The 123,477-nt window shown below is 36.9% G+C and overlaps 8 protein-coding genes across 15 annotated transcripts; 5 read left to right on the top strand and 3 right to left on the bottom strand.

Annotated features, from left to right (window-relative positions):
- The first annotated feature begins 9,960 nt into the window (after window positions 1-9,960).
- Window positions 9,961-17,836, top strand: LOC119996654 (auxin response factor 19-like). The gene is made up of 14 exons (XM_038843368.1): window positions 9,961-10,453; window positions 10,809-10,930; window positions 11,430-11,528; window positions 11,609-11,665; window positions 11,868-12,023; window positions 12,098-12,182; window positions 12,312-12,402; window positions 12,880-13,044; window positions 13,182-13,304; window positions 13,764-13,839; window positions 13,916-14,054; window positions 14,644-16,475; window positions 16,560-16,750; window positions 17,367-17,836. Exons 1-14 carry the CDS (start codon window positions 10,390-10,392, stop codon window positions 17,500-17,502), a joined length of 3,336 nt encoding a protein of 1,111 aa, XP_038699296.1. The 5' UTR covers window positions 9,961-10,389; the 3' UTR covers window positions 17,503-17,836.
- A 1,567-nt stretch (window positions 17,837-19,403) lies between these two features.
- Window positions 19,404-23,433, top strand: LOC119997285 (probable tRNA N6-adenosine threonylcarbamoyltransferase). 2 transcript variants are annotated; one of them, XM_038844192.1, is made up of 4 exons: window positions 19,404-19,558; window positions 19,723-20,305; window positions 22,644-22,799; window positions 22,953-23,433. In XM_038844192.1, the coding sequence occupies exons 2-4, from the start codon at window positions 19,748-19,750 to the stop codon at window positions 23,262-23,264; spliced, it is 1,026 nt and encodes a 341-aa protein (XP_038700120.1). In that variant the 5' UTR covers window positions 19,404-19,558; window positions 19,723-19,747; the 3' UTR covers window positions 23,265-23,433. The 2 variants fall into 2 exon arrangements, with proteins under 2 accessions (XP_038700120.1, XP_038700121.1); XM_038844193.1 differs by having other exon boundaries at window positions 19,410-19,558; window positions 19,712-20,305.
- A 21-nt stretch (window positions 23,434-23,454) lies between these two features.
- Window positions 23,455-24,880, top strand: LOC119997287 (auxin response factor 16-like). The gene is made up of 3 exons (XM_038844194.1): window positions 23,455-23,596; window positions 23,674-23,791; window positions 24,189-24,880. Exons 1-3 carry the CDS (start codon window positions 23,525-23,527, stop codon window positions 24,305-24,307), a joined length of 309 nt encoding a protein of 102 aa, XP_038700122.1. The 5' UTR covers window positions 23,455-23,524; the 3' UTR covers window positions 24,308-24,880.
- A 1,096-nt stretch (window positions 24,881-25,976) lies between these two features.
- Window positions 25,977-44,347, top strand: LOC119997445 (DExH-box ATP-dependent RNA helicase DExH10-like). Of its 5 annotated transcripts, XM_038844470.1 has the most exons (17): window positions 25,977-26,099; window positions 26,245-27,049; window positions 29,479-29,793; window positions 29,909-30,013; window positions 30,100-30,168; window positions 31,054-31,221; window positions 31,300-31,371; window positions 31,469-31,585; window positions 32,383-32,589; window positions 32,697-32,855; window positions 38,618-38,707; window positions 38,871-38,963; window positions 40,317-40,470; window positions 41,234-41,382; window positions 41,459-41,554; window positions 42,365-42,457; window positions 43,889-44,347. In XM_038844470.1, exons 2-17 carry the CDS (start codon window positions 26,453-26,455, stop codon window positions 43,997-43,999), a joined length of 2,595 nt encoding a protein of 864 aa, XP_038700398.1. In that variant the 5' UTR covers window positions 25,977-26,099; window positions 26,245-26,452; the 3' UTR covers window positions 44,000-44,347. The 5 variants fall into 5 exon arrangements, 4 of the variants coding, with proteins under 4 accessions (XP_038700398.1, XP_038700399.1, XP_038700400.1 ...); XM_038844471.1 differs by lacking the exon at window positions 41,459-41,554; XM_038844473.1 differs by lacking the exon at window positions 25,977-26,099 and having other exon boundaries at window positions 26,912-27,049; window positions 29,520-29,793.
- Window positions 44,348-45,230: 883 nt separating this feature from the next.
- Window positions 45,231-47,179, bottom strand: LOC119997446 (cytochrome P450 CYP73A100-like). The gene is made up of 2 exons (XM_038844474.1): window positions 46,291-47,179; window positions 45,231-46,103 (listed from the first exon to the last, which is right to left on the bottom strand). Exons 1-2 carry the CDS (start codon window positions 47,142-47,144, stop codon window positions 45,362-45,364), a joined length of 1,596 nt encoding a protein of 531 aa, XP_038700402.1. The 5' UTR covers window positions 47,145-47,179; the 3' UTR covers window positions 45,231-45,361.
- Window positions 47,180-64,318: 17,139 nt separating this feature from the next.
- Window positions 64,319-65,566, bottom strand: LOC119997827. The gene is made up of 2 exons (XM_038845031.1): window positions 64,691-65,566; window positions 64,319-64,364 (listed from the first exon to the last, which is right to left on the bottom strand). Exons 1-2 carry the CDS (start codon window positions 65,535-65,537, stop codon window positions 64,336-64,338), a joined length of 876 nt encoding a protein of 291 aa, XP_038700959.1. The 5' UTR covers window positions 65,538-65,566; the 3' UTR covers window positions 64,319-64,335.
- Window positions 65,567-67,411: 1,845 nt separating this feature from the next.
- On the top strand, window positions 67,412-83,798 carry LOC119995853 ((13S,14R)-1,13-dihydroxy-N-methylcanadine 13-O-acetyltransferase AT1-like). Of its 3 annotated transcripts, none has more exons than XM_038842306.1 (2): window positions 67,412-68,842; window positions 83,754-83,798. In XM_038842306.1, exon 1 carries the CDS (start codon window positions 67,501-67,503, stop codon window positions 68,827-68,829), a length of 1,329 nt encoding a protein of 442 aa, XP_038698234.1. In that variant the 5' UTR covers window positions 67,412-67,500; the 3' UTR covers window positions 68,830-68,842; window positions 83,754-83,798. The 3 variants fall into 3 exon arrangements, with proteins under 3 accessions (XP_038698234.1, XP_038698233.1, XP_038698235.1); XM_038842305.1 differs by lacking the exon at window positions 83,754-83,798 and adding an exon at window positions 76,598-76,659; XM_038842307.1 differs by lacking the exon at window positions 83,754-83,798 and adding an exon at window positions 69,416-69,573 and having other exon boundaries at window positions 67,412-68,748.
- Window positions 83,799-89,380: 5,582 nt separating this feature from the next.
- Window positions 89,381-89,876, bottom strand: LOC119995854 (cytochrome P450 CYP73A100-like). Its single transcript, XM_038842308.1, has one exon. It carries the CDS (start codon window positions 89,848-89,850, stop codon window positions 89,437-89,439), a length of 414 nt encoding a protein of 137 aa, XP_038698236.1. The 5' UTR covers window positions 89,851-89,876; the 3' UTR covers window positions 89,381-89,436.
- Between the last annotated feature and the right edge of the window lie 33,601 nt (window positions 89,877-123,477).

Here is a 123,477-nt window from a genome sequence, read left to right as displayed (position 1 = left end):
ATTCAACGGCAAAATTAGGTAATAATAGTGCTCACTTTTTTTTTTAGTCTCTTAAATAAACACTACCAATTTAATTTATGGCATGTTTTTGCAATTAATGGGTCCACCACATATGCACAACAATCAATAATCAGATTCCAAATTAATATTCACATTGCTATCTTTTAACATATTCTCAAATTTACCAACTCAAATCTCATTTTTTGACAATTTACAAATTTTCTATTCAACAACAACTTAAGTGCATTAGTATCTCTATTCTAAATCTCTACAAAATTAAAACATTAAGTTTCTCTTATTTATTATTATTTGTGTATAGTGTTTAATTTTGCAAGATATATATTAGGTTTCATGTCTACTTGAATTGATGGAAAATAATTCTTTCACCAAATCAAGGGAATACATGCAAATACTTAATTGTCATTGAGATTTTTTTTATTATAAAAAATTCGGTCGGTTCGGTTAATCGATATAACAACTTTTTTTTCCAAAAAACCGATCGGTTTTTGATTGGTTTTTTAGGTATTAGTAAAACTGATCAATAATCAGTTTTGGTCGGTTTTTTGTTTTTGGGCAATTGAAATTGATAAGATAGATACTTTAGCAAACAAATATCACAAAGTAGAAAGAAAAAAAAAACACTTTTTTTAGATGGGATGATATGAATGATTGTTTCACTGCACATTTTTAAACACCGTTCATACATGAAGATATTTGTCTTACAGAACATGAAGTTCCAGTATTTTTATTGGGATATAGATATGGCATAGATGATGGCTTGACTTGAATTGCTTTGCCTTTTAACATTTCCCTTATGGCCTTATTCATAGGGCATGATTAATGTATTTGTGCTGAAGGAATAACTAGCAGTACATGGCCATGTTGACAATTTTAACAATGTTGTGAGTGTGATTAACTAGTGTGTGATTTTTTTGGGTTTCAGGTCTACTAGAATTGATGGAAAATAATTATTTCTCCAAATCAAGGGAATACATGCAAATACTTAATTATCATTGAGATTTTTTTATTATAGAAAAATCGGTCGGTTCGGTTAATCAATATAACAACTTTTTTAAAAAAAACGATCAATCGATTGGTTTATTGATTGATTCAATTTCTACGTTATTTTGAACTCCCCGATTTTTCAAGGGGTGTGGTCGGAAGCATCATACTAATTCCCATATAACACGTCAACTAATCTCATAGAACCTCACCAAACAACACTCAATAAGAATCAATTGAAATTAAATGAAGAATCGAACAGAAAATTGTGCAAACAGCAGGAAGCTTTTCATTGATACAAGGAAACAGGTTACCCAAAAATCTTACAAAGAATAAGGCAGCTGAAGAAAAGGCTTCTTCAGATACAACGTCTATAAAGCCTAACGGCACTAAGACAAGACAACATAAGATACGACATCGTGCCAGAGTCTTTGAAATAAAGACTATTAACAGAGGCAAAATGGCATCGTATCCCTACTGAAGATACAGACAAAATAGGCAATAATATCTCAGTCTCCTAACACCCCCTGTCAAGCTCAGCGTAATGTATCAATCACGTTGAGCTTGAGCATGAAAAATTGGAGTTTATCCAGAGACATGGGCTTAGTAAGCATATCTGCAGGCTGTTTATCAGTCCTTGTGTGCTTCAATTGTATAAGCTTCTTCTCAATTTTCTCTCTTATAAAATGACAGTCCACCTCTATGTGTTTCGTTCTTTCATGAAATACTGGATTATTGCTAATGTGAATCGCTGCTTGGCTGTCACAATAAAGGATGATAGGTCTCTGAACCGTGTGCTTGATCTCGTGCATAAGAGCATTAATCCAAGTAAGCTCACTAGTTGTAGAAGCAATAGCTCTGTACTCAGATTCTGCTGAAGACTTGGATACAGTCTGTTGTTTCTTTGATTTCCACGCAACCAAAGAATTACCAAGAAGAATAGAGTAACCACTAATTGATCTTCTAGTGTCTGAACAAGATGCCCAGCTAGCATCAGAATAGGCTTGAATAATATTTGATTGTTCTCTAGGAAAGAATAAGCCTCGACTTTTAGTTCCTTTGATATATCTCAATATTCTCTGTGCTGCTAGCATGTGCTGATTTGTTGGAGCTTTCATGAATTGACTTAATGTGTTGACAGGAAAACATATGTCTGGTCTGGTGATTGTTAAATAAATAGGTCTCCCTATCAGCCTTCTATAGCTCATAGAATCTGACAAAACATCTCCTGTTGAGCCAACCAACCTGCAGTGTGTATCCATTGGAGTATTGATCTCTTTACAGTCCCTGAAATTAGAATCAAGGAGAAGATCCAAAACATACTTGGTCTGACTTATAGTCATCCCTTTGTTAGTCCTGTGAACTTCTAAACCAAGAAAATACTTCAAAGGACCTAGATCTTTAACTTTAAAACAAGAGGCAATGTGTTTCTTAACTTGTTGTATAAGAGTAAGATCATTACCTCCTATGGCCATATCATCAACATACAGTAGTAACAAAATCTTAGACATGCCTTTAATATAAACAAATAAAGAATAGTCACATTTAGATTGAATAAAACCAAAATCAAGAAGAACTTGCTTGCACTTTAAATTCCATTGTCTAGATGCTTGTTTTAAGTCATATAGAGACCTATTTAGCTTACAAACATATCTAGAATCTTGACACTCATAACCTGGAGGCATTTTCACATAAACACAGAGCCGGCTCCAATGGGAGGCCGGACAGGCAATTGCCTAGGGCCTCTCATGGGAGGGGCCTCACTTGTTATTAAGTTGTATAGTTTTTTAGATGTGTACAGACAATACAGTGTATTTGTCAATTGAATGAATTGATATAAGAAAAAAATATACTAATCTTTAGCAAATTAAGAAAATAAGCCCATTAGCTCAAACACAAAATGACAAGTGAGGGTCATAATTGTAAAATAAGAATTAAAGAATTGAAAGAACACTAGTAAAGACCAAAGGCTAAGAGAACCTGTTCTGCACTTTTGTTGTTTGTTGTCTACGGTCTACTTGTCTTATTGACGCGCTTGAATTATTTTCAGAATTGCAGTTGTGGAGAAAATCATTGCCGGAGAGGTTAACAAAACCAATTGAAGTGTTGGAGTATATCAAAAATTTGCGTCTTGCTTTTCCTAATGCTTGGGTAGCATATAGGATAATATTGACTATACCAGTTACAGTAGCTACTGCAGAAAGAAGTTTCTCCAAGCTGAAGTTAATAAAAAACTATCTCCGATCAACTATGTCACAAGATAGATTGAACGGTTTGGTCATATTATCTATCGAGAAAAAAATGGCAACTAAACTTGATCACAACGATTTAATTGACAATTTTGCACACCAAAAGGCTAGAAGAGTATCAATCCTTTATTCTTAGATTTAGTTTAGCGTTATTTGATTTTATTTGATGTAATAAATTTATAAGTTTGAGTTGCGTAATTTATTGGATATTGGTGATAATTTATGTGTATTCAAGAACTAATTATATTGTATTTTGGATTTATTAGATATGTTGGATTTCAGATTTATAAAAAAACAATTATTTTGGGGATGAGGGCCTCATTTTCTTAAATTGTCTAGGGCCTCCAAAATGCAAGAGACGACCCTGTATAAACAACCTCATCTAGATCTCTATTTAAGAAAGCATTATGGACATCTAGATGATGAACAACCCAATCATTACCACTTGCTATAGCTAAAAATAATCTAACTGTCACCATTTTCACCATAGGAGCAAAAGTGTCCTGATAATCAAATCCTTGCATTTGACTATAGCCTTGGGCAACTAATCTGACCTTATACCTCTCTATGGTCCCATCTGGCTTGTATTTTATTTTATATATCCACTTTGATCCTATAGCTTTCCTATCTTTTGGCAACTTAACAAGAGTCCAAGTGTTGTTTTCATTTAGGGCAGTCATTTCTTTGTTCATGGCTTCACACCACTGCGGTGATTTAGATGCCTCAATGTAATTTCTAGGTTCTGACTCAGTTGTAATAGCACCTAAAAAACTATTTAATCCATTAATCTGAGTAAGACCAGCAGACTTGCTAACGACATTACATTCATAATCTCTAAGATAGGATGGAATTCTCCTTTCTCTTTTGTTTTGTTCAGCTTTCTGAATAACCTTATCAGCAAATTTGGGTATCATAGTGGGTGTACTCTCCCCTAGATTACCTGTTAATGCATCTCTATGAGTAGGCATTGTCTCTTCCTGATTATTAGTTAACATATTTTTGTAAGGAAAGTCATTCTCATGAAATATAACATCTCTAGAAATAATCACATCATTTGTTTCTATATCCATCAATTTGTATCCTTTCATATCTGAAGGATATCCAAGAAAAATGCAGATTTTGGCTTTGGGATCGAACTTTGATCCCTGATGCTTCAAAATCTTTGAAAAACATAAGCATCCAAACACCTTCAAATGATCATAATCAGGTTCTTTTCCATACAAAATTTGGTATGGACTTTTCTTGTCCAATACTCTTGATGGAAGTCTATTAATCAAATACACAGCTGTCAATACACAATAACTCCAGTACATTTCATCTAATCCAGATTGTAATTTTAAAGCTCTTGCAATATTAAGAATATGTTGGTGTTTTCTTTCTACAACACCATTTTGTTGTGGTGTGTAGGGACAACTTTTCTGATGGATTATTCCTTCTTTCTTGTAAAAATCAACCATATTAAACTCAACCCCATTGTCAGACCTAATGACCTTAATTTTCTTATCAAATTGATTATTAACATAAGAGTTAAAACTCTCAATGTGATTTCTAACTTTAGACTTGTTTTTCATCAGCACTATCCAGGTTGCTCTAGTGTAGTCATCCACAAAGGTTAAAAAATATTTGAAACCATCAATAGATTCCACACTATTGGGACCCCATATATCTAAATGCAAAAGATCAAATGGCTTGCAAGTCTTAGTTGTACTAATCTGAAAAGATTTTCTCTTAATCTTAGATAAACAACAAATGTCACATTCATTACATTTAGTAGATAAATCAAAAGACAACATTTCTGATATCATTCTAGAAGGATGTCCTAATCTAAAATGCCACAAATCTTCATTTCTCCCAAAAGTCGCTGCAGCCCTTGATATTTTGCTTGGCTTTAATTCCTCTAACATGTGATATAGACCTCTAAGCATGACTGTCAGTCTACTCCTCCTCAATGTGATTCTGTCTTGCATATCACATGAGTCATAGGAGTAAATCAGATCATATTTCTTATCCCCAGTAAACTCACTAGTAGATATGAGGTTAAGATTAAAATCCTTAATGTGCAAAACATTTCTAATAAGCAGATCATTTCCTAGTCTAATATCACCCATCCCACTGACTTTATATTTTTTACCATCAGGTAACACAACAAAGTTATCACATAGCTCTATATACTTAATAAAATGTTCTGTTTCACATACCACATGATCAGTAGCACCTGTGTCTAAAATCCAATCAGTTTTCAAAAAAGTTGTAGCACATACAGTAGACACAGAGATGTAATGTAAATTTGTACCTCCAACTGCAGATACTAAGGCATGATTGGAGTTCTCTATTCCTCCTAGATTTGCCTTTAAAAATGCCATCAATTGTTGCCTAAGTTGACCTTCTGATAGTTGCATGACTTTAGAATTTGCAGTTGAGTCAACATGATTAACAGAATGACCCTTTTTGTCACCATAAATAGTAGCCTGCTTTTGCCTTTTGTTCTGTGCATCATAGTCACTAGGAAAACCAACAAGTTTATAGCATTTATCAATCGTATGATTTGTCTTTTTACAATACTTACAAAAGAGTTTCTCCTTGTCTGGATGAGCCCTTTTGGAAGATTTAAAATCTCTTGTGGTGTTCCCAGTTGAATTCCCAACAACTTGCATAACTACTGACTCCTGAGAAGTAATTGTAGCTTGCTTCTTGTTGTTCATACCAGCTTTCATTTCCACTTGTCCTACTTGAGCAACAGCTTTGTCTATGTGAGGAAGTGGATCAGCAAGAAGGATCTGGTTTGTAACATGTTCATAGTTATCGTCCAGTCCCATCAAAAACTGGATCAACTTTTCTTCATTTCTATCTTCAGCATTTTCCTTTCCAACATTGCAAGTGCAATTCCCACACTTGCATGTCCTAATTGGCTTGTACTGATGTAGCTCGTCCCAAATAGTTTTTATTTTTCCAAAATATTCATTCAAACTTGCCCCACTCTGCTTGATGTTAGCTACAGAACGAGACAATTGAAAAATTCTGGCTGGGTTTGCAGTAGAATACCTATTCTTGAGGCCCTTCCATAGATCTGTAGCTGTAAGAGCATCAGCTATGCTTTCAAAAATTTCTTGTGACACTCAATTGGTAATCCACGTTCTCACAAGATTATCACAGAGTATCCAATCTTCATGAGTTGGATCATCTTCTGATGGAATCTGCAAGGATGCATCAACGAACCCCATCTTATTCCTCGCCCTAAGAGCTGTGCGGAAACGATTACTCCAGAGGTGATAATTATCACCCGTGAGAGTCATTGCAATCAGGTTAGACGAGAAATCAGAATGGGACATATAGTAAGGGTTTCTGTAAGGATTTTGAGAGGCTTGATTAAGAGGTTGTGCCATACTGACTGTTTAGGGAAGAAGATTTCTCAGAAAGGGTTTTGAAGAAATTGATTTGTCAGATCAGTGTTTGTAAACGATTCATTCAACCTAGCTTCAATACCATGAAATTAAATGAAGAATCGAACAGAAAATTGTGCAAAGAGCAGGAAGCTTTTCATTGATACAAGGAAACAGGTTACCCAAAAATCTTACAAAGAATAAGGCAGCCGAAGAAGATAAAGGCTTCTTCAGATACAACGTCTATAAAGCCTAATGGCACTAAGACAAGATAGCATAAGATACGACATCGTGCCAAAATCTTTGAATTAAAGACTATTAACAAAGACAAAACGGCATCGTATCCCTATTGAAGATACGGACAAAATAGGCAGCAATAGCTCAGTCTAACATCAATAACAACGTTAATTTAAAAACTCCTAATATATGAGTTTTTTTTGTTTTACCTTAGCACATCTTTAGTTTTGGTAAAAAACGAAAAGAAAATAAAAGAAAATATTGCACTATCATTTCGTGAGAGATTGTACAGTTATGTATATAATTAATGAATCAAATTATATATATATATATATATAACGGGTCATTCCGGTTAGCAGAATTTATAATTTTTTTTGAAAAAATGATCAATTGATCGGTTTTGCAATTGGTTCGATTTCTATGGTTATTTTGGCACCCCTATTTTTTTGCTATTTATGGTGATCTATTTGATTAGGATTTTTCGACGCTTGAAATGATTATGTGTTGTAGTTTGAAAATTTTAATTTTTACAAATTAGTGTAATTTATTGGGTTTTACCAAATGGATATATTTTTTTTATACTTTGGCAACATTTTATTTTGGATTATATTTTTTGAAGCAAAAAAGAAATTTCAAGTGCGCTGCTCCCATATCCCACCACTTATTCACCCTTTACTCCACGATTCTAATCCTAGGTCCGCTTCTGTGTGATGTTAAAAAAAGAAGAAGAAGATGAATGAGAGACTTATACACAAAGATGACCTACAAATTCACATAAGTTTAATCGAATAAAAGATAAATTATATTAACAATTACATGATAATAAAGAAACTATAATTATATGATAATAAAGAGACTATCTATTGAATATTTAGGACCATTTTGTGCATAGTCCATATTAATCGCTAGTTTGATAGAACAATGAAAATAACAAGGTGTATCTTTAAAGGATTGGGGTGATCCAGTAGATTATCCCAGCCATCAGAATGAAAATAATTCATTTTTTAATGTGGTAGTACGATTCACAATGAAAAAACAGCTCATTGGGTCTTCTCTCCGATCGTTTTGACACCCCATATGTTATCATACAAAACCAATCATCGTTAGCGTTGATCATCATCATGGATAACAATGGTGTTGTTTGAGAGTATTATCAATTGTTGTAAAGTGTTGTGTGATGCTGTGAGTTATAAAACTGTGGTGATGTGATGTGAGTTGGAACGCAAAAAACTGTTTGGCGTATCACTTTTAAAACTGTGGTGCGGTGCTGTGAAGTGCGTTTGGCGTATCTAAATTACGGTTATATTAGATGACTAATAATATTAATATAAAATCATTTAACATTTATATTATACATTAATCTAAAATAAAATAATTGACTTAATTTGATTACGTGGGACAATTCAACATATATTATAAGCGTGAGATAAAAAGTTGTGGTACTGTGAGGTGAGGTGCATCTAAATGTAGGGTAAACACACTGCCAAACGCATACAATAATTAACCCATTTTCAAAATGATATGTGTCCATAATTTTAGTATCCATAAATGTCCATAATGTAATTGGCAGAGAAGAAGTGTGGGAGACCATTTTGTATTAGATGATCCCCACACTTTTCATCATGTCACCTAGATTATGGACATCAAAATTATGGACATATAGTGTTTCCGAACCATTTTTTCATTTAAAGCGTTGAATTGAAATGTATGTAATTTTGAAGAAGAAAAAGATACAATAAAGTCATCATCTCTTTAACAAATTGACATTCACACAAAATAAGTCAGCCTCTGCCTCTCTCATCTTTTGAAAATTGCCAAGAACAATAAGATTTGAGGAGGAAAAAGATATTGGGAGAAACAAATTGGATATTGATTTAATTCGACGGTTAAGATAGTCTACTGAACGAGTCCAATGTTTTTTTGACATTGAAACTCTCCCAATCCAAGATAAAACACAAAAAAGTAAATAATGATCCTAGAATGTGATATAGATGTCTAGTTGTCTACATTTTACATGTAGTGTGCGGACGCGGAAGCCGCCAGCACTGTTTGCCATGTCATTAAGTAGTAATTACGGATTGTAATAAATTAAGTACTAATAATAATTTCACTACTATTTAGCACGAAAGTGATAAACCTACAGCCCACGTGCACTCCAGCAGACCCGGCCCTGTAACAATAAATGAGAAAGCCACTTGAGAATTGAGCTTTCTTTCAAGCAATTGAACCATTTGAACGACTGAGCGACTCCCACACGGCCACACTCCCATTATTTTAAAAAAATTTATTAATTATTTTATTCTTACTTTTCCTCTAATGATTTTCTTTAACATCACTTCAATTTTGTACTATATTAATTGTCAAATTTGAACTTGGAACAATTCATTTTGACCAACTCGATCACTCTGAAGTCTTAAATACTCCAGTTAAATATTTTTAAATTTAAGAAATATAAAAAATTTATTTTAAATATTTACAATAACGGAGTCACGTTAGTTAATTATTAATTTACTTTCAGAATCTTTTTTCTAAATTGAGCAGTAGAAGATAAAAAGGTTGTGTTGAAAATCTGACTGACAAATTTTTTTTTTTTAGTGGGAAGTGATGCAAAATGATTGTGATGGTCAAGGAAAAATGATTGTGATGATATCAGGAAAAAATGCTTCTTTGTTTTTTCTTTAAGTACTAATTACTAAACTACTAATAATTGATAATAGGGATGTAAAAAAAATCGATTCAAACCGAATTGACCGTTAAACTGATCATCAATTATTGTCAAATGTATGTTGGTAAATATCGACTGAAAAATCGAAAAAACCAAGGAAATAGACAATAATTGAACAAAATTTATGTGAAAAAACTGCTAAAAATCGACTGACATAAAAATTTAATTAACCAAACATAGAAATTAACCATGGTCAATTATTTAACCCTTGATGATGATGTGAACAATGAAGTAGATTGGATTAGTCAGTGCCATCCAATGACAGAGAGAAAGATGCATTAAAAAAATTGCCACTACAATTAAATGAATTATTAATCTCAATAATTATTAATTAAAATATTGATAGAGAGAGAAAAGTAAGTGAGAGAGAGAGGCATTGGAAATTGTCTGGGTAATGTAGGGGAAGGTGGGGAGCAGGCCCTCAACATCTGGTCTCGGAGAAGCTCAGCAAATCGAAATACACTTCTCCTTTTTCTTTTTCATTTGTCGGCCCTAGTTTCTCGGCGACGTATTTCCCATTTTCCGGCGAACTCGCTGGAGCTCCTATCTCCGGGATTTACGGACTTCGTCTTTGTCTTCACTTTCTCTCTCCTTTTGTTCTGTCCGATTTTCTGTTTGTTTCCCGGGAAAACCGAGGGAAAGTCCCCGATGTTTGGATTCTCTCTCTTCATTGAGCTGATCTGAGCTCAGAAGCTAGCTATCAGTGTCCTCCTTGCCGTTCTGTGATTGGTTTCGGAACTCTAGTATGATGAACTAGGTAAGTTATATATGCTGCTCAGAGTCGCCGAAGAAAGCAATGAAGATGCCGGCCAACTCTGCAGGCGCTGTTTCCACTTCCACCGCTCCCAATCCCGGCGAAGGTCAATTTCTGGTCTTAAAAAGTATTTATTGCATAAAACACGCATATATCTAGACTCTATCTCCCAAAAAGTGTGAATAATGAAAAGTAGAGCATTGTAATATTCGGGAATCAGGTGATAAAACAGTATTGCCTTTTCTTTCTTCGTTAGAAGCTATTTCATCAGAATCTCCTTTATATCTTCTTTTGCATTTTTAGGAACCTCCGCTTTGTTTTAAATAAAGCATACCTTTATTAATTTCGGTCACTACCGGTATTTTCTCGCTAACCAAACAAGAAAGTATGAAAACAGAGAAAGAATAAGGGAGTTTTTAGCGAATGATGTGGTTACATGTCGGCTTGTTGCGGTGGTGCAGGAGGAGGCGGAGAGAAGAAGAGCATAAACCCGGAGCTATGGCAGGCTTGCGCAGGGCCACTGGTGAACATGCCCCCTGCTGGGACCCACGTCGTCTACTTCCCTCAAGGCCACAGCGAGCAGGTTTGTGTCCTTTCCTTTCTCCCATCTTGCATTCTGCTATTGTGCGCCGTCTCTGTTTGTCTGCTTAATCCTGGCACCCTCCTCTGTTTATATTGATACTGTTAACTGTTTTGTTCTTAGAAACTTTTGGCTGATCAGTTGCGGTTCAGTTTTTTCTTTTTAATTTTTTTTTTAATATTTCGTGACTTTTATTCACTTATAACAGGGGCAACAAAGCCATGAACAAAGATTTAATTTTTGGGTTCATTCAGTTTTTTTTTTTTCCCCCCTTTATGAGATATTTTGGGAGCTGATTCAGTAGCATATTGTGCAAATACAAATGAGCCTCAATTATTTTAAAGTTTTCATCCATAGCTATTTTATTCCAATTTCCAACTCTTATTCTGAACCTAAAAGTTTTAGCCATGTGTGGGATAGATCTGTACTATTTCTTTATGGTATCTATCACCTCTGGTTAAGTCTGTGGTTGTTGAGTTGAGAGTGAACTTGGGGATTTCAGGTTGCAGCATCAATGAAAAAGGATGTGGATGCTCAAGTCCCAAGCTATCCAAATCTCCCCTCGAAGCTCCTATGTCTCCTTCACAATGTCACCTTGCATGTATGAAGCTGATTTTTTCATGAATATTATTTTCGTATGCCAAATATGTTCCATCCACTTACATGTGTTCTATTTTCTAGGCTGACCCAGAAACAGACGAAGTGTATGCTCAGATGACCCTTCAACCTGTTCCTTCTGTAAGAAATTAATTTGACAAAAAGAAAATTTTTGTTGTGGGTGAGAACTGAGAAGTGTTCATATGGTTTTACATGACATGATTGACTATATTTTTGGTTGTCCAATTAAATGAAGCAACTTTAAGTAAATAGCAATGATATACCTCATTTCAGTTTCAAGAAATTCGAGTTCCTTTAAAAGAATCTATTGGTCTTTATGCAGTTTGACAAGGATGGTTTATTAAGGTCTGATCTTGCACTCAAGTCAAACAAGCCTCAGCCAGAGTTTTTCTGTAAAACATTGACAGCAAGTGATACAAGCACTCATGGAGGTTTTTCTGTGCCTCGCCGTGCAGCTGAGAAGATCTTTCCTCTTCTTGTAAGCATTGTCGTGTATGCGAAAACCTCTCATGAGTCTGAATTTTTATCTCATTATATAATTACTTTTGTTAGGATTTTTCCATGCAACCACCTGCTCAAGAACTTCTGGCACGGGATTTACATGATAATGTATGGACGTTCCGGCACATCTACCGTGGTAGGTTAATTTTGCAGTCTTGATTTGTCATCACTTGATATCTCATCATTCTTTTGTCTTAAGTCTTAACTTTTATGCTTATTTTAACTCTCCATTATGTTACATTAATCCTATTTACTCTTGATGCAGGACAACCAAAACGTCACTTGCTTACGACTGGATGGAGCCTTTTTGTTAGTGGCAAGAGGCTTTTTGCTGGGGACTCGGTTTTATTTATTAGGTAATGTTAATTTAACTTCTTTGGAATTCTGATTTAGTGCTTGATATCAAAGAAATTTTCTCCTTCCAAATATTCTTGAAAGCCTTTTCGCTCCCAAATTTCAAGGCTTTTAATGTGATTCTTTTTTTTTTGGAGCACAGAATTGCCTGTTTAGTTCTGGTTCTTGGAAGTAGTGTTTTTATCAAGTCTTGAAAGGAAGAAAATTCGGTCTCAAAAGAAAGATATTCATTTGGTTGGCCTCTATCTAAGAGACTTGATTTTGAATGTTGCTTCTGATTTCTGAAACACCCAACGAAACGAAACAACTGTATTATGTTAGGGGAAATATTTTTACTAATGAAATGGGTTTGATTTACTTTCTCAGAAGGTAATTTTTCGCTCTTATTCAAGTAATACAAGTTTCAAAATCAGAGATAAAATATGACCGAACTGGCTGAAATCCTTCTAATAACCTTATGGTTTCTAATGATTGCACAGAGACGAAAAGCATCAGCTCCTCTTGGGCATTAGAAGGGCTAACAGGCAATCCCCCAATCTATCATCATCAGTAATGTCAAGTGATAGTATGCATATAGGGATCCTTGCTGCAGCGGCCCATGCAGCTGCAAGCAATAGCCCCTTCACTGTGTTTTATAATCCTAGGTATGTTACTTCCCTTTATCTTGAAAGTAGGATTATTATTTTTCATTTTTTCATACATTACCCTCTCATTCTATTGTTTAGATAATGAGTCCCAGATTAGTTTATAGTGACTGAACCTAAGAACAATTGTTTTGCAGAGCTAGCCCATCGGAATTTGTTATTCCGTTAGCCAAATACTACAAAGCAGTTTATGGAAACCAAATTTCGCGTGGAATGCGCTTCCGGATGATGTTTGAAACTGAAGAATCAGGAACCAGGAGGTAGTAGTATTTCAGATCTTTGCTTTATTTTGTTTGTCTGTGTCTTTGTGATTGTACCAACAAAGATGGAACTTCTATACTGTACTAGGTCAGTAAGTGCAAATCGAATTGGTGACTCACAATTATTGAGTTCCCTATTTACCAAATCATAGCTCACATGATAAAGGGCTTACCATTGGTGTAGTGAGGATGTTTCTTTATTGCAGCCCAGGCGTCACAAATTTGTTTCCTTCCTAAATGTTGCAACAACTGCAGGAGCTCTGTGAATTGTGTGTGATACCCTTTTTTTTTAACAAAAATTATGTAGATTAACATCAGACATGATTCATATATATAGGGTCTGGTTCCTTACAAATAATCATGAGTAGCGTATGCTTGTTATCCTGGATTTAGAGCAGTTGGTTTGGCTTATTTGTTGAACTTCAAATAATTTAAGTAAAAAGAGAGTCAGTTCTGCAGGTATATGGGAACAATTACAGGCATTAGCGATCTTGATTCTGTAAGATGGAAGAACTCACAGTGGCGTAATTTGCAGGTGGAAATTGTGTCGTTATTGTTCTTAGAAGATAATTATTCTAATAATAGAACAATAACTTCAAATTCTTGAATAGGTTGGTTGGGATGAGTCGACTGCTGGTGAAAGGCGTAATCGAGTTTCTCTCTGGGAGATTGAGCCTGTGACAGCTCCATTTTTCATATGCCCACCTCCATTCTTCGGATCAAAACGTCCAAGGCAGCCAGGAATGCCCGGTACAAAATGTGTTGCTTTGACGTTATTTAGCATTATAATACATTGTGATTGTAAGTTTCCCTTATTATCCTCAAGGGACTGTATTACCTAAGATGTCCCCTTGCTGACATGTTCTTGGATGCTTGCTGCTTTATACCTTTCATTGACTGGCCCATGAAAAAGTTATCCATGATTTTGGAGGCAGTGAGTGGTCATCCTGTTTCAATTATCAGATAAAACAAAAAATTGCAGTTAATGCGGTGGGGCATGGTGGTTGGATAGGTTGTCTCTATTTGTCCTGTATGTGCAGAGCTTGGTCCGTAAAATTTCTCCATGTGGTCTGTCACATGTTTGATCAGTCTATAACTCTTATCACGAAACAAAAAAGAAACAAAAGGAAAGAAAACGTAAATGAAGTGCTGAAGTGATAATTATATTGTTATAAATGGTTCTCACCAATGCGAGTGCTAAATGTGAGTTAAAATCTTTGATATGCTTCTCTCTTGTTCTTCTGGTGCTGTAATACAATATAGCTTAAATGTGGTTTATTTCTTGAAGATTAAAAGAGTTTAGGTTGGACTCTGAGTACCTATTAAATTATCTTTGCAGATGATGATTCTTCTGATCTAGACAACATATTCAAGAGGACCATGCCTTGGATTGGTGATGATATTTACATGAAGGATCCCCAGAGTCTCCCTGGCCTAAGCTTAGTCCAGTGGATGAACATGCAGCAAAATCAATCCCTTGCAAACTCAATGCAGCCCAGTTACATGCATACATTGTCAGGGTCTATTCTGCAAAACCTTCCTCAAGCAGATCTTTCACGCCAATTAGGCTTGGCAGCACCACAAATGTCTCAGCTGAACAACTTTCAGTTCAATGCCCAGAGGCTGCCACAGCAAGCACAGATTCTCGACCAGCTTCCAAATTTGCCAGCCTCTGTCAATCCATTAACCTCCACAATACAACCACATCAGCAGTTGGGTGATATCGCTCAATCAAGGCACAGTTTGATGACTCAAAATGTACCTTCCAATCAAGCTCCAACACAAAATTTGCAGCCTCAGAATGCAGTCCAAACTAATAATATTCTCCCTCATCAGCAATCTATTCAGAACCATCAGCTTCCTAGAAACCTTCCTCAAAACCAACAGCAAAATCAACAAAAACAGCAGATTATGGGTCACAATCAACAGCAAAATCTACTGCAATCGCAATTTCCAGAGCAAGTAAATCAGCTACAAATGTCTGATGGTCAGATTCATCTTCAACTGTTGCAGAAGCTTCAGCAGCAACAGCAGTCACTTTTAGCGCAGCAGTCCGGGCTTCAACAGTCAGCTCAACTTTCCCAATTTCATGATCAGCAGAGGCAACTATTCGATATGTCCCAGAGTTTATCAAGGTCGATTACACCAAACCATACATTGGAAATGCCTCAAGCGACACCAACCTCAATTCCTCAGTCGAATGTCCTCCAGCAGCAGATGACAATGAGCAGCCAAGCTAATTTTCGGTTTTCCCATCCATCTCAGCAACCAAAACTTCAACAGCAGCTGTCTAGCATGCTCCCTGAAATGCCTGGACATGTAGGACTTCCTCCGACCTCAACCTCCAACCTGCTTTCTAATGCTGGAGGTAATATATTAAATGGAGCTTTGGTAGGTAGGCAGTCGGGAATTACTGATGACGTTCCATCATCTTCCACTTCCCCTTCTACAAACAATTGCTTAAATTCTATCCAGCGAATGATGAACAGCCGTCCCCCTCGTGGCACATCATTGGGGGAAGACATGGCTCAATCTGCTGCAACAATTTTGAGTCCTGGTTCCTTGGAAACTATGTCATCCAATACCAATTTAGTTAAAGATCTATCGCAGAAAACTGATATTAAGCCCTCATTGAACATCTCCACGAGTCAAAGCCAAGGATTGTTTACCCAACAAGCATACCTAAATGGTGCCGCTCCCCCTACAGATTATTTGGACACATCATCTTCGACAACTTCAGTTTGCCTTTCTCAGAATGATGCCCATGCACAGCAGAACAACTTATTCGCTTACAATACACAATCAATTTTGGTAAGGGACACAAGTCAAGATGGCGAAGTTCAGGATGATCCAAGAAATATCATTTCTTATGGTACTGACATTGATGGCCAGTTTGGGGTGCCCATCATTCCTGATACTTCACTAACAAAGGGCGTGGTCAGGATGGGGAAAGAGTTCTCAAAAAATCTTTCTTCAGGAGGGGGTATTTCCAACTATGAAAATTCAGAAGATCCTCAGAAGGACCTCTCATCCTCAATGGTTTCCCAATCATTTGGAGTTCCAGATATGGCATTTAATACGATTGATTCCGCAATAAATGACACCAGCTTCTTGAAAAGAGGCTCATGGGCACCAGCCCAACAATTTCAGCGATTGCGTACTTATACCAAGGTATAGTGTTTCATATGAATGTCACATTTTTTTCTTTCATTGTTTACAACTGAAGATTGAAAGTTATCCATCACCTTTCTGAAGGTGTACAAACGTGGAGCTGTTGGAAGATCAATTGATATTGCCAGTTACTCGGGTTATGACGACCTTAAACAGGATCTGGCTCGTAGGTTTGGTATAGAGGGACAGTTGGAAGATCGACAGAGGATAGGCTGGAAACTTGTGTATGTGGATCATGAGAATGATGTTTTGCTAGTTGGGGATGATCCTTGGGAGTAAGTCCTTGAATTCCTTCTTATTATATTTATATAGACTTTGATGTTCTTTCTCATCCAATGTACTTTAGGCTAGGCTTAGTGTGTGGTTAAACTTTTTTGGACTAAAACCAGTTAATGTTTTTTTTTTTTTGGTCTTATGTAGGATGTCCTGCATGAGTTTTTGAAGCATAACTTTTCTAGTTATATCCCTGACTCATTTACTGAGACTAACCAATTTCCTTTTAGAAGTGTTATTTACTTTTGAATAGTTCTATGCATCTTTTTATCAAAATGGGTCTTTGACATCTGTATGATGCTTTACACGCCTCAGAATATGAATAGTACGGTTTAATGAACATGAAACTTTTGCAAGGAATGGAGTGCCCAATTCTTTAAATAGATAAATGCTCAAGTTGACTAAGCTAATGAAAAAATTACTTTACACTACAGCATCATAAGCTAATATGTATTATACTTCCCCTATGTTGAACCATGTACTCATTTTCAATTTATCGGGTCTTCCGAACTGTTAAATCTATATAATTATGATTTCTAATTATTTTACGATTTTTCAGTAATTGTACGTATAAGCTTGTGATCCGTCTCCTTATTGTTTTGGTTTGCTGTAATCTAGGGAGTTTGTGAACTGTGTACACTGCATCAAAATCTTGTCTCCACAAGAAGTTCAGCAGATGAGCTTGGATGGTGGTTTTGGAACTTCTGTTCTTCCAAATCAAGCGTGTAGCAGCTCTGATAATGTGAATGCCTAAAGTACTAAACCACGAAAATAACTGCTATTCTTCAGAGCATGTATTATTTGTAGGATTATATGCATAGATATCTGGATAGCATATACATATATATATATATGTATATTTTAAATTTGTTTCAGTGGCTCTGCTGACTTCAAAAGGAGCAAGCAAGGCAAGAAGTGATCCTATGGCAAATATGGCATCAGAGCCCTTCTGTTAACTTTTAGCTCTGCTCCAAATAAGAGGCATACATGTAAGAAGTGGGCAAAATGAGGGACGAATTATCTCCAGATAAGTTGATGGTTATTGATCCGAGTTTGAAAGAGTAATATATGTCTCTTTTTCTTTTTAAGTTTTGTTAGAGATTAGACGGCTAGTTTGTTGAAGGTCATTGTAGAAAGCTGTAGGAAGTTTATAGGTGCACCGTTTAGTCATTAAGCTTTTGAATCAAAATTTCCTGAACCAGTCAAGTCAGCTTTTTCTTAGATATAATAGTTGTCCTGCCTCCTTATTGCCTGCCTCCTTATTGTTCCATGGAGCAAAATTGACAGTTTTAAGGGTTTATGATGCAGGCCACACTCCTGCACATTCAAGCAAAATCCATCTGAGATATTTGAAGTAATACTTGACAATAGAAACACAACAGTATCTCACGTGCTATTAGAGGAGCTTCAGATTTGCTCAAGTTAGCAACAATACCTTTGAGAGGCCAACCTAAGGGAGTGACATGGGGCTTTCTCTGCAGCTTGACGACTGCAGGGGAAAATATAAAAATCCGTATACGATCGATAAGCAAATGATTGAAACGATAGATATCCAATTCTTCAAACATTTGGAATTCTATAGTTATTATCTTCCCAAGTAGGATTCAAGCAACTTCAAGTGAGATTCCCTCACTTGTTCCTTCGAGTTGATCAAGGAGGTTATGTTGAGCCTTTGCCATGAAAAAAAAAACTCAAATTGGCTCTTTAAGCACGGGAATTGTTGAGCAGAAGAACCCTATCATGATTGTGCCCTCGAGCTACCCTTTTGTAATATTCTCCTTCGATTCAAAAAAGAATTTGACACCAAGCTTGAGAAGGATTAATATGATTACGATTGTGTTGGTCAAAGACGTTGGTTTTAGTTTTCCATGGAAATTTTCTGTTACTAGTTTTTTTCTTTTTCTTTCGCTTGGCATCGTAGGGGAAGAAGAAAATGAGTAGCAAAACGAATGGGTTTATCAGGGAGAAGAGCAATTTAAAATCATCTAACACAGTAAAAAGAACAAGGAAAATCAATTTTCTTCTCTGTTCCGGTTTCCGCTTTGGTTCACCACCGATCTACTCCCTTCTTTCTCGATTCGCGGCTCATGGTCGTTCGACGGCGACAGACGGTTTTGGTACCGGTGAGACAGAGCTTCCATAGGTGATTGTGATTTGTGGGTTTATGTCATGGAGCTAACTATGCAATAGAAAACCGTTTTACTAGTAATAGGATTGCCCAATCTTATAACACTTCACCACACTTGAGCGCTTCCGTCACCACACTAGGTTGAGCGCTTCCGCGAGCCGACGTGAGAGGCTTTCATCCGGCTAGCACCCTCAACAGGGTACGAGGTCAACAGGTAGCCCTTTACGAGGCCCGACCCACGTAACGTGGCCCAAGTGTGGTTTGGCTTCGATACCAATTGTCATCGGCCTAACTATGCATTAGAAAACCGACTTATTAGTGATAAGATTACCCAATCTTATAAAGCTCTCCACTTCATCACACTTGAGCGCTATGGAATATATAACCGTTTAGGAGTAATGGACGGTTGATGTGTTATGAGGAGGATGGACGGTAGAGATATGGTGGATGTAGTAAAATTGATTTATTTTATTTATTAACATATAAAATTACACATAATCACTTTTTAAACAAAAAAACATTAAATATTGCCTGATGACACATCATCTGAACCCTAATCGTCTCAGACAGTCGCGTCGTCATCTTTTTCAGCTTGAACTCGCACTATTCCGCACACTCTTCGAGCAAGTCCTGATTCGATGATCTTCCCCATCGTATGAACAACAAGTACAAATAATTTGAAGTAAGTTTTTCTTTTGTAGAATTTTAATTTCTTGTATACAATTATTCCTCTGAGTCACAGTGTTTACCTAAAACTTTTTTAGGTTTATGAATACGTCTCTAATTTATTTTTTTTTTCTGAATTTTTGACTGTTTAATCCATCTGTTTTGGGAGTTAAATTTCAGGGCTTTGTTCATATTGCTCTGATATATGATGAAGAGAATGATAGCTCTAGGGTTTGAGGGTTCAGCCAACAAGATTGGTGTTGGTGTTGTTACCTTAGACGGCACTATTTTGTCAAACCCACGTCACACATATATTTCCCCACCCGGCCATGGATTTCTTCCTCGAGAAACCGCTCAACACCATCTTCAGCATGTCATTCCTCTGATTAAGTCTGCTCTAGAAGCTGCACAGATAACCCCAGATGAAGTTGATTGCCTTTGTTACACCAAGGGCCCTGGCATGGGAGCGCCGCTCCAGGTATCTGCTATTGTTGTTAGGATTCTTTCCCAGTTGTGGAAGAAGCCGATTGTTGCTGTGAATCACTGTGTTGCGCATATTGAGATGGGAAGGATTGTGACTGGGGCTGATGACCCAGTTGTGTTGTATGTAAGTGGTGGGAATACACAGGTGATTGCATATAGTGAAGGAAGATATCGTATCTTTGGGGAGACTATTGATATTGCTGTTGGGAATTGCTTGGATCGGTTTGCTAGAGTCTTGACACTCTCCAATGATCCCAGCCCTGGATACAACATTGAGCAGGTATGTCAATTTGAGCAAGTTTTACTGCTTTATTTGATTCAATGTTAAATATGATATACAATTGAAAGTTTCCATTAGTGGCTTTCTCTCTCCCTACCCTCCCTTCCCTTTTCCCCCATCACCTTTCTAGACATCGTATAGAGTTTACTTAGTGTGATTTTTCATTGTTGTTCTGTTGGACAAAAACAATTTTATTCCCATTTTTAATTCTTGAAGAGTACTGAAATGAATGGATCCTATTTGTATTTTGGTTTATGCTTTTCTGAATAGTTTTCTGCAACAGTTACATAATTATAATGAATTAAATCGAATATGTTCTGTCTTAATACAGTATCTATTTTTCTGATTTCCTTTTATTCCCCACCTTAGTGCATCACTTATACACATAGGAGGTCTTTTAACATATTCTTAAGTGTTTCAATATTGTTGGAGTGTTTCAAAAATCAAATGTCTTTTCTAACATTACTAAATAGCTTGTTTCAAGATGCATTATATTGGTACTTGAAAGGGCTTTGTCTTTTACGATTTGCTTTTCTTACATATCCATTAGATGTCCACAGTGGTGGAGTTGTAGTGACGCAACCTAGAAGGCACGTGTTTAGTTCTTGGAAAGAGCCTCTCTACATATTATATGGGAGTAAAATCTACCTACATCCTGCTTGTCCTCTATCTCGCCCACTGCGGGAGGCTTGCGCACGAAAGTTGTTTCCCTATCCATTAGAAGTCCATATTTGTTCGGATAGTTTGTGGAACCCATATAATTTGGAACTCTGTGGTTTAAAATGGTTGCTTGTTGCTGTTTTAGCCTGATTTTGTGGTTTATTATTTTTTGGCACTTCTAATTTATTTTTTTATGTGTGCTCTGCAGTAAAGAGCTCACTTATGGATTTAATAGGAAAGCCCTACTGCCAAAATATGCCACTTTAGTCAATATCCCTTTTCTGGGGTTGCTGGAAAGCAATATTTCTGTGCATCATTGCAAAAATTCGCTAAATTATGTATGGCTAATGGTTCATTGATCGATGGTGGTTGTTGTTCCTGCTATTCACAGTATTCTTCGCTTTTTCCTAATTCCGAGTAATTGACATAGAGATTGGTTCATATAAATTTTAAGGTTAATGTTGCCAGGATATAATTTTCGTCTTCTTTGGGTTAGTCTTTTAATGCAATATTTGTCATGTAGATATGAGTTTCTATAGTTGGCACATAAGGAAAAAGTTCTCATTGATAAAACATCTCACCCAATAGATGTTAGGCATGAGATGAAATATATCTTAGAGTGTTGAGAATGTGGATAATCTGAACTCTAGATATATTTCTATTTTTTATTATAAAAATAAGAAAATTTAGAGAAAGGATTCTTCACAGTGATAACAACAACCATCCCCAGACCACCAACGACACTTAACCTGAAGTTGCAAATGGGGATCCGAACTCTAGACCTCCAAAGTTTTACTGCTGCTTCAACGTCCTCTTCCCTTACCAATGGCCTACCCCTGTTTTGTTTCAAATGTCCTTTACATATACATATTTGGTTGTATTTATACTCGTCTTTAACATCCATATATGGAAATTAGATTTGTCACCTGAATATTTGCAGTTATGCACAATATACTCCGTAATTTCTATATAATGTCATCTAATATCATCCTTGTTTTTTGATCCATATGCTCTAGCAGCTTTATACAAATTCAATGATTGGCAAAGCTCTGGAAACTACTTCACCTTTGAATGGTCTCTATTAAGACTTACAATGAAATAAGTCAGATCAAGTTTCCCTAGTAGTGGTTGGATGATTTTAGTTGTTGCCTGTTGGTGCGTATTTTGATGTCCAAATTGTGAACAAGAAAACCATTTGGTAGATAGATGTTTCTGGCTTTAAAACTAGTCTAAAGTCTAAACTACGTGTGCAAAGTGAAAAGACGTGACTATGACTTACGTTCAGATGGAATTTGTTGCATGTGATGTTAAGATTTTCCGCATCTTCAATAATTATGAAAATTTACAAAAGGTTTTCCAATGTTTTTTTTCTTTCAATAATGTTAATATATGAGAAAGGGCAGCTGAAGAATTTTGATGACTTCAGATAATTTCTTGCAAGGTAGTCTAGAAATTGTTGAACTGAGTGTTTGGCAGTGACAGTTCATTCAAGTGCTTTGGAAGAGCTTTCCGTTAAGTGCATAATCCTTTTTGTGCATTTTTAGTTCATAATATGGTTTAAGGGCTATTGATTAAGGGTCTTTCTAAAGCTAATCATATGAAGGCATAAGTCGTTGTTACCTAAGCTGACACATAAGTGTCTTCTTGCTTTTACTTGATGTATGTTCTGCTTCCCCAGCTTGCTAAGAAAGGGCAACAGTTTATTGATCTCCCTTATGTCGTAAAAGGGATGGATGTTTCATTCAGTGGGTTATTGAGTTATATTGAAGCCACTGCTATCGAGAGGCTTCAAAATAATGAATGTACACCTGCAGACTTGTGCTACTCTCTACAGGTAAGTTGCACTTGGACACTTGATCTCAGATTTGCTCGTTTTGAATAGTAAAAAAACTGTAATTTTAATACGAATGTTCTTCCTATGCCAACCGGTTCTTATTTGTAGGTAAAATCACTCTTTGATTCTATGATAAATTATAATATGTTGTAGGAAACTGTTTTTGCAATGCTTGTGGAGATTACAGAACGGGCAATGGCCCATTGCGACATGAAAGACGTTCTTATTGTTGGTGGTGTGGGTTGCAATGAGCGTTTGCAAGAGATGATGAGAGTAATGTGTTCTGAGCGAGGTGGAAGGTTGTTTGCTACGGATGACAGGTACTGCATTGATAATGGAGCAATGATTGCATATACCGGTATTCTTGCTTTTGCCCATGGCTCCTCAACTCCGCTAGAGGAATCTACGTTCACCCAACGTTTCCGGACTGATGAAGTAGAAGCAATCTGGAGAGAAAAAAAATGAGTCAACTATTATGAATGGTGTAGTTGAAGATCACATCTAGATAAAGCGTAGCTGTAGACATCTTTTTATTTTTGCGATTCCTTCTTTTTGTTTAAAACTTTATGTGGATTAATTTGAGTTATTCATATGTATTGGGTTTGGTTCCTTACAAATAATCATGATTAGCGTATGATTGTTTTGCTGGATTTAGAGCAGTTGGTTTGGTGTGTTTGTTGAGCTTCAAATAATTTAAGTAAAAAGAGATTCAACTCTGCAGGTATATGGGAACAATTACAGGTATTAGCGATCATGATCCTATCAGATGGAAGAACTCACAACGGCGTAATTTGCAGGTAGAAATTGTGTCATTATTGTTGTTAGAAGATAAACTATTCTAATAATAGACTAATAACTTCACATTCTTGAATAGGTTGGTTGGGATGAGTCGGCCGCTTCTCTCTGGGAGATTGAGCCTGTGACAGCTCCATTTTTCATATGCCAACCTCCATTCTTCAGATCAAAACGTCCAAAGCGGCCAGGAATGCCAGGTACAAAATATATAGTCTGCATAACTCTATATATCACAAAATAAAGAAGAACCTAAAGGAAAGAAAACAGAAGAAAATGTAAATGAAGTGCTGAAGTGATAATTATAATGTTATAAATGATTGTCTCACAAAAGCCGGTGCTAAAAGTGATAGTTAAAATCTTTGATATGCTTCTCTCTTGTGTTGTAATACAATAGCTTAATTGTGGTTTATCTCTTGACGATTAAGAGTCTAGATTGGATTCTGAGTAGCTATTAAATTATTTTTGCAAGTAATGATTCTTCTGATCTAGACAACATAGAGGAGTAGAGGACCATGCCTTGGATTGGTGATGACAGTTAGATGAAGGATCCTCAGTCTTCCTGGCCTAAGCTTAGTTTTGTGGATGAACATGCAGCAAAACCGATCCCTTGCAAACTCAATGCAGCCCAGATACATGCGTTATGCGTACCTTATCTGGGTCTATTCTGTAAAACCTTCCTCGAGCAGATCTTTCACACCAATTACGCTTTGTAGCACCAGAAATTCTCAGCTGAACTACTTACAGTTCAATGCCCAGATGTTGCCAGTGCCACAGCAATCACTGCTATTCGACCAGCTTCCAAACTTGCCATCTTCTGTCAACCCATTAACCTCCATAATACAACCACAGCAGCAGTTGGGACTCGGGGTGATCGCGTGATATCGTTCAATCAAGGCTAAGTTTGACGACTCAAAATGTGCCTTCCAATCAAGCTCCAGCACAAAATTTGCAGCCTCAGAATGCAGTCCCAACTAATTATATTCTCCCTCACCAGCAATCAATTCAGTAGCAACAGTTGCCATGGCAAGTAAATTAGCTACAAATGTCTGACGGTCGGATTTCACTTCAACGGTTGCAGAAGCTTCAGCAACAACAGCAGTCACTTTTAGTGCAGCAGTCCATGCACCAACAGTCCACTCAAATTTTCAAAAGAAATTTTGTTACAATATCATCATCAAAAATTTCAAAATGAAACTATTTGAGGACTCGGGTTTATTTTGTCTTATTTTGAAACATTGGGTGACAACTTTACAACAAAATTTCTTTGGATGGTTAGTCCGTAACAAGCTTTATCTTTCGGTGTTGACAAATATATTTGACCCAAAGAAAGAATAATTAATTTAAATTTTTACAAAACTAACTATTTTGCACTGCGAATCGGATCCAACTTTTTATTTAGAACAAATGAGACTATTTGGGGACTCGGGTCTATCTTGTCTCATTTTGAAATATTGGATAATGACTTTAAAACAAAATTTCTTTGGGTTACTAATCTTTAACAAACCCTATCTTTTGGTGTTGACAAGTATAATTACCTCAAAGAAAAAAAAATTAATTTAATTTTTTACAAAACCAACAATTTTGCATTGTGAATCGGATCCAACCTTTTATTTAGAACAAAAATTTCCGTAAATAAGTGTTGAAATCAAGAGTTTAATCTAAGAGTTTATAATATTAGTGTTAGGTGTGGAGTCCAGGATTGTTCTCCAAACATTTGCCAACACCCCCACCAACCAATTGACAATCATACACGGTTTAAATTGGAGCAAACATGCTCTAAATTTTTTTTTTTGGAAGCAAACACCATATTGAAAAGGCAATGCTTATTGATTCTCAACGGGATTAAACGGGCCCAATGGGCTTAACTGCTGTACAGGCCCAAATTAGAGGAACATTTGAGCATAACTTAAATTTGTTTTTAACCCTATTTTATTACATTTCAATATTACATATTGGATTGATGTTTGATACGTTTCAATTTATTGTTAACTCTTAAGTCATAAGAGCAATTGCAATTGAGCATTAAATTTTTTTAGGAGTTTTATTTTGGTGAGATGACAAGAAATAGATAACTTTGACACACAATTGTGTTTTTCTTGTTTATTTTTGATTTGTTTATTGTTTTGATTTATACGAGGGGGGATTCAAGTTAGAAGGAAGCAAGTCAATATGAGACTTATCAAAGTCCAAACTCCATGTTTGGGCCAACAACAAATCAACAATTGTGTTTTTTTGTTTATTTTTGATTTGTTTATTGTTTTGATTTATACGAGGTGGGATTCAAATTAGAAGGAAGCAAGTCAAAGTCGAAAGCTCAATCGGCCATAAAATAGCATTAAACATAAATTGCTCTAAATCCAAATAATAGGCACAGAGTACATTGGGACACGTGTATGGGTGAAGAAGTTACCGGGCAGAAGACGAGAAGAGCATAAGCTTGGAGAAGAGCAAGCAGACCCGGAGAGGTTTAGGGTTTTAACTTTTGGACCGTTATTTCACCGACTGGTATGCAATTTTGCACCCTCTATTACTCTATCTGTCCTGCAATGTTAGGGTTTTCTTACTGTCTGGGCATTCCGAACGGAAAAAATTGAACTTGCTTGGGTATTCAACTATTAAGTAGCAGAATAACCATTTTATGACATTTTAGGTTACAGTCTCTCACAATTCAAGGAGACTATTGATGGAGGATGAGCTTCAAACGGAAGTTCAAACGTCTGGGAAGAGAAAAACCCCTGAAGAATCATCGGCGGGTAGTGACCAAGAGTCCGCCTCCAAACGACGCAGTTTGACCCGCACCTGTGTGCACGAGGTTGCGGTCCCCTGCTGCTACGTTTCAACAAAGGAAGAAGCCGTCCATGGGACCCTCTGGGACCCTGCATTCATTGGCGAGATGGCGAAAAGCTACCCGTTTGAGCTCGACCCGTTTCAGCGGGTATCAGTGGCATGTCTGGAGAGGAATGAGTCTGTTTTGGTCTCAGCTCATACCTCTGCGTGGAATGCTGTTTAGGGGATCCGAGGTTTTGAAGGAAGCGGCATGGGTTATTTTTGATGAGATTCATTACATGAGGGATCGAGAAAGAGGGGTTGTATGGGAGGAGAGCATTATATTCTTGCCACCAGAGATTAAGATGGTCTTTTTGTCGGCAACCATGTCGAATGCCACTGAGTTTGCAGAGTGGATTTGTCATTTGCACAAGCAGCCATGCCATGTGGTGTACACTGATTTCAGGCCGACTCCCTTGCAGCATTATGTATTTCCTGTTGGGGGCAGCGGCTTGTATCTTGTGGTGGATGAGGATGAGCAATTTAGGGAGGAAAATTTTGTTATCATGCGGGAGACTTTCTTGAAGAAAGTTGGTGAGGGCAAAAAGAGCGCAAATGGGACCACCAGCGGCAGAATCATGAGAAATGGGACTGCTCCTGGGGGCTCTGACATATACAGAATTGTGAAGGTGCGCCCTCAATTCTTATCCATTGCTCATGATTGTAACTTTATTCAGTGTTTTGCAAGATTGTTCTGTGGAATTATTTTGATGTGTTATTGTTTCCTTATATATGTCCTTTATCAATTCATTTTGTGCTAATACATAGTCTTTCTCTCTTGAAGTGAACTGATGAAATAAGGAGTGACTTGTGCAGTTTGCAATTATGCATTTGTTATGACTTATGAAACCAGTTTGTATCAACATAACTTGCAATTGTAGTTGTGTGTTTTAAAATCTTATCTGTCTCTTCATGTAATTTTTGAGTCTTGAACTTTCTGATACGACTGTGCAAGTGCTTTCCATATGTCAGAGATTCAGTAGAAAACTGAATGATGCAACTTGGGTCCGCAAAAGGTTACACAAATGGGGAAGAAAGAAATAAGAAACAAAATGAGTATTACTGTGCAAAAGCAAAATAAATGAAATTACTATGTAAAGAGATGAAAGAAAACGAGGAGAAAGTTAAGAGTGTTAAATTCGTAAATGCAACTTGCAAAGATGTCCTAAAATCATTGAGATGTGACAAAGGAGGACGTTGTGGCCTCTGGGCCAAGACTCAAGAGTATAAAGACATCGGAGTCATTCACGTAAATGTATCTCTGCTGTGCTCAATTCCTTTTAATGCTTACTGGTCTGCTGCAGTTGTTTTTCTTTTCTGAATGATAAAGGAATCTTTACTGCAAATAAGGCAGCAAAAGTGTGCCCCCCTTTTACACTCACAAGAAAAGGAATTGATTAAAAGTGAATTAATGCCTAAATTATGAAACCTGGCATGCACATGGTAAAGACTATGTAGCCTCTTCCTGTTAAACCAACAATTAGCAGCTGATCTTATAAACTTGAAAGGCTCAGCAGTCCATACCATTTTAGTTGTAGAAAATTTATTTCTTTGAAGCCAAAGATATTGGTCAATATTGGAGTGTGAAAATGTCAAATTTTAAAATAGCTTGGTAGTGTAGGAGGTAGGAACTATGCTGATGGTTATCTAAAAGTGGTTTTGCTTTGCATTACAAAATGTATTTTTTTGATTGGGAAATGGTTGAATAACTAAATAGCAACATTTCAAAATGTCTTGTTTCTTTACTTTGCTTGCAAGGACCACATTTTTCTCAAAGGTCCTTCTGTGATAGTATGTCTCTGGCTAGGAAGCACTGACTCGGCAAAATGGGCGCCGAGTACGAACTCAGTTCGTGCGCCCGATTGACGCCCGAAAATATTGCTGTGACGCGCGTTGACCGCGTCGGAATAGTTAACCCAGCAAAGACTCGCCTTCGACTCGGATTCGACGTGGGAGGGACTCGTTTTGTGACTTAAATCACACGAAGTCAGAACTGAGAACACGCAGATCGATGACGGATATGCATATCGAAAAGGCAGATCGGCGATGGGAGAGGCAGATCGGTGATGAGAGAGGCAGATTTGCGAGGAAGAGGCATATCGGCGATGAGAGATGTAGATCGGAGATGAAATAGACAGATCGCACAACCTCGTCAAATTGCTTGGAATTTACAAAATTTTGGCCTGTATCTCTGTAAGAAAGTGGAGAGGAAACCAGCTGTATCACACCATCAGCTACATTAAAAAATTTAATATACTATATAATGATGGGATGGGACTTGGGAGTATAGGATAGGAAAAAGTTTGATAATATATGTATTATATATTATATATAATATACTTAACGGATAGAAAGAGTTGACCTGTATATAATATACTATAAATAAATATGTGTATATTATATATTTGGATATAATACAATATATATATATATTATTGGATATGTGTAAATAAATATATGTATAAAATATATATAAATATTTTTTATTTATCGAGTCCCCTTGCACTCAAATACAGGATTCTTCGAGGTTTTGCGAATCCCTGTGTCCCCGCATCAGAGTCGGTGCTTCCTAGGTCTCTGGAAATAGGCCGAGCTGTTACACCCACACATACACACCCCACTACACCTGCATGTAGACAATGGTTTCCATTAGTGCTAAATATGATTGTTTTAGAAGTAAATTGAATGACATACGTGCCAGATGTTAGGTTATTCTCAAGGCATATAATGGCTTTCAGGACACTGGGTTACTTCACATTGGAGTGATTGTGATATGCTGCATGAGTTTGCAGCATATAGGGTTTTGATCAAAGCGTGATTGACTGGCAGTTTTATAGGGTTTTGATGTTTACTTGTCCTTTGTCAGCTACATTTAAGGCAATTTTTGACATAACTATGCATCTATTCTTATGTCATCATTATGGATGCTTGTAGTCTATCGAGTTAAGTTATGTGGTTATTAGAGTATGAGTTTTCTTAAAAGCTATTATCTTAAGATCATGGCAATACCTTTAAGATTCAGTCTTGATGTGCTAGTTCAGTATCTCCCAACTTTCAGATGATTATGGAACGGAAATTTCAGCCAGTTATTGTGTTCAGCTTTAGCAGAAGAGAGTGTGAGCAACATGCAATGTTGATGTCCAAACTTGATTTTAATACTCCAGAGGAAAAAGATGACGTGGAACAGGTTTTTCGCAATGCTATGCTTTGCTTGAATGAAGAAGACAGAAATTTACCTGCCATTGAGTTGATGTTGCCACTACTTCAGCGAGGAATTGCTGTTCATCATTCTGGACTTCTACCTGTTATAAAGGAATTAGTAGAACTTCTCTTTCAGGAAGGCCTTGTCAAGGCCCTATTTGCAACAGAGACAGTAAGATTAAGCTCAAGCACCATTATTTTCCTTTATATTTATTTTTACTCTTCCCTCTACCTTCGTGTTCACTTGCCAATTTTATAATTGTTATAATTAGCCTTGTATTTGACAGTTTGCCATGGGCTTAAACATGCCTGCAAAAACTGTTGTCTTCACTAAATTTCAGAAGTGGGATGGTGACAGTCACCGATACATTGGATCTGGTGAGTATATACAGGTAAGGGAGGTTTTTGTCACTTCAGAACTTTTAAGGCGTTTTTGTTGTTTTTCTCCCTTGTATTTACTATTGATTAAATCCCCTAGATGAGTGGAAGAGCTGGGCGGCGTGGCAAGGATCTGCGTGGTATTTGTATTATGATGGTTGATGAACAGGTAATTCCATGGCTGGTTGTCTCTTTTCATTGTTTGAGCTTTGGTGATTTTCTTTTTGCAGTACTCGTCTGCCATTTTACAGCATTTTCTTTAACAAGGGGAAAATCTTTCAATGTGAGAAGTTCTTCATATATTTTGTGAGAAAGAATTTTTTTTTGTAATTTTTAATTTTTGTATACATGATGTGGGTTTCTCTAAGGTGAGGTCAAATTGTACACATCCTTGCAAAGTAACTGCTATTAACCTAAGGTGTACCTTGTAAAATTCAAATCCAAGACTTTCAAGTTTTCCAGAAGGAAATGTTTCTTGTCAATGTTGTTCAGAGCCCAGGGGTGCTTCTGGTGCTTGCATAAACACCTTGTTGAAATGACCACATCTAGGCGTAACTAGCCGAGCACCAAGAGGTGAGGCCGTGAGGGGCCAGATAACTTTTTTTCACTTTGTGGGACAGGATCACCTTTTTCCGGTCAAATATTACTCTTCTAGGAAGGGGATTGTGACTCTTGGAACAGCCGTAAATTTGGAGGTCTTAGGTTCGAATCTCATTTAGTGCATCTTTAAAATTGATGCTAGTGGCATGCATGTGACGCTAGATTTGGGTTTTACTCAGCTAGAGTAGTCCAATGCAGGCAAAACTTGGGGAATTTCCATGTTCAATTTATTTTTTAAAACTCTTTTGTATTAAAAATGTCTGCGCACAAAGATTTCTTGTTGGCGGCTTTATGTTTCTTCTCTCAGCTTATTTTCTTTCCCTAACATCAGTTCTGTTAAGCTTTTAAGTTGGTACTACATCGATGGTATTGTCCATTGCTTGATGTGCGAAACAAACAAGAAGTATATGGTCCTCCATTGCATCAGATCGAAATTTTGTATTGGATTTTGCAGATGGAGATGAATACTCTCAAGGACATGGTTTTGGGTAAACCAGCTCCTCTTCTCAGTACTTTCAGACTCAGCTACTATTCAATATTAAATTTAATGAGCCGTGCCAATGGCCAATTCACAGCTGAACATGTGATAAAAAATTCGTTCCATCAATTTCAGTATGAGAAGGTATCCGCAGAACCACTTCTATATCATTGGGATTTTATAAATTGTAATTAATAACTCGTAAATCCCCAATTCTTTTAGGCTTTACCAGAAATAGATAAAAAGGTGTCAAAGCTAGAAGAGGAATCTGTCATGCTTGATGCTTCAGGAGAAGTAATCTCTTTTTTTTTTCCTTCCCCCCTTCACTTTTCCATTTAAATATTTGTTACAACTTCCAGTATGCTGTATGAAATTTTGCCATCATTTGCAGGCTGAAGTAGCTGAATATCATAAGCTAAAACTTGATTTGGGCCATCTTGAAAAGAAGATGATGTCAGAAATGACAAGGCCAGAGAGAGTTCTTTACTATCTTCGTCCCGGACGGTTGGTATGTGCTAAAAGTATCCTTCTAGTTTGGCATACTCTAAGTTATTTGTATAATACAACATTATGGCATGCTATTTTGTCCTTACTAGACACCTCTCATAATTTTTTTTTCCCAATCAATACCCTGATGTTGCTAAAGTGGTTTTAACAAGAAGCTAGTCTTTAACAAGAAGCAAAACTACCTTTTTTACTAGCGAAGCTAGCTAGAATACTCTTTTTTTTTTTTTTTTTTTGCTTTAGACACATGGCCTCTGAAAGAGGCACCCTAATATGGGACGAGCAATACATGGGCCATGTAGCTAAGCGGGCTAGGCAACGGCATACGAGTTAGCGTCTACGGTTAGCTACTGGAAATCCTTTAACAAGCAAGTAGTAATAGATGGATTGTCAAAAAAGGCTACCTAATAAGGATCAAAGGCTTAGTCATAGGATCAGCAATTAGCAACTGAGACAGGCCAATTTCAATGGGTGACAGATTTGAATCAAGATTAGCTTGGCTTTTTCTCCGCCCTATAGGAAGATTAGCTTCACAGGTTACTTTTCTTGGCTTCTGTGTTCAATTTCAGCAGATGCACCTTCTTTTTTTTGCATGGCCAATATAATGTTGACATAAATTTTGATACTTTTCTTATATAAGATCACTTGCGCTCTTTTTCAGCAAGCAAACTTGCTAAGGGTTGATGGTGGCTTCACCTTAATCGCTTGAATGCGGGTGGTGTTTAAAGGATTTATACTGACACACGGGTTTTGTTTGAACTACAATTTGGCATCTTCATGAAAAGCTCTTCCTTGTTGCAGGTCAAGGTAAGAGAAGGAGGAACAGACTGGGGTTGGGGAGTTGTTATTAATGTCATGAAAAAGCCCTCAGGGTCAGGCTCGATGCCTTCACGTGGCAGTAACTATATAGTGGATACTTTACTGCACTGTTCGTCGGGGTCAAGGGATAACAGCTCACGGCCAAAGCCATGCCCACCCCATCCTGGGGATAAGGGCGAGATGCATGTTGTGAGTTTGGATCCATGGAACATTGGCTTACAATTTTGTTCAGTGTTATGTAGTATTTAGTATTTACATCTGTATTTGAAATTTTTACGTCCATTTCCACTTGCTAGGTCCCTGTTCAGCTGCCCCTGATTTCTGCATTAGGCAAAATCATGATATCTATCCCTTCCGATCTCCGGCCGCTTGAAGCAAGGCAAAGCATACTGCTAGCAGTAAAGGAGCTGGAAACTCGGTTTCCTAATGGTCTTCCAAAGCTCAACCCCGTAAAGGTAGTCCTCAACAGTGAAGGGCTGTTTATTTTCATTTTCTGTTGAAATAGAAAATGTACGTCAAATGTTTGGTTTCTGTTTTCTGAAACTGTTTTCTAGAAAATAGAGTGTCAATATTGCTGTCAATTTTGCTCCCCCTCTCCTTGTGAGAGTACCTCTTATTAAATATCATATTGTTCCATAATACCAGCCTAATATTATGACTAACAGCAGCTATATCTGACTAACTAACAGCAGCTATATCTGACTAACTATACAGCTATACAGCTATCATATCTGACTAACTAACAGCAGCTATATCTGACTAACTAACAGCAGCTATATCTGACTAACTATACAGCTATACAGCTATCATATCTGACTAACTATACAGCACAGCTATACAGCTATCAGCACAGCTATACAGCTATCATCCCCCCTCAAATTGATGCTGGGCGATCAAGAAGCAGCAATTTGCCAACCAAAAACTGATGACGTTGCCTTGTCATAGCCTTGGTAAACACATCAGCAATCTGGAGGTTGGTGGAAACATGCGGAAGAGAAATCACACGAGTATCCACAGCGTCTCGGATATAGTGACAATCCACCTCGATGTGCTTAGTACGCTCATGATATACTGGATTAGTAGCAATTTGAATAGCACTGGTGTTGTCAGCATGGAGAGGAGTGGGATCAGATTGAGGAAAGCCAAGTTCAGCGAGTAGCCCACGAAGCCAAACAACCTCTGAACACGCTGCAGACATAGCACGATACTCGGATTCAGTCGAAGATTTGGAAACACGATCTTGCTTCTTACTTTTCCAAGATATTAGGGAATCTCCAAGAAACATACACCAACCCGTAACAGAACGACGAGTATTAGGACATCCTGCCCAATCAGCATCACTAAAGGCATCAAGACGAATAGGAGTATCAACAGGAAAAAACAAACCACGACTCGAAGAACCTCGCAGGTATCGAATGATACGACGAACTGCTGCCAAATGTAGATGTCGTGGAGACTGCATAAATTGGCTAACTTGCTGAACGGCAAAAGAGATATCAGGTCGTGTAATAGTCAAATAATTCAAGCTACCAACCAACTGCCGAAACATACTAGGATCTGGGAGAAGATCGCCCTCCTCACAACGGTATTTAAGATTGACTTCCAATGGGGTATCCACCGAGGAAGAATCTTGAAGACCAGCCAAAGCAACCAAATCTTGGGCATATTTATGTTGATGCACAAACACCCCAGAAGTATCAGTATGAACCTCCAAACCCAAGAAATACGTAAGAGGACCAAGATCCTTCATGTGAAAAGAGTCTTGAAGTTTCTGTTGAAGGTGAGCAATCAAGGAGGAATCTGTACCAGTGATCACGATGTCATCTACATAAACGAGTAGGAAAACAACACCAGCGGAGGTCTTGCAAATAAACAAAGACGAGTCATATTGGCTTTGCACAAATGAAAATTTAAGTAAGGTAGACCGGAACTTTTCAAACCATGCCCGAGGAGCTTGTTTTAATCCATACAAGGACCGGTTTAACTTACACACTTCTGAAGTAGAGGTAGAAAATAGACCAGGTGGAGGAGTCATGTAAACATCCTCTTTGAGATCACCATGTAGAAAAGCATTCTTGACATCCATTTGGTGAAGTGGCCAACTCTGTGAAGCAGCAATAGCAATGATTGTACGTACCGTAGTCATTTTTGCCACAGGAGCGAATGTCTCCTCATAATCAATCCCATATTCTTGCCTATTACCCAAAGCAACCAGCCGTGCCTTATAACGATCCAAAGTCCCATCAGAACGAAGTTTAACTGAGTAAACCCATTTACACCCAATGAGCTTAACAGTAGATGGACGAGGAATGATGTCCCATGTATGATTTTCCTGAAGAGCGTGAAGTTCCTCCTGCATCGCCCTTTTCCAACACTCATGTTTGACAGCCTCGGAGTAACATGAAGGAATTGAAATATTGGATAAAGTAGCGGTGAGAGACGTGTGAGAAAAACCATACCTATCAGGAGGATGCGAGACTCTGGTAGATCGTCGCGGAGCTGTCTGAACAGTCTCAGGTGATGGATCAATCTCCGGAAGGGGTAAAGTTGGTTGACGTCGTTTATACACAAAGCCAGGCTTGAATCGATCAGGAGGAGAGGGCAAGTCATCAAAAGTAGGAAGAAGTGCTGCTGTAGGAGATGACTCAACGTGAGTAGGAAAGAAGTATTGATCCTCAAAGAAAATAACATTTCGAGAGACACGAAATCTGTTAGAGCATGGATCATAACAAACAAAACCTTTTTGAGAAACACTATAACCCATAAAGGCACATTTAATAGACTGAGTAGAAAGTTTGTGACGCTCATGAGATGGTAAGTGCACAAAGCAAACACAACCAAAAGTATGTAGAGAATGATAACTCGGATGCTCGTGGAAAAGACGAAAGTATGGAGAATCATAGTTTAACACTTGAGATGGCAGTCTATTAATTAAATAAACTGCAGTAGACAAAGCTTCAACCCAGAACTTAGATGGAACAAAAGACTCAATTAATAATGTCCGAACAACATCTAAAAGATGACGATTTTTGCGTTCCGCTACGCCATTTTGTTGTGGCGTGTAAGGACAAGAGCGTTGTGAGATAATGCCTTTTTGTTTCAAAAACTCATGAAATTCGTGAGACATATATTCCCCACCAGAATCAGATCGCAATACTTTAATACCTGAAGAGAATTGAGTATTAACATATGCCAAAAAGGTCTTAAAAACAGAGAAGACCTCAGACTTGGAATGTAGAAAATATACCCAAGTAAATCTACTATAATCATCAATGAATGTCACAAAGTACTTATGGTGAGTATGAGAAATAATAGGTGTAATGCCCCAAACATCAGTATGGATAATATCAAAACAGTGTTTAGCACGACTGCCAGAAGAAGGAAAAGGAAGGACTTTACTCTTGCCTAATTTGCATGTAGAGCAATCAAATTTAAGACTGTGGGAAGTGAAATGATTTTTATTGCCCAACAAACCAGAATTCAATACATGAGACAGAACAAGAGAATTTGGATGACCCAAACGTTTATGCCATACATCACCCTTAGTTTTAACAGTAGTACAAGCCAAAGATACGACACTAGGAATGGAAAAATGTAGTGGAAACAATCTCCCAACTTTAGGCCCCTTCGCGATTAACGTCCCCGTCACCTGATCCTGCACAGAACAACCATCACGAGAAAAATGGACATCACAGTTATTATCAACCAGCTGACCAACCGAAAGAAGACTAGTAGAAAGTCCCGGTGACAAAAAAACATTGTTGAAAGATGAAGTAATATCACCAACAGCAACAATAGGTAAATGACTTCCATTAGCAATCTGAATATGTGATGAACCATTGTACGGACGCACATTTTGAAGCATATGAGATGAACTAGTCATATGATTTGATGCACCAGAATCAAGAAACCAAGGTTGAGAGGATGTATTATTTTTACCTTGCAGCCCTAAGGCTGAAAATGCTGAAACAATCATTTGTTGTACCATATCAGCAGTAAGAACTGCTGACCCAGCACCCGTAGGAGTGCTTGTAGACACTGCTGGAGCAATAAATTGATAGTTGTGCCCTTCTGGAGATTGTCCATCAGGCAGAGTGCCAACTACAGCTTGAAAGGCATTGACTTGGCGCTTTTGAGGACGAGTAGGACACTCTTTGATGATGTGCCCTTGTTGTTTACAATAATTGCAGAATCGCTTTTTACAATTGAGAGCAATATGTCCATATTCTTTGCAGCTGTAACACTGCACTTTCCGCATATCTCTATTTTTGCCTTTCTCTTGAGTCGCATAAGCAACCGTAACAGCATTAGTACCCAACCTCCCCTGCTCGAGAGTGGCTTGTGTGAGAAGACGTTGCTCTTCACGAAGTAATTCTCCAAAGCAAACATCTAAGGATGGAGGTGGGTCACGATTCATCAAATTGGAGCGAATGGCCTCATATTCGGATCGCAACTTCATTAAAAATTGAGCTCTCTTACTTTGCTCATGAACTTTTTGAACATCAGAGAGAGATGCAGCGGGTACTGTAGCATAAACAATGTCAGTAAACTCTGCCCACAAATTCTGGAAACCAGAGAAGAAATCTTGAATGGAGAGGTTGCCATGAGAGTAACAAGCAATCTCATACTCCAATTGAAAACGTCTAGCTGAATTGTCCTGATGATAAACCTTTTTTAAATATTCCCACATGGATTTCGCAGTTTTATATGGCCTCAAATTGAGGACAATAAGAGGATCAACAGACCCTAACATCCATGTCATCACACGAGCATTTTTGACATTCCAAGAAGCCAACTTTGTAGGATCTGTAGGGGCTGGATCACTTCCATCTATTAGACCCCATAAGTCCTTCCCTGTGACAAATAATTGAAACTGAAATTCCCAGGAGGAATAGTTCTTACCAGTGAATCGAATATTGAACGAATCATTGTTGCTTGTAGACATGATGAAACAATGATTTGACAACACAAGAATAATGCAAGCTTGGAATTATGCCAGCACCCAGAAAATCAGAAAACCAAAGAACCAAGAGTACCAAGAAAACAAATCGCAGTAGATCTGAAAATCAAAGAGCTGTTGAACAGAAAGATAAGGATCGTTCCAACAGCAAGCCTAGACAAGCCAAAATCCAAGAGACCCAGATATCAAGGGCTAAACACAAGAAAAGGCCAAGAAAACCAAAGAATCAGAGAGCAAAGTAGTTCAGAAACCTTGCTCCGATACCATGTCAATATTGCTGTCAATTTTGCTCCCCCTCTCCTTGTGAGAGTACCTCTTATTAAATATCATATTGTTCCATAATACCAGCCTAATATTATGACTAACAGCTATCATATCTGACTAACTAACAGCAGCTATATCTGACTAACTATACAGCTATACAGCTATCATATCTGACTAACTAACAGCAGCTATATCTGACTAACTAACAGCAGCTATATCTGACTAACTATACAGCTATACAGCTATCATATCTGACTAACTATACAGCACAGCTATACAGCTATCAGCACAGCTATACAGCTATCATAGAGGTCCTGTAGGAAATAAGGAGACAATAAATCATTGTTTTAACCCTCTGCTGATGTGATGCAGAGCCCACTTATTCGAATCTTTCCAAATGCATTTTGTGCAGACTTTAGGTGTGCTTGGTTTTGGTTTCTAAAATCAGTTTGCAAATAGCTTTCAAGAGTGTTTTCTAGAAATAGTTGAGGGAAAGAAAAACGGAATCCTATTTGGTTATCTATGAACAATAAACGTACTTTTGGAGAAAACATCTAAAATGTGTTTCTGTATTTTGGTATGCTAAGAACAATGAAGTTTTTTTGTTCTCAGTTAAAGACTGTATCAAACGTGTAAACAAACATGAACATTTTTTTTTGGTGGTCTCTGAAAACTAAATATAACTCTTGAAAAAGGTTGTCAAACATACCTTTAAGAAACTGGAAATCAGGAAATGGAAAGAGAAAAGGAAGACACAGAAAGATTTTCCAAACCAAAAAGCCACTTAACTTCTCCCACCCCTCCCATAGTTCTTAAAGAGTTGTGAGCTTCCTGTTTAATTTATTTTTCTCAGGCATTCTGTTCATTTAGCAGCAGCAGAATTTCTTCTTTTTGGAAGATGCTTTCAATTTATTTGATGAGTCAAATGCTGATGTTTTAGTTAACCAGTACTTGCGCTGTGAATTTCATACTTTTATTGATGTTGATTTTCAGGACATGAATATAGATGATCCAGAAATTGTTGAGTTGGTTAGTGAAATTGAGGAATTAGAAAGGAAGTTGCAAGCTCATCCCCTGCTCAAGGTAAGTCATAGTATGTAGAGTCAACTCTCCACCTTTCTGTCCCTATCAGATTTTTGCAGGAAGCGACGGCTTTCTGCCATATGTAAATATATGTGTGTATTTGTTTTAGTTGCTTTGGGTGTTATTCCTATCTATTTTGCTTACTCTATTCGCTTCGCTGCAGTCTCAAGATCTGAGTCAAATTAAATGTTTCCAAAGGAAAGCAGAGGTGAATAATGAAATTCAACAACTTAAGTCAAAGATGCGTGATTCACAGGTAATTCCCTTTGTTGTTTGATTCTTAATTAGTTATGTATGAAAAAACGAGATTTGTTCACATGTAATGCACAAGACTCCTATGACTACTGCTGGTTGTATGAACACAAGAATTATAAAAGATAATAGAAGAATTACAAATAATTTGTCTTCCTTATAATCTTTTGGGCTGCATCATGTTGGCGCCTTAATAACATTCTATTCCAATAAAAAGAAGAAGTAGAAATGATATTGTACTCATATTTTCTTTATGGTCCTTTATGCGCCTCTATCGTAATTATTCGTCTTTTATTCTTTAGTATATCAATCTTTAGATTACATGTATCAGTAAGTTATGGAAAGTCAATAAAGAAAGAGCTAATGCTGTTATTGTCAAACATACACACATATATTATCATCCTTATCTGAGCCTTGTCCCAAAGTGTTTTGGGTCAACTACATCAATCTGTAAGAGAACTTATTTTGAATCCGCTATATTGAATCCCATATTCATGCATATATACATTTCAAAAGATCTGGGATTTGTGATTGTTTTTTTCATGGACCGATAAAAAAACTGTTTTCTTAATAGGGCCCCAAAAGGTATGAAACCCATTTATAATCATTTACAACAATAAGTTCTATTAAATTAGTACTTGCGTTTTCATCTGCATAGCATGATCTGCTATATCAAGAACAAATAAGATGCCTCACCATCTCTTTCTTTGCCCCATGCAACCTATATTGGCTGCCTTTCCAATTCCTAATGAAGGATAAGATGTCTTACCATTCTATTCCATGTCTGGCAAGGGAGTAGTTCCATTTAAGTCGCAACTGCTTGTGACAAAAATGGCTGTTCAACTTGTAATAATATCACAATTTCTTCCCCACCCAGCATAAAAAAGAATTCTTATCTTTTTAATTTGCATGAGGCTATAGCCTTTCCTTCTCTATCTTTTGGATTCTCATACTGAATACCAGAAAGGAAATTATTCTGGCTTTGTGTACCCAAAAGGTAATTTTAGTGTTCAATGTGGATGTATCATTTGTTTCTTTGCGATGCTTCCTTGAAATGCATTATTCTTACAATGGGTAACTATATAGAATTATACGACATTCATAGGTAAACTAATTATGCTGTTCATGGTCCTGGTGTTGTATTTGAAAGTTGTTTCTGGAGGTTTTTTTGGTAGGGTTCAAAACTGCAATTTACTTCTCTTATAATTTAGATGACATTAATAGGTAAACTAATTATGGTGTTCATATTCCTGATGTCTTATTTGAAAATTGTTTCTGGACTTCTTTGGTAGGATTCAAAACTGCAATTTACTTCTCTTATTAGGACATGGAATTAATCCTTCTTCATTTCTTGCAGCTTCAAAAATTTCGTGATGAACTCAGGAATAGGTCACGAGTCTTGAAAAAGCTTGGCCATATTGATGCTGATAATATTGTCCAGTTGAAGGGAAGAGCAGCCTGCCTGATAGACACGGGAGATGAACTCCTTGTTACTGAACTGATGTTCAATGGTGAAGCACTTTCTCCTGATTGTTTCAATGATCTGTGGAATATCATTTCAATATCTGAATTATCTGCCCAGGTTGAAATATGGTTGGGTGAACAGCTTGTTACAAGATGCAAAACAGAAGCGCTGGCTTCCTGGTCAGAGTTCTGGATTTAAAGGAGTAAAAGAAGCAAACTTAGCTAATCATTTTAACCCAGCACTGGAAATCTTTGAAATTTTCCTGCGAATTTATATGGTTACATAATGAATTAATTGGGTCAGTCAATGGAAAGAATTGACAAGTAGATCAATTAAACTGAACCTATTTGATTATGGTCTCTTGGTATACACCTGAATAGGAAGAATTAAAAGTGCGGATGGATTTTTCATTCTTTATCATAAGGTTCTCAAGACATTTTCTATGAATAAGAATCAAAATGGCCAAGGATCCGTTCTACTTTTAAAATGATATGGTTCACATCATATACTTATAAGGAGATGTGCAACTCTTTTTCAAATGACTAATATTTCTCCTGATAACAATTCTAAATGTAGTGTAAATCATGTGTCTGCAGTGCGTGTTTTACCACCTTATCTTTTGTTTGGTTATGCGATTATTGTTGCAATATCATACCATGTGCAAGTGCCTGGAAGGCAGTTACATCTAGTTTCCTTGGTTAACCATTCTGGATGAACCTTTTGACTGTTTCCATCCTTGTCACCGAGGTACCTAATTTTTACATCTATTTATCTGCTTGATGTATGTCTTAAGGATGAATATTGTTTAGGTACATTCAATGACCTTGATCCTCACCAAGTTGCAGCACTTGCAAGTTGTTTCATTCCAGTTGACAAATCAAGTGAACAAGTTCATTTGAGAACGGAACTTGCTAAACCACTACAACAACTCCAAGAGAGTGCTAGAAAAATTGCAGTGGTTTCTCTCTCTCTTGTAATTACCTTTTCATGTTTAATGACTGAGACCAGTGAAAATTAATTTTGTGTGGTTGCAGATACAACATGAATGCAAATTAGATGTAAATGTTGATGAATATGTTGAGTCAACAGTGAGGCCGTACTTGATGGATGTAATCTATTGTTGGTCAAAGGTTTGCAACTTTATTCAGTGGCATTGTTATGAAGAAGTTACTGCTTTCATGTATTGTTTTGGGTAGGCAGTTTGGGTGTTTAAGTAGAGGCAGTGCCCATCTCTTCCCATTGGTGTTTGGCAGACAGCTTTATGAAAGTGAGATTAAAGGAGCACAGTTGTTAGTTCCCCATCTAGCTAAGTTGTAGAATGGAGGAACAAAAGTGTGTTTCATTACTCGTAAGTCTTACCGCCTAGTCAATTTTTCCCACAAAAGGGCCATATATCTTTCTGGCTAGGGATTGGACACTTACTACTGTTACATGAATACAGTTTTGCTTTCACCAAGGGAAAACCATATTTTCTCAGTGTCCATCTTTGTCATCAGATTCACTATCGTTCGCAACTCTGCATTGTTGCACTTGGAAAACATATATGCACAAATCATATTGCAAAGTATATGTCTGGGTAGCCCCGATGTGTCGATGGTTAGCCATGTCTTTGGGTTGTAAAACAATGTCGATGAAGTTGTGTCATCAATATTGCAAAATAACTTTGTTTATTTTTATCGTTGAGAACCGATCAGTCAAATGTTATTTTGTATTCCAGTTTTCATCGTTGTTTGCTTCCTACTTCTGTTAGTATCACTGATACATGTCGAATCATAGGTATTGAAATATAAGATTATTATTTCAGTTGTGATTGATGGTTTAATTAATAAGATCGGAGTTGGGCTGCTGTATACATTTTTTCTTTCTTCATGTCTTGGTTTCTTTTAATGTTCTGCCAATCTAGATTTTAAACAATCTGTTTTTCTGTATTTTTCCTGCAGGGGGCAAGTTTTGCAGAGGTCATTCAAATGACTGACATCTTTGAAGGCAGTATCATTAGGAGTGCTAGAAGACTTAATGAATTTCTGAACCAGGTAAGATTGATTAGATTTTCCAAGATTGCTTCTGTTAGCTATCTTACAGGCTGAAATGCAATTGGAATGGTTTTGGTTAACAGCCCAACTCATTTTTCACGTTAAGTATCAGTAGAGATCAATATGATATGTAAAATGTTGAATGCAAAACTAATGAAAAAAAAGAGATATTAGAATTGGTGGATGTTTTGGGTAATGACTATTAGTTTGACGGTGTATAATGGACTGGAAATACGCTGTGCTGATTACTGCTGCCGTGCTCACCTCCACGCACAAGGCTTTAGCACTTGGTGATTGCAAGAAAAAGTGTTACGCACAGATGACACACCTCCAAACCTCAAGGTGGTGCCCATTTAGCAGAGAAGGATGGGATACTATCTTGCTGGTGCTACCCTTTTAAAATATGTGCTGATTAATAATCTTATGGAGGCACTTCTCCGTCAGTTTATGCCATTCTTACACGAGTATTCAGTATAGAATATTGGATTTTAGTTGAATTTCATAGATGTAATCAGAAAAGTATCATTATCATTATTATTCTGGAGACTTTATACTCTAGTGTGTCAAGAATAGAATAGGTACTTCAGCAATCTCACCTATTGAGTGAATAGCAGTCTCACGAGATGAGTGATGATGGGTGGAATTTCTGTGAAACTGATTTCTCGCTTCTTACATTGCAACTTTTGTTTGCGATCACTTCTTTTTTTGTAGTTTCAGGTAATAAGAGGGTAAGATGGTGTGATTTTTTAGTTCTTGAAATTGTTCAGTAAGAAGATTTTTTTTTTCTTGCATGGATGCTGCAAAGGAAAGTGCCATTAGCTCTTCAGATCTAGTGCAGCGGAAACAAGAATTCTCAAAGAGAAGATCTCAAAGTTTCATCGAATTGCAAAAACTCTGTCTAGCATGTCCTACCCATGATTTTATATAAGCACACAAAACTAGTCCTGCTACAATAAGGATAACAATTAAAGTATAAAACTTTGGATATAGGACTATGATTCCTTATAACTAACTCTTAATAATTCAAGAATTCCTAATTAATATCATGTGTCTGATACTGTGGTATGAAAGTGACATCTCATCTGGTTGAGATAATCCTTTTTTTCTCATGGGTTGTGGTGGGTTTTGAGACTGGCTGTCAAAGTCAACCAGTAGCTTTAGTTCACGGAGGAAGGCAGCCATACTTGCCAGATGGGACATTGCCACCAATTTCAATTACTGTTCAATTCCCATCTCCAGAGCTCTTATGTCACATGTCATACAGTAGTTTTATGGCCATAAAAAGTTCTAGGCATGAAATTTCCCTTTCTTTCGCCCCTGATTTGAAGATTTGAGGATTTTTTTTCTCTCAAGTAGTTACTGATTGAGCTATTGGAAGAGGAAGTTTTTAGTTCAAATGCTAATATTTTTTTTTGCTTGGTTATTTTTCAGTTGCATGCTGCTGCTAATGCTGTGGGAGAAGTGAATTTGGAGAGCAAGTTTGCCGCAGCTAGCGAAAGCCTTCGCAGAGGTATTATGTTTGCTAATTCCCTTTATCTCTGAACAGTTCAGACTTCTGTCAAATCTTGTAGGCTTGTACACAGGTGAGACATATTGCTGCAGATTGATGATATTTTAGTCAGAGGTATGCCATTGTCTGACTTTTAAGTTGCGTGTGGGGCACTTGTTTTCATTTTGTTAAGAGAGCCTTTGGTAGATGTTCCAAATTGCTATTGTAGCTCAACTAAATCATGTGCATATGGCCCTGTTTCTTTAATTTGCAGCTTGTACTGTTGCTGCTGTTGATAATTTTATTTTACTTTTGATTATGGTTATAGATAAGAAAAAAATTGAGGAATTATTGGGTATCAAGTATTTATAATGGAGATATGGAATCTATTTACTTTTCAAGTCCTGCAGTCCTCATTTATCTTATATTCATTAGGCTTCATTACTTATTGCAATTTTTTGAGAATCTTGTTTCCTTCATTATGACCTCAATGGATCTTAAAGATCAGTCCTGTATAGCTTACTGTAAATAATTTCAGTTTATAGCTTTTCTTTACCTTTATTTTTTAAAGCTACGTCTCTGGATTACAACGAGGACTGTTTTGTACTTGAGAGACAGAAGATTGGTACTGTTGCTGCAGTATTCCAGGAAAAATCTAGATTTCTTGTTTTCTTTGTTGTTAACAAGTCTTCAGCTATGTAAATTTGACTTATCTTTCATCATCATAGAAGTCTTCAACCTGAACAATTTGGGGTAGAGTTCACATCTCTTTGGTCCTGAATAATTAGTTAGATGTTTCATCAACACTCTGTAGTAGAGCCGTAGAGGCAAATAATGAAGATTGGTGCAATATTAGGTATGATTTAGCAAAACTGTGGGAAATTAACCCGAGTGCTTTAAAGGTGCTGTAACTGTAGGTGATTTAAAACTGCTATTAACGCCCGAGTGTTGCGTAAACTTTGTTTTAAATTATTGTGTAGGTAATTTTAGAGAAAATGAGGGAGGTGAGAGGAGCTTTGGTACCAAATAGATGCATGTGCTTAAATGGAACTGTAATATCCCCAATTATCTAAACATTTATGAATGTTGCAGCAGAGCTGTTTGTTTTTAATTTGACTGGGAACCTATACAATCACCTCTGCATATTTAATGAGGACTTCAGGTGAAATGATGGAGGAGGAGTTTGAACTAAGCAGTTATGTATGGGAAAATAGTGTTTCTTGGTACTGAATCTTGGCCGTAAATATGCTACCAGGCATGTACATCTCAACTGCAAGAAAGAGATCAGCTCCAGGTTTTGCATTCTTTTCTTTATTTAGTCTTTGAGAATCACTGAAACAAATTTCGTGGAAATGAAATATAACAATTGTTAAGGCATTGAACATTTACTGTTTCATCATTTTGACTACTGGTGCTCAAATGTTGCCATTGATTGGATTGAAAATAACTGTTGAATGGTTCGCTATGTGCAAGCTAAACTGTCCTCCTTTTTCACTTGTGTCGATCTTCTTTATACCTGGCGGAGGCTGCATCTCAAAATCGGTCACCAATTTTGCGATCACAAGCCCCAGGATCGGCAATGCTAGTATAATTCCAGGGCAGCTCCTCCTTCCCATCCCAAAAGGCAGGTATCGAAAATCAACCTTTCCACCGGCGACAGCTTCTGTGCCACGTTCTTCTTCCAAGAATCTCTCGGGCCGGAATTCTTCAGGATTCTTCCACCATTCAGGGTTGTTTGCTAGCCACCAAGCATTGACTACAACCTTGGACTCTCTAGGAATGGTAAAGCCTCCTAGCTTTGCTTCTTCAAGATTCATATGGGGAACCAGCAAAGGTATTGGTGTATGTAAACGTAGTGTCTCTTTCACTGTGGCTTGCAAGTATGGTAATTCATGCAGGTTAGATTCTGTGACTGGGATTCCTTTCAAAGTTGCTCTTATTTCATCTCGGATCTTGATTTGGACACCAGGATTGTTGACAAGCTCAGCTATGGCCCATTCCATGGACCAAAGTGTCGTCTCTATCGCGGCAACATTGATGTTCTCAACAATATAGAGTACGTTTTCTTCTGTGATTTCTCCTTTCATCTGAGCGTATATTATATAGTCCATTGCACATTTGAACTTGTGCTCCTCTCCACTCGCAGCCATTATTTTCCTGCAAGTACAGAGCAACAATCACCGATTAAATCGCTGCACATGTTGTCTACAATATATGCTACTATCAAAATTATCTACCGAACGGATCTTAAATTAGATTTTTGCAAGGTCATCTATCTGTCATGAGCGTCGGTTGTCTTGGCGTTTGCCAATCATATTTTATGTGAAGTAAATAAGAAAGTTACCTTCTTTCCTCTACAAAATGGTTGTTGAAAAATGTCAACCTCCGGCTTTGTAAATCCTTGCACTTGTTCAAGTACCCCCTCAAAAATGGTCGAAGAAAAGGAATGAAATCTCCATAATTATACTCGAAGCTCTGCGCCAAGCGACTCCTCTCCGAATTAAATCTGGTTGCTTCAATGAACAAAGGATCGTATGAGGACATGAATTTGGCATCAAACATCATCCTATACATAATATTGTATAGCATCAACTGTAAACGTCTCCTAACGACTAATCCTTCCCTTCTCACACCCTCATCTTTCTTCAGGTCATGAACAACCAGGTTCATTTCTTCCTCCCACATATCGCTGTAGTTATGCACAACTTTGTTGGTGAAGAACGGCAACGTCATAATCCGGCGCATCTTATGCCAATGATCGCCATAAACTGTGAACACCATATCCTGTCCATTTCCGGTGAATATATCGAACACAACATTCCTAGGGCGAGACCCGAATTCTACACCTTGCGTGTGCAGGACATGGTTGGCGAGCTCGGGGTCCGAAACAACTGTTAGGTTTTTGGAGCCGAGTTTTAGGAGAAATACCTGGCCGTAAATCTGTGACATGGAGGCTAAAAGACGGTGGTTAAGGTCATTTCCAACTTGGAGCCAATTGCCAAAGATTGGAATAGAAAACGGTCCTGGAGGGAGGTTTGTTGTGGATGGCTTTGAAATAGATGGGTAGAAGTAGACCATGAAAGGAAGCAAAGGGAGGATGATTGAGAGTAGGTTGGGATATAAAAGTTTGGTTAGTGTGATAACAAGTGCTATCAAGAGAATAGTGCATGAGGCAGATTTTGCAAGAAGAGAAGCCATTTTAGTTTTTGATAAAGAAGAGATGGATACAAAAGGGAAAGGGTATGTTTGTATATATAGTGGTTGGAAAAGGGGAGGTTGGAGAGTTGGCGTTGAATGGTTTCACGAGAAGCAATGGGCTACATATGAATCAGGGTAGGAGAGTACCTCTTTCCCCATTTTCAAAGTCCAAAAAATAATTAAGAAAGGGGGAGCATTTTTAGTTGGTAGGTGATGATGTTTCTTAGCTTGTTTTTCTTTTAGAGGAGAAGTTTTTAGTCAATTAATACGGGGGTTTCTCACTAATTTTCCTTCAGCTTGTACCACCAAATAAAATCATGAAAGGGTTGGTGTGGTTATCTTTTTTCTTTATTTTTTTTTTTGATGAAAAGATATGGGAAAAAGACATTATTGGTCACTCAATTTAAGCTTTATAGTCTTTCCAAGGCTTCATATTTTTCTTGCTTTAGCGCTTTTGTATTGAGGAAAAGCAGGACATAGAGCAATATATTTGTGGCCTTGTATTGAGTTTTGATCAAATTTACCATATCGTCGTGTGAGAAATTTCTATAAGCGTAGGTCGACGGTCCGAATTTAAACTCATACTGGGATATACAAAAGATGATTGTAAAATGTCGTTCTTGGTTTTTTTTTTTAAAAAAAACTTCTGCTTTGTGGGACAATCTTGTTGATGCCATATGGTAAACCATTATGGACGTTTAGGTTTGGGCCAATGGCGGCCTTGGGGTGGGGTGACACGGGCGGCTGCCCAGGGTCCTTGAATCTTTAGGGCCCTAAATTTTTGAAAAAAATACTAATTTTATAGTAACCCAAACCCAAAAAAAGAAAACTAATAATTCTCAGCACATGCTAACTAAAAAAAAATAAAACACGGGCCCCTATTTTATAGTTCGCCCAGGGCTCCCGTAAATTCAGGTATGTCATTGGCTTGGGCTTTAGAGTTACATGGGCTTAAGATGCTTGATGGAATAAGAAGTGAAGAAGAGGAATAGCAGAAGAATTTGTGGCGTTTCACAGTTTGGTTTCCAGGGCACTTGACATATTGAAACCAACCTTAGGAGATGCCCGATCTCGAATTCAGCAACCTATAATTTTCTTGTTATTTTCGTTCCCTGAATTTTCTGTAACCTTTGTTTACCATTTTTTTTTGTATTCCAAATACCAAACTCGATACAAAAATAGAAAGATTAAAACCCCAATTTATCTAATGCTATTGATTTTGAATTGTCGATATTGGTTGACATAACCTTTGGACTGGTATGGATGCAGAGAAGGTTTGTGGATTGGACTTTTCATGAGCTGACATGATTCCTCCTAAAAGGTATGCATTAGTGCCAGGTGCCTTGGACCTTGTTTTGGTAAGTTCCAGATACCATGGACCTAATAGAGAAGTAGAGAACAACAACAACAATGACATTGTTTCGAAGGACAATTTTGGTTAAAAAACTATATATCTTAAAGTGGAATCTCAACAAAGTTGAAGAAACATCTTCATGCTGTCACATCAGCTTTCAAATTTCTTGGTGGTAAGCCACTTGGCTAATTATATTTCAAAGTAATACAAGGGAACGGTTTTCAACTACTTATAATTCTCATAATAATACCTCATAATAATTCATAGGGAAATTTTATCTATACACCACAAAAACACTATTTTTACACCACTTTTTGAATATGATAAGTTTACACCAAAAAATTATAAGTCTACACATAAATTGTAATGAAAATACCAAATTACCCTTATTTTATACAATATTAGAAATATTAGTGTTAAGTTTACACACATATTTAATCCACAATTCAATCTCTCTCAAATCTCAATGGGCTTATGTGGTAATGGAAGGAGAGAGTATCAGACTAATTTTCAGTAAAATTTTACTCAAGGAGATCTGTTTGCTTGGAGAAAATTTCCTACCAGTAACATGTGTCCATATCTCAATTTTCACATTCTTCCATCCAACAAGCTTTGATGGTGATCTTAGTTTCAATATTAAGGTCAAACAGTTGGATATTGAGTAGAGGAAAGACCATTGATTTGTAAATCTCTCTAATAGTTATATTATAAAAATCGAACAAGATTGGTAAAATAATTGTTACATAGTATTAGTGGGTGTGTATAATTGTATTTCATGAGTTGACTTTGTGTTAAAAACTGTTGAAACGAAAATCAACAAACCAGGTCCGATTTTCACTCTAGAAATCGATAGGGTCATGTTGTTTTTCTTCCAGAAAAATGACAGGGTTGTGTTGTTTTTCTGCCACAAAAACAACAGTCTTTGTTTTTTTTTTCTGTCAGAAAAACAACAGCATGCGTTTTTTTTTCTTTTGGAAAATTCTAGTGTAAACTTAATAGCCTTTAACTAAATATATTAAAATTATTTATTTTAAAATTTTAGTTTAAGGGTTAATATGTCATTGTATACAACGATATTTATGTAAACTACAAAAAATTAAAAAGTGGTGTAAATATAATATTTTTGTGGTGTGTAGATAAAATTTTCCTAATTCATAAATCATTTGTAGGGCCTCAAAAAAGAGTATATGTATAGATACAAACTCAATTTAAAGCCCACAAAAATGTTTGCGTTAATTATAAACCATGCACCATATGAGTTACTTTGAAACTTATTGGTTTCTTGTCAACTCCCCAAATGAATAACCATCACAACCACCAGGCCTCCATTTCTTTTAAGGCAAAAAATTGCCAAATGTAAATGGTCAGTCACAAACCCATAAAAAAATTGGCCATTTACAATCTCAAAGGAGCTGAACCAAGGAGAAAAAACACTTTGAAGCTAATATAAAGTTGGATTGCAAATTTCACCCTATGAAGATGTTAGGCGACGTTTTCAATCTATGAGTGAACATGTGGTCAATAAAATGTTTCTTTCAATATAAACACTAAAAGAATAAAAAAAAATTTGGACTACATGATCTATACAGGAAAAATAAAATCAATGGTCTTACAGAAAATACAATATTACTTTTTAAAAAAATTGCAATTCACCGTGCTAAAACTGTCTAGGTGATATTCCTTTAGAATATCTCTTCACGTAAATTTGTGTTTACAATCACTATATTAATTTTTTTTAAATAATGATAAGCATTTAAAAGTTCTAAATTACAATTCGGATCATCAATTTGTAATATAAACTAACAATGCGAAATTATTAATCAACTATTACTTTAAAGCTTCACATTCAAATTATAAGAATCCGTCCACTCAACGCCATTAGTTGTTTAAAATTTTGGTTAAAGCGTTTGATCGTATTTTTGTTGGTAGCATTTATGTTGTTAAATTTTGTAACAAATTACGTGCAAGGATATTATGTTTTTAACTTGTAATAGATTGAAATAAATAGTAACATAAATACTAAATAAATATTTAACATTAATAAAAATATTTTAATTAATTTAATAAACTAAAAATAAAAGTTAAATATATTTTGAAATAGAAAAACGGACCCAGCTGTTTGCGAAGCACATAACCAGATTGAGGTTTATCCTAATATGAGGGTATTAAGGGAATTCCACTCTTATATCAAGGCTATAAATGTAATTCGAAAACAAATCTCCCCATAAAATGGCTTCGAAATTGTCCACTTGAGAACAATTGGAGAATTGTATCAAAATTGTGTGAAAATTGCCTTTAGAATAAGCACTCTTTGGTGTACCACCAATATCAATGCCGGTGTAAAATTGTGCACCAAAAAGACACTATGTTGGTTGGTATTGGTCGACCTGGCCAGAGATGAATCATTTCAGTTGAATCAAGGAGGCATTATATAACCAAAAAAAATTCAATATATGCACATATAACGTATACAATTCACTCGCATTGTTAGTTTGATAAACATGTCTTCATGCAGAGGGGTCCTGGATGCATTCAAATTCTGAGAAATTCATCGGAATCATCCCCATCGTCATCATAAGAATCAGAGTCTTGTTTAGAAGGACGGCTCTTAAGAACACATTTCATGTCTGGAATAACACGAGGAACACAAGGTTGTTCTGCCATTTAAATTTTATCAAAAGTTAATAACAGAGAAAGCTGAACAATTAATTCATATCTTGTATACAATTACAAAGATCAAATAAGCATCCCATCAAGAAAAGCCGCAAAACTTCTGAGCAAAATGTAGTTAAAATTACAAAGATTTCTTCTTATTGCTTTGTCACAATTCATGTAAACAACTTCAATAACATTAAAGCGCATTAGTAAAGAATCAGCTGCGCACGCCCCATGGTGACAGTTCTATTGTTTCTTGGTTTTTTCAAATAAAAGCCTAGCAAGTATGTATATAAAGCCCTGATCTTGCAGCGACAGGGTGGACGTAAGAAGATCCCTATAGTTGGGAAATTACTAAGGCCCACCCTCATGAAAAGAGTGGACCATCCACCCCTTCTAAATAAGTCTATGAAGGTCATCATAGTCTTTTTACAAGTGAGCATCTAGAATGTAATTTTTAGATCCAATGGTGTTAAATGGGGATGGATAGAAGGGTGAAGCTAAATGGGGTGGACCTTAAAGGGTCCCAGTTAGTTATAGGTCTAGCTCACAAAATCTCTAATAAGCAAGGACGACTTTTCGTCCAAAAAAATTCTCACAATAGAGCCCCTCATATCAAGGAGAGCTCTCTCTAGCATCACTAGCTAAGAGGCGTCAATGCCTCATGGAATGACTAGGATCCATTTTCCTGGATAGACCGATAAGATCTCCCGACACAGATACCCCAGGAAAAGTAAATGAAAAAAATCCAAGGAGGCAAAATTTTAAAAACATGTAATACAAATCAGTAATTAAGCCTTACTTTCCAGCTGCTCAAGTTGCTTGGGAAGAAGATTGGCGGAAAAGCCACTCACTTGCTTGAAACTGCATACCAGAGCCTCGACGGCACGCTCTAGGTTGTAGAATACATACATACAGTCATACAAACCTTTACTTACATATCCAAAAGAGAGAGAATGGTATGAAGGAGAGACAGACCTGCCAACGGCGGAAGCAAGTGTCCGAATGTGGTATTCCCTAGGGTCGTCTTCTTGAGGCTTAACGGTCAACACAATATAAAGTGCCGGCTTACTTTGCATCTACAAATCCCCATCCGAATCAGGTTGTTGCAAATCTCCATCCGTATCAGATGACTCCCAATACTCATTCCAGGTCTCGGTCGATCCATAATGCAGAAGCTCATAAAACCACTCAGGTTTTCACCAGCCTCCTCACTGTAAATATTCATGCCGACTAAATCAATACATACTTGGTAATTTTGATAAAAGACAATAGAGAGGGCTAAAAGACAAATACCTGTCGATGATGGACGCAACCGTTCGGAATTTCTGCCTAACTGCATTATCCACGCGGAAATTAACTCTCATCATCATGCGGCGCCCCATCTGAGTTAGGTTTCGCGGGATTAGGGTTCGGGCCGTTTATGATCTTGAATTTTCTGTGAAGGATCGCAGATGTTGAGTTTCCTATTAATAATTTTGAGATTCCTCAATGTGGGTGTGGATTGAACTTTAATGAATGAAATTGACAAAGCTTAGATCAAAACCTCGTGGGTTCTTATTAGGGACATATTTAGTGTGAATAGGATTGAATGTTCCTACTGGAATTTTGAATTATGGATCGTTTTGAATTGAAATCTCTCTTAAATAAATGGATGAAATATTTTATCTTGTTGCTACGTTTTGGTGTAATCTTGGATTTCATTTTGGTGAGAGCTTGTTCGTATTATTACCATTGAAGCTAATATGTTTTTCTTGATATTAATAATTGACCAAAGTCAAGAGTGATTTATAAACTCAAATCCACTCAATTACATCCAATAAGACATTTTCCTATCTCAAGTGAGTTAAGTTTTGACCCATGGATTTCTGCTCCTTAGTAGTTGGGCTAAGAAGGAACAAAGTCGTGTGGAGCCGATGTATCATCGAGAATTGGACAACCCGAGTAGACAATATTGTTGGAGTGCATAGAGGTGTGGATTTACAACATAATATTGGTGTAATTCAGTCCTGCTAGACTAGCATCTATTCCACTTGTTGGATCTCACATAACCCAACCCACAAGTGTGGGGACTGTTAAGTCTCATATCGGTGATCTTTGATTGCTACAATCACTATCGAAATAATTCATTTGTAATCCCTTAAGCACAGATGCGTTTTTTGTTTTTACTTTATTTTTAATTATTTTTTTTGTCTAATTCGTGAGTTTCGATTGTGATTTGTTTTGGTGTTTTTGTTTAAGATAGGGATTGGGGATAAATCAACTAATAGAAACATGTATTTATATTGGGGATAAATTGTCTTAAACACTTAATTCGCAAGTTGAACCTGTTTGACGGCTTGATTCCTCGCATCAACTTGGTTCAACTTGAGGGGTGATACCATACTCCTCCTCTCCGTTGTATTTCGCCATAGTTGTCTCGGCTGCGATTTATGGACTAAATCATTGTTTATATCCCTGATGTTTTTCGAATTTCTCGATTATGTCCTCCAAATTTAAAATTTGTTGATTATATCATTGATGTTTCTAAAATTTTTCCAATTCTATCCCAATTTAAAATTTTCCGGCGATTGATAACCGAAACTTTCACACGTGGTACCGGAGGTACATGTCCGCATTCACACCTGATTTACATTTTAAAATTAAAAGCCACATCATGCAAGTCCTAATTTTTTTTTAAAAAAAAAAATTGTCAATTCCTCTTCTTCTTCGATCAAAACGACAAGATTATTTGGGCTTGTTATCCTCCAATTTGGCACCAAGGAGACAACACAAGTTGAGCTTGTTCTGCTCAGATTTAGATGAATGCTGAGTTGCTCTAGGGTTTTTCGATAGTGCTCCACTCCATTCAGACACTGATTCAATCCTTCAAGAAGCAAAGTCAAATGGGTTTCGATTTAGGGAGTGTGTGGTTCTGGCTATGGAGTCAAGGATACATATGTTGATTCTATTGGAAAATGTTGGTTAAATATAGTTTGACCATTATTAATTGAAAGCTCAATAATAATTATTGAATGAAATTTATGGGCAATTGATCCTTGTTATAAGGACAATAAATTGGAGCAATTAGTGTGACAAAATCATTTCTTGGTTGATTGTAAAAAGACTCCAAAGTGACCATGATGAGCATGGTGAACATAGTGCAATAAGTGTGTGTATGGAAATCCCACATTGGAAAAATATCATGTGGATGTGTAGTTTATAAGTTCAAGTATTGTAGAAAAACTTTGGACCCAAGGGCATCCAAGCTTTTGTAGGAGTGAAAGACTCCACATTATGAGCTTGGACTAAAACACACACGTGCGCCCGCCCGCCGAGTCAATGGGTTATGGTGAGCGTGCTTGTGGGCCAGACCCATACTCTAATTTGGGCTTACTTAACCCAACAATTTCTTATATTTTTGCGCTCTATTACAAGCCCATATACAACATGAGACATTTTCAAAGTCATGCTTGGTTTTGCAGCCCACTCTCATGACTTGGTCAAGTTTGTTGCAAGATATGGGCTGGTGGTTGCATGCTCTCCTATATAAGGAGATCATTGCACCAAGCTCAAAACACACGAAATTCTCTTTTTTCCTCTGTTTCTTTCTCCCTGTTGAAACTCTGCCTAAATTCTAGTTTGAGAGTGCTATTCTTACTTGGTTCGTTTGTGCTACCTGTTTTGGAGTGTCACTAACAAGGTGGTGAAAGGAGCGTTGTATCTTGGGAGGTGATTGCTCGGACTTGCTAGACATCGATAGGCAGGAGCAAATTCACTTTAAGGAGATTTGCGTTAGCGTACCTCACTCCCTCATCTAATTCCGGTTTTGGTATATAATTTCAATTTTTATTCTTGTATGTGATACTGTTTTGATCAATATATGATACTGTTTATGCATGCAATTTGTTATTGTTATTGCTACTGTTAACTAATTAATTATATGCATGCACGTTTATTCCAACAGATTCTAGGAGATTTAGGGAGACTGTGGTTTCGAATTTCTTTATGTTCTGCTGTTTCTTTCTTTTTCTTCATCTCATTCGCGTTCATTTCAAGGTAAAAATTAGATTTGTTAGGAAGAAAATTGATTAAAAATATGTACTCAGAACTTAAATTTAGGATACCATTCAAAGGGAATGAACTCAAATAGCCATAAAAGTGGATCTGCATGTCGAACTCAACCATTGCAAGCAGATTTTAAAGATCTACAGAAAAGAAATGAGAGAAGACAAAGAACACAATGTCCACTTCATTCAAGTATAACAAGAGGACAAAGGGAAGGCAGATCCAGAGGCAGAGCAAGGGGTATGATCAGTGGTAGGTCTGAGTTTGGCGCTGCAGGCACATCAGGAAGGCAAAGAGGAGGTGGGGAGGAAGGGCTAGAGGAAGAGGCATGAACCGCCTAAGAAGAAGAAGAAAAGGACGTTTGCAATTTTTTTATTTTTATTTTTTGTAAATTAGGGTTTTTTTTATGTCTTGGTTTTTTAATGGCCTGGATATCTTTTTCTTACCGAAAATAACAAATGTATGTTGATGTCAATCCGGTAACCAGCTGGGCAAATGCCGACACCTAAGCTGTCGGAAAATTGAAATTGGGACAGAATTGGAAAATTTTGGAAACATTAATGATATAATCAACAAATATTAAACTTGAAAGACATAATCGAGAAATTTAGGAAACATCAAGGATATAAACAATGCTTTAGCCACGATTTATGTCTACTACTTTTGCCTTTCCTTGGTTTTGGGCCTCCAACTTACAGGGCATACATCTTTCTCTATTGGGCTCACTTTGTTTTAGTTTTTGCTATTATGATGTCTTTTAGTTGGGCTTTTACCTTATTATTTATTTGGGTCTTGTATTTCGGCCCAGTTCTTTATTTATGCTTGTACTATTTTTTTTTTTTTTTCCCTCTACTTTTGTTTTTATGTTTTTGAAGGATATTTGGAATATCAGTTTACAACATTCCTTTTCCCATTCTATAAAGCCAATGAATTTGTTTGAAATGAGGATGCATTTGTGTTGGTTCCAATACGACCAGGAGGGCAAAGAAATCTAAGAAGAGGTTACAATAAAAAAGAAATTTTGTAATATTTATTGTTATTATTTCATTTTTTATAATTAAATATTGATGAAAACGCCACGTAAAATTTGACATCGTATAATAATTAGAGAATCGCCTCCAAGCCAAATATGCCTGACTTTTATCTTTATTCAACACAAACATCAGCATCCTATGTCCCGAACAACATGTGAATTCCAATAGTCTTCAACATTCTGACGGCACCATGCTCCCATTTTTAAAATACTTCCTTAATTGCTCAACGCCAATGACTATTCAAACTATGAATGTAATATGATATAAATCTCCTAAAAAATTATGCTTTCAATTACATAAATTTTCATTCATTCCTTATATTACTTCAAATTCATAGAACAAATTTGAATGCGAAAACTACATTTATGATACATTATAGTTAAAAACAACAATTACATGCCGCGCGAAGTATGTCCATGCTCCCTAGTGTATATATAAAGACTATACATGAATCTTTCAAAGAGTCATAAATACGTACAATATCCTTATCTTCATTTAAGTTGAATGTATTCTTTATATTTATTTTAATTAATGAAATATATTAACTTTAATGATATATTAACATTTATGATACATGACTTTTATAAATGAGATTCAAAATTATGTATGCAGTCAATTTTCATTCCTAAAAAATTCCCGGTATCTATTCATTCGAAGGTCTATTTGATTCATATTCCTATTCGAAAATGAATCAATTATTCTAAAAATTATTGAGATATGAAGTTAATTTTTTACGTTATTTTTGAATCTTTCCCCCCATTATTCATTCATGTGGTTTCTAGGGGAATGCTAAAAAACGATGAAATGAGATTTTTATTTTAATTCATTGGTTAAATCAAGTTGTTCAATTTGCACACTTAAAGTTAGCGCAGAGAAAGTTCAGAGGATTTACAAGCATAAACTCCAAAAATAATAAAATTGGGAATCCACCAGAAAAATGAGAGAAAACTCAATATTTGATTGATTGAATGTTTGAAGGCCTCAAGGAAAATGAGACTTATTTAAACGTCTCTACTTTTGGAAACTAGAGTTTACTCCAGGAAGCTAAAGAGTTTACTCCAAGAAATTAGAGTTTCTAATAGAAAATAAAAATACATCTAAAATTCTTCCGCATCAAAAGTAGTGCCAATTTCTATGGTGGAACTCAACTAGCAGGCTATGAGTGGCAAACTGATTTGTTGCGATTAAGAGAGTTAGTTTATCTTTCAAGTGTACTAGAATAGCATAAAACAATATACTTGGATTTAAATGATGAATTTTGGCTGTAGGTTTGTTGAGTTAGAAGATATGATGATCTATTGTAAATTAAATTCATCATTTGTTTGCAATGATCTTTGATTGCTTACTGTCACTATTAGAATAATTCATCATCAATCCCTTAACCACAAATGCATTACTTTATTTTAAATTATTTTTTTTGACTAATTCATGGGTTTCGATTGTGGTTTGCTTTGGTGTGTTTGTTTAAGATAGAGATTAGGGAGAAATCAGCTAATAGAAACTTGTATTTACAGTTGGTAATGGTTTTGATTTCTATTCCTTTTTTCCCTGCTTTTGTTTTCATGTTTTTGAAAGATGTTTCAGTATCAATTTACAACATTCATTTCCCCCCATTCTATAGGACCAATTAATTTGTCTAAAATGAGGATACGTTTGTGTTGGTTCTAATACGACCAGGAGAGTAGGAAAAATAATCTAAGAAGAGGTTGCAATAAAAAAGACATTTTGTAATATTTATTGTTATTGCTTCATTTTTTATAATTAAAAATTGATGGAAACGCCATGCAAAATGTTGATATCGTATAATAATTAGAGAACCATGCCTCCAAGCCAAATACGGGTAACTTTTGCCTCTATTCAACACAAACAAACATCGACATCATATGCAATTTGTAACCAACTTAATGCAAATGGCCAATTAATTCATCCTCAAAAGTAGATACTTTTATGGATTGTGTTACTTTAGTTACGATTTTTCTGGAGGACTCCGTGTGAGGCTGGCATGTGATAAAGGGAAGTTAATATTTAGTATTTATGAACTCATTTAACAATTTTCCTCATTACCTTGCAAACGTTAACGGTAACTCAGAATCATTGCCAATGCATTCATTGATTGTCGAGAGTTTTTGGATGGTTCATTTATTTGAATGACTCGTGCTTGTTGTTCATCGGCGAGGCTGGTTACAAGTTTCTCATTTTCTTTTAATTGGATGAGCATTTTTAGGATTGCAATCGAAGACATGCATCTGCCTTCCAAACATTAACGGTAACAAAGATTGTTTTGAGAGTTTTTGGATGGTTCATTTATTTGAATGACTCGTGCTTGTTATTTTTGATTTATTTTGTTCGATAATACATAGGTGAGGCTTGTTACAAGCTTTTCATTTTCTTTTAGTTGGATGAGCATTTATAAAGAAGTATTTGAATGGCCTTTGGTAGAACTTGACAAATAGCGTAATGTTATGAATAATGTTTGAGACCCTCAAAAAATGACCACCAAAAGATCATCATTTAATATGAAGTGTTGGATGTGAAGTGAGCCTTACATATGTGTTTTTAATCAATGGTTATTTTAATGCTACATCGATTTGGGCAACTTTTGGGGGTGATATTTTGGAGGTCTCTAACATTATCAATTTCTTATTATACTCAAACTATGCCAAAGAGATGGGCCTTTAAAAGATTTAAGAGATGGGCCTTTAAAAGATTTCAAAATGTTTTTGACTAAACCTCAAATTAACTTAATTTGGGCCCTTATTAGGCCTTAATAAATTGAAACTAAACATTTTGTGAACGGCCGAAGTATGTAAACGTCCAACTCAAATAGGACGCAGCAGGATTAATCGGTCCAAGTTAAATAAAAGTTGAATGGGCCTAGAATTGGCCCAAGATGAATGGCACCCCTTGGAACCTCGGATGGATGGGCCTCCAATTGGGCCCAAGTTAAATGGGCCTACTGACTTTCTGGCCCAAGTTTATGGGCCTCCACTTGGCCCAAATTCAGTGGGCCTAGAGTTGGCCCAAAATGAATGAGCCTACTTTAAGCCCACGAAGAATGTGCCGGCTGCCGGCCGATTAACAGGCCTTCATTGGGCCAAAGTTAAGTGGCCTGCCAGCGGCTCACGTTAAATGGGCCTGAATGCGGCCCAAATTTAGTAGGCCTAGAATTGGCACAAGATGAATGGGCTTACATTAAGCCCAGAATGAATGGGCTTACATTAAGCCCAGAATGAATGGGCCTGCAGATTAATGGGCTTCCATTGGGACCAAGTCAAGCTAGACCGCCTGTAGCCCAAGTTAAATGGGCCTGCTTCCGGCCCAAGTTAAATGGGCCTGCACTTGGCCCAAATTCAGTGGGACTATATTAGTACAATTGGCACAAGATTGACGGGCCTGCATTGGCACAGCTTAAATGAGTCTACCTTCAAGAACATTCTTGAGCATGGCCCTAGTCTCTATTCTTGGTAATCACAACATCACAAGCAAGAGATATCTCCATTAAAATCATTTACTTCACTCAGAAATTTAAATCAAAAGATCAAAGTCTTACCTTAAAGAGTTTCTCACACACTTGTATACCTGAACACCGAACACTAACTCACCAAAATGGCTCAAAGTATACCGAATTTAAGAATCATCGATAGCTCAACTCTTTTCCACACACATTCGAAGACATTTGATCAGGGTATAAACCTTTTCTTAACATCAGATTGAGATCATATCATTTTGAACAGAATAAAAAGGCATCATCGTCAAAAGGAAATGATGATACTCACCTTGGCAATGGATGTAAATCATTCCAGCATAGGAAAGTATTTGTCTTTACAATTGATTGTGGCATCAGCATTTGAAGGTACATAGACTGCGAACCATCAAGTCTGTAATCAATAGAAAGTTGTTGCCACCAGAAATGCTGAATGGAATAAAGAGACAAGTTAGGAAGGGGTGGTGCCTAAAGTTATATACCTGATTTCTGCTTCAACAACATCCACTAGGGTTCCGATAGGGGTGATATAAAATTATGAGATTCCACCCCAGGAGGAAAGAATTTACATGAGTGGAAGGACATTAAGGATAACAAACATAGAACAACATAGGAACTTAACTATGTAGTTAACGAACATATATCTCATGATTGTAATATTTAAAGGAGCTCATTATATAACTGAAGCCAGCAAAAGAATTCACAGATAAAATAATTTCTAAGCATGGTGCCAACTCATCAACAACAACTTCCTATGAGCAAATTGCTCAAATGCCTAAAAACTAGACTGTCAAGCAGTTAATCGTAAATTCTACATGGAGGGAGATAGATGTTATGAACCCAAATGTATTTCGTTAGTTGTTGTTAAGTGTTCCGTTAATTGTTGCTTAGTTGGCTAACATCTGTTAGTTAGTTGTTAGCTTAAGTCTTAAGTCGGTGTAATAACTACTATATGAGGGAGGTTAAGCTGTATTACGAGTCAGTTTTTGATAATTGATGAAATGAAGATCATGCTCTTCACAACCCTTCGTGTTTCTTCCTGCGTTCTCTCTGTAAATTCTCCATTTCCATATCTTGCTAGGTTAGGTTAGAAAGGGGTCTATCAATAGAGAGATGGGAGAATCGGAAGGACAGAGCGCATGCAAGAGAGAGGCAAGAGTGTGTACATGAGAGTCCGAAGTTCAAATTCAAGGCAAAGATTTGGCTACAAAGAAAAAACCTAAAAATAATTGAACAATGGAAAACCTAAAATTAAACAGAGAAAAAAGAGAGGAATATAAGATTGCAGAAGACGAAGCATACGCAAGAGAAATAATCCGCGATCGAAGACGTGAAGAGGAAGCGCGGTGTGATAGGTAACACGGCCAGGATGATTGTCGACTCGGATTCCCTGCTTGAACCGGATAATTACGAAATTATTCTCTCACACATCACGTCTCGTTGGCGGCGAAGAGAGATTACAACCGCATCGTGTTCTTCAAAGAGGGAGATGGAGTGATGAGAAAATATCAAAAAGTGAGGTTGCTAGTGTTTTTCAAGATTTTCATAGTCTGATCAACACTCAATTCTCTTCTAAAATTAAGATTCTTCGATCAGATAATGGCACAGAATATATGTCTCATATCATGACACAATACTGGAGCATGCATGGCATCATTCATCAAACTAGCTGTGTTGGTACTCCACAACAAAATGGTATTGCTGAAAGAAAAAATCGCGACTTGCTTGAGAAAACAAGATCTCTAATGTTTCAAATGAATGTTCCCAAACAATTTTGGTCCCAAGGTGTACTCACCGCTACTTATCTCATAAATCGCTTGCCTAGTAGAATTTTGAATTTCACTTCTCCATCTGAGTTGTTGACAGGAAAGCAGCCGAATTTATCTCATCTTAAAATCTTTGGGTGTACTTGTTATGTGCATATTCAAGCAATTCACCGTGACAAGTTAGATCCAAGGGCAGCCAAGTGTGTTTTCTTGGGATATTCATCTACAAAGAAGGGATACAAGTGTTATGATCCCATCTCTAAAAAGCTCTTTGTAACAAGGGATGTTAGGTTCGACGAAAACACTCCATATTATTCTCAGTCTCGTGGCAGTTCAAGTCAGGGGGAGTCAACTTTAATTCCACTACCAACTCTGGATATGTCTCATGATTGGTTATCTATTGTTCCACGGGTGGATTTTGTTGATCCACATGCAACATCTGACAGTGAACAAATATCCACTCCAACACCAGTCGTAGTAACTCCCACTGAGTCGGTTCTAGAGACTAATGTGGAAACTGATATGCAAAATTTTGATCTGTCTATTCGACGTAATCCTACTCGTGACCGACGACCACCATCAAAGCTTCAGGACTATGTGTCATACTCGGTAAGACACCCAGTCACTAATGTTCTTGGCTATCATAAACTGTCCTCTTCTCATGCAGCCTATCTTAGCGACATCCTTGACAAAACTGAACCTCAAAGCTTTTCTGAAGCTAATCAAAAAGAGGTTTGGCAAAAGGCTATGCAAGAGGAGCTTCAGGCTCTAGCTGATAATCATACTTGGAGTGTTGTTCAACTTCCAAAGGATAAGAAAGCTGTCGGCAGTCGTTGGGTATACAAAACCAAATTCAAATCCGATGGTTCTATTGAAAGGCATAAGGCAAGATTGGTTGCACAAGGCTTTACCCAAACTTATGGAGTCGACTACACGGAGACTTTTGCGCCGGTGGCAAAAATGACAACTGTTCGTACTTTGCTATCGATTGCTATAAATCATTGCTGGTCTTTATCTCAAATGGACGTGAAAAACGCATTCTTACATGGCAATCTCCTCGAGGAAGTTTATATGAAACTACCGCCGGGTCACCCTCAAAGCAGTAATCCACAATTGGTTTGTAAGCTTCATAAATCCATCTATGGATTGAAACAGTCACCCCGTGCCTGGTATGCCAAGTTGAGTATGGTACTTGAGGAACTTGAGTTCAAAAGGAGTAACGCTGATCACTCTTTGTTTGTTCTCATCAAGAATGGGGTACGATTAGTAGTTTTAATTTATGTCGATGACCTTATTATTACTGGTGATAATATTGCAGCCATCTCCAATATTAAAAAAGTTCTTCATCAAAAGTTTGCCATTAAAGATCTTAGGGTCCTTAAATATTTTTTGGGAATCGAAATGGCTACATCTCACAAAAGTCTTGTTTTGAATCAAAGAAAGTATGTGTTAGATTTGTTGTGTGAAGTTGACATGCTCGATTGCAAGCCTGCAAATACACCGTTGGACAGTAAACTAAACTTGGCTGTAGATGGTGAATCTCTTCGGTCGCCTCAAATTTATCAAAGATTGGTAGGTAAGCTTATTTACCTCACCATTACTCGACCCGATATTAGTCATGCAGTCAGTATTGTGAGTCAATTTATGCACTCTCCAACCATTGTTCATATGGGAATTGTTAAACGAATTCTTAGATATTTGAAGGGGTCTATTGGTCGTGGTCTACTTATGAAGAACAATGGTCATACACAAATAATCGGCTACACCGACGCTGATTGGGCCGGCAACTCTCTTGATCGTAAGTCCACTACTGGCTATTGTATATTTGTTGGTGGCAATCTTGTTTCGTGGAAGAGTAAAAAATAGCTCGTGGTTGCTCGTTCTAGCGCTGAAGCCGAATATCGTGCAATGGCTTCCACTGCTTCTGAACTTATCTGGCTAAAGGCATTGTTGGTCGATCTTGGTTTTCTTCATCCTCAACCAATGACTCTCTGCTGCGATAATCAAGCCGCCATGCATATTGCCTCCAATCCAGTATTTCATGAGAGAACCAAACATATTGAAGTCGATTGTCATTACGTCCGCGAAAAAGTTCAGTCTCAGTTAATTTCTACCAAATATACTCGAAGTCAAGACCAACTTGCGGACATGTTCACTAAGGCTCTTTCTTCAGCTCAATTTCATTGGTTACTTTCCAAGCTTGGATCAATCAATATCCTTGCTCCAGCTTGAGGGGGAGTATTGGATGTCATTAGTCAACTTTGATGGCTGCCAAGTCATTAGTCAACTTTGATGGCTGCCAACCTTCAACCTTGATGGCTGCCAACTTTGAATGTGTTCATTAGTCATTAATTGTGTTTACATATCATTAGTCAGTAACATAGCTAGAAGTGCGGAGATGCATATGATCTTGTTACTATATATACTAGGGTTGTAATTCCATAAAGGTTAAGAATACAAAAACACTTATTCTTCCATATCTTCCTTTTCTTCATATTGGATGTCATTAGTCAACTTTGATGGTTACAAATATTTTGTCACCTTTGTTGATGACTTTTCTAGATTCACCTCAAGAACAGGACCCCAGACATCCGAATGTATCAATTCAAATAATTTATTTGAACGAGAATTAGAAGAAGGAAATGATAATCGTGTAGATTTTGACAAGTGACAAATGTCACAATCAACTGAATTTTTATTAATATTTGGAAAAATCTTTGCCAAAATTGACTCAGAGGGATGTGCTAGATGTTGATGCCATAATTTGTGCTTGGAAGCTAAACAGGCATTTACATGAAATCCCTTGTGAAAATCTTTGAGAAGATAATATAAACCTTGAAAGAAAAATCCCTCACCAATCGTCTTCTTGGTGACCAAATCCTGGAATACAACATTGTGAGGAGAGAAAATAGCACAACAATTTAGTTGAGTTACGAGTTTGCCAACCGAAAGAAGTTGAAAAGGAAAAGAAGGAACACACAAAGCTGGTGATGCAATGTGCTTAGAAAGTAAGTTTACCTTTCCCGGTCCAACAACAGATACAGTATTACCATTAGCAACACATATTTGGGAAGGTGGAGATAAGAACTTAAACTCAAACAGATTTGTAGGATTATTTGTGATGTGATCAGTGGCACCTGAATCTATGACCCAAAAATCATGCACATTACTTAAATTCAGCGCAGTTGAGAAAGCTTTCAAAATACCTGATGTGTCATCAGTTGCACCATTTTTATCTTCAGATAGAAATCCAGCAAATTGACCAAGTAAGGCAGCTGACTTCCCATTGTTATCAGATTCACCTTGCTTTGCTTGAAGATAAGAAGCAAACTCATTAATAAGAGTTATTGGACTTGAGGAGAACCTTGACAATCCATCTCCAGCCATGGTTGTAACATGATTAGCCTTATATCCCGAAGGTTGAGTCCGTTTCTGAGGCATATTCTCTCTCGGAAACTTAGGCTTCAATTCAGGATGAAGTACCCAACATCGGTCCACTGTATGACCAAGATTATGACAATGATTGCACTTCAACTCAGGTCTCTTTCCCTTGTAACTTCTTTCTTCAGATCGTTTATGATTGAACATATATGCTCGGGCTTCAGATACCTCAGTTTTGAGGTTACAATTCATGACCTTTCTTCGGACTTCTTCCCGTTGAATAGTAGCACAAACACTCCCTAGAGAAGGAAGCTCAGAATTCATAAGTATATGACTACGGAGATCTTCGTAATCAGGAGCAAGATTAGCCAAAAGCTGAAATATTTTATCCTCTTCAGCCCGTTTTAGCAAGACAGCAGAATCAGTAGTATGTGGACGATAAACAGACAACTCATTCCACATACTTTTCATGCTACCAAGAAATTGAATAAATGGTTTACCTTCCTGTTGAAGACATGCAATGTCTCTTTTGAGTTGAAAAACTCGTGCCGTGTTATTTTGATTTCCATACATCTCTTTAACAGCATCCCATAAATCTGCAGAAGATTCATAATAACTGAAAATTTCAGCAACATGTAATTCCATAGAATTAAGTAGCCATGTCTGCACCATCTTATCTTGGGCAATCCAAGATTTATACTGAGAAGAATTAACATCAGGAACAACAATACTTTTGTCAATAAACTCAAGCTTTGATCTTCCACCAAGAGCTAACTGCACAGATCTTGACCAAGGAAGATAATTGAACTCATTCAACAAAACCGAACATAATCGTTGGTTTGTATGAACATCAAAAGTATTTGAAGGTAGAGAGGCCGAGGGACTGCCTGAGTCGGACATGATTGGAGTGATTTCGGCCATTTAGAAAACAAATCGAAGAATAAAAAAGACCTCCTCTGATACCATGAAGAAAAGGAAGATATGGAAGAATAAGTGTTTTTGTATTCTTAACCTTTATGGAATTACAACCCTAGTATATATAGTAACAAGATCATATGCATCTCCGCACTTCTAGCTATGTTACTGACTAATGATATGTGAACACAATTAATGACTAATGAACACATTCAAAGTTGGCAGCCATCAAGGTTGAAGGTTGGCAGCCATCAAGGTTGAAGGTTGGCAGCCATCAAAGTTGACTAATGACTTGGCAGCCATCAAAGTTGACTAATGACATCCAATAGGAAGGAAAGAGCAAGAGCAAGAGACGACATGAACAGAGAGTGTGTCCATGAGCACAGTAACGGAGTTCAAATTCTAGGTTTAAACAAGATATTACGGTTGGCTTAGAGCGAGCGTGAACGAGAGAGAACGTGGAGGAGAAAAACGAAGAAACCCTAGTCCCTAGAGGAGCCAGGTGAACGGCGACTGCTTAACATTACGCAGTACGCATTCGTATGTTTTCGAGAGTGCGCGGGTGGCGTTAGTTGTGTATGGGGGGAAATCCGATTATGAGATTATTTATTGAAATATTGGGCTTAAAATCCGTGAGTCTATATTTACTGAATTCTGTTCCAAACTAACATTGGGCTTCAATTAGTTATGCTAATGTTAAAACAACATTGGATCCGTAACTTTGAAAGAATCATGTAAAGCTTGAACGTTTGACTGTAGAGTATCATAAACTATTGGAATGGAGGAAGACAAAAATTTCAATACCAAAAGGTCAATTTGCATATGCATAATGCCTTTATTACTTATTGAATGAATTTGTGGCCGGGTGCTATCATGGGCCACAGAAATAGAAGAAAAATTACGTCAAATCATGAATATAGACTTGGATGATCCAACCAAATATTCATCTGACCTACCAATCTTCTTTGAAGATCCTTTTTTTGACAAGCAAAATCTTCTTTGAAGATCCAATTAGTGCAATTGGGAAGTAGACAACACAACAAACTCAGTCTGCCATCATTAATTGTCATCGAGTCAAGTGACAGAAGGAAGGCATGAAATATAGAAAGTGCATGTCGGTTCCATGAGCAGTAATTGATTTAGCTTGTTTAGTCCACACTATAACGTGCGCAGTAGCAGCACAAACTACAGATTTGAGGCTCCAGAATTCCAAAAAAAAATTCTATCTCGAATTTTAATCCAAGAGCTGTAGCTTTGCCACACCACCATGTAGAAAAAGGCACTCTTGCATTTATTCTTGAATGTATGGAAGGTGTTTAGTTTAAAGCAACATACAAATAATGGATCGAAATTTTTGAACTCCATCTTCTTACTGGATACTAGACATGGCTGTGGAATATGAGCTTTTATTATTGTTAGGGGAAAAAAAGAACTTGAATCATTGAATGGAAGGTGAGTGTGCTTATTTTTGGTAGGCTGCGGGATTTGCTGTTACACGTGTTATTTATTTTTGGCATTTCAACAAACACCTACAGAGCAACCCATGTGCCGCCTACCATTCATGATTTCATGTGAGACCAGCCTGGTCGCCTCACATTTTTTAATGTAGAAGACAAGATACAATTGCTTATTTGAACTCTGAATTGGGTGAGGAATTGATCTTCAAGCATTGTTTCTTATCAAAAAAAAGCAGAGAGTGAGATAATATCCAGAGAGTTTAATGGAGGTGGAGATAATATCCACAGAGTTTATCAAACCATCTTCTCCAACACCAAGTCACCTCAGAACTTACAAGCTCTCTCTCCTTGACCAATTTGCTCCTCACGTATATTTTCCCCACCTTGTCTTCTATCCCGCAAATGAAATCTCTATCTCTGAAACATCACAAGTGTTGAAACAATCTCTATCAAAGACACTCGCTCTTTACTACCCTCTCGCTGGAAAGGCAAATGACAGTCTCTCCATTGATTGTGATGATAATGGTGCTTGCTATATCAATGCTAGAGTTAATGGCAATTTACGCGATTATCTCAAGCAACCAACTCTCTCAACACTCGCCAAAGTTCTTCCTCAAGAGGCCTGCAAAGAGGTTCCACCAGGAGCTCGTGTTGTTGTGATACAGGAAACTCTGTTCTCTTGCGGCTGTATCGCCATAGCCTTTGTTGTTCCGCACTCTATTTTCGACGCAGCAGCTATAAGTACATTCATGAGGACTTGGGCTAGTATTGCTCGAGACCCAAATGATGGAGGTCTGTTCCCAGATTTTACTGCATCTTCCATCTTTCCACAAAATACTACTTCAGTCCCACAAAACAGTACTTCTTTGACAGCTGCCATAGTTGGAAAGGGCGAGTTTGTTGTAAAGAGGTTTGTGTTTGATGGATCAGTCATAAACAGTCTTAAGGATAAAGCAATTAGCTCCGGCGTGCAGAACCCAACAAGGGTAGAGGTTGTTTCCGGCCTCCTCCTTAAGTGCCTCAAGTCTGCATTGATGGTAAAATCAGGAAACCCAAAATCATTATGTGTAACAAATACTGTGAACATGCGAGGAAAGGCTGTGCCGCCATTTTCCAAATCTAGCGTGGGAAATTTTCTCTGGCTGACATCCATATTATCCCAAGGTGAGGACACAGAGTTGTGTACTTTTGTGCGGCAGATGAGGGAAGCGATATCGGCCATCAATGGGGACCTTGTGAAGAGGCTTGAAGGTGATGGAGGGTCGAAGATACTTAGTGAGTTCATGAAAGCGTTTGGTGAATCATGTTCTAATGCTTTGTCTAGGGGAGCAAAAGCAGTTGGGTTGAATAGCTGGTGCAATTTAGGGTTTTATGAGGCTGATTTTGGGTGGGGGAAGCCGTTGTGGATTCCAATAATATGTTTGGCCAAACCGCTACCTGTGTTCTTCATGTACCTTATGGATACCAGACATGGTAATGGAATAGAGGCGTGGGTGGTATTGGATGGAGAGGTAATGACTCTGCTAGAGCGTCACGAGGAATTCCTCTCTTTAGCATTGGTAGATCCAAATCCTCTAGAATTGGTTCACTAATCACCATCAATCCAGTCCATATAAATTGCAGTCAATATATGTATATATATTATTAGGGTAGTGATATTGGGCTTGGTTTTTGAGGCAGATTTATAGAACCTTTCAACGAGATAGGCTCCATTTGGGACAGCAGAAAAATTGATTTTCAATGTTAGCGGAAATGCTGTGAAAAATATGTTGAGCTTAAAGCTGTGAAATATGTTATGAAATATGTATGCAGTCAATATTCATTCCTAAAAAAATCCCGGTATCTATTCATTCGAAGGTCTATTTGATTCATATTCCTATTCGAAAATGAATCAATTATTCTAAAAAACACCGTTTATTATAGGTCTACAATTATTCTAATTTATAATTTAGCTTTTCATCAATTAGCTAATATATATAAATTGATAATCCCCTCGTGACTTATCAATATTCAATCATATATATTTTTTAAATTCTTACATTTTTTTCATTATATAATTTTTAGTAACAAAATAATATATAAAAATTTCAATTTCTTATCATAAAATCATTGCAACTGAACGTTTTATATTTATCTAACCACGACTAATATGTTCTCTGTCTATAATTTATTTTGCAGTTTCGTTTCGATAGACAGACATGTGGAGCTGGAATCACATGAAGAGTTTTTAAAATTTTAACATTTTATGTAAAAAAAATTTAATTATAATGTACTGTAAGGAAATGCAAAAATAATTTATAATTTCATATATTACTGTAAGAAATTTATATTTTTTACTGCTTCAGTCCAAATCTTTCTCTTTTCCTTAGATCTTTTCTTTTTCTATGTTCGTATATTATTTGTGTCTAAATATGTGATTTCTTGATTATATTTCGTATTACATAGAATTTGTGTCTAAAGATGTGATTTATTAATGTCTTGATGCTTGATTTTGGTGTAATCTTGGGTTTTATCTTAGTGGGAGCTTGTTCATATTATTCGCATTGTAGCTAATATGCTTTTGTTGATATTAATATTTTACTGAATTGAAAATTGAGATCTTAGATTTACCTTTAGTGAACCTGTGTAAGATCTCTGAGAAAAAAATTATTGAGATATGAAGTTAAGTTTTTACGTTAATGCTAAAAAAACGATGAAATGAGATTTTTATTTTAATTCATTGGTTAAATCAAGTTGTTCAATTTGCACACTTAAAGTTGGCGCAGAGAAAGTTCTGAGGATTTACAAGCATAAACCCCGAAAATAATAAGATTGGGAATCCACCAGAAAAATGAGAGAAAACTCAATATTTGATTGATTGAATGTCTGAAGGCCTCAAGGAAAATGAGACTTATTTAAACGTCTCTACTTTTGGAAACTAGAGTTTACTCCAGGAAGCTAAAGAGTTTACTCCAAGAAATTAGAGTTTCTAATAGAAAATAAAAATACCTCTGAAATTCTTCTTCATCTTGCGTCGATCCAACTACTCATCAAACAGTTTCACATGACATTCCGCATCAAAAGTAGTGCCAATTTATATGGTGGAACTCAATTAGCAGGCTATGAGTGGCAAACTGATTTGTTGCGATTAAGAGAGTTAGTTTATCTTTCAAGTGTAGTAGAATAGCATAAAACAATATACATGGATTTAAATGATGAATTTTGGCTGTAGGTTTGTTGAGTTAGAAGATATGATGATCTGTTGTAAATTAAATTCATCTTTTGTTTGCAATGATCTTTGATTGCTTACTGTCACTATAAGAATAATTCATCATCAATCCCTTAACCACAAATGCATTACTTTATTTTAAATTATTTTTTTTGACTAATTCATGGGTTTCGATTGTGGTTTGCTTTGGTGTGTTTGTTTAAGATAGAGATTAGGGAGAAATCAGCTAATAGAAACTTGTATTTACAGCTGGTAATGGTTTTGATTTCTATTCCTTTTTTCCCTGCTTTTGTTTTCATGTTTTTGAAAGATGTTTCAATATCAATTTACAACATTCATTTCCCCCCATTCTATAGGACCAATTAATTTGTCTAAAATGAGGATACGATTGTGTTGGTTCCAATACGACCAGGAGAGTAAAAAAAATAATCTAAGAAGAGGTTGCAATAAAAAAGACATTTTGTAATATTCATTGTTATTGCTTCATTATTTATAATTAAAAATTGATGGAAACGTCATGCAAAATGTCGATATCGTATAATAATTAGAGAACCGTGCCTCCAAGCCAAATACGCATAACTTTTGCCTCTATTCAACACAAACAGCAGCATCATATGTGTCGAGCAACATATGAATTTCGGTAGCCATCAACATTTTGACGACACTATGAGCCCATTTTTAAAATACTTCCCTAATTTCTCAAAGCTAACTACCATTCAAACTATGAATGTAATATGATATAAAATTGCCTAAAAAATGATGCTTTCAATTATATATACTTCTATCCACACCTTACATTACTTCAAATTCATAGAAGAAATTTGAATGCAAGAGCTGCATTTTTTGTACATTATAGTTAAAAACTACAATTACATACTGTGCGAAGTATGGGCATGCCCCCTAGTGTATATATAAAACTATACATGAATCCTCCAAAGAGTCATAAATGTGTACAATATCCTTATCTTCATTTATGTTGAATGTATTCTTTATATTTATTTTGATTAATGAGATATATTAATTTTAATGATATATTAACATTTATGATAAATGACTTTTATAACTGTAAAAATGATATTCAAAATCACGTAAGGAATCAATATTCATTCCTAAGAAACATCCCAGTATCTATTCATTCGAAGGTCTCTTTGATTCATTTTCCTATTCGAAAAAAATTGATGGATTATCTACTTCAGCTGTGAATTTTTTTATCTTATGAAATAAGAGATAAAATAGAACAATCTTAAAAATGATATTATAAAAGATATCATTTTATTATTTGATTTGCTCCAAGACGGACAACAAGACCTTCGCGTCATATATAAGCAAAATTTGCTCCATACGAATGCCCCATATCCTCACCCTCTTAGTTAAGATATTGTTGTAATCCAAATATGTCAAAGTTTTCTCCTACACATATAGTTTTGTATAGAAATTAAGAAAATTTTTGTTAGGTATATGCAATAAAAATGGAATGATTAGGTGGTGTTCTTATCCTTGATGATTTGATTCATTTCTAACCACATATGTAGTTTTGTTAAAAAAAGAAAATTTGTTCACTAGCCCACTATATAAAAGAGACTCCAATTGAGATGAATAGATCACATTGCAAAACCTAAATCCATCACCTTTCAAAAGCTCTAATTCATGTTCTCTAAATGGAGGAAAATGAAAGAGAGAATTGATGCCCACTAGAGATTTCATCAGAATAATAATCTTCCAAAAATTCCTTTATGGTATAAATCTTCCTCATCATCTTCTTATTATTGATTATTTTTTTTTTAAACTTGAAATTTAAGAATTTTTTTATTATATTTTTATTTGCACTGATATTTGGGTTATATTACACAAGTATTGATATATTTTTCTACAGGATATATTTTATGTATTAGGGTGTTCTTGAAAGAAGGATTTCTGTCGAATGAGGGATGTGATCAATTAATTTCATTAGTAAATTATTGGTTAATTCCTTCAACTCAATTGACTGGTTGTTAAACCAGTTGTAATCACCAATGTGAACCTTAGGCATGGGGTTTGAAAGTAACAAGTTTGGGACATGATGAAGGTTCAGGAAGCGTTGGGATGATTGACAGATTTTTCAAGTTTGAAAACACCATTATTGAAGAGGTGAGCTCCGATGTTTGGTTGTTAAACCATATTTAATCACCAATGTGGACCTTAGGCACAGGGTTTGAAAGTAACAAGTTTGGGAGATGATGAAGGTTTAGGAAGCATTGGGATGATTGGCAGGTTTTTCAAGTTCGAAAACACCATTATTGAAGAGGTGAGCTCCGATGTTTTCCTTACTTTTATAATCTATCTTTTGCATATCATATGCATTAGGGTACATATAAATTTTCAGAAATGCGGACTACACTCGAAATTTTTTTCTATAGAGAATTATTGTGCAGACGTAGTATTTTCTAATTCAATATGTAAATATATATTATTTTTATTTTTAGTAAAGGGTTTATATGTCATTCTAAATAGTGATATATATGTAAAAGAAAAAAAATTCAAAAACGATGTAAACTTAGTAGTTTGATGGGGTGCAAATAAAATATCTCAATTTAAAGTTCTTTTCATAAATCATTGCATATGAATGGAGGAAAGAAAAGAGATTTTAGCATCTTCTTATGAAAATTATGAATTATTTTTATAATCGCCTTTCACTAATATTTGGTTTATATTACACAAGTGCTCTTGTTGTTGTAAGTGAAGAAGATATCCATCGCCAAACTGCCATCATTTATTGAAGGTATACAATTATTCTAATTTTTAATTTAGCTTTTCATCAATTAACAAATATATATATTGATAATCCCCTCGAGACTCATCAATATCCAACCATAGATATTTTTTAAATTCTTGCATCTTTTTCCTAGAAAGTATATAATTTTTATTAACAACATAATATTAAAATTTTCAAGTTCCTTTCATAAATCATTGCAATTGAAAGTTTCATATTTATTTTACCATGACTAATATTTTCTCTGTCTATAATTTATTTCGTAGTTTCATTTCGATAGACAGACAAGCGAGCTGGAATCATATGAAGATTTTTTAAAAATTCAACATTTTATGTAAAGAAATATTTAATTATAATGTACATGTAAAGAAAGACAAAAATAATTTATAATTTCTTATAGTATTATAAGAAATTTATAGTTTTTACTGCTTCAATCCAGATCTTTCTCTTTTCCTTACAACTTTCCTTTATATATGTTCATATATTATTTGCGTCTAAAGAAGTGGTTTCTTGATTATATTTTGTATTACACAGAATTTTCAAATGTTAAAATCTAATCAAATTAGTTATTGTATAATGAGAATGGTATATAGCTATAGTTTATAATATGAATGAGTTAATTTCTATAATTTTTTTAAGGAAAAAATGAAATATATTAATCATGACAAATGTCAGAAACGTGCCAAAAATAAATAGAGGGGAACGAATTCTAAATACACTGCCATGAACTCAGATATACTATCGATGGACGATAAAGTTTCTGCAACTCTGTTACATTCACTAGGATGCAGATATTTTCAATTAGATGTGTCTAGATACACTGATACATATTTAAGGTATTTATGAATTACATTAAAAACTTCCATATTGTAAAATGAGTCCATTTTTTTTTTGAAATATTATTAAGAAATTTGCTTCTTATTGGAATTGAACCTTAGGCATACATATGCTTAAGCCAGTCGATTGCCAACCGAAACACCGCTTGTTTGGTTAAAATGAGTCCACTTGAAAAAACACATTTCATTTATGAAAACATCTATCCATTAATATAATATGTTTTTTTTTTTGTTTGCTAATGGGACTTGTATCATAAACGGCCTAAATTTCTATTGAAACACGTTTACACCTAGTTAAAAGTCTGAATTGCGACAACTTAGAATGTAAAAAATTTGTAAAACACATTTATACAAAATGCCACTATTGAATGCCAAAATTTCGAACAAATATGTATCAAAATGCCTACCTACTGGACAACATAAGAACGCTAAACGTTCGGATCCTGATTTAAAAACAAAATGAGGATATATGTCCTTCAGTCATAAGAATTGCTTACTCATTCCTCTATACATATGCCAATATGTCCAATAAAAGGAATCCTCCATGAATAACAGGGAGGGGTGTTCGGACAATGCAACATGAAAACTGTGCTTCTCTCCTCTTGGATCGATTTGCATAATCTGAGGAAACCTCATCAACATTTTCTTCCATTATCAAAGTTGTGTAACACAGAATAATATCTACTTGTTACACATTCAACGAAATCAATGCTTAGGCTATCGATTTAGCTGGCGAAAAAGTACAACCTAATAGAAAAGGCTTGCTCAACAGTTTTGAACCCCCTAATAAAAAGGGGAAGAATGGCATAGCTTGAACCCCAAAAAACACTGGGAAAAAAAAATACTGAAAAGACACTAGGAGATTGGCAGCAACAGTTTAATCATGCTTGGGCTCATGATTGCAATGACACATAAAATAGAACTGAAGCACCTGAATAGAGGAGTCGTTGCCGATGTGAAGTATCATGCCATTGTGTACGGCCATGGAATCAACGAATTAAGGGTTAGATGTTGATGATGATGTTCACTATGTTCATGATAGAGATAAATCTTATAAATCTTAAGTTACTATATTCATCACCACGTAAATTGTAATTAGCATGTTTGTCCGTTACATGATTATCTCCTTAACTTTGGGACTGATCACAATCAGTATCACCCTAATCAGGGTTGTTCATGTACTTATATATATACACGATTACTATGTCAATGAAAAGTGTGTGAACATTTGTAATCTTCTCCAATCTTATATGGTATCGGACGGTTCCCTGGGCAACCCCATCATCTATTCGTTCTTCAATCTTCTCTCCAGCACCAACCATGGCCACCGATGAAACTCCAGTCACTATACCCAATACCCACGATCCTACCAAGCCATTCATTATTGTGAACATCCACAATTCTGTCAAACTCACATCTATAAATTATCTTTCCTGGAAACTTCATATTGAAGCTATTCTCATTGGTTATGGTCTTTACCACTTTATTGATGGCTCCCATCCAGCACCTCCTACCACCACCACATCCAACAATGTCACCAAACCAAACCCAGAATATCTTACATGGCTTCGTCGGGACAAACTCATTTTTGGTGCGCTTGTAGGCACTATCTCTCAATCTCTTCAACCTCTCATCCACCAGGCCAAGACTTCGAGAGACATCTGGACAGTTTTTGCCGACACATATGCCCGTCCCACTCGAGGCCACATCAAACAAATTAAAGATCAAATCAAGCATGCCACTAAGGGATCTCAGTCCATTACCGAGTATATGCAATTCCTAAAAATCGAGCCGATGAACTTGCCACTCTCGACAAGCCTATGGATGGAGAGGATCTCACTGAGAAAATTCTGGATGGTTTAGATGATTATAAGCCAATCATTGATATCATCAATGGTCGTGACACACCGATTTCTTTTGATGAGCTGCATGAAAAACTCATCAATAAAGAGCTCCCACTTGATGTTCGTCAATCCACCACTTCACCATTGCCTGCAACAGTGAACCCAACCAACTCTCGACCCAAAGCAGGACACAACAATAACCGTGGCCAACGCTCCTCCTGGAACCCTCACTCTCTGGCTTCCTTGGGTCCTAACTTGAGTCGCTATCCTGGTGCTACTCAGGGTGGTCGTCCACCACCTCAGCCTTATCTGGGACATTGTCAATGGTGTCGTGCCCAACGTCACACAATTCCTCAGTGTCCTGTCTTTCGCCAGATGCAACCTAACATCCAATCACCAAATTCTCCACGGAGTGCATCCCCATGGCAGTCACATCCACAAGTTCCATGGCAACCATGGGCTCATCTAGCCACTGCCAATACCAACCATAATGCTTCCTGGCTCCTTGATAGTGGCGCCTCGCATCATGTCACTTCCGATCTGAGTAACCTCTCTCTTCATACTCCTTATGATGGCTCTGACGATATTGTGATTGGAGATGGCACGGGTCTCCCAATAACTCACACTGGTTCAACTTCACTCTCTACAATGCCAACCTCCGGCTTTGTAAATCCTTGCACTTGTTCAAGTATCCTCTCAAAAATGGTCGAAGGAAAGGAATGATGTAATATCCTGACCCGATTATACACTATTTATGGTATTTTGACACGTTGATCGAGGTGGAGTGAACCTCGGTAATCGTGAATCGGGATTTAGGGAGAATAAAAATTAAATCAAGAAAAAACTATGAAAATATTTTTAATAAATGGGGGATTTAAAAAGAAAATTATTGACCAAGAATTACTCGAATCGGATGTAAATTGGATTTATTATAAATTTTTGAAGTTAATTTGAACATTTTAGTTAGGGGTGTTTTTGAAAAATGGGTGTTTTTGAAAATAAAATATTGTATAAAAGAAAAATTAAAGAAAATAAAAAAAAATAAAAAAATTGCAAAAATACCCTCTTCTCTCACGATTTTCTCTCTCTCTCTCCTCTTTCTCTCTCTAAAACGGGTTCAACTGTGATTTCATGATTCCGGCGACGGTGACGGTCAAGGATGGTATCAAAAGAAGCGTACGGACGAGACGAGTGTAACCCAACTTGAATCACGTCGATCGGAGCTCCGGTTTGGGAGAAATCTGAGATTGAAGTTCCGGCCACAGTGAACTTTCTTTGGTCGATCCGGCCGATTCCGGCGACGGTTTGGCTTGATTCAGGTATAGTTCATTTCATCGAGCTCTTCAATTTGATATAAGATTTGGCAGGTTTGGGTGGCCGGATCGCCGGCGGTGACGTTGAATGAGTTCCGGCCGAGTTGACCGAGTAATGCCGAGTTGACTCGGTTGACTGATGTGTTGACCGGTTCAACCCAGTTTGACCCGATTTAACCCAGTTTTGACCCATTTGACCCGGTTTGACCTGGTTTTGACCCACTTCACCCGGTTTGACCCGGTTTTGACCCATTTGATCCGGTTTGCCCGTTGACTGTTGACTTTGACCGTTGACCATAGTTGACCGAACGTATTTTAACTGTATTTTCGTATAATGTGCTTTTCGATGTAGACGGTGATCCCGGTTGAGATTTGAAGCAGGTTGACTTTCAGAGTTAGGGGTTTATTGGGGACGCGTGCGGGGTATTCGGTTTCTGATTTTCAGGTAGGGGTTTTCTATGTATCTTGCGTGTGATTCTAGGGTTCCGGTTTCACGGACTCTTATTATATTATGAATCTGTCGGTTTCCGAGGGTGGAAATACGACCTGTTTGTATAATTTATATGTATTCTATGTTGATTATCATTGTTGGAACGTCTTTGGGAGTGGGGTGATTGGAGGAGGTTGAGGTACACTGTGGGGCCCATATAGGAGCCCAATATATTGGATTATGATGGATTATACAGTAAACTGGGTACGTACCTGTAGACCGTCTGAGGTGAGGTGCATCACAGGGGACGCTCTCTGGTGTAGGCTATGCTATCGGGATATCCGATCCTCATCCAGTTTCGGTGTGGACCTGGACTGGGAGACACCCTACGGGGATTAGGGTGGGTCCAGGGGTGGATTATGGATTATGGATTAACGGAGACTAGTGTTTGTGGTTACGGTGATGTATAGCCTTATCGGCTACCATATTACTTGGGTGAATTGCCAATGATTGTATATTTATTGTGCTGCATATTATGCGTCATATCCCTGAATTTCTTATTTTTTTTGATATCGGTGTTCCCTTTCTATGCCCTACTGAGCTTCTTGGTTCACCCCTCTTCTTGTTTCCCTTTCAGGTGAGTTGGATTTAGGTGATGCTGGTCAGCGGCGGGACGCATGAGCTGGTGTGTAGCCTCGAGCTGTTTCTTTAGCAAGTTTTGAGGATTTGGGGTTTTGTAGTTGTATATATGTTACTTATTTGCTCAGTTTGATCTCGGGTAGATAAGTCTTCTTATTTCCGCTGTTGTATAGATACTCCGATGTTTTCGATAGGTGTATATATGTGGTATTCTGGAGAGACTATGCCCATGTTATATTTCAGGAGTTGTTACTATTTTATATATTTTATATGTTGATTTAGGTATATTGGATTAAGGGTTGGTTCGGGGGATGGGGTCCCCTGCCGGTCACGTTCTTATGGGTTTAGGTACACTTTGGTATACCTTAGGAGAGAGGGGCGTGACAGTTTGGTATCGGAGCTGTAGGTTTAGATACTTATGGGGTTAGACTACCTAAGTTATGTCGTTGGCTACACATCATGCGCTTCCCGGCTGACCTGGTGAGTTTTTATTTTTGTGTTTCTTGCTTTTAGATTTATGTATACGTGTGTTACATTTTGTAGATATGGTTGACACACGTAATACTCGGGTGCGAGGACATGGAGGGGGTAGGGGACGACATGAGGCAGATGAGCCTCAGGGGGTAGGTGAGGCGGGTATGCCCGAGGTTGTTCCATTGGAGCGTGGGCGGGGACGGAGAGGTAGGGGTGCGAGACGTGGTAAGGGTGTGAGACGTGGGAGGGGCGGGGGCAGGCGAGGAGCGTATGTAGCTCCAGTAGACGATATTGGGGAGGTACCACTGGTACAGCCAGCACCATAGGGGTTAGAGGCAGTAGTGACTACTTTACGGCAGGAGGTCCGTGATGTTACTGAGTTGGTGCGAGCACTTGGGCAGACTGTTACCGGACTTGTGACACAGATTGCCGCTCCAGCCCCAGTTGCATTACAGGCTCCTGCTGAGGATCCAGCACAGGTTCCTATTTTAGGTGGGTTACAGGAGGGTGCAGGACAGATTATTGAGGCGCAGGCAGCTCCTTTGGCGATTGATACTTCGATCAAGGAGCTAGCTGAGTTACGAAAGACGAACCCTCCAGTTTATAGGGGAGTGATAGATCCTGTGGCAGCAGAGGAGTGGCTTCGCCAGCTACGCAGGAAGATGACTTCCTTGCGGATTCCTGAGGAGAGGAGAGCTTTATTGGCTGTAGAGTTTTTAGAGGGTGATGCTTTTACATGGTGGGAGGTGATGACAGTTAGCAGGGGCAGAGAGGGTATGCCATGGGCGGAGTTTGAGACAGTTTTTCTGGCACAGTATGTACCACAGACAGTGCGTGTAGCTAAAGCTAAGGAGTTCCTTGAGTTGATTCAGTCCCCAGACATGACAGTGACTCAATATCAGGCTCGCTTTGAGGAGTTAGGGAGATCTGGGGAGGAGTATATTTCCACTGAGGAAAAGAAGATACTGAGATTTCGGAGAGGATTGTCTCCAAAGATTTCACCTCACTTGGCGGCTCAGACTATCACCACCTATCGCGAGTGTATTGATAAGGCACTCGGAGTTGAGAGGACTTTAGTGGAGATTAAGGATTATTGGGAGATTCATAAGAGGAAGCTTGAGAGTTCTACATCTACTACTGGTGAGAGTAGTCAGCGCAGACAGAGGACTGATACCCGTGTGCAGCAGCAGAGTCAGGGGCAGAGTTCTCAGAGTCAGAGACAGAGTTATCGAGGACCTAGGCAGGGACAGCAGGGTCCTAGACAGGGTCAGCAGGGGCAGAGACAGGGTCAGCAGAGGCAGAGATTGGATCAGCAGGGTCAGGCTCTGAGACGGGATCAGCAGCCCAGCATTGCTATGCATGTGGTCACGTGGGCCATATGCGTTGGGATTGTCCTATGGCAAACAACCCGTTATGTTTTCAGTGTGGCTTGTCAGGACATACTCGGAGAGATTGCCCACAGGGTGGAGGACCTGCTCCGCCAGCACCTCGAGGTCAGAGAGCTCCAGCTCCAGCTCCAGTTCCAGCACCAGCACCAGCACCAGCACCAAGAGGTCCTGCAGGACGTGGTAGACCATTAGCTCAGCTGTAGCAGCAGGTCTAGAGAGGTGGAGTGTATGCACTCGGGCCTGATGCAGTACCAGCAGAGCGAGATCATTTGGGAGGTAGGTTTCTCTTATTCAGTTCTTGGGTACGTGTCTTGTTTGATAATGGTGCTACGCATTCATTTATTTCTGCATCATTTGCTGAGGCATTGGGTTTAGGGATTATAGGAGTGGCGAGGAGATTTATAGTTGATTCGCCCCTAGGATCAGGTACCGTGATTAGTGGTATCTGTAGGGACTGTATATTTAGTTTTGGAAACCATGAGTTTAGAGCGGATTTGTTTGTGATGCCATTTACTGATTTTGATGTTATTCTCGGATTGGATTGGTTGACTGAGTATGAGGCAATTATAGAGTGTGCTGAGAGGAGGATTACACTGACCACACCTGCGGGGAGGGTTAGATTTCGTGGGACGAGACTTCTTCCGTGTCCACATTTTTTAGATAATCCTCAGTACACCGATTGTATTGTAGCAGGTTTGATTACCTCAGAGTCTAGGGAGGAGTCTTTGACTCCTATACCTGTGGCGGATTACTATATGGATGTTTTTCCTGATGATTTACCGGGGTTGCCACCGCAGAGGGAGATTGACTTTGTGATTGAGTTGTATCCGGGTACAGATCCTATTTCTATACCACCGTACAGGATGGCACCAGCAGAGCTGAAGGAGTTAGACGCTCAGTTGACAGGTTTACAGAAGTTGGGTTTTATTAGACCGAGCACTTCACCTTGGGGAGCACCTGTTCTGTTTGTGAAAAAGAAGGATGGTACGATGCGGATGTGTGTGGATTACCGACAGCTGAATCGGGTGACAGTGAAGAATAAGTATCCATTGCCGAGGATTAATGATCTGTTTGATCAATTGAGGGGTAGCCACTATTACTCCAAGATTGATCTCAGGTCAGGATATCACCAGCTGAGGATCCGGGAGGAGGATATTCCCAAGACAGCTTTCCGTACACGGTTTGGCCATTATGAGTACTTGGTTATGCCATTTGGGCTAACCAATGCACCTGCAGCGTTTATGGATTTGATGCATAGGGTATTCAGGCCATATCTGGATCAGTTTGTGATTGTGTTCATTGATGACATATTGATTTATTCAGCCACTGAGGAGAGGAGCATGTTAGACATCTGGGAATTGTGCTGCAGACGCTCAGGGAGCATAGATTATATGCCAAGTTGAGCAAATGTGAATTTTGGGTGACTCAGGTGAAATTTTTAGGGCATGTGATATCCCAGGAGGGGATAGCAGTGGATCCAGCTAAGGTGGAGGCAGTGATAGCATGGAGGAGACCGAAGAATGTAGGAGAAATTCACAGTTTCTTGGGGTTAGCAGGGTACTATCGACGTTTTATCGAGGGGTTCTCGCGGCTTGCAGCACCAATGACGCAGTTGACCCGAAAGGATACTCCGTTTGTATGGTCAGACGAGTGTGAGCAAGCTTTTCTGGAGTTAAAGACTCGACTCACGTCTCCACCAGTGTTGGTGATACCAGACAGAGATATTGGTTATCAGGTATATTGTGATGCTTCAGGAGTTGGATTGGGTTGTGTGCTGATGCAGCAGGACAGAGTGGTTGAGTATGCTTCACGTCTACTGAAGCCGCATGAGAGGAATTATCCGGTGCATGATTTGGAGTTAGCTGCTGTTGTGTTCGCATTAAAGCAGTGGAGATATTATCTTTATGGAGAGAGATTCGAGGTATTCTCAGATCATAGGAGTCTCCGGTATTTGTTTACTCAGAGAGATCTGAACCAGAGACAGCGTAGATGGATGGAGTACCTTGAGGACTTTGATTTTACTTTACAGTATCATCCAGGCAAGGCCAATGTGGTGGCTAATGCCTTGAGTAGGAGATTGGTTGTAGCTCGATTGGCTATCCGTGAATTTGAGTTAGTGGATACGCTTAGTCAGTATCGACTGGATATGGAGAAGCGTGGAGACTCATTGAGTTTACGGAGTTTGATTGCTCGTCCGACACTTGTACAACAGGTGTTGGATGCACAGTTGGGGGATACACTCTTTGATGACGTTGAGGATATTGAGGGATGGGTCAGAGGTACCGATGGTGGAGTTAGATTCCGGGGTCGGTTAGTGGTCCCAGAGGATACCGAGTTACGGGAGGAGATACTTCGAGAGGCACACAATTCACAATTTACGATGCATCCTGGTGCTACTAAGATGTATCGAGATTTACGGAGACAGTATTGGTGGAGTGGCATGAAGAGAGATGTTGCACAGACCGTGACTCGATGTCTTACCTGTCAGCAGGTAAAGGCAGAGCATCGACGACCCGCAGGATTGTTACAGCCGCTTCCATTACCTGAGTGGAAGTGGGAGCATCTTACTATGGATTTTGTGATGGGTTTACCTATGACTCCACGGAGGCATGATGCGGTTTGGGTGGTTGTTGATCGGTTGACAAAGACAGATTCGATAGAGTCGTTGACCAGGTTGTATGTACGAGAGATAGTCCGACTGCATGGCGTACCATTGAGTATTGTATCTGATCGGGATCCCAGATTTACTTCACGGTTTTGGGGCAGTTTTCAGGATGTTCTAGGAACGAAACTGAACTTCGGTACAGCTTTTCATCCTCAGACTGATGGGCAGAGTGAGCGTACCATTCAGATTTTGGAGGATATGCTTCGGACTTGTGTGGTAGACTTCCGAGGAGATTGGGAGACTCATATTCCTCTGGTGGAGTTTGTGTATAATAATAGCTACCAGAGCAGTATACAGATGGCACCATATGAGGCATTATATGGGAGACCTTGTAGATCACCATTATGCTGGTCAGAGGTTGGTGACAGACCATTATTGGGTCCAGAGATGGTGCAGCAGACTACTGAGGTAGTGACAGTGATCCGGCGGCGACTTCTGACAGCTCAGTCACGTCAGAAGAGTTATGCAGATAGGAGACGTAGACCTCTAGAGTTTCAGGTGGGGGATCACGTGTTTCTGAGGGTTAGTCCGAAGCGAGGGGTCCAAAGATTTGGGAGAGCGGGGAAGTTAGCTCCGAGGTTTATAGGACCATTTGAGATTTTGGAGCGAGTGGGGACAGTAGCTTATCGATTAGCTTTACCCCCACAGTTGTCAGGGGTACATGGTGTGTTTCATGTGTCTATGTTACGGAGATATCATAGGGACCCTTCTCATATATTAGATTGGTCTACCTTGGAGATTGGTGAGGACGCTACTTTTGAGACACGTCCTATTAGGATTGCGGATAGACAGGAGAGGCAGCTACGATCGAAGACCATACCCTTAGTCAAGGTGATATGGCAGCACTATGGTGCTGAGGAGGCGACCTGGGAGTTGGAGTCTGACATGCGAGCTAGATTTCCGGAGTTATTCACTACCTAGGTACGATTTTAATTTCGGGGACGAAATTATTTTCTTAAGGGGGGAAGGATGTAATATCCTGACCCGATTATACACTATTTATGGTATTTTGACATGTTGATCGAGGTGGAGTGAACCTCGATAATCGTGAATCGGGATTTAGGGAGAATAAAAATTAAATCAAGAAAAAACTATGAAAATATTTTTAATAAATGGGGGATTTAAAAAGAAAATTATTGGCTCAAGAATTACTCGAATCGGATGTAAATTGGATTTATTATAAATTTTTGAAGTTAATTTGAACATTTTAGTTAGGGGTGTTTTTGAAAGATGGGTGTTTTTGAAAGTAAAATATTGTATAAAAGAAAAATTAAAATACCCTCTTCTCTCACGATTTTCTCTCTCTCTCCTCTTTCTCTCTCTAAAACGGGTTCAACTGTGATTTCATGATTCCGACGACGGTGACGGTCAAGGCTGGTATCAAAAGAAGCGTACGGACGAGACGAGTGTAACCCAACTTGAATCACGTCGATCGGAGCTCCGGTTTGGGAGAAATCTGAGATTGAAGTTCCGGCCACCGTGAACTTTCTTTGGTCGATCCGGCCGATTCCGGCGACGGTTTGGCTTGATTCAGGTACCTATGAGTTCATTTCATCGAGCTCTTCAATTTGATATAAGATTTGGCAGGTTTGGGTGGCCGGATCGCCGGCGGTGACGTTGAATGGGTTCCGGCCGAGTTGACCGAGTCAGGCCCAGTTGACTCGGTTGACTGATGTGTTGACCGGTTCAACCCAGTTTGACCCGATTTAACCCGGTTTGACCCATTTGACCCGGTTTTGACCCATTTCACCCGGTTTGACCCGATTTTGACCCATTTGATCCGGTTTGCCCGTTGACTGTTGACTTTGACCGTTGACCATAGTTGACCGAACGTATTTTAACTGTATTTTCGTATAATGTGTTTTTCGATGTAGACGGTGATCCCGGTTGAGATTTGAAGCAGGTTGACTTTCAGAGTTAGGGGTTTATTGGGGACGCGTGCGGGGTATTCGGTTTCTGATTTTCAGGTAGGGGTTTTCTATGTATCTTACGTGTGATTCTAGGGTTCCGGTTTCACGGACTCTTATTATATTATGAATCTGTCGGTTTCCGGGGGTGAAAATACGACCTGTTTGTATAATTTATATGTATTCTATGTTGATTATCATTGTTGGTACGTCTTTGGGAGTGGGGTGATTGGAGGAGGTTGAGGTACACTGTGGGGCCCATATAGGAGCCCAATATATTGGATTATGATGGATTATACAGTAAACTGGGTACGTACCTGTAGACCGTCTGAGGTGAGGTGCATCACAGGGGACGCTCTCTGGTGTAGGCTATGCTATCGGGATATCCGATCCTCATTCAGTTTCGGTGTGGACCTGGACTGGGAGACACCCTACGGGGATTAGGGTGGGTCCAGGGGTGGATTATGGATTATGGATTACCGGAGACTAGTGTTTGTGGTTACGGTGATGTATAGCCTTATCGGCTACCATATTACTTTGGTGAATTGCCAATGATTGTATATTTATTATGCTGCATATTATGCGTCATATCCCTGAATTTCTTATTTTTTTTGATATCGGTGTTCCCTTTCTTGGCTCACCCCTCTTCTTGTTTCCCTTTCAGGTGAGTTGGATTTAGGTGATGCTGGTCAGCGGCGGGACGCATGAACTGGTGTGTAGCCTCGAGCTGTTTCTTTAGCAAGTTTTGAGGATTTGGGGTTTTGTAGTTGTATATATGTTACTTATTTGCTCAGTCTGATCTCGGGTAGATAAGTCTTCTTATTTCCGCTGTTGTATAGATACTCCGATGTTTTCGATAGGTGTATATATGTGGTATTCTGGAGAGACTATGCCCATGTTATATTTCAGGAGTTGTTACTATTTTATATATTTTATATGTTGATTTAGGTATATTGGATTAAGGGTTGGTTCGGGGGATGGGGTCCCCTGCCGGTCACGTTCTTATGGGTTTAGGTACACTTCGGTATACCTTAGGAGAGAGGGGCGTGACAAATGAAATCTCCATAATTGTACTCGAAGCTCTGCGCTAAGCGACTCCTCTCTGAATTAAATCTAGTTGCTTCAATGAACAAAGGATCGTCTGAGGACATGAATTTGGCATCAAACATCATCCTATACATAATATTGTATAGCATCAACTGTAAACCCTCCTAACGACTAATCCTTCCGTCCTCACAGCCTCATCCTTCTTCAGGTCATGAACCACCAGATTCTTTTCTTCCTCCCACATATCGCTGTAGTTATGCACAACTTTGTTGGTGAAGAACGTGTTGGATAGGAATTTTATTCTAGGGTATAAAGAACACTGTCTATTCCATCTGCAACAGATCCAAGTTGTACTGTGATCTCAGTGATTGCTTCGTGTAATTTATCTGGGTCATGAGTACTTGCTCGTCTGCCCCATGACATATATCGAACACCTTGTATGGCATACCTTGAAACCATAAGTTGCCTTTTGTAGTCTTGAACTTTGTCGGTTGCTTTTTTAAGTCTCCTTTTGGTTTCCCTCAAAGCTTCTTGTAGAGATTCGATGGTTTTCTGGGGATCGTCCTCGTATACGTCTTCCCTTATTGGGGAGAGTTGAATCTGGGATCATTTCCACCTTCTTCTTCTTTAGAAGTAGAACCTTCATCAGTTCTAGACCTTTTTGCAGGTGGAGAGTTAGGAGTATCCATCCTTGAAGATTTCTTGAGGAAGATATTGGTTTATGCTGATTCTTACTTTTGAATATTTATACGAATGAAATATGAAGGAAGTGTTGGACCAAGACTTACTGTCTAGGTCAACATTGTGTTTTTGATGATTGTGTATGATTGTATACTAAAATGTGTGTGAGCATGCTTGACTTGAATATATCCTAAAATGCTAGAAAACATGCTTAAATGGTTATTTGGTTAATTGTTTAATATCTTAATTGTGCATATACACTTAAATGAAGGCTTATGCATATCTCTATGTGAATTTGATATCTATATATTTTTGAGATAGTGCTGGAAATTCAGTTTTGAAAACAAACATACATGGACTAAGTTAGGGCATTAATCTTCTAATGATCATAATTTATCTTAACCAACTTAGGTCCAAATGACTTGAAACTTGAACCACATGCACATAAAGGTCTAATATATGTTCTAGGACTATAATCATGATAAATTAAGTGCATCACATATATATTTGGTCATATGCTTAAATTCCGCCAAAACTAGGTTTTACCTAATTTTGTGCATATGTGTTCTTTGTGAACGTGGTGAACCAAATGAACTCCGATTTAAATGAAATTTCGTGTGCATCTTAGTTTTATCACTATGAACATATTTGAGTCAGTAAAGTTCAAGAGAAAAGGTCATTTACACTGAGTTTGCAAAATGACATTGAATTTACACTTAGAATTTATCGGTTTCACTATTAGTGACCTAATTGCTTGGTTGAGTGACCAAACGATTTCCGATTGTTATGAAATTTTACATGGACATTCTAATACATATAAAATGATTTATCATGCAATAATATGAATTTTCTGGGTTGTTTTTCTAATGTAATTAACCTATGCGCTCCATATGAAGCTCTTTGAGCTTACATGCAATTGGGGAGTTCTGCCTCCTATTTCCTTGTAGGTTAATCATCATTGTGGTCTCATATGACTCATAATTCAGTATGCTCAAGTGAATTGAAGTCCGGTTTTCGAGTATGAGCTTGGATCTCTAGAAAACCAAGAAAAACCTATGTTCATCAACCTTCCACTAAGGCATTTTGATTGATGATTGGAACTAGCCTTAGGGCTGTATAATATGGATATATTGGTGCTGCCAAATTCAGAGTTTGAAGTCAAGATTGGAGGGACATGTTTGGTCACGTGAAGGATCTCTTGTCTTCATCAAACAAGATCTTGCACATGCTTCCTTTATTGAGGTCAATGATCAGATTTTTGTGAGAAGACAATTGATGAAGCTAAAGGACAAATGCAATGGTTGAAATTTATAAGAGATGAGAAAGTATATTTTGCAACTAGACAAGACTTAGATTATGAAGATATTCTTGAAGACTACAAGCTCCAACGGTACACTAATCTATGGCCGAGATTGAATTGTTTTGAATTATGAATGGATCATATTACAACAAGACTTGAAGGGTTAAGATGATCATTTAAAGGTGAATCCAATGGTTGTGCATAAGACAACATTCGTGCTTGCAATTTTTGACTTAAAAGAAGATCTTACTTGATTTTTAGAGTCAAAGATGGCTGCAAGTTGCTACACATTTAAAAGGAAATTGTTGGAGATACCAATGCCAAGATTTGGTGCAAGTTTGATCAAATGGTCAAAGATGACAAAATTGTTGGAGATACCAAGGTCAAGATTTGGTGCAAGTTTAATCAAATGGTCAAAGATGGCTGCAAGTGCACATGACAACTCAAATCTTGCAAAGCTAGACTTGGAAAATAATGCAAGTGCAACGGCTACTTATTGCAAGGTTGAGATTTAATGATCTATTCATTCAATGGCAAAGATTTGCACATGTAATTGAAGGTCGAGATTTGAAGATGGAAAAAGATCCAATGGTGGAAATCACAAGAGCTTGGTAAATTATAAAGAGGGGTTCTTCCTCATTCCAACTTGGAGAAGCCAAAATTATATTGAAGAAATTCTTGCTCTCAAAGCTTTCAAGCTAGTTTGTGCCATTGAATCCAAGCTTCTACCCAAGCCACTCTAAAGGCTTCCTCACTATTTTGCTTTTGCAAAGAGGGAGTGCTTCTCATTTGGCTTCTTATTTTCAGATTCGAAATCCTCATTGTTCTTCATTTTCTATCCAACCCGTGAGGTGATATTGTGATTCTTGAGTGTTCCTCAACCCCATTTGCTTAGTGCAAACCTTGAGTGAACCATTTATACCGAACACTTGTAAAAGTCCCTTCATTGGGCAAAAACCTTGTTGAGGTTGAGGTTGAGGTTGAGTTTAAGGGAGTGCTTGAAACCCTTGGTTGTAAAGTTTGAAGATTGTCTTGAAATCTTCAGTTTTAAGGGTGACCTAAAAACCCTTATGAGTTTTGTGGAGCTCTTGAGAAAACCACATCCTTAGTGGAGGTTGGAAAATCCTAGGTTGGTGAACCTAGGTAGTAGATGTAGGAGAAGAGTCTCCGAACTACTATAAATTGCTGTGTGGACTTTTTTGATTGCATTGCTTGCTTGTTGATTGATTAAGTGTTTTGATTGCAGAATTTTCTGAACCACTAGTCTGTCCGTGCACTGTTCACATAGCTAAACTTTGAATTTTAATCTGAATTTTTGATATAGTATTCATTAGGGTGTTGTGATACTGCATACCAAATTTCATTGAATTCTGATTTGATTTGCTAGGTGAAATTTGAGTTGTAAAATCTGTGCGCAGTGTGTTGTTTAAAAAATCTGTTTTTGCAATTCCTTGATTATTTGATAATTGATCATTCACCATATTGTATCACATCTTGCATTGAAATGAATATTGATTAAGATAATCATTAGAGTCCAAATTTGTGTGCTAATTGTTAATTGACATTGATTTCATTTTAAATTATAAAAAGAGATTCCTATCGGAATTTGGGGACACAATTCACCCCCCTTCTTGTGTTAAGTACGATCCATCAGAACGGCAACGTCATAATCGGCGCATCTTACGCCAATGATCGCCATAAACTGTGAACACCATATCCTATCCATTTCCGGTGAATATGTCAAACACAACATTCCTAGGGCGAGACCCGAATTCTACACCTTGCGTGTGCAGGACATGGTTGGCAAGCTCGGGGTCCGATACAACCGTTAGGTTCTTAGAGCCGAGTTTTAGGAGAAATACCTGGCCGTAAATCTGTGACATGGAGGCTAAAAGATGGTGGTTAAGGTCATTTCCAACTTGGAGCCAATTGCCAAAGATTGGAATAGAAAATGGTCCTGGAGGGAGGTTTGTTGTGGATGGCTTTGAAATAGATGGGTAGAAGTAGACCATGAAAGGAAGCAAAGGGAGGATGATTGAGAGTAGGTTGGGATATAAAAGTTTGGTTAGTGTGATAACAAGTGCTATCAAGAGAATAGTGCATGAGGCAGATTTTGCAAGAAAAGAAGCCATTTTAGTTTTGATAAAGAAGACGAGATGGATACAAAATGGAAAGGGTATGTTTGTATATATAGTGGTTGGAAAAGAGGAGGTTGGAGAGTTGGTGTTGAATGGTTTCAAGAGAAGCAATGGGCTACATCTGAATCAGGGTAGGAGAGTAACTTGGACCCCATTTTCAAAGTCCAAAAAATAATTAAGAAAGGGGGAGCATTTTTAGTTGGCAGGTGATGATGTTTCTTAGCTTGTTTTTCTTTTAGAGGAGAAGTTTTTAGTCAATTAATACGGGGGTTTCTTTTCTCACTAATTTTCCTTCAGCTTGTGCCACCAAATAAAATCATGAGAGGGTTGGTATGGTAATCCTTTTTTTTTTTTTGATGAATAGTCGAATAGATATGGGAAAAAGATATTATTGGTCACTCAATTTAAGCTTTTGAGTCTTTCCAAGGCTTCATATTTTTCTGGCTTTAGCGCTTTTGCTGTGAGGTAAAGCAGGACATATGGAGCAATATATTTGTGGTCACGCATTGAGTTTTGGTCAACTTATCATAGCGTTGTGTGAAAATTTTCTATAAGCGTAGGTCGACGGTCCAAATTTATACTCATATTGGGATGTTCAAAAGACGATTGTACAATGTCGTTCTTGGTTTTTTAAGAACTGCTGATTTGTGGGGCAATCTTGTTGATGCCATATGGTAAACCATTATCGATGTTTAGGTTTGGGCTAGAATTTGGGCTTGGGCCAGTGGCGGCCTTGGGGTGGGGTGACACGGGCGGCTGCGCCCTCGAATCTTCAGGACCCTAAATTTTTAGAAAAAAATACTAATTTTATAATAGCCCAAACCCAAAAAAAACTAATAGTTCTCAGTATATGTTAACTAAAAAACGAATAAAACACGGGCCCTTATTTTACAGTTCGCCCAAGGCTCCCGTGAATTCAGGTATGCCATTGGATTGGGCTTTAGAGTTACATGGGCTTAAGATGCTTGATGGAATAAGAAGTGAAGAAGAGGAATAGCAGAAGAATTTGTGGTGTTTCACAGTTTGGTTTCCAGGACACTTGACAGCTTGAATCCAACCTTAGGAGATGCCCGATCTCGAATTCAGCAACCTATAATTTTCTTGTTATTTTCATTCCCTGAATTTTCTGTAACCTTTCACCTTTGTTTACCATTTTTTTTGTATTCCAAATACCAAAGTACAAAAATAAAACGATTAAAACCCCAATTTAATAATTTATCTAATGCTATTGATTTTGAATTGTCGATATTGGTTGACATAACCTTTGGACTGTATGGATTCTTAAATACAAATATCTCACCAAATACTTCATCTATCATGCCTACCACTCAGCCTTCTAAGAGTCCACTGGATCACATTAGTGATACAAATCTTGGTAGACCACAAAAGATCACAAAAACACCTAGTTACTTACAAGACTACCAATGCAACACCACTGCATCACATCAACATTTTATAGCATCCATTGCATTACATACTAATCTACACATTATACTGAAGCACTTAAAGATCCTAGATGGTCTGAAGCCATGAATTTAGAAATACAAGCATTAAATGCAAACAACACATGGGATTTAACTATTTTGTCACAAGGCAAAAAGGCAATAGGGTGTAAATGGATTTACAAAGTCAAATATAATGCTGATGGTCCCTTAGAAAGATATAAGGCTAGCTTAGTAGCTCAAGGATTCAATCAAACTGAAGGTTTTGATTACAAAGAGACATTTGCACCTATTGTAAAAATCACTTCTATTAGATTATTTTTATCCCTAGCCAGCATGCAAAAATGGCATATACATCACATAGATGTACATAATGCCTTTCTCAATGGAGTCAACAAAAACTTAGTTTGTAAACTTAAGAAATCATTTTATGGTCTAAAACAGGCCTCTAAGCAATGGAATGAAAAATGCAACAAGGCTCTAATAAACTTTGGTTTCAAACAATGCAAATCATATTACTCTATGTTTCATAACTTTCATTACAGGAAAGGAAATAGTATTTTACTTCTACCATTGTATGTAGATGACATGACATTAGGAGGGAATGACTTAAATCTTATTCAGCAAGTTAAAATTTACATAGCTACTTGTTTCAAAATAAAAGATTTAGGAAATTTGAAATACTTTCTAGGTCTAGAAATAGACAAAATAGAGTCAGGATTCCTTTTATGTCGAAGAAAATATACTATGGATTTAGTCAAGGACACCAATGTCAAGAATGCAAAAATCAACACCACACCTTCTAATACAAAACTAAACTTTCCCTAAACATAGGAACACCTCTAGAAAATCCTCTTCAATACAGGAGAATCATAGGCAGACTAATGTATTTAACCATTACAAGACCATATATTAGTTATCGATCAACATTCTTTAGTCAATACATGAAAAATTCAACAAATATACATTTAATTACAGCTCAAAGAATAATTAGATATCTTAAGGCACCATAGGTTGAGGAATTTTCTATCCTGCTACAAACCAACTGTAGATTAATGCTTATTATGATGCAGATTGAGCTTCCTGCATAGACAATCGAAGGTCTGTCACAGATTATGGTGTCAAATTCGGAGATTTCTTAATCTCATGGAAATCTAAGAAGTAGACCACTCTCTCCAAATCCTCTGCAGAGGCAGAGTACAGAGCCATTGCTAACACTACTATTGAGCTGACTTGGATTTCCAGTCTTCTCAACGGAATCAACATTACACCCCGCCACCCTATGACATTTTTCTATGACAGTCAAGCTGCTATTCACATTGCTCACAATCCAGTATTTCATGAAAGGACAAAGCACATAGAAATTGACCTACATTTCATTAGAGAGAAGATTCAAAGGAAAGTAATCAAACTAGCATACCTCAACACTGCCGACGAGCCGGCATATCTTCTCACAAAAGCTTTGTCTGACGACGAGCCGACATATCTTCTCACAAAAGCTTCGTCTACTCCTCGTCTTCTACACCTAATTCGCAAGTCGAACTTGATTGACAGCTTCATTCATCACATCAACCTATTTCAACTTGAGGGGTGGTGATAGCATACTCCTCCTCCTTGCTGCGTTTCACCACAGTTTTCTCCGTTGCGATTTGGGTCTACTACTTTTGCCCTTCCTTGGTTTCGGGCCTCCAACTTGCAGGCCATCTATCTTTCTCTATTGGGTTCATTTTGTTTTAGTTCTTGCTATTATTATATGTCTTTTAGTTGGGCTTTTACCTTATTATTTCTTTGGGTCTTGTAATTCGACCTAGTTCTTTATTTATGCTTGCACTATTCCTTTTTTTTCTCTACTTTTGTTCTCATGTTTTTGAAGGATGTCTGCAATATCGGTTTACAACATTCCTTCCCCATTCTATAAAGCCAATGAATTTGTTTGAAATGAGGAAGCATTTGTGTTGGTTCCAATACGACCAGGAGGGTAAAGAAATTTAAGAAGAGGTTACAATAGAAAAAGACATTTTGTAATATTTATTGTTTGCTTCATTTTTTATAATTAAATGAAAACACCAAACAAAATTTTGACATCGTATAATAATTAGAGAACCATGCCTCCAAGCCAAATATGCCTAACTTTTGCCTTTATTCAACATTAAACATCAGCATCTTGCGTGTCGAACAACATGTGAATTCTAGTAGCCTTCAACATTCTTACGGCACCATGCTTCCATTTTTAGAATACTTCTTTAATTGCTCAATGTCAACGACTATTCAAACTATGAATGTAATATGATATAAATCGCCTAAAAAACAACGCTTTCAATTATATAGATTTCCATCCACACGCTACATTACTTTAAATTGATAGAAGAAATTTGAATGTGAAAATTACATTTATGGTACATTATAGTTAAAAACTATAATTACATGCTGCGCGAAGCATGTCTATGCTCCCTAGTGTATCTATCAAGACTATACATGAATCTTTCAAAGAGTCATAAATGCGTATAATATCCTTATCTTTGTTTAAGTTGAATGTATTCTTTATATTTATTTTGATTAATAAGATATATTAACATTTTATGATACATGACTTTTATAAATGTAAAATGATATTCAAAATCCGTAAGCAGTCAATATTCATTCCTAAGAAACATCCCAGTATCTATTCATTCGAAGGTCTCTTTGATTTATTTTCCTATTCGGAAAAAATTAATGGATTATCTACTTCATCTGTGTATTTTTTATCTTGTGAAATAAGAGATAAAATAGAACAATCTTAGAAAGGATATTATAAGAGATATGATTTTATTATTTGATTCACTCCAAGACGGACATCAAGACCTTCGCGCCATATATAAGTAAAATTCGCTCCATACGAATGCCCCATATGATACATATCCTCACCTCCCATTTAAGATATTGTTGTAATCTTAATATGTTAAAGTTTTCTCCTATGCATATAGTTTTATATAGAAATTAAGAACAATTTAGTTAGTATACACAATAAAAATGGAATGGTATAGGTGGTGTTTTTATCCTTGATGATTTCCTAAGAAACATCCCGGTATCTATTCATTCAAAGGTCTCTTTGATTTATTTTCCTATTCGAAAAAAATTGATGGATCATCTACTTCATCTAAGTATTTTTTATCATATGAAATAAGAGATAAAATAGAACAATCTTAGAAAGGATATTATAAAAGATACGATTTTATTATTTCATTCGCTCCAAGACGGACAACAAGACCTTCACGTCATACATAAGCAAAGTTTGCTCCATTCGAATGCCCCATACGATACGTATCCTCACCCCCTCATTTAAGATATTGTTGTAATCCAAATATGTTAAAGTTTTCTCCTATGCATATTGTGTTATATAGAAATTATGAAAAATGTAGTTAGGCATACGCAATAAAAATGGAATGGCATAGGTGGTGTTCTTATCCTTGATGATTTGATTCATTTCTAACCACATATATAGTTCTGCTAAAAGAAGAAAATTTGTTCACTAGCCCGCTATATAAAAAAGACTCCAATTGAGATGAATATAACATATTGCAAAACCTAAATCCATCACCTTTCAAAAACTCTATTTCATGTTGTCTAAATGGAGGAAAATGAAAGAGAGAATTGATGCCCACTAAAGATTTCATCAGAATAATAATCTTCCAAAAAATACTTTAGGGTATAATCTTCGACTCTGTCGACTGGTTGTCAAACCAGTTTCAATCACCAATGTAAACCTTATGCACGAGGTTTGAAAGAAACAACTTCAGGACATGATGTTGGTTCTTGAAGCATTGGGATGATTGACAGATTTACAAGTTCGAAAACCTCTTTAGATGAAGAGGTGAGCTCTGATGTTTTCCTTACTTTTATAATCTATCTTTTACAGATCATATGCATTAGGGTACATATAAATTTGTAGAAATGTGAACTACATTCTTTTTTTTCTATAGAGAATTGTTGTGTAGACTTAGTATTTTCTAATTCAATATGTAAATATATATTAATTTTTATTTTTGTAAATGATTTATATGTCATTCTTCACAGGGATATATATGTAAAAGAAAAAAAATTAAAAAATAGTGTAAACTTAGTAGTTTGATGGTGTGCAAATAAAATTTCTCAATTTAAAGTTCTTTCATAAATCATTGCATATGAATGGAGGAAAGGAAAGAGATTGCTTCTTTATTTTTAACAGTGAATGAGATTTATGCTCAATAGAGATCTCACCGGAATAATATTTTGATGAAAATTACACAAGTGCTATTGCTTTTGTAAATCTTTTTTACCATCTTCTTATGAAAATTATAAATTATTTTTATTATCTCCTTGCACTAATATTTAGTTTATATTACACAAGTGCTCTTGCTGTTGTAAGTGGAGAAGATATTCATCGCTAGACTACCACCGTTTATTGAAGGTATACAATTATTCTAATTTATAATCTAGCTTTTTCTTCAATTACCCAATATATATAAATTGATAATCCCCTCGTGTGATATTCAATCATATATATTTTTTAAATTCTAACATCTTTTTCCCAGCATATAATTTTTAATAACAAAATAATATATAAAATTTTCAATTTCTTTTGATAAATCATTGCAATTGAATGTTTTATATTTATCTAACCATGACTAATATTTTCTCTATCTATAATTTGTTTTGCAGTTTCGTTTTGATAAACAGACAAGTGGAGCTAGATTCACATGAAAATTTTTTTAAAATTTAACATTTTATGTAAAAAAATATTTAATTATAATGTACATGTAATGAAAGGCAAAAATAATGTATGAGTTGTTATATTATTGTAAGAAATTTATAATTTTTACTGCTTCTGTCAGATCTTTCTCTTTTCCTTAAAATTTTTCTTTTTCTATGTTAGTATATTATTTGTGTCTAAAGAAGTGATTTCTTAATTATATTTTGTTTTATACAGAATTTTCAAATGTTAAATTCTAATCAAATTAGTTATTATATAATCAGAATGGTATATAGCTATAGTTTATAATATCAATGAGTTAATTTCTAGTTCTGTAATTTTTTAAGGAAAAAATGAAATATATTAATCATGAAAAATGTTAGAAATATACCGAGAATAAATAGAGGGAGGAGCGACTTCTAAATACACTGTCATTGACTCAGATATACGATCAATGGACGTTAAAGTATCCGCAACTTTGTTACATTCACTCGGATGCAGATATTTTCAATTATATGTGTCTAGCTACAATGATACATAATTATGGTATTTATGAATTACATTAAAAACTTCCATATGTATTTTGTAGTTGGTTGTCCAGTAATCAAATCTAAGAGAACATGTAAATTTGTACATTATAAGATGAATGTAGGGGTATAAAATACGAATGGGCCGAGTAAGCCAGATTTTGGTCTCCCTGGACTCAACTCACCATATTTTTATTGGCTTCGAGCTAAGCTTAGGATTAGTAGGGCCTCAAAAAGTTGAGTTTAGGTTCGACTGGTTAAGAAATGTCAAATAATTTAACTCGTTAAAAACTCATTTATGTTAAAAATTCAAAAATTATATAATTTATCTAATATTTGAAAATAATTTGTCGTAAATTACTAATATTCAAGATTAATCAAATTTCAACTTTCAAATTATTTAAAATATAAATGTCTTGCGTTAAATATTCCATTTAATATAAAAATTGTATAAAAGTTGAGAGAGTTGATGGTAACTTTCTCTTAGGAGAACAGAGAAGATTATAATTCGGAGAAAGAGAGAAAGAGGTTCGATTGAGAATTCACTAAGCCTTAGCTATAACCATCTTATATCAAGCTATGGGCCATTAGTATTAGCCCAAACGGGCCCATAACTAAGTCATAAGGTTGTAGTGATTAGTGGGCTGGTCAGCCCATGGCGCCAAAGGTTTTCTGTACGATAAAGAGTGTTATCACTTAATATCATTGGTAAATTGTTTAATTCCTTCAACTCTATCGACTGGTTGTCAAACTAGTTTTAATAACCAATGCACACCATAGGCACAGGGTTTGAAAGAAATAAGTTTGGGAGATGATGATAGTTTAGGAAGCATTGGGATGATTGACATGTTTTCAAGTTCGGAAACCCCTTTAGATGAAGAGTTGAGCTCTTATTTTTATAATCTATCTTTTACATATCATATACATTAGGGTACATATAAATTTGTAGAAATGCATACTACACTCTATTTTTTTTATAGAGAATTGTTTTGTAGACTTAGTTTTTTAATTCAATATGTAAATATATATTAATTTTTTATTTTTAGTAAAGGGTTTATATGTCATTCTAAACAAAGATATATATGTCAAAGATAAAATGGTGTAAACTTAGGGTCTGTTTGGTATCACTTTTGTTTCTTGTTTTTTGTTTTAGTTTTCAAAAAATAGAAAATAAAAACAAAAAATATTGTTTGTTTGTATTTCTGTTCTGGTTTTTATGAAAACCAAAAACAGGTTTTCAAAATTTTTGAAAACAAGAAAAAAAGGTTTTTAAAAGTTTTGGAAACAGAACTAGTTACACTTATTATAGATTGCATTTTCTTTAAGATTTCAGATTGCAAATTGCATATAAATATGAAGACAACGATCAAATATACTTTTGATTATTATTTTATTTCTTATCTTTTTTTCTTTTTACTGATGTTTTCAATGGTGAAACACGACAGTTATAAAAAATATAGTGGTGTGAATATATTCTATTATTATGAAAATAAAAGTATAAACACACATTTGTTTTTTCAGGTTTATGCTTTCAGTTTTTGTTTTCAGTTTTAAGTGTTCAACCAAACAAGTTTCAATTTTATATTTTCATTTTATGTTTTATGTTTTTGTTTTTTATTTTTGTTTTCAAAATTTTTGGAAGTGATACCAAACACAACCTTAATAGTTTGATGGTGTGCAAATAAAATTTATCAATTTAAAGTTCTTTTCATAAATCATTGCATATGTATCTTTGCATTTGGATGTAACAGTCGATGATTATTATGGCATGATCATATTCATATTGTTCCTTCCCTATTTTATTGCATCACTTTGGGTTTGATTGTTATATCTGTAGACTAGTTCTATGTCTCTTGATATCATATATTGATTATTGTTGTGGTTTACTCACTCGGATATCCGTTCTATAAATAGCCAGGTTCTTATCAAGTATTACACTCCTATTGGGCTATTTAGTTCAACTTGTTATTTGTCTTTTTCAGGTGAGTATACAAATGGCGATCAACATCCCTAATCGGGAGCGATTTGTCATGGAAACAATCGTGGGTTATGGGTAGTGTTGGGATTTTAGTATGGAGCCTGTTTTGCGCTTGGTGACCCGACTTGATAACCCAACCGGAAAAGATTTGTTGCGGATTCTGATTGAGTAGGGTTAGGGTATATATTTGTAATTGTAACCCTACAGCCGTTATCTTATATTCTTTCTCAGAAATAGTGAAAACTCTCTGCAGCTCCAAGGACATAGGCACAATTGACCGAACCTTGTAAATCTTGGTGTCTTATTCTTTCGATTGCTTTATTTTCGCTTATTCTTAGTTGTTGATACTATTCTTAGCAACTGGTATTGGAGCTTGGTTCATCGTGAACGTGTGGGAGCGGTGTCCGGAGAAGAAGGAAAAGTGGCTTGTATCGAGAAGTTCGATGGCTCAGATTTTGGGTATTGAAGGATGCAGATTGAAGACTATCATTACAGGAAGAAACTTCACCTATCCTTACTTGGTAAGAAGCCTTCAGACATGAAGAATGATGATTGAAAACTTCTTGACAGAAAGGTTGTGGGTGTTGTTTGGTTAACCCTGTCAAGATCAATTGCCCACAATGTGATCAAGGAGAAGACCACGAAGGCTTTGATCGACGCTCTATACGCGATGTATGTGAAGCCGTCAGCAAACAACAAGGTACATGTGAAGAAGAAATTGTTCAATTTGAAGATGAGTGAAGGTAAAGCTGTCAATCAACACCTGAACGAATTTAATAGTATTACAAATCAACTGTCATTTGTATCTATTGAGTTTGAGGATAAAGTTTGGGCGTTGATATTACTGGTCCTTTTATCCAATAGTTGGGAGGTCATGAGAATTGCTGTTAGTAATTCTATAGGGAAGACTAAATTAAAGTATGATGATATTCATTATTTAATCTTAGATGAGGAGGTGTGCATGGGTGATTCTGGTGAGTACTCAAGTTTGGGTTCTTCCCTTAATGTTGATAATAAGGGCAGTGGTAATAGAAGTGATGAGAATAATTTGAACAGAGGAAGATCTAAATTCAAAAGAAGAAGAAAGAGTAAGTCACGCAACAAACCACAAGGAGTTTGTTGGAACTGCAATAAGCCAGGCCATTTTAGCTGTGACTGAATTGTTGATGATGCGTTGCTTCTTGTAGTCTATAGTCTAGTTGAAGATTGGGCGTTGGATTTAGGTGCCTCATTCCACACCACATCACATCACGAAATTCTAAAGAATTATATTGCCAGTGAGTTTGGCAAAGTATATTTGGCTGATGGGCAGTCATTGGTCAAGGAGATGCAACATTAAGCTGTCTAACGGATCAGTCTGGACACTATAGAAGGTAAGATATATTCCGCTATTGAAGAAAAGTCTGATATCCATAGGTTAGCTTGATGATAGTGGACATTCCATACACTTCGCGGCTGGTGAATGGAAGGTCACAAGAGGGGTTATGGTGGTAGCTCATGGTAGAAAAAGAGACATTTTTTATTTAACTGCAAACCCCGGTAACACGGTCGCAGTTGCAGGATCAAAGAATGACGCAAGTCTATGGCATTGTTGACTTGGTCATATGAGTCATAAAGGGATGAAAGAACTTATGTCAAAGGGCAGACTGTCAGATTTGGAATCAATTATTTTTGACCTGTGTGAGAGCTGTATTATGAGGAAACAGAAGAAGCTCAGTTTCTTGATAGGAGGCAGAGCATTGAGGTCGAGCAGGCTATAACTCATTGATACAAATTTGTGTGGTCCTTCTCCAGTGACATCTCTCGGAGGTTCTCGGTATTATGTCACCTTTATTAACGACTACAGTAGAAAGGTATGAGTCTATTTTTTTAAAAATAAATATGATGTTTTTGATGTATTCACGAACTGGAAAGTCATGGTTGAGAATGAGATAGATTTGAAGTTGAAATGTCTGAGGTCTAATAATGGTGGAGAATACATTGATGGAGGATTCAATGAGTACTGTGCATAAAATGGTATTAGAATGGAGAAGACCATCCCTGGGACACCGCAACAAAACGGTGTTGCTGAGCAGATGAACAAAACAATTAATGAGCGAGCCTGAAGTATGAGGTTACATGCAGGGTTACCTAAGGCTTGTTGGGCATGTGCAGTTCATACTACAGTATATTTGATCAACCGCGGTCCATCAGTTCCTTTGGGAAATCAATTACCTGAGGAAGTCTGGAGTGGATAAGAGGTAAAGTTTTCTCATTTGAAAGTTTTCGGCTGTGTTTCATATGTGCATGTTGATTCTAGTGATCATAGCAAACTTGACGCAAAGGCAATAACGTGTTTCTTTATTGGTTATGGAGATGAGCAGTTTGACTATAGATTTTAGGATGAGCAGACTCATAAGATTATTAAAAGCAAGAATGTGGTGTTCTCCGAGAAAGTTTTGTACAAATAAAAATTCAGTGCTAATGCATATTTAGATGAAGTTGTGACGCGAGAGCCTGAGTTTGTCAGTCTAGATATTCCTGAGTACAACCCACAAGAGCAGCTTATTGGTTTGTAGGATGATGTAAAGTCGAGTACCCCTCCTATTGCATTACGCAAGTCCTCCAGGTCTGTTAAAGCTGATCATGTACATTATTCTCCTTCATTAAATTATATTTTGATGACTGATGGTGGCAAACCACAAACTTATGGAGAATCCTTACAAGTTGAGCATTCGAAAAAGTGGGAGTCTACAATGAAAGATGAGATGGATTCCCTGACAGAGAATCAACCGTGAGAATTAACTGAGTTGCTTGTAGGTAAGAAGGCTTTGCACAATAAGTGGGTATTTCGAGTGAAGAATGAGCATGATTCCAACCAACGATATAAGGCCAGATTTGTTGTTAAAGGCTTTCGACATATATGGAATTGACTACTCTAAGATTTTCGCTCCAGTTGTAAAGCATACAGCAATCAGATTGGTACTGAGAATGGTGGCTAGTGAGAATCTACATCTTCAGTAGTTAGATGTTAAGATGGCGTTTCTCTATGGGGATTTGGAAGAAGAAATCTACATGTAACAGCCAGAGGGATTCACAGTGCAGGGGAAAGAAAATCTGGTTTGCAAACTGAAGAAAAGCCCGTATGGTTTGAAGCAGGCTCTGAGGTAGTGGTATAAGAAGTTCGACAGCTTCGTGGTTAGTTTTGGATACACTAGAAGTGAAAAGATCATTCTTGTTACCTTATGTTTGTGATTGTAACCCTACAGCCGCTATCTTGTATTTTTTTCTCTGAAATAGTGAAAACTCTCTACGACTCCAAGGACGTAGGCACAATTGGCCGAACCTTGAAAATCTTGGTATCTTGTTCTTTCGATTGTTTTATTTTCGCTTATTCTCTGTTGTTGATCATGTTCCCAAAAGGTAGCGTAAGATTATTTATTTGAAATTTCCGCATGATTTATTTCGTAAAGACATAATAACTTCTATCTTCAGATTGTGGGTTAAATTCATATTAAATTTGGATTTGAAATAAATGTCTTTCGGAGGATTTTGCATGGAGTTATATTGGTAATTCAACATACTCCCTTCGGATTGCCTAAAAACTTTGCCACTGGATAACAAAAACCACAAACTTTCAACCAACAAAAGTTCTTAAGGAGGAGGAATGAATTTTAACGAACACAATTTAATTAAATATATTGGCCACAATTAATAACAAAACAATGAATCATGTCATGGAATTGAGGAACATGCACATGATCACAAATATGGTGGAAAAAATTCTTAAAATGGAGAAGTGAATATCAACAATTAACAAATTCATTAACAGAAATTAAATGTATAAGACATAATTAATATTAGAACAACGAATCACATTATAGGATGACGAAATGTGCAAACGATAACAAAAATATTGTAAAGTTCAAGAACAAAAACTATTAAAGGAGGACCAATCAACGTTAACATAACCAATCTTATTAATTGTATATAACAAATTAAAAATATGGACACCGTATCATTCCAAGAGTTTGTAAGAAACATTGATTGCGGATCAATTCTATAAATTATACTTTAAAGAAGAATGTTGTAAATCCACACCCCTCATACACACCAACAATATTGTCTGCTTTGGGTTGTCGGGTTTCCGTGGATACATCATGCCTGCACGACTTTATTTCTCCTTAGGCCCAACTCACTCAAACCTATGAAAAGACATTGTTATTGGTTAAGGGTGGACTTAGTCCTTATAAATAAGGCATTAGTCTCCACATCTTTACATGTGGGACTTAACAAAGCAAAAATGAATGATCCTATGGTGGACTTTAGGAAAAACCTCATAAAAAAAACAGTTAAAACGTGCTATATTATCATGTAAGACTTTTGCTGATGTGGCGTCACAAAAAATTACATTCTCCCAGTTTCCGACTTACATTGATGTATATGATATGTGATTTATTTGATTATTAACCTTCGTATGGAATCACTTTTCATGAATATATATTATTGATTTTATCAATGAAGAAAATATAAAAAATTTATATGCACCGAGAGTGTAGATAGTGCTTGACAAGCCTAGAAAAATAATATGTGTAATTTTCTCTTCAAAGATTTTTTGCATAAAAATTTAGGTTTTCCATGTAATAATTATGGCTTTCGTGCTCCTTTTTTTTTGTTTAATCCATCTAAAATTTTAATTAGGATAGTTTCCATATCGGTCTTAAATGATTATTAAGGGAAATACCCGTATTATACACTGTCTTGGTAATGATATCAAGTTTTGGTCGAATGCATTGCATCACAGTCCAAATATATTAGGTTTTTATCTCCTCTTGCACATAATTTTATTTTTATATAGGAAATAAGGATAACTTAGTAATGTTTTTTATAGCGAGGAGGGATGACTCGGTTGACAATCAATTGGGTTAGACATATTTCTCAGTGGTATTTTTAAAAAAAAGTATTGTGTTTCATCTCCATGTGCACATAGTGTTACATAGAAATAATTTTATAAAAAGATTAAGGAAAGTTTTGTAATAATATTGGTCAAATGCATGGCATCATAATCCAAATATGTTAAAGTTTTCTCCTATGCATATAGTTTTATATAGAAATTAAGAAAAATTTAGTTAGGTAATTGCATTAAAAATGGAATGATATAGGCGGTGTCCTTATCCTAGATGATTTGATTTATCTCTGACCACATATATAATTTTGCTAAAAAAGAAAATTTGTTCACTAACCCACTATATAAAAAAAACTCCAATTGAGAAGAATAGAACACAACGTAAAATCTCAATCCAACTTTCAAAACTCTAATTCATGTTCTCTAAATGGGGATGGGAGCGCTGTAGTTATCATGGTTGTAGTTGCCTGTAGTTGTTTAAATCTCAGTCATCCATCTTATTTGAATTAACTGCCGCTCATCAACATTAATTTTTAAGTTTCTCCTCCGTTCTTTGAAAGACAGAAAGCACGCCTAAACCTTCATCTTCTCCTCTCTTTACGAACCCTTCTTTTCTTTCTCTAAACCCCCCTCATTCCCTCGAAAACGATCCTTAGAGAGACCCTTTTCGATTCTTATTTCTCATCTTTTGCCTTCTACCCCATGTTTGTTTTTCTCTCTCAGATTTGATGTTTCAGTTAAAGATATATTGTTCCAATCCTTATCTAAACAATTATTTAAGGTTTGTTTCGTTATCTAGATTCATATTTATGTGATTTCGATAATTTTACAGCTGAAATTTGTTGTGATTCTGTTGTTGCAGATTTGGTGATATCTTTTGCGACAGAGCAATTCTGTACTAGGTATTTTTTGAGGATTTTAACGAAGTGGTAAAATAAAAATTAATGTTGATGAGCTGTAGTTAAATCTCAGCCATCAAATAAGATGAATGGCTGAGATTTAAACAACTATAGGTAACTACATTCACGATAACTACAGCGCCCCCATCCTCTAAATGGAGGCAAAGAAAAGAGATTGGGTGAGTTTTATTTGCACCACATTATCTTCCAATCACATTTCAGTTTTGGTCAACTTAGCTTTGGTCCTTTGTTTTTCTAGGTTTAGAATTATCACACCACACTCCCCAAACTTTTAACAAGAAACTTGCGACAAGAAACTTGCGAGTACATCGCTGCTAAGGACACCCTCCCGCTCTACACTGGCAGAATTGCATTCTGTGAAGAACAAAGATTGGCCTCACTTCATATGGTATACATGCAACTTCTTCGCCCTTGTACACTACTCTCGCAAGCATTTTTGGGCAGGTGTGGGATTCTTTTACATGTTTATCTTGTTGCAGTGCTTAATGTGTGCTCTTGGTGGCATGTATGCTCATATCCTTTTGTGAGTGATGCAGAATCTGTTCCACATTGGAGGTTTCCAATGACCTTTCTAAGAGGGATTAACCTCTTCCAAGTTTAATTTCAAGGTTTCAAGCTGTATGCTCATATCCCTTTTGTGGTTAGATATTGTTAAATTTTTATGGAATGCAATTTAAAGTTCACCTAAGATTGCTTCCTTGTTTCTACTAGCGAAGGGGATTGATGTTCATTAGACATTTCATCAGAATAATATTCTACCAAAAATGATTTATGTTATACATATTTTTCATCCTCTTGTTGTGAGCATTATAAATTATTTTTATTATCTCCTTGCACTAATTATTCCAATCACGCTCAAGCACCAAATATGTATTATAAAGAAGTCATTAGCTATAGAATTTCACAAAGAATCATGCTGCAATATATATGTTTAGAATTAGGCCAATATCAACATAACATATCCCAATCAAAATATGCACATCCAAACTCAATTTCAACTTCTTACAAGGAACACTCTCAAGATTCACTCAATTTAGTGGTGGTAAGGTGTTTGCACTCAACAAATCTCATGAAAACAGTCCTACCATATGATTGCTTGTCCATCCATTTTACGCTATTAAGAACATGTAACTTCATGAATGAAGAGGTCTTTATTGAAGGCTGTAATGGGGCCAAGGATGAAGGTAAAAAGAAAAGGTGGTATGGAAATCATAAAAAAAATTCCAAAGAACTAGTAGAGCACACAAAAATTTGGGCATATATCATCTTGTTGGCCCATATCATCATTCTCTATATTTAATACTCCATCAATTCTTCACAACTTCAACATTTCTTGCATTATGCACATAAAACTTTTTTTCCTTTCATTCGAAGCCATGTCCAACCATACAAAATATTTGTCATAATTCAATTCTTTTGTTTACCATTTTTTTTTCTTTTTTTTTTTCAACACATTAATGCACATGTGTTCGACATCACACTTATTCTCCATCAAATAACATCCCAAAACAAACAAGAACTCCCCCACACTTAAATTTTTTTCATCATCATAGCATACTCTACTAATCCCTTAGAATTAGGTAAATAATTTTTTTTTTCCGGGTTAAGGGTCAAGTAGATAAGTTTCATGAATGGAAAGACTTAATTAGGATTAAAGGGGCTTTCTAGTGGATAAGTTTCATAAAAAAAAATTGCAAAATTATCCTTGTTGCATGACTTTCTCTCTCTTTCTTTCTCTCTCTCCCGTGCATTTTCTCTCTCCTAGCAATTTTCTGATTCCGGCGACGATGATGGCTGTGGTTGGTGCCAAAAGAAGCGTATTGATGAGACGAGTGTAACCCAACTTGAATCACGTCGATCGGAGCTCCGGTTTGAGAGAAATCTGAGATTGAAGTTCTGGCTACCGTGAACTTTCTTTAGTTGATCCGGTCGATTCCGGCGACGGTTTGGCTTGATTCAGGTACCTATGAGTTCATTTCATCGAGCTCTTCAATTTGATATAAGATTTGGCAGGTTTGGGTGGCCGGATCGATGGCGGTGGTATTGAGTGGGTTTCGGCCGAGTTGACTCGGTTGACTGGTGTGTTGACCGGTATGACCCGGTTTAACCCATTTGACCCGGTTTGACCCATTTGACTCGGTTTGACCCATTTGACCCGGTTTTGACACATTTGACCCATTTGACCATTGACTTTGACCATTGACCATAGTTGACCGATCGTATTTTAACTGTATTTTCGTATATTGTGTTTTTCGATGTAGACGGTGATCCTGGTTGAGGTTCGGAGCGGGTTGACTTTCGAAGTTAGGGGTTTATCGGGGACGCGGGTGTGGTATTTGTTCTCCGATTTTCAGGTAGAGGTTTTCGTGTCTCTCGCATGTGATTCTAGAGTTCCGGTTTCACGGACTCTTATTATTTTATGGTTCTGTCTGTTTCCGGGGGTGGAAATACGACATGTTTGTATGATTTTTACGTATTCTCTATTGATTATCATTGTTGGTATGTTTTTGGGAGTGGGGTGATTGGAGGTGGTTGATGTACACTGTGGGGCCCATATAGGAGCCAAGCTATTGGATATGGATTTATGATGGATTATACAATAAACTGGGTACGTACCTATAGACCGTCTGAGGTGAGGTGCATCACAGGGGACGCTCTCTGGTGTAGGCTATGCTATCGGGATATCCGATCCTCATCCAGTTTCGATGTGGACCTGGACTGGGAGACACCCTACAGGGATTAGGGTGGGTCCAGGGGTGGATTATGGATTATGGATTACTAGAGACTGGTGTTTGTGGTTACAGTGTTGTATAGCCTTATGGATATAAGTACACTTCGGTATGCCTTAGGAGAGAGGGGCGTGACAGTTCATACGGTCATATAACTTCCTTATGACTTGGGTGCTTTTCCTGAACATTTGAATTTTGTTTTCATTGTTCTCTTGGTTATGGTGATAGCTTTGAGAAGGTAACAATGCACAAGGAGGACAATCTAGAGGAAACGTACCTGCTGTTAATTTTCAATCGTGGAGATCAAAATTAATAATAAATAAATGAGTTTTCTCTTTGATGAATCCAGCCATTGCAAAGAAAAGTTAAGGTAAAAATTAGTATGTATGATCTTGACTAATCATGGAGGATTTTTTTAACTTTTTTGTTTCTTTAATTTATCTTCCTAATCATTTTATGCTTTTATTGTTTTTAAATTTGGCAGTTCCTTTTTCAATGAAGTCAGAGTGTGTTGATAACAGGCTTGAAATTAATTAGTCTGTTTGGTAGAGCGAGAAAATTGATTTTTAATGCTAGCGTAAAAGCAATGAAAAAAAAAAACTGAGCTTAAAGCTGTGAAATATGATGTGAGGTGTTTGGTGAACTAAAAACTGATGTTAGCGGATAACCTATTGATTAAATTGTGTAGTGTTTAGTGTATTAACAAATAATTGTCTTATTTTTTATATAATTCGTATGAATAATATATTTTTTATATAATTCATTGAGTCGTCTTCTGCTTTATGTTGATAAATTCACTGACCTAGTTGTTAGATTGTTTGATCCCATTGATTATATATCTTCAGAGGTTTTCTCCCAAGGCAGAATAACATGCGCTCCTTAGGAGTCATCTTGTATATCATATAGTGTTCGGTGTTCAAGAAAACTATATAACCCTAATCCAATCTCTATTTATCACAATATTTTTATAGAATATATCAATATTCTATAGAAAACACTATTATGTATACACTTTTTTGGAAACTGATTTTATGTGTCGATCATTCTATTTGAAACTCATTGTATGTGTTGGTCCTTCCATTATCAAGCATTTCCATGAAATGATAATTTTTTTTATTATTCGTGCATCGTACGGGTCCAAATACTAATTAGTTATTATATAATGAGAATGGTATATAGTTATAGTTCATACTAACAATGAGTTAATTTCTAATTTTGTAATTTTTTAAGAAAAAAAAATGAAATATAGTAATTATGAAAAATGTCAGAAACATACCGAGAATAAATAGAGGGAGGAACGGCCTCTAAATACATTGCCATCGACTCAAATAAATGACCCATAAACGCTAAAATATCCACAACTCTGTTACATTCACTAGGATGCATATATTTTCAATTAGATGTGTCTAGATACAATGATACATATTTAAAGTATTTATGAATTACATTAAAAACTTCCATATGTATTTTGTAGTTGGTTGTGTAGTAATCAAATCTACGAGAACGTGTAAATTTGTACATTATAAGATGAATGTAGTCAGGATCTCGAGCGATGTGCGGGTATGATTTTCCTTTTTAGTTTTATTTGTTAGTTTTTTAGATGTTATATTTTATATTTAGGTTTTTTTTTTCAATTTCTTTACTCAAGTTTTACACTTGGGTTTAGTTCCTAAAAACCTTATAGGTTCCTCCATGCGAGGTTTGTTGGCCGAACGAGTCCTAGAGATTTCCCAGGAAAATATGAGTTTGTTATCCAAGTAAGTTTGATGATAGAGTCGATCGACCACAATACCTTTATAGCTATGCCAAAATAAGTTCGATAACAAAAGATTCATGTAATATCCTGACCCGATTATACACTATTTATGGTATTTTGACACGTTGATCGAGGTGGAGTGAACCTCGGTAATCGTGAATCGGGATTTAGGAAGAATAAAAATTAAATCAAGAAAAAACTATGAAAATATTTTTAATAAATGGGGGATTTAAAAAGAAAATTATTGGCGCAAGAATTACTCGAATCGGATGTAAATTGGATTTATTATAAATTTTTGAAGTTAATTTGAACATTTTAGTTAGGGGTGTTTTTGAAAGATGGGTGTTTTTGAAAGTAAAATATTGTATAAAAGAAAAATTAAAGAAAATAAAAAAAAATAAAAAAATTGCAAAAATACCCTCTTCTCTCACGATTTTCTCTCTCTCTCTCTCTCCTCTTTCTCTCTCTAAAACGGGTTCAACTGTGATTTCATGATTCCGGCGACGGTGACGGTCAAGGCTGGTATCAAAAGAAGCGTACGGACGAGACGAGTGTAACCCAACTTGAATCACGTCGATCGGAGCTCCGGTTTGGGAGAAATCTGAGATTGAAGTTCCGGCCACCGTGAACTTTCTTTGGTCGATCCGGCCGATTCCGGCGACGGTTTGGCTTGATTCAGGTACCTATGAGTTCATTTCATCGAGCTCTTCAATTTGATATAAGATTTGGCAGGTTTGGGTGGCCGGATCGCCGGCGGTGACGTTGAATGGGTTCCGGCCGAGTTGACTGTGTCAGGCCCAGTTGACTCGGTTGACTGATGTGTTGACCGGTTCAACCCAGTTTGACCCGATTTAACCCGGTTTGACCCATTTGACCCATTTCACCCGGTTTGACCCGGTTTTGATCCATTTGATCCGGTTGCCCGTTGACTGTTGACTTTGACCGTTGACCATAGTTGACCGAACGTATTTTAGCTGTATTTTCGTATAATGTGTTTTTCGATGTAGACGGTGATCCCGGTTGAGATTTGAAGCAGGTTGACTTTCAGAGTTAGGGGTTTATTGGGGACGCGTGCGGGGTATTCGGTTTCTGATTTTCAGGTAGGGGTTTTCTATGTATCTTGCGTGTGATTCTAGGGTTCCGGTTTCATGGACTCTTATTATATTATGAATCTGTCGGTTTCCGGGGGTGGAAATACGACCAGTTTGTATAATTTATATGTATTCTATGTTGATTATCATTGTTGGTACGTCTTTGGGAGTGGGGTGATTGGAGGAGGTTGAGGTACACTGTGGGGCCCATATAGGAGCCCAATATATTGGATTATGATGGATTATACAGTAAACTGGGTACGTACCTGTAGACCGTCTGAGGTGAGGTGCATCACAGAGGACGCTCTCTGGTGTAGGCTTTGCTATCGGGATATCCGATCCTCATCCAGTTTCGGTGTGGATCTGGACTGGGAGACACCCTACGGGGATTAGGGTGGGTCCAGGGGTGGATTATGGATTATGGATTACCAGAGACTAGTGTTTGTGGTTACGGTGATGTATAGCCTTATCGGCTACCATATTACTTGGGTGAATTGCCAATGATTGTATATTTATTGTGCTGCATATTATGCGTCATATCCCTGAATTTCTTATTTTTTTTGATATCGGTGTTCCCTTTCTATGCCCTACTGAGCTTCTTGGCTCACCCCTCTTCTTGTTTCCCTTTCAGGTGAGTTGGATTTAGGTGATGCTGGTCAGCGGCGGGACGCATGAGCTGGTGTGTAGCCTCGAGCTGTTTCTTTAGCAAGTTTTGAGGATTTGGGGTTTTGTAGTTGTATATATGTTATTTATTTGCTCAGTCTGATCTCGGGTAGATAAGTCTTCTTATTTCCGCTGTTGTATAGATACTCCGATGTTTTCGATAGGTGTATATATGTGGTATTCTGGAGAGACTATGCCCATGTTATATTTCGGGAGTTGTTACTATTTTATATATTTTATATGTTGATTTAGGTATATTGGATTAAGGGTTGGTTCGGGGGATGGGGTCCCCTGCCGGTCACGTTCTTATGGGTTTAGGTACACTTCGGTATACCTTAGGAGCGAGGGGCGTGACAGTTCAAATATAATTTACATTAGAAAAAATAAAAGCTACATTAAAAGAAACACGAAGGAAATGAAACAAACTAAGTTGTAGGATTGGGTTGGTCTTGATCGGCAGGTACTACATGCAGCCAGCATCCAGATCAATGACATCAGAAGAACGAATTTCGGGCCGATCAACATTACCTTCTGGAACAGCACTGCCGATTGGCCTATCTAACGTAGACTTCTCTTGAATAGGTAGAAGGGTTGCCACAACTAGAAGCTCAGATTCAAATGGAGGAGCATTCATCATATGCCTTCCTCGCCGCGGCCTCCTCCTTGTTGAGAACAGTTGGAAGAAGAACGTTAAGGTCAGCATCAAGTTGGGCATTCTTCTGTAACTCAACCTTAGCGGACTTCTCTGAGTCAGCGGAAAGCCTTGCTTCGATAAGTTCGACACACAGCTTGGTCGCTTCGGCACCTCTAGCCTCGACATCAGCTTTGGCCGCACCAAGGGCCTTAGCCAACAAGGCTTCCTGACACTCGAGGTGAGATAAGCAACTACTGAATTCATAAAGAACTTGAGCAGTCTAAAAAACAAGCGAGGAAGAAAAAACCAATGAGAAAGATGAACCTACATTAGGTACCTAGATCTTGCCTCTTTGATGTCGATCGCCGGCAAAGCGGCGTATGCCAACAGGGAACGATAGACCCCTTCATCTCGAATGGATGTTTCCCTAGTAGAAGGCTTCCCAAAGACTTTCAGATGAAAAGTCAAAGTCTCATTTATACAAGATTTTGAAGATTGAGGGTTGGCCCCTTGAAGGGATCACCACCTAAGTTTTGTGGCTCAACTTGTTTTCACCTTTTGAAGGACTCATTGAGGAGGTCTGTCCCCCTTAGAGGCTTATCAGCACGAAGAGAAAAATGAGATGAACTTTTTTTCTGTCAAAGGAGAAGGAGGCCAAATGGAAGGAGTGCGATAGTAGGAGGCCTAATTTGGTAAAACCCACCGATGCCTGAGTCAAAAGCTTTTAAAGGATGAGTCATTGAGGTTGACGAAGAAGCTGCAAAAGGGGCAAACGAATCAGCAAGGCCAGGGAAAAGGACATGAATAAGATCAATGTTGGGATCAAAGTCATTAAAAATGCACTAGTACGAGCCTTGTCTGTCGTCGGAAGAAGATGGGTAAATGACAATCCAACAGGTTTATAACCCAGGACAAGAGGAGTTGATCGGCCGAATGGAAAGACAAGACCATCTCTACGTCAAGATATTTACAAGTTGATATATGATTGAACTCAGATCTAGACATAGCACAATGAAGAACATTTATAGCCTTAGCATTAAGACACACTAGCTTTTTCTCATCACTAGTCCATTCACTCCTATCCTTCTTTACTAATTTTTCACCTTCTTTTTTCATAGGACAATGTGGACCATTTTCAATTACATCCCATAAGTCAAGATCTAAAGATGTCAAAAAAATTCTCATTCTAGTTTTCTAAAATCCGTAGTCTTTACCGTTAAAGAATGGGGGACGGTTCATTGAATGACCCTCAGCCTCACCATGAGATGATGTGTAAGTCATCTAAGCTAGTAGGGTGTTAATCATAACGTCTAGCTAGCCCTTACTCCGATACCAATTGTTGGACATAAGTTACACAAGAGGGGGGTGAATGGTGTCCCCAAATTCCGAATACGAATTCCCTTATATCAATTTTACAAATCAAGCACTACACCAAGCACACAAAGTGAGTCTTACTAATACAATTGCCCTAATTTATTTCCAAGCAAATCAAATCTTCTCTTTAGACTTGTAACTTAAGTATATAACGCGCCTAGATGCAAAATCCTATCAATTTAATAAATGGCAAAGTATAGTTGCACACAAATGGGCCTATATGACCAATATGAATAAATTACACAATAGGAACCGATTGAAGCAAAGCTTCTAACAAGATAAGCACTAGAAAGTACTTAACTTGCAATTTTACAGAACAATAACAATATGAACAAAATAAACAATAATATAAAGTAAATAAAATAATGCAAGTTATGTTAGATTAGAAGAGTCAATGAAAGCTGTAAAAGTAAAGCAAGTAGTTTATAGTAGTTCGGAGATCCTTCTCCTACGTCTACTACCTAGGTTCACCACCTAGGATTTTCCAACTCCACTAAGGTGTGGCATTTCAAAAGCTCCACAAAACTCTTACACAAGGGTTTCAAAATTACCCCAACTCTTCCACAATCTCACAAATATAGTACCCGGTTTGGGTTTTACAAAGATAGGCTCAATGATTCACTCACTCAGTGTTTGCACTCAACAAACTAGGAGGAACTTTCAAGAGATTTTAAAGTGAGGCTCACAGATAGAAAATCGGATTTGAGTTTAGAAGATTCTTCACACCTGGAATTGCAATAGCAATTGGTGAAGATGAACAATAAAGATTTAGTTCTTCACACCTGTGTTTGCACTAAGCAAACGGTGAAGCAAGATAGAAGAATATTATATGAGCTTGGGTGAGAAATTGAGAGCAAATAGCTTTGATAATTCTAACACTTTCTTGTATCTTTGGTGGTGTCCCAAGAGCTCCTTTTATAGTCCACAAGGACTCCTTGATTTCCTCTTGATTTTCTCGGTAATTTGATTCTTCTCAAGCCAAATAAATCAATCAATTAATTGCTTTGATTTTATTCATATTATAACCTTCAATCTCTTTCACGTCTTTGATAAGAAATAATCTCCTTATTTGCAACTCCACCACTTTAGAAACAATCTTGACTTTTGCTTGTATGAATCATTAAATATTTTAATGGAGCTTGCCATATTAGAATCATAGCTTACTGGACTGCCGTTCAATCTTCAAGAATAGCTTGATTCAAAGCTCTATAAATGGAAAGTGATATCACACTTTATTCTCCAATCAACTTGATAATTTTCTCACCAAATCACTTCCCTTGAATTCAGGAGTTCAGAGAATCAACGTGTAATAGTCTTGATTTTGTTTCCCTTCACAGATCATATTTGAGTGCACCATATTAGGACTTTAAGACTTGATATAATTCTCCATAATTCTTGGCTTAATGGCTTCAATCAAATATGGTAAGTATTTCTTCATTTGAAATCAAATGCCGGCCAACTCTCTTTCCATTTAGTCTCTGTAATTTGGCAGCACCAGCAAGAGATTTTCTTTATGAGAGATTGACCTCCAGCTCTCCATGATTTCGGACAATAAGTACGGAAAGTAGACCTTTTGCTTTTAATCTCCAAAATATCACCAAGTCAAAAAATTCCTCATGGAAACTGAATCATCCTCTTTAATATAGATCACACATCTTGCATATGTAACAAAAAATTTTATAATGGACTCTGGATGAAGTCCCTCTCAACTTTCTTGAAAATTTGCTTGTAAATTCATTTGAGTTTCATGCTTGAACCATAGGTTAATTGAGGTTAAATAATTAAAATCTAAGCATATAATATCATAACATATATAGACTAATGTGCATGTAAGTTTCCAGCTCAAATAAATATCATATAGTCATATAATAAGTCACATAAATCAATCGAATAATAACATTGCGCAGCAATTTCAGACAGATATTTGGGCAACGATTTTGAGCAAGAAAAAAATCAGAATTTCTTAATCATGTCTCATGAAAAATGTTTATTATGATGTAAATAATGTCTCTACCAAATTTCAGCTTAATCCTAATTCATTTGATATAAAAACGATCAGTGAGTTCACAAGTAGATTTAAACCTTATCAATAAAAACCAATTTCAAATTCAATCTTAAATTCATCACATAGTGCATATAATCAAATAGCATAATAATATTGGATCATCAAAATTAAAATGTAGGACCTTTTGTCGAACAGACCACATGAAAAGTCAAGCGGTGGCCGACCTGGAGCAACAATTGGTTCGCCGATGAGTCGGTTCAGACTATTCTTGTCCTTACCTTCACTGAATTCCCATCCTTGGCCGCGTATCAAGGAAAGCCATGTTTGGTTCTCCACGCGTGAAGAGATTCGATATCCTCAACAATCTCAGAAAATAATCCTATAGAGGAAAGCAACATAAAGAAAAATGGGAACTGACGAGAGAAGCTGATAGAAGAGTCGTTGAAGACGACGGTAGAAACCTGGAGAAGCGTCGACGACAACAGAAGGAATAGGATAAAATAAGGGGAAACAATTCCACCTTATTTATATGGGTCAAATTGAAACATAGAAGAAGTGGAACCGTTGCTGCACAAGGCCCAAGGAGTTCTATACCGTCGATTTACATGATGGCGCAGGATCCCAAGAAAAGTAATAAAGATAATTTATGAAGGGCACATGTGCAATTAACTCGAGAAGACCAATCACATCTAGCAAGATCAGCCAAATAGTCAAAGATCAGGCCCAACCAGAACAAGTTCAGCCTGGGCCTCGGGCAATTGTAGAGCAATAAAACCCACAGTCAGAAAGTAAACTATACAACTAGCAAGATATGGACACGTGTTGAGCATAAAGCAAATAAAGTACAAGATCATATTCACTGGACCCATAAGCATGACCAGGGTTCGGCCACTCAGGCTGAACGGACAGTTTGGGCCGATCGGCTAGGAGAGCCAACCGTCACCCAATCCTACTAACCACGGGATTGAGTCCAGAATTAGCGATAATGGAACATAAAGGTCCCTAAATTCAAGGGAGAAAGAGGACTATAAGAGGAGAAAGGAAATATGAGGTATGAAACAAATTTCTAAATTAGAAAAATACAAGTACTTAAGTTAGTGGGCTAACTTGAGCGTCAAAGTGTCATCGGTCATCACCGTGACCGACAGACCTATTGATCTTTTATCTGGTGTAGTAAGTCAACTGTGGGAGAGAAGGCTCTTATATTCAACAGTGATTCAGAACTTGGGGGCCCATTGAACATTAGGGCCAGCGTTGAAATTTTATTCCACGTGCATGATCACAAAAATGGCGGAAATATTTTTCAAAAAATGGAGAAACGAATATCAACACTTAACGAGTTCATTAACGGACACAATCAAATCAAATGTATAGGACACAATTAATATCAAAACAACGAATCAAATTATAGAATGATGAAACATGCAAAAGATAACAAAAACGTTGTAAAGTTCGAGAACAAAGACTATTTAAAAGAGGATAAATCAACATTAACAAACCCAATCTAATTAATTGTATATAACAAATTAAAAATATGAGGAGAAATCAACATGAACAAATCCTAGAGTTTGTAAAAAACATTGATTGCGGACCAACTCTCGACTCCTCAAATTTAAGAGCTTCTTTGGCCATAAAATGAGTGGCACCATTCCCCAATCGTCGCACATGAGAAAATTGCCAAGACAAAAATCCCTTTAAATTCCTCTTAATCTCCATAATGATTTTGTACCATTACGTTAAACCAATCTCATCACTTTGAAGGAAATTAAAATGAGGTGTGAAAATTCCAACTAAATCCATCTCTATAATCACCTATTATCACAAACAAATATCAAATTCTTGATTTTTTTTCTCTTACCTGAAACAATCTTTAAGCTGAGAAGCTATGAATGGTCGATGGATAGCGTAGGAGATACGACAGACGGAGAACGAGAAGCTGAGAAAGGTCCGGTCAACAGAGGTTTGGAGGCGTGGAGAATGGCAGAGGGTCTGGAAACGGTGGAGATGCTCAATTTTTCACCCAGAATTTGCCCAAATGTCGTTGTTTGGATGCTTTTATATTCAAACTAAAACCACTGTTAGCAATTGCGGTATTATTATACCACAATTATCAAAAGCGGCTTTATTTTTAGACAAATTGGTGTCACTATTTTAAATAGTGGCTTTACTACAGACAAAACTAAGTCGCTGCTTCCAATAGCAGCATCGCTACAAACAAATATTGTCGCTGGTTCCAACAACGACATGGTGCTAAATACCTAATAAATTGAAAATATGATTGTTCTGAATTGAAATCTATTTTGAGTAAATTAATGAAATATTTTGTCTTGATGCTTGATTTTGGTGTAATCCTGAGTTTTGTCTTGGTGGAAGCTTGTTCGTATTATTGCCATTGAAGTTATTATGCTTTTCTTGACATTAATATTTGACTGAATTGGAATTTCAGATCTTGCATTTATCTTAGTGAACCTGTGTAAGAGATATGGGAAAACAGTGTTGCGATATGAAGTTAATTTTTTACATTATTCGTGAATTTTTCCCTCATTATTCATACGTTGGTGGGAGTGCTAAAAAAAGATGAAATGAGAGTTTTATTTTGGACACTTAAAGTAGTGCCAAACTGATTTGTTGAGACTTAGTTTTTCTTTGAAGTGTAGTAGAGTAGCAGTAAACAACATGCTTGGATTTAAATAATAAATTTTGGTCCTGGGTTGGTTGAGTTAAAAGATATGAGCTATTGTAAATTAAATGCATCCATGAATTGGAATAATTCATCATCAATCCCTTATGCACAAACGCATTTATCGTTATTATTTTATTTTTAATTAATTTTTTGTCTAATTCATGGATTTCGATTGTTTTTTCACTACAAGAAAATTTTCATTTGTCGACGAAATTTATTTGTCTGGATAGACAATTTTTCGTCGGCTTACACTTTTACAGATGAAAATTTCATCGGCGTAATTTGTCGACTAAGGCCTGTCGTGAAGAATTAGACGACGGATTTTAAAATTCGTCGGCATACATATGTCTTATGCCGGCGGATTTTTTCGTCAGCATGTTCTTTATCGACGAATACTCTGTCGGGAAAGAGATAGTAAATTTGTTTTCATTATTAACGTTTCGTTGGCTAAAATTTGTTTTGGTGACAAAATAAGTCGTCGGGAAAGGATTTATTCCACAGACAAAAATATTTCGTCGGCATAAATACATAATTAACTCGACGTAATATTTCGTCGGGAAAGTAACCATTTTGCTGTAAAAGTCCCACATCGGTTAAAGATGTAGTGACTATGCTCTTTATAAGGGCTAAACCCACCTCTTACCACAAATAAGGCCTTTTCCTAGGCTCATGTGAGTTGGGCCTAGCCCACTTGCTTGGGCCTAAGGAGAAATAAAGCCGTGCGGGCCCGATGTATCCACGAGAACCGGATAACCCAAAGCGGACAATATTGTTGGTGTGTCTGGGGGTGTGGATTTACAACATGGTATCGGAGCAATTCATTCCTGTTGGACATGACCTCTGCTCCACTTGTTGGGTCTGGGTCTGGCATAACCCAGTCCACAAGTGCGGGGGAGTGTAAAAGTCCCACATCGGTTAAAGATGTGGTGACTATGCTCTTTATAAGGGCTAATCCCACCTCTTACCATAAACAAGGCCTTTTCCTAGGCTCATGTGAGTTAGGCCTAGCCCACTTGCTTGGGCTTAAGGAGAAATAAAGCCGTGCGGACCCGATGTATCCACGAGAACCGAATAACCCAAAGCGGACAATATTATTGGTGTGTAAGGGGGTGTGGATTTACAATATTTGCCGACGAAAATTGTTGTTTTCCCAACGAATGTCGTATTTGTTCTGTTCAGGTTCAGATTTACCTACTTTCAACCTATTATGTTATGACAGTTATTGTCAACCTGCTGCTAAAGCATCCGATCATCAACAATAGTAATATATATATATATATATATATATATATATATATATGCATACTCATAAAGAAGATACAAAATTCATCAAAATAAGTTAAGCTATTTAGACAGAATCTCCTCCTAAAAAGCATAATCTAGAGTACATATATATACCATAAACAACTAGAAGTATCATAATGTCAAGTAATCAATAGAAATGCGTCTAATCCAAAGTAGTGTCATCATCAACATCACTATCATCACCAACCTCACATGCTCCACCTAACCCAGGTGGAAGTGACACACCTGGAATATGAGTAGCAATATCACGCATGAAGGTGATGATACTTTGCATCTCAGCTTTATGCTGTCGATCCATCTTCAATCTAGCTGTCTTCTCAACAACTAACTCCTGCTCCAACTCATGAATGAGAGCAGACGATGCAGGCCTCTGAGTAGTAGACGATGATCCAAGGTTTCGAATCTTCCCAAATCCTAGGCCACGAATCTCCCTGCCAAGCCTAACACCTAATGTCTCCATCAAAATCTTTCGTCCAGCATACACAGGTATAGGGATATCCTCAGCTAGTGTGCCCTCGGGATATTGTGTAGTCAACTGCTCTAGTAATGCATTCTTCCTGACTACTATCTCATCCTTACAAAAAAAATTAAGTGACATTAATGTTAAAATAAAAGAAGTAGTATTTCGTTACATAACTATTATGGGCATAATCGAACAACACTTACATGATGACTCTTTGCCACGTCACTAGTCCACTCTCCGGCTTTATTTCTATAGGCCTCACTAAATGTATCAATATCAGGGAACTGTGAACCTTGCTGCAAGATTATAAAAATTGTATTAATGTTAAAAATTGATACGTGTTATTAAATAACAAACACTTTTCATATATACCTCAACAAGTTTTTGATATCGCAAAGAGAAAGATTTCGAGCCAGCATGATGCTCATATTTCCTTGTGGCTCGATTTTCTTTATTTGCCTTGCATTGCTTCTGTAATAAGTAAACATTTTATGTGAGTCTATGACTATTTATTATGTTGAATCTTAAATTTAATAAATTATGAAAAAGAATCTATCAAAATTACCACAAAGTCCGGGTCCGCAAAATGATCACACAAAGCACATCATTGCTCAAGATCTCTCGTGTACCACTCTATAGGAGGGTTCTGTTTTGCCTCCTCCTTCGTAGCATAATCACTAAAATAACTATGCAACACTCTCGAAACATCTTGGCAAACAATTTGTCCACGTACTCCGAAACTCGTGGATCGAAGTGATCTGTGCTATCACCGTCGATATCAATATCAAAATGAGTCTACAAAGAAACATTTGAAGGTTACACACATTTTAAAATGAAAAATAATTAAATAAGTGATTGTAATTATTACCAATAGAGTTCGTTTAGCCTGATCCTTCTCCATTGGATCTACCTCACTCCAATACCCACGATCCATGGGGAGTGAAGTCCTAATGATGACCCCGATTTGATGTGATAATAAAGACGACATATTATCGCCTATTGGCCGCCCATGATGATCATCAAGTTGTACTCTGATTTTTCGTCTGTTCGTCCGCACAATGCTCGACCCCTTTGCAGAGTTGCAAGCTGCGCGTCCCTTTTTACGGTCATTTCGTCATGCAACAAAATATGCAGTACCTGTAATAAAATAAGCAGTACACCAATTAAGACATAAACCAGAACAACTACAACACTGGACAGTCTAACATGACTGACTCTTCCCAACTCAGAAGCTAGTTGGCAAATATCAGAAACTAGAACACCACTTTCCCCTGCAAACCTGTGCTCCAAAATTCTCCTAATGGGCTCCAAAATAAGCACTACACTTATATATGCACTTATGACCTGTTACATATTCTATTAAGCTACACTTGAATAACTATAGAAGATTGACATAATTTAGGACTCTTCAAATGAATCTCAGAAAAAAGATGATGAAAAAGTAATTCAATTTCCATGAAGACAGTGATTCCAATATACTAGAGCTCACCACCAAAAATTATATGTCATGAAAAAAAAGAAGTCAATTGTTACCACCAACACCGTCTCTAGCACGTGTAGCGCCATCGGGAATGACATCATCTCTAGCCTCAACCCGAGTGGATGGTGCTCTACTATGACGTCTGACAGCGCTCCTAGCCTCAACCTGAGTGGGAGTTGCTACATGCGTGACAATTGTCCCGACGAATCAGTGTTAGCCGTCGGTACAAATGTGTTTTCCCGACAAAATTTTGTTTCGCCCGCAAAAGTTTGTCGGCATAGTAGTTATTTCTTGTAGTGAATTTGCTTTGGTGTGTTAGTTTAAGATGGAGATGGGAGAAATCAGCTAACTGCAAATTTGTATTTGCAGTTGGTAATGGTTTTGGTTTTTATTCATTTTTCTCTGCTTTTGTTTTCATCTTTTTAAGGATGTTTCAATATCAATTTACAACATTCCTTTCCCAATTCTATAGGGCCAATGAAGTTGCTTGAAATGAGGATGTGTTTGTGTTGGTTCTAATACGACTAGGAGATTAAAGAAATCTCAAAGAGGTTGCAATAAAAAAGGCATTTTGTAATATTTATTGTTATTGCTTCATTTTTTATAAGTAAAATGTCTTGCAAAATTTTGACATCGTATAGTAATTAGAGAATCATGCCTCCAAGCCAAATACACCTAACTTTTGTCTTTATTCAACACAAACATCAGCATCCTGCGTGCCGAACAACATTTGAATTCGGGTAACCTTCAATATTCTGACAACACCATGTGTCCATTTTTAGAATATTTCCTTCATTGCTCAACAACAACTACTATTCAAACTATGAATATAATATGATATAAATATCGCTGAAAAATGACGCTTTCAATGACATAGACTTCCATCCACACCCTACATTACTTCAAATTCATAGAAGCAATTTGAATGCGTGAACTACATTTATGGTACATTATAGTTAAAAACCAAAATTACTTGCCGTGTGAAGCAAACAATATTCATTCCTAAGAAACATCCCGGTATCTATTCATTCGAAGGTCTCTTTGATTCATTTTCCTATTCGAAAAAAATTGATGGATTATCCACTCCATCTGTGTATTTTTTATCTTTTGAAATAAGAGATAAAATAGAATAATCTTAAAAAGATATTATAAAAGATACCATTTAATTATTTGATTCGCTCTAAGACGAACAGCAAAATCTTCACGCCATACATAACCATAATTTTTATATAGGAATTAACAAGAACTTAGAAATACGTTTTATCTCCTTGTGCACATAATTTTACATACAAATAATTTTATATAAAAATTAAATTTGTAATAATATTGGTCAATTGAATTGCTTCATAATCCAAATATGTTAAAGTTTTCTCCTATGGATATAGTTTTATATAGAAATTAACAAAATTTTAGTTAGGTATACGCAATAAAGATGGAATGGTATAGGTGGTGTTCTTATCCTCGATGATTTGATTCATCTCTAACCATATATATAGTTTTGCTAAAAAAAGAAAATTTTCACTAGCCCACTATATAAAAAAAGGCTCAAATTGAGATGAATAGACCACATTGTAAAACCTAAATCCATCACCTTTCAAAAACTCTTATTCCTATTCTCTAAATGGAGGAAAATGAAAGAGAGAATTCATGCCAACTAGATATTTCATCAGAATAATAATCTTCCAAAAATACTTCATGGTATAAATCTTCCTCATCACTCCTTGTTATGTTTTTTTTTTTAAAAACTCACTCCCCCTTATGAAAATTTACGATTATTTTTATTATCTCCTTGTTTGTACTGATATTTGGTTTATATTACACAAGTGTTGGTGAACAGTTTGCTGTTGGAAGGGGAGAAGACATCCATCACAAAACTGCCACCATTTACTGAAGGTATATAATTATTCGGATTCTTGAATTAGTTTGTCATCCCAACGAGAACTCAAACCAGCCAGTTCAATATGGAATAATGACCCTTTTGTGCTGAGGGGAGGGTTGTCTACAATGCTAAAGGAAACAACATCGGGAGATGATGATGGTTTCAACTAGTGTTGGGATGATTGACAGGTTTTTCAAATTCGAAAACCCCTTTAAATGAAGAGGTGAGCTCCAATGTTTTTCTTACTATTATAATATATCTTTTGCATATCATATGCATTAGGGTACATATAAATTTATAGAAATGCGGATTAAAAACTATTTTTTTCTAATTCAATATGTAAATATATATTACTTTTTTTATTTTTAATAAAGGGTTTATATGTCATTCTAAACAGGAATATATATGTAAAAGAAAAAAAATTTTAAAATGGTGTAAACTTAGTAGTTTGATGGTGTGCAATAAAATTTCTCAATTTAAAGTTCTTTTTATAAATTATTGCATATAAATGGAGGAAAGGAAAGAGATTGCTTCCTTCTTTTTAACAGTGAATGAGATCATGCTAAATAGAGATTTCATCAAAATAATATTCTATCAATAGTGGTTTATTGTATAAGTCTCTTTCACCATCTTCTCATGAAAATTTTAAATTGTTTTTATTATCTCCTTGCACTAATATTTTGTTTATATTACACAAGTGCTCTTGCTGTTGTAAGTGGTGAAGATATCCATTGCCAGACTGTCACCGTTTATTGAAGGTATACAATTATTCTAATTTATAATTTAGCTTTTCATCAATTAACCAATATATATAAATTGATAGTCCCCTCGTGACTTATCAGTATTCAATCATATATATATTTTAAATTCTTTCATCCCTTTCCTAGTATATAATTTTTAGTAACAAAATAATATATAAAATTTCAATTTCTTTTCATAAATCATTGCAATTGAACGTTTCATATTTATCTAACCATGACTAATATTTTCTGTCTATAATTTATTTTGCAGTTTAGTTTCAATAGACAGACAAGTGGAGTTGGAATCACATGAAGAGTTTTTAAAAATTTAACATTATATGTAATTTTTTTTTAATTAT

This window comes from Tripterygium wilfordii, chromosome 4 (genome assembly GCF_013401445.1).
Source record: "Tripterygium wilfordii isolate XIE 37 chromosome 4, ASM1340144v1, whole genome shotgun sequence".
NCBI classification, from domain to species: Eukaryota; Viridiplantae; Streptophyta; class Magnoliopsida; order Celastrales; family Celastraceae; genus Tripterygium; species Tripterygium wilfordii.
This window is presented reverse-complemented; position numbering and strand designations above follow the sequence as displayed.

Coding starts and splice junctions, on each gene's coding strand:
- LOC119997446 (XM_038844474.1), bottom strand. CDS start 47,144: ATGGCTTCTCTTCTTGCAAAATCTGCCTCATGCACTATTCTCTTGATA. Junction 46,104..46,290: donor CATTTTGTAGAGGAAAGAAG/GTAACTTTCTTA, acceptor CTGTACTTGCAG/GAAAATAATGGCTGCGAGTG.
- LOC119997285 (XM_038844192.1), top strand. CDS start 19,748: ATGATGAAGAGAATGATAGCTCTAGGGTTTGAGGGTTCAGCCAACAAG. Junction 20,306..22,643: donor CTGGATACAACATTGAGCAG/GTATGTCAATTT, acceptor CTGCTTCCCCAG/CTTGCTAAGAAAGGGCAACA. Junction 22,800..22,952: donor ACTTGTGCTACTCTCTACAG/GTAAGTTGCACT, acceptor AATATGTTGTAG/GAAACTGTTTTTGCAATGCT.
- LOC119997827 (XM_038845031.1), bottom strand. CDS start 65,537: ATGGTGCAGACATGGCTACTTAATTCTATGGAATTACATGTTGCTGAA. Junction 64,365..64,690: donor TGCAACTGATGACACATCAG/GTATTTTGAAAG, acceptor GTTGTATTCCAG/GATTTGGTCACCAAGAAGAC.
- LOC119995853 (XM_038842306.1), top strand. CDS start 67,501: ATGGAGGTGGAGATAATATCCACAGAGTTTATCAAACCATCTTCTCCA.
- LOC119997287 (XM_038844194.1), top strand. CDS start 23,525: ATGGGAACAATTACAGGTATTAGCGATCATGATCCTATCAGATGGAAG. Junction 23,597..23,673: donor CACAACGGCGTAATTTGCAG/GTAGAAATTGTG, acceptor ATTCTTGAATAG/GTTGGTTGGGATGAGTCGGC. Junction 23,792..24,188: donor AAAGCGGCCAGGAATGCCAG/GTACAAAATATA, acceptor ATGAACATGCAG/CAAAACCGATCCCTTGCAAA.
- LOC119995854 (XM_038842308.1), bottom strand. CDS start 89,850: ATGGCTTCTTTTCTTGCAAAATCTGCCTCATGCACTATTCTCTTGATA.
- LOC119997445 (XM_038844470.1), top strand. CDS start 26,453: ATGGGACCCTCTGGGACCCTGCATTCATTGGCGAGATGGCGAAAAGCT. Junction 31,372..31,468: donor TGCTTGATGCTTCAGGAGAA/GTAATCTCTTTT, acceptor CATCATTTGCAG/GCTGAAGTAGCTGAATATCA. Junction 40,471..41,233: donor TACTGAACTGATGTTCAATG/GTGAAGCACTTT, acceptor AATATTGTTTAG/GTACATTCAATGACCTTGAT.
- LOC119996654 (XM_038843368.1), top strand. CDS start 10,390: ATGAAGATGCCGGCCAACTCTGCAGGCGCTGTTTCCACTTCCACCGCT. Junction 10,931..11,429: donor CTCAAGGCCACAGCGAGCAG/GTTTGTGTCCTT, acceptor TGGGGATTTCAG/GTTGCAGCATCAATGAAAAA. Junction 12,183..12,311: donor GTTCCGGCACATCTACCGTG/GTAGGTTAATTT, acceptor CTCTTGATGCAG/GACAACCAAAACGTCACTTG.